This window comes from Nerophis ophidion, linkage group LG01 (assembly GCF_033978795.1).
Source record: "Nerophis ophidion isolate RoL-2023_Sa linkage group LG01, RoL_Noph_v1.0, whole genome shotgun sequence".
NCBI classification, from domain to species: Eukaryota; Metazoa; Chordata; class Actinopteri; order Syngnathiformes; family Syngnathidae; genus Nerophis; species Nerophis ophidion.
The window spans coordinates 50,256,784-50,390,389 of NC_084611.1; the positions used below are offsets into that span (position 1 = coordinate 50,256,784).

Sequence of the window (133,606 nt, forward strand, 5' to 3'; positions counted from 1 at the left end):
GGGCGATTTATCAATTTATCAATATACTTGATATATCGCCCAACCCTAATGTATGTATACGTGTATGTGTATATATATATATATATATATACATATATATATATATACATACATACATACACACACACAAACAAACACACATACATATATATGTATGCCAATAATAAATAACGTTTTAATATATATATATATATATATATATATATATATATATACACACACACATTAGGGCTGGGTGTGTGTGTGTGTATATATATATATATATATACACACACACACACACACACACATACATACATTAGGGCTGGGCGATATATCGTGGGTTCGTCTCAGTGCTATACAGAAAATGACTATATGGTGATATTGGAGTATACGTTCTCACGCAGTTGCTTTGAGCTGCGGCCATTACAGGTGCTGGTCATATTATTAGAATATCATGAAAAAGTTAATTTATTTCATTAATTCCATTTAAAAAGTCAAACTTGTAGAATGTATTCATTCATTCCAAACAGACTGATACATTTCAAGTGTTTTTTGCCAAAAAGGAGATAATTATCGCTGACAACCAATGAAAACCCTAAATTCAACATCTCAGAAAATTAGAATATGGTGAAAAGGTCAGATATTGAAGACACCTGGTGCCACACTCTAATTAGCTAACTAACTCAAAACACCTGGAAAAGCCTTTAAATGGTCTCTCGTTTTGATTCTGTATGACACACAATCATGGGGAAGACTGCTGACTTGACAACTGTCCAAAAGATGACCATTGATACTTTAAAGAAGGAGGGCAAGACACAAAAGGTCATTGCCAAAGAGGTTGGGTGTTCCCAGAGCTCTGTGTCCAAGCACATTGATAGAGAGGCGAAGGGAAGACAAAGATGTGGTAGAAAAAAGTGTACAAACAAGAGGGATAACCGCGCCCTGGAGAGGATTGTCAAACAAAACCGATTAAAACATGTGGGGGAGATCCACAAAGAGTGGACTGCAGCTGGAGTCTGTGCTTCAAGAACCACCACGCACCGACGTATGCAAGATATGGGCTTCAGCTGTCGCATTCCTTGTGTAAAGCCACTCTTGAATAAGAGACAACGTCAAAAGCGTCTCGCCTGGGCTCAAGACAAAAAGGACTGGACTGCTGCTGAGTGGTCCAAAGTTATGTTTTCAGATAAAAGTAAATTTTGTATCTCCTTTGGAAATCAAGGTCCCAGAGTCTGGAGGAAGACAGGAGAGGCACAGAATCCACGTTGCCTGAAGTCCGATGTCAAATTTCCACAATCGGTAATGATCTGGGGTGCCATGTCATCTGCTGGTGTTGGTCCACTGTGTTTCCTGAGGTCTAGGGTCAATGCAGCAGTCTACCAGGAAGTTTTAGAACACTTTATGCTAACTGCCACGGACCAATTTTATGGAGGTGAAGATTTCATTTTCCAACATGACTTGGCACCTGCACACAGTGCCAAATCTACCAGTACCTGGTTTAAGGACCATGGTATCCCTGTTCTTGATTGGCCTGCAAACTCACCTGACCTTAACCCCATAGAAAACCTATGGGGTATTGTGAAGCGGAAGATGCGAGATGCCAGACCCAACAATGCTGAAGAGCTGAAGGCCACTATTAAAGCAACCTGGGCTCTCATAACACCTGAGGAGTGCAACAGACTGGTCGACTCCATGCCACGCCGTATTGCTGCAGCAATTCAGGCAAAAGGAGCTGCAACTAAGTATTGATTGCCGTACATGCTGAAACTTTCCATGTTCATACTTTTCAGTTGGCCCACATTTCTAAAAAATATTTTTTGGTACTAGTCGTAACTAATAGTCTAATTTTCTGAGATACTGAATTTGGGATTTTCAGTTATTGTCAGTACTAATCATCAAAATTTAAAGAAATAAACATTTAAAATATATCACTATGTGTGTAATGAATTGATATAATATGTAAGTTTCACGTTCTGAATATAATGAAATATATAAACTTTTTCATGATATTCTAATAATGTGAACAGCACCTGTACACTACAGGCTCTTCCCACTCATTCTTATCTCTCCTTCTCACAGAGACGTAAACAAGCGCACCTTCTTACATACATCTCGTGTGCAACGTCACACGCTCCCGCGGAGCAGAGAGGTAGCGACATAGTAACGTTAGCTGTGATGCTAACGGTGTGGTGCAGGTGGTAATACGAGAGAGAGAGAAGGTGTGAATCTGGTAACAAATGAAGGAAAAATTAATTCCCAAGAAAAACAGCACGTTTACTACGTGTCAACTGTCAGTTTAGCGTCTTTGTTTTCTACCTGTCAACTGTCAGTTTAGCATCTTTGTTTTCTACCTGTCGACTGTCAGTTAAGCATCTTTGTTTTCTACCTGTCCCTGTCAACGGTCAGTTTAGCATCTTTGTTTTCTACCCGTCCAAGTCAACGGTCTCCTCTCTGAGCTGCAACCTTATCGTGGTAGAGGAGTTTGCGTGTCCCAATGATCCTAGGAGCTATGTTGTCCGGGGGCATAAAGCCCCCTGGTAGGGTCTCCCAAGGCAAACAGGTTCTAGGTGAGGGATCAGACAAAGACCAGCTCGAAGACCTTTATGAAGATGAAAAACCATGGACCCAGATTTCCCTCGCCCGGACGCGGGTCACCGGGGCCCCCCTCTGGAGCCAGGCCCGGAGGTGGGGCACGATGGCGAGCGCCTGGTGGCCGGGCCTGTTCCCATGGGGCCCGGCCGGGCACAGCCCGAAGAGGCAACGTGGGTCACCCCTCCAATGGGCTCACCACCCATAGCAGGGGCCATAGAGGTCGGGTGCATTGTGAGCTGGGCGACAGCCGAAGGCAGGGCACTTGGCGGTCCGATCCTCGGCTACAGAAGCTAGCTCTTGGGACGTGGAACGTCACGTCACTGGGGGGGGGAAAGAGCCTGAGCTAGTGCGCGAAGTCGAGAAATTCCGGCTGGATATAGTCGGACTCACTTCGACGCACAGCAAGGGCTCTGGAACCACTTCTCTCGAGAGGGATTGGACCCTCTTCCACTCTGGCGTTGCCGGCAGTGAGAGGCGACGGGCTGGGGTGGCAATTCTTGTTTCCCCCCGGCTCAAAGCCTGTACGTTGGAGTTCAACCCGGTGGACGAAAGGGTAGCCTCCCTCCGCCTTCGGGTGGGGGGACGGGTCCTGACTGTTGTTTGTGCTTATGCACCAAACGGCAGTTCAGAGTACCCACCCTTTTTGGGAACACTCGAGGGAGTACTGGAAAGTGCTCCCCCGGGTGATTCCCTTGTCCTACTGGGAGACTTCAACGCTCACGTTGGCAACGACAGTGAAACCTGGAGAGGCGTGATTGGAAAGAATGGCCGCCCAGATCTGAACCCGAGTGGTGTTTTGTTATTGGACTTTTGTGCTCGTCACAGTTTGTCGATAACAAACACCATGTTCAAACATAAGGGTGTCCATATGTGCACTTGGCACCACGACACCCTAGGCCGCAGTTCCATGATCGACTTTGTAGTTGTGTCATCGGATTTGCGACCTCATGTTTTGGACACTCGGGTGAAGAGAGGGGCGGAGCTTTCTACCGATCACCACCTGGTGGTGAGTTGGCTGCGATGGTGGGGGAGGATGCCGGACAGACCTGGGAGGCCCAAACGCATTGTGAGGGTCTGCTGGGAACGTCTGGCAGAGTCTCCTGTCAGACAAAGTTTAAATTCCCACCTCCGGAAGAACTTTGAACATGTCACGAGGGAGGTGCTGGACATTGAGTCCGAGTGGACCATGTTCCGCACCTCTATTGTCGAGGCGGCAGATCGGAGCTGTGGCCGCAAGGTAGTTGGTGCCTGTCGGGGCGGCAATCCTAAAACCCCTTGGTAGACACCAGCGGTGAGGGATGCCGTCAAGCTGAAGAAGGAGTCCTATCGGGTCCTTTTGGCTCATAGGACTCCGGAGTCTGTGGACAGGTACCGACAGGCCAAGCGGTGTGCAGCTTTAGCGGTCGCGGAGGCAAAAACTCGGACATGGGAAGAGTTCGGGGAAGCCATGGAAAACGACTTCCGGACGGCTTCGAAGCGATTCTGGACCACCGTCCGCCGCCTCAGGAAGGGGAAGCAGTGCACTATCAACACCGTGTATGGTGCGGATGGTGTTCTGCTGACCTCGACTGCGGATATTTTGGATAGGTGGAAGGAATACTTCGAAGACCTCCTCAATCCCACCAACACGTCTTCCTATGAGGAAGCAGTGCCTGGGGAATCTGTGGTGGACTCTCCTATTTCTGGGGCTGAGGTCGCTGAGGTAGTTAAAAAGCTCCTCGGTGGCAAGGCCCCAGGGGTGGACGAGATCCGCCCGGAGTTCCTTAAGGCTCTGGATGCTTTGGGGCTGTCTTGGTTGACAAGACTTTGCAGCATCGCGCGGACATCGGGGGCGGTACCTCTGGATTGGCAGACCGGGGTGGTGGTTCCTCTCTTTAAGAAGGGGGACCGGAGGGTGTGTTCCAACTATCGTAGGATCACACTCCTCAGCCTTCCCGGTAAGGTTTATTCAGGTGTACTGGAGAGGAGGCTACGTCGGATAGTCGAACCTCGGATCCAGGAGGAACAATGTGGTTTTCGTCCTGGTCGTGGAACTGTGGACCAGCTCTATACTCTCGGCAGGGTTCTTGAGGGTGCATGGGAGTTTGCCCAACCAGTCTACATGTGCTTTGTGGATTTGGAGAAGGCATTCGACCGTGTCCCTCGGGAAGTCCTGTGGGGAGTGCTCAGAGAGTATGGGGTATCGGACTGTCTTATTGTGGCGGTCCGTTCCCTGTACAATCAGTGCCAGAGCTTGGTTCGCATTGCCGGCAGTAAGTCGAACACATTTCCAGTGAGGGTTGGACTCCGCCAAGGCTGTCCTTTGTCACCGATTCTGTTCATAACTTTTATGGACAGAATTTCTAGGCGCAGTCAAGGCGTTGAGGGGTTCCGGTTTGGTAACCGCAGGATTAGGTCTCTGCTTTTTGCAGATGATGTGGTCCTGATGGCTTCATCTGACCGGGATCTTCAGCTTTCGCTGGATCGGTTCGCAGCCGAGTGTGAAGCGACCGGAATGAGAATCAGCACCTCCAAGTCCGAGTCCATGGTTCTCGCCCGGAAAAGGGTGGAGTGCCATCTCCGGGTTGGGGAGGAGACCCTGCCCCAAGTGGAGGAGTTCAAGTACCTAGGAGTCTTGCTCACGAGTGAGGGAAGAGTGGATCGTGAGATCGACAGGCGGATCGGTGCGGCGTCTTCAGTAATGCGGATGTTGTACCGATCCGTTGTGGTGAAGAAGGAGCTGAGCCGGAAGGCAAAGCTCTCAATTTACCGGTCGATCTACGTTCCCATCCTCACCTATGGTCATGAGCTTTGGGTCATGACCGAAAGGATAAGATCACGGGTACAAGCGGCCGAAATGAGTTTCCTCCACCGTGTGGCGGGGCTCTCCCTTAGAGATAGGGTGAGAAGCTCTGCCATCCGGGAGGAACTCAAAGTAAAGCCGCAGCTCCTCCACATCGAGAGGAGCCAGATGAGGTGGTTCGGGCATCTGGTCAGGATGCCACCCGAACGCCTCCCTAGGGAGGTGTTTAGGGCACGTCCAACCGGTAGGAGGCCACGGGGAAGACCCAGGACACGTTGGGAAGACTATGTCTCCCGGCTGGCCTGGGAACGCCTCGGGATCCCCCGGGAAGAGCTAGACGAAGTGGCTGGGGAGAGGGAAGTATGGGTTTCCCTGCTTAGGCTGTTGCCCCCGCGACCCGACCTCGGATAAGCGGAAGATGATGGATGGATGGATGGCATGTCAACGGTCAGTTTAGCATCTTTGTTTTCTACCAGTCCCTGTCAACGGTCAGTTTGGGGCGGTCAGGGACGGCGTGGCGCAGTGGAAGAGTGGCCGTGCGCAACCCGAGGGTCCCTGGTTCAATTCCCACCTAGTACCAACCTCGTCACGTCCGTTGAGTCCTGAGCAAGACACTTCACCCTTGCTCCTGATGGGTGCTGGTTGGCGCCTTGCATGGCAGCTCCCTCCATCAGTGTGTGAATGTGTGTGTGAATGGGTAAATGTGGAAGTAATGTCAAAGCGCTTTGAGTACCTTGAAGGTAGAAAAGCGCTATACAAGTACAACCCATTTATCATTTATTTATCATCTGTCAACTGTCAGTTTAGCATGCGTGTTTTCTACCTGTAAACTGTCAGTTTAGCATCTTTGTTTTCTACCTGTCGACTGTGAAATTAGCATCTTTGTTTTCTACGCGTCAACTGTCAGTTTAGCATCTTTGTTTTCTACCTGTCGACCGTGAAATTAGCATCTTTGTTTTCTACCCGTCCTGTCAGTTTGGCATCTTTGTTTTCTACCTGTCAACTGTGAAATTAGGATCTTTGTTTTCTACGCGTCAACTGTCAGTTTAGCATTTTTGTTTTCTACCTGTCGACTGTGAAATTAGCATCTTTGTTTTCTACACGTCAACTGTCAGTTTAGCATCTTTGTTTTCTACCTGTCGACTGTGAAATTATCATCTTTGTTTTCTACCTGTCCTGTCAGTTTGGCATCTTTGTTTTCTACCTGTCAACTGTCAGTTTGGTATCTTTGTTTTCTACCTGTCAACTGTCAGTTTATCATCTTTGTTTTCTACCAGTCCCTGTCAACGGTCAGTTTAGCATCTTTGTTTTCTACTCGTCAACTGTCAATTTTGCATCTTTGTTTTCTACCCGTCAACTGTCAGTTTAGCATCTTTGTTTTCTACCTGTCAACTGTCAGTTTAGCATCTTTGTTTTCATCTGTCAACTGTCAGTTTAGCATGCGTGTTTTCAACCTGTCAACTGTCAGTTTAGCATCTTTGTTTTCTACCCGTCCCTGACAACGGTCAGTGTAGCATCTGTTTTTTACCCGTCCCTGTCAACGGTCAGTTTAGCATCTTTGTTTTCTACCCGTCAACTGTCAGTTTAGCATCTTTGTTTTCTACCTGTCAACTGTCAGTTTAGCATCTTTGTTTTCTCCCTTTCAACTGTCCATTTGGCATTTTTGTTTTCTACCCGTCAACTGTCAGTTTAGCATCTTTGTTTTGTACCCGTCAACTTTCAGCTTAGCATCTTTGTTTTCTACCTGTCGACTGTGAAATTAGCATCTTTGTTTTCTACCCTTCAACTGTCAGTTTAGCATCTTTGTTTTCTACCTGTCGAGTGTGAAATTAGTATCTTTGTTTTCTACCTGTCGACTGTGAAATTAGCATCTTTGTTTTCTACCTGTCAACTGTCAGTTTGGCATCTTTGTTTTCAACCTGTCAACTGTCAGTTTATCATCTTTGTTTTTTACCTGTCAATGGTCAGTTTATCATCTTTGTTTTCTACCCTTCAACTGTCAGTTTGGCATCTTTGTTTTCTACCTGTAAACTGTCAGTTTAGCATCTTTATTTTCTACCTGTCGACTGTGAAATTAGCATCTTTGTTTTCTACGCGTCAACTGTCAGTTTAGCATCTTTGTTTTCTACCTGTTGACTGTGAAATTAGCATCTTTGTTTTCTACCCGTCCTGTCAGTTTGGCATCTTTGTTTTCTACCTGTCAACTGTGAAATTAGGATCTTTGTTTTCTACGCGTCAACTGTCAGTTTAGCATCTTTGTTTTCTACCTGTCAACTGTCAGTTTGGTAAAATTGTTTTCTACCTGTCAACTGTCAGTTTGGTATCTTTGTTTTCTACCTGTCAACTGTCAGTTTATCATGTTTGTTTTCTACCAGTCCCTGTCAACGGTCAGTTTAGCATCTTTGTTTTCTACCTGTCGACTGTGAAATTTGCATCTTTGTTTTCTATGCGTCAACTGTCAGTTTAGCATCTTTGTTTTCTACCTGTCCTGTCAGTTTGGCATCTTTGTTTTCTACCTGTCCTGTCAGTTTGGCATCTTTGTTTTCTACCTGTCAACTGTCAGTTTGGTAAAATTGTTTTCTACCTGTCAACTGTCAGTTTGGTATCTTTGTTTTCTACCTGTCAACTGTCAGTTTATCATGTTTGTTTTCTACCAGTCCCTGTCAACGGTCAGTTTAGCATCTTTGTTTTCTACTCGTCAACTGTCAATTTTGCATCTTTGTTTTCTACCTGTCAACTATCAGTTTGGCATCTTTGTTTTCTACTTGTCAGCTGTCGGTTTAGCATCTTTGTTTTCATCTGTCAACTGTCAGTTTAGCATGCGTGTTTTCTACCTGTCAACTGTCAGTTTAGCATCTTTGTTTTCTACCTGTCGACTGTGAAATTAGCATCTTTGTTTTCTACCCGTCAACTGTCAGTTTAGCATCTTTGTTTTCTACCTGTCGACTGTGAAATTAGCATCTTTGTTTTCTACCTGTCCTGTCAGTTTGGCATCTTTGTTTTCTACCTGTCAACTGTCAGTTTGGCATATTTGTTTTCTACCTGTCAACTGTCAGTTTGGCATATTTGTTTTCTACCTGTCGACTGTGAAATCAGCATCTTTCTTTTCTACCTGTCAACTGTCAGTTTATCATCTTTGTTTTCTACCCTTCAACTGTCAGTTTAGCATCTTTGTTTTCTACCTGTCCTATCAGTTTGGCAACTTTGTTTTTTACCTGTCAACTGTCAGTTTGGCATATTTATTTTCTACCTGTCAACTGTCGGTTTGGCATATTTGTTTTCTACCTGTCGACTGTGAAATCAGCATCTTTGTTTTTTACCTGTCGACTGTGAAATAAGCCTCTTTGTTTTCTACCTGTCGACTGTGATATAACCCTCTTTGTTTTCTACCTGTCAACTGTCAGTTTAGCATCTTTTTTTTCTACCGTCAACTGTCAGTTTAGCATCTTTGTTTTCTACCTGTCAACTGTCAGTTTAGCATATTTGTTTTCTACCTGTCAACTGTTAGTTTAGCATCTTTGTTTTCTACCTGTCAACTGTCAGTTTAGTATATTTGTTTTCTCCCTGTCAACTATCAGTTTAGCATCTTTGTTTTCTACCTTTTACCTGTCAGTTTAGCATCTTTTTTTCTACCTGTCAACCGTCAGTTTGGCATTTTTCTTTTCTACTCGTCAACTGTCAGTTTAGCATCTTTGTTTTCTACCTGTCGACTGAAATTAGCATCTTTGTTTTCTACCTATCAACTGTCAGTTTATCATATTTGCTCTCTACCTGTCAACGGTCAGTTTAGCAACTTTTTTTTCTACCTGTCAACTGTCAGTTTAGCATCTTTGTTTTCTACCCGTCAACTGTCAGTTTAGCATCTTTGTTTTCTACCCGTCAACTGTCAGTTTAGCATCTTTGTTTTCTACCTGTCAACTGTCAGTTTAGCATCTTTGTTTTCATCTGTCAACTGTCAGTTTAGCATGCGTGTTTTCAACCTGTCAACTGTCAGTTTAGCATCTTTGTTTTCTACCCGTCCCTGACAACGGTCAGTGTAGCATCTGTTTTTTACCCGTCCCTGACAACGGTCAGTTTAGCATCTTTGATTTCTACCCGTCAACTGTCAGTTTAGCATCTTTGTTTTCTACCTGTCAACTGTCAGTTTAGCATCTTTGTTTTCTCCCTTTCAACTGTCCATTTGGAATTTTTGTTTTCTACCCTTCAACTGTCAGTTTAGCATCTTTGTTTTCTACCTGTCGAGTGTGAAATTAGTATCTTTGTTTTCTACCTGTCGACTGTGAAATTAGCATCTTTGTTTTCTACCTGTCAACTGTAAGTTTGGCATCTTTGTTTTCAACCTGTCAACTGTCAGTTTATCATCTTTGTTTTTTACCTGTCAATGGTCAGTTTATTATCTTTGTTTTCTACCCTTCAACTGTCAGTTTGGCATCTTTGTTTTCTACCCGTCAACTGTCAGTTTAGCATCTGTTTTCTACCCGTCAACTGTCAGTTTAGCATCTTTATTTTCTACCTGTCGACTGTGAATTTAGCATCTTTGTTTTCTCTCTGTCAATAATAAATAAATAAATGGGTTGTACTTGTATAGCGCTTTTCTACCTTCAAGGTACTCAAAGCGCTTTGACACTACTTCCACATTTACCCATTGACACACACATCCACACTGATGGAGGGAGCTGCCATGCAAGGCGCCAACCAGCACCCATCAGGAGCAAGGGTGAAGTGTCTTGCTCAGGACACAACGGACGTGACGAGGTTGGTACTAGGTGGGATTTGAACCAGGGACCCTCGGGTTGCGCACGGCCACTCTTCCACTGCGCCACGCCGTCCCAATTGACAGTTTAGCATCTTTTTTTCCTACTTGTCAACTGTCCGTTTAGCATCTTTGTTTTCTACCTGTCAACTGTCAATTTAGCATCTTTATTTTCTACCTGTCAACTGTCAGTTTAGCATCTGTTTTCTACCTGTTGACTGTCAGTTTAGCTTCTTTGTTTTCTACCTGTCAACTGTCAGTTTATCATCTTTGTTTTCCACCTGTCAACTGTCAATTTAGCATCTTTGTTCTACCTTTCAACTGTCATTTTACTATTTTTGTTTTCTACCTGTCAACTGTCAGTTTAGCATCTTTGTTTTCTACCTTTCAACTGTGAGTTTAGCATCTGTTTTCTACCTGTTGACTGTCAGTTTAGCATCTTTGTTTTCTACCTGTCGACTGTGGAACTAGCATCTTGGTTTTCTACCTGTCGACTGTGAATTCAGCATCTTTGTTTTCTACCTGTCAACTGTCAGTTTGGCTTTTTTTTTTTCAACCTGTCAACTGTCCGTTTAGCATCTTTGTTTTCTGCCTGTCAACTGTCAATTTAGCATCTTTATTTTCTACCTGTCACCTGTTAGTTTAGCATCTTTGTTTTCTACCTGTCAACTGTCAGTTAATCATCTTTGTTTTCTACCTGTCAACTGTCAATTTAGCATCTTTGTTCTACCTTTCAACTGTCATTTTACTATTTTTGTTTTCTACCTGTCAACTATCAGTTTAGCATCTTTGTTTTCTACCTTTCAACTGTCAGTTTAGCATCTGTTTTCTACCTGTTGACTGTCAGTTTAGCATCTTTGTTTTCTACCTGTCAACTGTCAGTTTATCATCTTTGTTTTCTACCTGTCAACTGTCAGTTTAGCATCTTTGTGTTCTGTCAACTGTCATTTTGCTATTTTTGTTTTCTACCTGTCAACTGTCAGTTTAGCATCTTTGTTTTCTACCTGTCAACTGTCAGTTTAGCATCTTTGTGTTCTGTCAACTGTCATTTTGCTATTTTTGTTTTCTACCTGTCAACTGTCAGTTTAGCATCTTTGTTTTCTACCTTTCAACTGTCAGTTCGGCATCTGTTTTCTTCCTGTCAACTGTCAGTTTAGCATCTTTGTTTTCTACCTGTCAACTTGTCAGTTTAGGCTTCTCGCCGGCTCATCGCCCTTTCAAGATGGCGGCACAATTTCTCGCATCACAGCAGCTAATGATGCGTCTACTTATAAGACGTACATGGTAAGACCCTACCAGCCTGTAAACAAAATAAAGTTCTGAAGTTAGTGATTTTTTATTTTCTTCCAAACAGCCACTTCTTCAACACGTGTATGTCTGTTCACGTTAATGCACATTCGGTGCAGTCCAAAAACACTCTGTTCGTTCTCCCGTTGGGACACCGCAATGTAAAGTTCCGAAGTAAAACTCACCAATATGCTCGCAGTTTTCAAGGCAGGCAGTTTACTAAATGGCTTTAGTAACGACATGGTAGCACCAACGGGTATGTTCGAAACTTGCGTGAATGAAGAGGTTAGCGATGTCTCGCCGCCGAGTGTCGGCGTCCCTGCTCCATTTTGGTCTGGGCGCTTCTTTTCTAAATAAACGTGACGTCAAGACGTTACTTCGGCACATCAACTGGCTTACTGCCGCCTACAGGCTGACGGGCGCCTTACAGTTTACTAATACTGCACTGCACACATGCGTTGTTGTTAAAACTTAACATGGCGAATTATTTGAATGAAACAATCTAATTGGATGGATGCTCTGGCATTTAAAGGGAAAATATAGTCCACGTTTAACCTTTAAAGCCTGAACCACTAAAATCAAATTATTTGAAACTGGAGCTATTTACTATAATCATTCTCCATATCCATCCATCCATTTCCTACCGCTTATTCCCTTTTGGGGTCGCGGGTGGCGCTGGCGCCAATCTCAGCTACAATCGAGCGGAAGGCAGTGTACAACCTGGACATGTCGCCACCTCATCGCAGGGCCAACACAGATAGAGACCACGTTCACACACTAGGGCCAATTTAGTGTTGCCAATCAACCTATCCCCAGGTGCATGTCTCTGGAGGTGGGAGGAAACCGGAGTACCCGAAGGGAACCCACGCATTCACGGGGAGAACATGCAAACACCACACAGAAAGATCCCGAGCCTGGGATTGAATCAAGGACTGCAGGACCTTCGTACTGTGAGGCAGACACACTAACCCCTCTCCCACCGTGAAGCCCATTCTCCATATGTGATTTCCAATTTGTATCATATTTGACACACCCGGTCACAAAATATGTTTGTGTTATTTTAATAACAAACCAAAACATGATACAATACACAATTTCATTTCCAAACATAAATAGAACATTAGTCATCATCATCCCCCAGCTCACTTGAATTTGGATTTTTGTTGTCGTTTTACAAAACATCTTGAATTTTGTAATAATTTGTCATCTAAAAAAAAAAAAATCATACAAAGAGTACATTATGTATTTCTTTTAGAGGGATTATTTTTTTCTCATAAAAATCTATCATTTATCATCTCCCCACACATCTATTGCCACAAAAGAGTAAATTGAATACGTATATTTTACCTGTAAATATACCGTCTCATGTAAACATTGTTTAAACATGTAAAGACTGTATGTTGCTCTATGCAGGGGCGCCGAAAAGGGGAGGTAAAGGAGACGGATTCTAGGGGCCCATGATGGAGGGGGGCTCAGAGAGGCCCCTAATGATGATGAAATTATAATAGAGGGGTCCTGGAAAGATACAGGGGCCCCTTAAAGATTCTTTTCATGGGGCCCAAAATCCCTGGCGGCGCCCCTGGCTCTATAGCAGGGGTGTCAAACTAATTTTAGACGGGGGGCCACATGGAGAAAAATCTACTCCAAAGTAAAATCACAGCACGATAACTCAAAAATAAAGACAACTTCAGATGATTTTCATTGTTTGAAACTAGAACAAGCACATTCTAAAGTTGTACAAATCATAATCCTGTTTTTTTTTTTTACAATTACATTTTGCTGGTAATAGTATTTTATCTTTAATTTGTTAAGTTATATTTTCTGAATAAATTATGTGATACTGATCATCAGTCAACTCATTGGTGTTCATTTTCAATATATCCAGATTCATTCAAAAATTTCAAGTTACTTTTTATACTTGGCAAACACATCCTGCGGGCTGGATAAAACCAGTCCACGGTCTGTACGTTTGACACCCCTGCTCTTTGGTATTTGTAATGTAGGAAATGCAATAAAATGCCATCACCTAATTTAGTTACATTACCTTTTATACCTGCTGTGTCAAATTTGATACATCTTAAACAGTTTTACTATGAGACATAAAATACGTAATTCCAAAGGATTAACTGTTCATACTGATGTGTCGAAACATTTTTCTTACCTTATCCCTTTCAAATTTGGCAGTTTCTCTTCAAAAATCAGGTCTTTCGTTTCTTCTTTGTGGCAATCTTGCAGGACGACTGGACAGCCCTTTCAGTCTATTTGTGGATTATATATCAGGCGTGTGATTTGAATTTAATGGAACAAGACTGAAAAGAAGCCAGGTCCAGGGCGGTGTGTTTGTGTTAAAAAGGGGGCAGATACCGATAAGAATAGTATTATCCCATCTGCTCCTTTCTGATCATGAAAATGTTTAAGAAACAAAAAACAATGAAAGTGTCAACTGTACGTGGCTTGTATATATGCATTTTCATGAAAGGAATAATAAAAAAAGAATAAAGTACATAACTCCACATGTTCATTCATAGTTTTGATGTGACAATCTACAATGTAAATAGTCATGAAAATAAAGAAAACACATTGAATGAGAAGGTGTGTCCAAACTTTGGGCCTGTACTGTATGTATTTGGCGCAACTAAAGTCCAAAAATGCCTTTTCTGAGAGTTCAACATACTCTTGTGGCTAATTAGTAACTCCCCAAAAAGCATACAAGTGAATTGGTACACTGGTTTTATTAAAAAGGGGCAGCAAACAAGTCTAACATTGCATATCAATCGAAGCGGGAACCATTTGAATAAGTTGATGGCGGCAAGGTAAACGTGTTCATGTCATATACTTGTGGCAGTTGTCTTGAATTCCAGGCAAAGTCATGGTGTTTGTGCCAGATTGGCCAAATGCAAGAGTTATGGCAACAAACAATACAAATAGAAGAGTCTGCATCCCAGATCAAACCTTACCGCAGTGGTTATTTACTGAAGCACAAGATTCCTAAAGAACGTTTGTGTTGGGACCATGACGCTGCAGACCACACCTCACTGTCAAAAGAATTGCTAAAGGCATTAAAAAAAAGTATGTCTGCACACCACTCTGTCATATAAAAGTTAACTTTTAGCCCATCCACCCTGCTGATATACACAAGCACGTGAACATACACTCACGTCTCCATCGCTCCAGGACAAAACAATGGAGAGCTGTTCCTTTCTGTCCTCCTCAGATTTCCCCCGACTCCCGCTCCTCGGAGCTGGAATGTCGGTCACGCTCCAGGGACAGGGACCTCTCCCAGTCCCCCTGTTTGGCCATCTCTGGGGAGGTGGACCTCTCCCGGTCCTCCCAGTCTCTGTTCTCCGCCCTTCTGTCGGGCCATTCCTCGGCAGCGCCCTCCTGGCTTCGCTCCTGGGGCTGCGAGGGCTCCAGGTCGCGGGTGTGCGAGGACCGGTCTCGGGAGGACCTAGGAGACAGGCGGCAAGGGACGGTTTCTCAGCCATGCAAGAGACGCTGGAGAAAAAGGGGTTTCACCGCAAAGAAGACCGTGGACATGACTTACTGAGTTTCGAACACCATAAAACTGCGTGTACGAGTAAAAAGAGCGGTGCAGAATGAGAATTTTGCGTGTCACCATGGAGACACTCATTTACTGGCAATGCATGTTATCCAGAACTGGATAAATTAAGGCACATTAAGCTCTTCAATCTGGCCCGCCGGACATTCCCAGATACCGTATTTTCCGCACTATAAGGCGCACCTAAAAACTTCAAATTTTTTCAAAAGCTGACAGTGCGCCTTATAAATCCGGTGCGCCTTATATATGGACCAATTTTGAGCCACAATAAGCGGTAAAAATTGATGGATGGATGGATGGAGGTCTCGCAAATACGGTAAGCAGCCGCCAGCTTCATTTTCCCCAGTAGAAGAAGAAGCGCGGTGCATGCTGGGATATATGACTGCGGGAGGCGTGCCGTTTCTGTGTTTATGTAAAGACCCCAAAATGGCTCCTATTAAGAGACACGCTTACAACGCAGAGTTTAAACTCAATAGAACACGGGAATAGAGCAGCAGCGAGTAAATTTAACATTAACAGCAGCGACACTTACTCGTTTAATGACGACTTCGACGAGATGCCGTATTCGCCCAAATGTTTGATTCGAACACTGAAGAAGAATTTGAGGGATTCATGGATGAGGAATAACTTAATAAAGTGAGCTTTACGTGTTTATTTTGTATGTTGTGTTGTATGACATTATCATTTAAACAACGTTGAGTTATTGATATATTATTGCTTTGCACTATTTCGAGTGTTACTATATTGTGATTGCACTAACGTTTGATTTACAGTAACAGTATCAGACTGTTTTTTTACGCGTTTATTGAATTGGGGAAAATAATAAAACAGCTGTTCATTCATTTTGGGAGTGAACGGAGTTGTCAGAACGCTGGTTTGTAATCTATTAATAAAGTTTGACTGACCTGACTGTTTTGTGGACATTCCCTTTAGCGCAGCTCCATCTAAAGCAGGCGTCTCAAACACGCAGCCCGCGAGACATTATTTTGCAGCCCACACCTTCATGTGAAAATTTAATGTTAATGCAGCCCGCGAGATTCACATGAATGGCGCTTTACATTTATACCCTCGATTTTCCTCGGAGACTCCCAATGTCAGTGCCCCTCCGGGATAATCATTTTCTCGAATTTCACCCTAACAACAATATTAGGAGGGCACATTGGAGACACTGCCTTAAGTGTCCTCTTCAACCTGTACTAGCAGCGTGCCAGCCTAGCCACATGTTGTTGTAAATACTTGTAGAAGCAGTAAGCGACTGCAAGACATAGTTGATCAACAGCCACCCAAGGTCACACTGTATAAACAACTTTAACACTGTTACAAATATGCGCCACACTGTGAACCCACACCAAACAAGAATGACAAACACATTTTGGGAGAACATCCGCATCGTAACACATCAACACAACAGAACAAATCCCATGCAGCCCTAACTCTTACGGGCTACAATATACACGACCCCCCCCCCCACTTCCGCGCCCTATTGTAGCCCAGAAGAGTTAGGGCTGCATTGGATTCTGGGTATTTGTTCCGTTGTGTTTATGTTGTGTTTTGGATGTCCTCCCAAAATGTGTTTGTCAATCTTATTTGGTGTGGGTTCACAGTGTGGTGCATTTTTGTAACAGTGTTAAAGTTGTTTATTCGGCCACTTTCAGTGTGACCTGTATGGCTGTTGAATAAGTATGTCTTGCAGTCACTCCCGTGGGTTAGCAGAACCCTCACACAATATGTGACTGGGTTGGCACACTGTTTGTTTGGTGGAAAAGCGGATCATACGATAGGTCGTAGAGGAATCCAAAGGCAGTGCCATCACGACGTGCCCTAACTATTGTTGTCCAGGTTAAAAACGGGAGAATGATTTGCCCCAGGAGATTGACCAGAGGGGCACTGATGTTCGGGTGTTTCCCATGAGATCGCGAGAGTCGGCAAGTATGTTGCTAGGGTGGGAAAGCCATTCAAAGAAGGTGAATTCATTAAAAAGTGCATTGTAGATTTAAAGAAATCTTGTCTAACAGCCCAGCCTCACCCAGTTTCTGCATCCAGTGGCCCCCAGGTAAATTGAATTTGAGACCCCTGATCTAAAGGATGCATAACGTAACCCCAGCCTCTACTGTAGCATCTATTCTATGCGCCCTATAATGCGGTGCGCCTTGTATATGAACAAAGTTTTAAAGTAGGCCATTCATTAAAGGTGCGCCTTTAAGTGTGGAAAATACGGTAATTGTTTTAGATCTTTAAAATGGAAAGTGTAGCTGCCATTATGTGCAGTGATGTTTTCTAATGACCAAGTCTTCAACTATTCAAAGTATTTCAATGGTTGGAATCTGCGCTTTTGCATGATATACTAGTTACGGCGTGGAGAGTGGCCGTGCGCAACCCGAGGGTCCATGGTTCAATCCCCACCTAGTACCAACCTCATGACGTCCGTTGTGTCCTTGAGGAAGACAAACTTCACCCTTGCTCCTGATGGGTGCTGGTTAGCGCCTTGCATGGCAGCTCCCTCCATCAGTGTGTGAATGTGTGTGTGAATGGGTAAATGTGGAAGTAGTGTCAAAGTGGTTTGAGTGCCTTGAAGGTAGAAAAGCGCTATACAAGTACAACCCATTTATCATTTACTATGGCCATCTAATTAGTTACTATGGTCATCTAAATCACAGCAGTGTGTAGGAGCAGTGCGGACGTGAATTGAGTAACGTGGACCCCGACTTTAACAAGCTGAAAAACTTATTCGGGTGTTACCATTTGGTGATCAATTGTACGGAATATGTACTGTACTGTGCAACGTACTAATAAAAGTTTCAATCAATCAAGAGTACAGTCGTCGGGGAAGATGTTTGAAGGGGCGTCCAACCTTTTTCTTCTGTGCCTGTGCGAGTGGGAGTGCGAGCGGTGTCTGTCTTTGTGTCGATGCCTCCTCTCTCGGTCTCGGTCCCCTCCTTCCTCTCTGGGCCGAGAGGAGCGGTGGCGTCTTGAACGGTGGGAGGACGAACCGCCTCCTTCCCTGAGTGGAATCAGGAGAAGAGGAGATCAAACGCTGTGCGACAAGGTTGATCTGCTGACTAAGGGAATGTGCATGGTAGCAAGTATACTTGAATCTGTCTGCGCTCCTGGATCTTGACCTGAACACAAGCAGGAAGATAATTGAATTAGATGATTGTATCTGGTAGATAAAGTTCAGTAATGCCAATGGGCCCTTTTCCACCGCAGGAACTAATTTAAAGTTTCCACCAAAGACAACCCATGTCGATTTAGTTCTTCAGGAACCTTTCAGAGTTCCTCCGAAATAGATGGGACTTTTCCAAGTTACCCTGAACCATTTCGGGGGCGGCCTGTGCTATCGAACACTGGCTTGGGGGGGTCCGAAAACTTCCTTTTCAACCACACGACCGACATTGCGAAGTATGTGAGAACGACTTATTTATTTTTGTGTATTTCTACGACAAAAAACTTAATGGAGGGAAAAAATAACGAAAGGAACATCAGTGGGGCATCTTTGTCCTGAAGAACGCTGATCAGTTGAACTATCTTGCAGTGTTTCCACTCAGCTGTAGTCCTTAAATGATTTAGTTTAATGTCTTTTATTTTGACAAACTTCATTTTGATACGCAAAGCTATAAGACAGGGGTGTCTAAACTTTTTCCACTGAGGGTCGCACACTGAAAAATCAACGCAAGCGGGGGCCATTTTGATATTTTTTTAATTTCCAAAACCAATACAATATCTATCCATCCATCTTCTTCCGCTTATCCGAGGTCGGGTCGCGGGGGCAGCAGCCTAAGCAGGGAAGCCCAGACTTCCCTCTCCCCAGCCACTTTGTCTAGCTCTTCCCGGGGGATCCCGAGGCGTTCCCAGGCCAGCCGGGAGACGCAAGTCTTCCCAACATGTCCTGGGTCTTGCCAGTGGCCTCCTACCGGTTGGACGTGCCCTAAACACCTCCCTAGGGAGGCGTTCGGGTGGCATCCTGACAAGATGCCCAAACAACCTCATCTGGCTCCTCTCGATGTGGAGGAGCAGCGGTTTTACTTTGAGTTCCTCCAGGATGACAGAGCTTTTCACCCTATCTCTAAGGGAGAGCCCCGCCACACGGTGGAGGAAACTCATTTCGGCCGCTTGTACCCGTGATCTTATCCTTTTGGTAAGGAACAAAGCTCATGACCAAAGGTGAGGATGGGAACGTAGATCGACCGGGAAATTGAGAGATTTGCCTTCCGGCACAGCTCCTTCTTCACCACAATACATGTGTAAAAATATACATTTAGGCCTCCACTCAGGCTTGGTCTCAGGGAGCCCACAATATTTTGGTCCAAAAAATATTTAAAATGTGTCATTATTTTGTATTATTGTTATTTAAGGTTTAAATCTATAGATCAACATTAGGTCTATTTGTCAATTTAACATTTTTAAAAATTTAAGTTGTATGCCCTTTTTGTCAAAGAAAACCCTGTTTTGTTATGGAAAAGAAACACAAAATATGCAAGTTTCCCCCAATAAAATATTAAAGTGTAATATTTGAGATTGTATAATAATTGGAGCCTTAAAAATGTCAACACATAACATTGATTTTGTATTATTTTTTTTCAGCAATGACAAAAAAAAAAATCCTCCTAAAATTATTGGGGACCCTAAAGGGTCCTATTTATTAAAAATAAACTTTTATTTTTTTACTGTTTACTTTAAACACAATCGTCTTGAGATCAACTTCAGATCCATCTGTCAATTATAACTTTTATTGTTGTTTATGTTTTTTGTTTGTTCTTATTAGGCCCTTCTTTAGAAAAAAAAAAGAACTTTGTTTTTTATATGGCAAACAAAATATGAAACATTTTCCCCAAAAAATGTCTCAAAGTGAAATATTTAATGTGACATTGATTTTGATTATTATTTTTTAAAGAAAATAACAGCCTGCATGGCAGCTCTGTGTTATTAGAATAAACATTGCAACATTTTCTTGTCACATTTCACCTGTTTGCTCTTTTATACCACTTCTTCTGTTTTTTTATATAAATATATTTTTTTAAACCGTATTTTTAGAATCTGCTCAGGGCACTTTGGAAACCCCTGCTATAAGAAGTGGAAAACTCTTTAAAACGTATTTACGGAGGAGTATGAAGCCAAATTTAAAGCAACAACCTCAGCTACTTACTACTCTGAATTACAAATGTGAAATAAAAGACAAAGCACACAAGTGGAACAAAGGTAAATAACATCAAATACTAACTATTTGCTTTATTACATGTGGTAAAAGTCATTTGTGTAGTTATTAGCCTAATGCTAACAAAGTAACACTAAAGCCGATGTATGTGTTGTCGGCGTGAGACTGAAATTTATTATTGATATATTGTTATTTACAGATAAACACTGAAATGTATTGATATATTGTTACAGTACAGTACAGTCACAGACGTTCCGAGTGCCTGCAAGCCTGCATTCAGGGAAAGTTACTGGTGCGCTGCAGCAGATAGTGCAAGTAAAGTCTGTCCCTGAAGCTGTTGCTCCTGTTGAACGTTGTGTTTCAGCTTCTATGCTAGTGTTTCATATATACAGTGGGGCAAAAAAGTATTTTGTCAGCCACCGATTGTGCAAGTTCTTCCACTTAAAACGATGACAGAGGTCTGTAATTTTCATCATAGATACACTTCAACTGTGAGGGACAGAATGTGAAAAAAAAATCCAGGAATTCACATTGTAGGAATTTTAAAGATTTTATTTGTAAATTATGGTGGAAAATAAGTATTTGGTCAATAACAAAAATTCAACTCAATACTTTGTAATATAATCTTTGTTGGCAATAACAGAGGTCAAACGATTACTATAGGTCTTTACCAGGTTTGCACACACAGTAGCTGGTATTTTGGCCCATTCCTCCATGCAGATCTTCTCGAGAGCAGTGATGTTTTGGAGCTGTCGCCGAGCAACACTGACTTTCAACTCCCTCCACAGATTTTCTATGGGGTTGAGGTCTGGAGACTGGCTAGGCCACTCCAGGACTTTCAAATGCTTTTTTACGGAGCCACTCCTTCGTTGCCCGGGCGGTGTGTTTGGGATCATTGTCATGCTGTAAGACCCAGCCACGTTTCATCTTCAAAGCTCTCACTGATGGAAGGTTTTGGCTCAAAATCTCACGATACATGGCCCCATTCATTCTTTCCTTAACACGGATCAATCGTCCTGTCCCCTTAGCAGAAAAACAGCCCTAAAGTATGATGTTTCCACCAAATGCTTCACAATTGATATGGTGTTCTTGGGATGCAACTCCGTATTCTTCTTGCTACAAACAAGACGAGTTGAGTTTATACCAAAAAGTTCTATTTTGGTTTCATCTGACCACATGACATTCTCCCAATTATCTGCTGTATCATCCATGTGCTCTCTGGCAAACTTCAGACGGGGCTGGACATGCACTGGCTTAAGCAGCGGGACACGTCTAGCAATGCAGGATTTGATTCCCTGTCGGCGTAGTGTGTTATTGATGGTAACCTTTGTTACTTTGGTCCCAGCTCTCTGCAGGTCATTCACCAGGTCCCCCCGTGTGGTTCTGGGATTTTTGCTCACCGTTCTCATGATCATTTTGACCCCACAGGATGGGATCTTGCGTGGAGACCCAGATCTAGGGAGATTATCAGTGGTCTTGTATGTCTTCCCTTTTCTGATAATTGATACAGTTGATTTTTTTCACACCAAGATGCTTGCCTATTGTAGATTCACTCTTCTCAGTCTGGTGCAGGTCTACCATTATTTTCCTGGTGTCCTTCGACAGCTCTTGGGTCTTGGCCATAGTGGAGTTTGGAGTCTGACTGTTTGAGGCTGTGAACAGGTGTCTTTTATACAGATAACGAGTTCAAAAAAGGTTCCATTAATACAGGTAACGAGTGGAGGACAGATGAGCTTCTTAAAGAAGAAGTTACAGGTCTGTGATAGCCAGAGATCCTCCTTGTTTGAAGTGACCAAATACTTATTTTCCACCATAATTTACAAATAAATTCTTTAAAATTCCTACAATGTGAATTCCTGGATTTTTTTTCCACATTCTGTCTCTCACAGTTGAAGTGTATCTATGATGAAATTTACAGACCTCTGTAATCATTTTAAGTGGGAGAACTTGCAAACTCGGTGGCTTACTAAATACTTTTTTGCCCCACCGTATTTGCGCACAAGCACAGACACATACACACGCAAACGTACAAAAAAACACACACAAAGGTCAAAAAGGCGGATTGTTCCAAGCACCGTTGCTTCCCTACGGTTTGCTACTGCGGTAAATTCTAACAGACATTTCCGCCATGTTTGATCAAGGAAATATGGTACCAGCTGATTACCGTGATCCAAATCAAATGAATTATGATGACGATCATAAAATGGCCCAACCCTACTAATATAATTTATATATAGGTATTTACAGCTGAAATGGACCACAAGGAACCCCCTGACTTTCATGAATTCATCATTTACAGAAAGGACAACTTTATGACTGTTGGACATTGCAGATAAAAGCCTGACTTTTTATTAACAATTCGGTACACTTTATCAGTGGTTCTTAACCTTGTTTCAGTGATGTACCCCCTGTGAACATTTTTTTAATTCAAGTACCCCCTAGTCAGAGCAAAGCATTTTTGGTTGAAAAAAAGAGATAAAGTAAAATACAGCACTATGTCATCAGTTTCTGATTTATTAAATTGTATAACAGTGCAAAATATTGGTCATTTGTAGTGGTCTTTCTTGAACTATTTGGAAAAAAAGATATAAAAATAACTAAAAAGAGTAAAAAAATAAACAAGTGATTCAATTATAGATAAAGATTTCTACACATAGAAGTAATCCTCAACTTAAAGTGCCCTCTTTGGGGATTGTATTACAGGTCCATCTGGATTCATCAACTTAATTCTGAACATTTCTTCAAAAAAAAACCAAAAAAAACTTTATCAATATTTATGAAACATGTCTACAAAAAAACTAGCTGTCAACACTGAATATTGCATTTTTCCATTTCTTTTCACAGTTTATGAACTTACATTCATATTTTGTTGAAGTATTAATCAATAAATGTATTTATAAAGGATTTTTAAATTGTTGCTAATTTTAGAATATTTTTAAAAAAATCTCACGTACCCCTTGGCATACCTTCAAGTACCCCCATGGGTACGCGTACCTCCATTTGAGAACCACTGCGCTATATTATCTAAATCATATTGTTTTGTATTTAAAATTGACTTACTTTTTAGTAAAATAACTTTTGAGATAATATTGTCTTTTTACTTACATGGTATCAATGTAGAAATATAACAAACCACTCCTCCATACGTCATCAGCCTGATTTCTATCAACTTCCTGAACAGTGCGGTGGAAACACAGACCCCACACTTCTACAGGAACTTTAGTTCCAGGAACTCCCGGTGGAAAAGGGCTCAATGTGCATGTCTTACCTTTTGCGCTCCCTCTCTCGTTCCCACTCTCGCTCTCTCTCGCGCTCCCTCTCTCTGTCCCGTTCTCGCTCCATCTCCCACTGCCGCTCCCGCTCCCCCTCTCGTTCACGTTCCTCCCTGCGTTTCGTACGCAGTCTTTCTTGTTTCTCGTCGACTGCTTTCTGCATCGAAAGAAAACCAATCACTCAATCGGCCGTCCCAAACTTCTCGAATGAGAATACAAAGTGTGCTCGGTGAAGCCTCGTACTCGAAGCTTCTCAAGTTTTTCGCGAATCTCGATGAAGCCGAGGTGAAGTTTGCCCCCGAAGTGGTCAGCCAGACGCCGATCGTTGTCATGGAGACCCAAGTAGGCAGAGCAAACCTCACACACGCGTAGCTTTTGCTGCTGAAAACTGGAGGCTGGCATTGAGTTCCTGTAAATGTCCTGGGGAGTAAAGTGAATAGAAGAACCTTAGAGTTAAGAAGCCCTACAGGGCCTTCCAAGCCTCTCCACTATCTATTCCAACATAATGAAGTTTTGGGCGTTCCTAATGTACGGAATAATTCTGGTTGCGCTTACCAACCTTATAGCAATTTTATTTGGTATGGTGTAAAGACAAGTGTGACCAGTAGATGGCTGTCACACATAGGAGATACGTTTAGACTGCAATATGACGCGAGTAAACAACACCAAAACTTTAACTGTTCCATTGAGAATATAGAACATTACACAAGGTAATCAGAAAATATTCAAAATATTTTAGTACGACTTTCAAGCTTGATGGATTGTCGGCGCATTACGGCTACCGTAGTCAGAATATGAGTATTGTTATGGTATGTGTATAAGGACAGCAAAATGGCACCCAGTAACGGACACATTATCTGGCGTGTTGTTTTGCAATATTATGCAAAACCAACTTTTCTTACTTTCTGGAACCTGCTGATCTGTTTTTGGGATCTGCACAAGTCCTGCAAATATGCGCATGTTCGCCATTGCAGTCCGTGCTGACAACGTAGTCAATAAGCTTCTTCTTTTTCTCTACCTTCTTGTTATGGAACATTTCTAATATGAAATAGCGTAAAGTTCAAACTTATACATGTCAGTAGACTAAAAACTACCGGTATAGTGGGTTTACATAATTCACCCACGAAACTTTAAGTTACTAGAGAGTTCCGGTCAGACGGGTTTTGACGGGACATATTTCCGCCGTTGTTGCTGCACTAGTGAGCCGCGGATGGGTGGATGCTGCGCCGTTATTGATTGAAGTAACGTCTGAATGTCATCAAAACAGTTATCTCCATCTTTTGACACTTCTTCCACTCTCGTCCTTGCACGCTACACCGCTACAACGACGGGGAGAAGACGCTGTCGAACATGAGCCACGTAAATAAGACCACCCACAAAACGGAAAATCCTAAGGCGACTGGAAGATGACCTGTCAAACATCTATGCAATATTTTGACCAAAGAACCACCATTACATGTTATGAAGACCACAAGGAAATATTTTACAGTTAGAAGAAAGTCATAATGACCCCTTTAATGCGCCATATAATCCGGTGCGCCTTTTGTATGAAAATAGACCTGAATAGACCCGCACAGCAGTACGCCATATAATGCGCCGGAAAACACAGTCTTCTCACCTCTGCTTCCTTCTTCATGGTACGTGTCTTCTCCACTTTTTCCAGCAACTGCTGGGCCTCGTCTACGTTACCCTCTCCTCCGAGCTGCTCGGCACTGGCAAGCAGCTTCCCGATCTCCTCGTTCAGCTCATGGACACGTTCAGCCTAGCGACAAACCACAGGAACGAGCAGAGAGATTAGGTGTCAGACAGGTTCGCCATGAGACAATGACCGCCATGGCCATCGTCACCTTTGCCGTCACTTCTGCGCTTATCTCCTCCTGCGTCTCTGCTAATCTCTTCTTGGCCAGCTCTGTCCTGCGGTCACAATCAGCAATAAAAGACTGAAGGTGTTCAGTAGCCTGCAAAACAAATAGATTATATCGCACAGGTGTCAAACTCAAGGCACCTCAAAATATTCTATCAATTAAGTATTGTAACTTTTCTCAATAAATGTATTCTTTCAGTCTATTTTGGGGGAAAAAAAATATATGTACTCCATGTAATTGCGAATTATGTTAACTTAAATATTGTCTAATTATGCAAACATATATGATCAAACATTCAAACCATTTTTAAATAAAAATGTATATGTTGTGCAAAGGAAATTTAATATTTTTAGGAAGCTTATCTTGTATTTGACATTGTCTATAACAGGGGTCTCAAACATGCGGCCCCCGCGAGGTTATTGTGCAGCACGCAACTTAATGCGAAAATTTAATGTTGGTCCGGTCCGGGGTTTTATATGAATGGCGCTCTACAGCGTCATGCTCGCATATCTTTGTCGTTTCTGAGAGACTCCCAATTATCAGTGCCCCTCCAGGGGTTACCATTCCCCCGAATTTCACCCTAACAACAATACTAAGAGGTGCCATGGAGGAGCTGCCTTTAACGTCCATTTCAACATGTATTAACAGCGTGTCTGGCCAATCACATGTTGTATTTGGCCAACAGCCATACAGGTCACACTGAGGGTGGTCGTATAAACAACTTTACCACTGTTACAAATATGCGCCGGACTGTGGACCCACACCAAACAAGAATGACAAACACATTTTGAGGGAACATCTGCACCGTAACAAAACAGAACAAATACCCAAAATCCAATTCAGCCCTAACTCTTCTGGGAAGCTACAATATACTTATATTCGGGTGTTTCTCGGAAAGATCGCAAGTTGGCAAGTAGGTTGCTAGAGCGGGAAAGCCATTTAAAAAAGGCGAATTCATTAAAAAGTGCATTTTAGATTTTTTTAAGAAATCTTTTCTTGCGGCCCAGCCTCACCCAGTTTCTGCATCCAGTGGCCCCCAGGTAAATTGAGTTTCAGACCCCTGGTTTATAGTGTTCAACATCAGCCTAAACTCTTTCGGTCTGCAAAAGTTTCAATTTATGAATGTACAACTGTTTATGTAAAACTGTTTATTTTGTTGACCACTGACCGAAGAAAAAAAACATAATAATAAATACTAATAATAATGATTTCAAAACAAGTTATCCAAATCGTGCAATGTAAAAGTAGCAATAAATTTAATGGTAAAATTGCAAAATTTACTGTGATTTATACAGCATTTTTCTCTAAATGAAAAAAATTATACTTTTTTTTACTGTAACAAACTGTAGTGCCATTTGGGCATTTTACAGTAATGCACCGAAAAATCTACAGGTGTTATTTATAAAAAAACAAACTGGCAGCTCGGTGTCCTTTCTTAGTAGCAAAATGACTTGGTAAGGCAAATGTTCTTGCAGACAATGCAGGAAGTGATCATTGAACAGCGGGGCGTGACACGCTAACCCTGAATTACCACTCGATCAAAAAAGGCCATGGACCAGCACACGTGGGCTGGCGGACTCTATATAATTGTATTATATTTATTAGGCAATGTGTCAGTTTTCACTGCAAGCGGAACGTCACCGACATTCCTTTGCTTTTCCGCATTCCAGCGCTGAGTACACGCAGAGCTTCCATCTCAACAAATCGGTTCAATTTAGCTCAAATCTGCTAGTGTTGGAGCGGTTTATTTTCAAAATAAAATACTCCGTCTTCAAGGAGGATGGTATTTTTCACGTTGAAGGTCCTAAGTCAACTTGTCAAAAGGTGTTCAGACTATTTTATCTTGTTGACACAAATGCCTAAGACAGGGATGTCAAAGTGGTTTTTATTGAGGGGCACATGGCACGAATAATGTAGGAATTTGCCTCTGGATTTCATTATTAATTATATAAAATGTTTTAAGTTGACTGTCCATTTCACAGTAAAACTTTACATTGACTCAATTTTACTGTAAAATAGTGTTTTTTTTAAACCAAATTTTACGGTGCATGGAAATACAGAAATAGTTTTTTTAGGGGGGGCCTTGTGGTAAAAAGCTGGCAGCTTAGCTGCCAGAAATGTACTATTAAATTGACACTATTTTATTACATTATATTGTTACTGGTAAAACAGTACAAGCTTTTTTTAATTCTGGCAACTTAGCTGGCAGTTTTTCTACCGTAAAAACAAATGTGCAGTCTTGTCATTTACAGTAATAAATCGCAAAAAACAGTCAAAAACTGACAGTTCGACAGAATTTTAACGCAAAAAACTGGAAGTTTATTTCAAATTACAGTAATGTGCTGTAAAGAACACCGTAAAATGTATTGACATTTTTATTAATTTGATCGGTACTTTGCGGTAAAATAATATGTCAAGCAGATATTTAGGCATTTCTTTTTATTTAGACCAAAAAATTGATAAATATGATAATGCACTGTAATATTTGTTGTGATATTGGATATTATTAAAGTTTAAACAGATATGCAATTTCAAGCAGTACCGTATTTTTCGGACTATAAGTCGCAGTTTTTATAGTTTGGCCAGGGTTGCGACTCAGGAGCGACTTATGTGTCAAATTATTAACACATCACCGTAAAATATCAAATAATAATATTTAGCCCATTCACGTAAGAGACTAGACGTATAAGATTTCATGGGATTTAGAAGTTAGGAGTGACAGATTGTTTGGTAAAGGTATAGCATGTTCTATATGATATAGTTATTTGAATGACTCTTACCATAACATACCAGGCACCTTCTCAGTTGGTTATTTATGCGTCATATAATGTACACTTATTCAGCCTGTTGTTCACTATTCTTTATTTATTTTAAATTGCCTTTCAAATATTCTATTCTTGGTGTTACGTTTTATCAAATAAATGTCCCCAAAAAATGTCACTTATACTCCAGTGCGACTTATGTTTTTTTTCGTTTTTTATTATGCATTTTCGGCAGGAGCGACTTATACTCCGAAAAATACGGTACATTTTTTTTCTGTCAAAATGAAAAAAATCAATTACATTTAGTGAGAAAATATGAAGTACTTTATTGAACCATCATTTCCAGGTGTTTGCTGGCCAGATAAATTATGTTGCGGGCCAGATCTGGCCCCCGATCCTGGAGTTCAACACCTGTGGGCTAAGACTGTGCTGATTCTGGGGGTCTGAAATTAATTATTTTTGCATTGTGCAAAAATCAGAGTGGTTTATCCAAGCACGACCAAGTTTGTTTCATATTACAAGTTTTGTGGTTTGCTCTATTACTACTTCCCTGATCACGTAATTATTTGCGGGTCGTAAAGGTCAGGGCTATTTTGCTGCACGAGGGAGCCGCAAAACAACGGTGGTGGGTATTGCCAGATGGTGGCGCCATCCCGCGGCTTTTTTTCGGAATTAGTGGGAATCCGGGGTAACAGCCAATCAATGGTCTCAACTATCAAGTTTGGTGGTTGCCAGCCTGTTGTCTCGCCTTTGATTCTTTCTTTGCATGAAGTGAGAAGATGCTGCAGAGCGAAGAAATTGGGGATAAAACAGGAAAAGGCTCCTCGAATGTAGGCAGTTTTTGGTTTTTTTTTTTTTTTTTCCAAACGGACCATGGTCAGACCAAAGACCACACCACACACGTAACTTCCTGGCGTTAAACCTGCAGAAAGTGAAAGGCATTGGACGGCATTAGCAGATCACATACAGTACAGGCCAAAAGTTTGGACACACCTTCTCATTCAATGTTTTCTTTATTTTCATGACTATTTACATTGTAGATTGTCACATCAAAACTGTTGAATGAACACATGTGGAGTTATGTACTTTACAAAAAAAGGTGAAATAACTGAATACATGTCTTATATTTTTGTTTCGTCAAAATAGAATGGACACCCCTGCTTATATTCTAATTTCTTCAAAATAGCCACCAATTGCTCTGATTACTGCTTTGCACACTCTTGGCACAATGCGTCCCAGCTACAACTGGGTTATATTAACACAGATAAGACTGTATATACGGCGGATACTGCAAATACCCAAAATAGTTTCTTTCGTTTTGATGAAATAACAGAATTGTTACAACGTGTAAATGGAATAAAACAAACATGTTTACTTGACCCACTTCCTGGGAAACTTATCAAGGAGCTCTTTGTATTATTAGGTCCATCAGTGCTAAATATTATAAACTTATCATTTTCCTCGGGCACTGTTCCCATAGCATTCAAAAAAGTGGTTATTCATCCTCTCCTTAAAAGACCTAACCTCGATCCTGACCTCATGGTAAACTACCGACCAGTGTCTCACCTTCCCTTTATTTCGAAAATCCTCGAAAAAAGTGTTGCAGAGCAGCTAAATGAACACTTAGCATCTAACAATCTATGTGAAACCTTTCAATCCGGTTTCAGGGCAAATCACTCTACTGAGACAGTCCTCGCAAAAATGACTAATGATCTATTGCTAACGATGGATTCTGATGCGTCATCTATGTTGCTGCTCCTCGATCTTAGCGCTGCTTTCAATACCGTCGATCATAATATTTTATTAGAGTGTATCAAAACACTTAGCCCTGTCTTGGTTTAACTCTTATCTTACTGACAGGGTGCAGTGCGTCTCCCATAACAGTGTGACCTCGGACTACGTTAAGGTAACGTGTGGAGTTCCCCAGGGTTCGGTCCTTGGCCCTGCACTCTTTCAGGATCTACATGCTGCCACTGGGTGACGTCATATGCAAATACGGTGTTAGCTTTCACTGTTATGCTGATGACACCCAACTCTACACGCCGGACTGTAGTCAGGTGGAGGCGTGTCTTAATGAATTTAAACGACGGATGTCCGCTAATTTTTTGCAACTTAACGCCAAAAAAACGGAAATGTTGATTATCGGTCCTGCTAGACACCGACCTCTATTTAATAATACAACTGTAACATTTGACAACCAAATAATTAAACAAGGTGACTCGATCGAAAATTCCGGGTATTATCTTCGACCCAACTCTCTCCTTTGAGTCACACATTAAAAGCGTTACTAAAACGGCCTTCTTTCATCTACGTAATATCGCTAAAATTCGCTCCATTTTGTCCACTAACAACGCTGAGTTTATTATCCATGCGTTTGTTACATCTCGTCTCGATTACTGTAACGTATTATTTTCGGGTCTCCCCATGTCTACCATTAAACAATTACAGTTGGTACAAAATGCGGCTGCTAGACTTTTGACAAGAACAAGAAAGTTTGATCATATTACGCCTATACTGGCTCACCTGCACTGGCTTCCTGTGCACTTAAGATGTGACTTTAAGGTTTTACTACTTACGTATAAAATACTACACGGTCTAGCTCCATCCTATCTTGCCGATTGTTTTGTACCATACGTCCCGGCAAGAAACCTGCGTTCAAAAGACTCCGACTTATTAGTGATTCCTAAAGCCCCAAAAAAGTCTGCGGGCTATAAAGCGTTTTCAGTTCGGGCTCCAGTACTCTGGAATGCCCTCCCGGTAACAGTGTGAGATGCTACTTCAGTAGAAGCATTTAAGTCTCACCTTAAAACTCATTTGTATACTCTAGCCTTTAAATAGACCTCCTTTTTAGACCAGTTGATCTGCCGCTTCTTTTCTCTTTCTCCTGTCCCCCCCTCCTCCCTTGTGGAGGGGGTCCGGTCCGATGACCATGGATGAAGTACTTACTGGCTGTCCAGAGTCGAGACCCAGGATGGACCGCTAGTCGGGACCCAGGATGGACCGCTCGCCTGTGTATCGGTTGGGGACATCTCTACGATGCTGATCCGACTCCGCTTGGGATGGTTTCTTGTGGACGGGACTCTCGCTGCTGTCTTGGATCCGCTTTGAACTGAACTCTCGCGGCTGTGTTGGAGCCACTATGGATTGAACTTTCACAGTTTCATGTTAGACCCGCTCGACATCCATTGCTTTCAGTCCCCTAGAGGCGGGGGGTTGCCCACATTTGAGGTCCTCTCCAAGGTTCTCATAGTCATCATTGTCACTGGCGTCCCACTGGGTGTGAATTCTCCCTGCCCACTGGGTGTGAGTTTTCCTTGCCATTCTGTGGGTTCTTCCGAGGATGTCGTAGTCGTAGTGGTTTGTACAGTCCTTTTAGATATTTGTGATTTAGGGCAATATAAATAAACATTGATTGAATGATTCTCTCCATGAGCTTCAAGCACACCGGTGAAGTGAAAACCATTTCAGGTACTACCTCTTGAAGCTCATCAAGAGAATGCCAAGAGTGCGCAAAGCAGTATTCAGAGCAGAGACTGGCTATGTTGAAGACAAGAATCTGTTCAGTTATTTCACCTTTTTTTGTTAAGTTTTGATGCCTTCAGCAACAATTTACAATGTAAATAGTAGGGGTGTAACGGTATGTTTATTTGTATTGAACCGTTTCGGTACGGGGGTTTCAGTTCGGTACGGGGGTACCGAACAATCTAAAGTCTTAACAAGCTGCTTTGCTTCTTCTGCCTCACTCAGCACCCAGCATTGTCCCAACCACACAACAATCTGATTGGTTTACATACAAAGCGATAACAGCCAATGAAGAGTGCGTATTCAGAGCGCATGGAGTCAATGCTTCAGCGTCGAGCAGATAGGTCTTTAGCAGGGGAGCATAAGGCAGCGTACTCTTCCCCCTAATTATAATAAACACCTCCCAACTACTAGTAACATCACTATAAGCCCGTGGACGTTCTAGAAACTTAAACTTCAGCTCAGCTCGCTCGCAGTCCTTGCTTGAGGTGAATGCTAATTAGCTTTTAGCGTAACGTTAGCTCATTTTGCTGTGTGTGTGCGTGTGTGTGTGTGTGTGTTAGGGGCAGCAAAGCCCCGTCTGTTATTTCACTTGAACTCCATGGTTAGATTAGATTAGATTAGATTAGATAGTACTTTACGTATTCCGTCAGATTTCCTTCAGGAAAATTAAAATTTTCAGCACATGGTGTTCACATGAGCCCTATTTAAATGAATAGTCTCTCCTATTGCTATTGTACTATTTTTTCAGCAATAGTTACATTAATCATTAGTAATGTAGCAGACTAGTTTTGAATGGTAGGGTCCCTGCTATCACATGTTGACAAAAATATAACATTTACATAATAAAAATCAACTACAGGCTTCCCAAATGCTGTAATAAATTAAGCATGATGAGTTGACTTGAAACTGTTTAATGTTAAACTTTTTATATGTAAAAGAAAAGTTCCATCCATCCATCCATCCATTTTCTACCGCTTATTCCCTTTCGGGGTCACGGAGGGCACTGGCGCCTATCTCAGCTACAATCGGGCGGAAGTTGTGTAATTTTATTTAATCAAAGCAACAAGTTTAGGCAGTTTAATGTGGATTAACGTGGGCAGAATTATTATAGTGTTCCCAACCTTAAAAGGATAAAGCCATTGTTTACAAATTTGATAAATAACCAAAAAATGTATTGTTTTTTTTACTGTACCGAAAATGAACCGAACCGTGTCCTCTAAACAGAGGTACGTACCGAACCGAAATTTTTGTGTACCGTTACACCCCAAGTCAATAGTCATGAAAATAAAGAAAAGGCATGGAATGAGAAGGTGTGTCCAAACTTTTGGCCTGTACTGTACGTTGAAAAGGAGCAGTGATAGATGTATCTATGTCTGGAATCATGCCGGGGCCTATTCCTATCTTGCAAAAGGAGGGGGAAGTGGCCCTTAGCCCTACACGGATGAGCATTCTCGCACTCGCCAAAACGTGCCGGACTTGGGGTGTGAAGTAGCTAATATGTTTGGCCTGGTGTGAGTGTGTGCCCTTACTGACTCACGTCAAGCTCAAAGAAGTATTCCTGCTCCTTGGAGGCAATCTCAAAGTCTGCTCTGAGGGCCAGGTCGTGGACTTTCACACACTCTCCCAGGTCCATTCTCTATTGGGGAGAGAGCAAATGATCTGGGCATAAACAAACATGGTTTACAGCAACACACAGCCTGACTTGTTTCTGCATCACGGTGCATACATGTTGATGACTAAGAGCAGATCGGACATTTTAGTCCGCTGAAAACAGTTATAAAACAAGTCATTGGCTGTCACGTTATGTTGTTATTTTCATTTATTATTATTATTCAACCAACTATTACATCTGCCTGAGTTGACAAAACAAAACAGAAACAAAGACTGAGACACAAAGGAAAAGAGGTGAGTTTTAAGCTGTGCTCTAAAAGTCAAAAGGGGTGGCGGACTTGATATTCAGAGGGAGCTTATTCCATAGCCTAGGTGCAATCACTGAGAAAGCACGGTCTCCCTTTGTCACTAGGTTTGACCGTGGGGCCTTCAGGGTCATCTGGTTGTCAGATCTAAGGCAACGACCAAGCCTGGAGCTGGTAGGTTGGTCCAGGAGATCTTTGATGTAGGCTGGGTCGAGACCATTGAGCGCTTTGAATACATACGTGAGGATCTTAAAATTCACTCTGCGCTTCACTGCGAGCCAGTGAAGGGAGGAGAGGATTGGAGACATGTGTTCCCTCATTTTTGGACACTAATACGCCTCCAAACCATCACAGATGCTGGCTTCTGCGACTTTGCGCCTGGAACAGTCCAGATGGTTCAAATTTAGCTGAACTGCACCAATTTTGTCAAGAGGCGTGGTCAAAAATCCAAGCTGAAGCTTGTGGATGGCTAACCAAAAGCGCCTTATTGCAGTGAAACTTGCCAAGGGACATGTAAGTAAGCAAATATTAACATTGCTATATGTATACTTTTGACCCGGCACACTTGTTCATATTTTCAGTAGAGCCATAATTAATGCCATGCACTTTCTACTTACGAACAACTGTCTGAACAGTTGCTGTTGGGACCTTAGGCTGCATTGAAATGGCTCCAAGTGACTTTCCTTACTTGTTCAAGACAATTATTCGTTTTTTCAGATCTGTACTGAGTTCCTTTGACTTTCCCATTGCCCCGTTTGTAACAGAGTCTAATGACTGAATCACATGAGCCCTACTTAAATGGGCTCAGAGAAGTCAACAGGTGTTGTCAATCATAATCACTCACATGAAGTTAGGAGGCTGCCAAAATTGATAACGTATGTTGCTGTATGTATACGTTTGAGTCAGCAGATTTGCTCATTTTTCAATAAATTCATAAAAGAAGCAAACTTCATAAATGTTCTTTTTGACCAACAGGTATGTGCTCCAATCACTATCACACAAAAAAAAAAAGAGTTGTAGAAATGATTGAAAACTCCATTACATGATGTTTTTTACAAGTGTATGTACACTTTTGACCACGACTGTACAGTTGAGATAAAAATTATTCAACCCCTACACAATTTTGGTGTTTTAGCAAGTTGGACAATTATTCCGTATCTTGTTTATAGTCCTATCAAATAAAGATGCATTAAATAGACACATGCAACTTGAATTACAACATTATATTTTGTAACATACCAAACAGTGTAATTTCTCTTAACATATCAATGACCAAATTATTCAACCCCTTGAAGATCATAACTCTTAACATTGAATAAGCTCTTTTCAATCAGGTGTTGAAAACACCTGTAGATGTGATTAGAACCATAACGAGCAACAATTAAACTGATTGAACAAGATTGTGACGCTCAGCTTCTTGTAGATGGTCAATGGTGAATTTGCAACATAGGGAGTCCAGGGAGTGGTCAAATAAGTCAAAAGAGGAGGTATTTTTTCTTCATAAGAAAGGATATGGATATAAGAAAATAGGAAAGACAGTGTTACAATTTAAGTTGCATTCCAAGAGACACAGTTGGGAGCATAATTTGCAAGTTTAAAGCTAAAGGCACAGTGGAAACACTACCTGGGCGTGGTAGAAAGAGGATGCTGTGTGCAACTGCTGTCCGGTATTTGAAGCGTACAGTGGTGAAAAACCCCCGGGTAACAGCTGAGGAACTAAAACAGGACATTGCAGAGGGGGGGGACGAAAGGTTTCGTCCCAGACAATAAGGCGCGCACTACGAGATGAAGGCCTCCATGCCAGAACTCCCAGGCGCACCCCACTTCTGATTACCAGGCACAAGTAAAATATACTCCAGTATGCCAAGAATCATCTGGACAAACCCCAAAGGTTTTGGGAAACTGTTCTATGGAGTGATAAGACAAAACTGGAACTCTTTGGGCCTATGAATCAACGTTATGTCTGCAGGAGAAAAAAATGAAGCTTACAAAGAGAAGAACACCTTGCCCACTTTTAAGCATGGTGGGGGGTCAATCTTGATCTGGGCCTTTTTCTTTGCCTCAGGTACCGGGAATCTCTAGCGCGTTCAAGGCATTATGAATTCTATTTCCTGTCATGAAGTCAGTGACGAAGCTGAGGCTTGGGAGACGTTGGACCTTCCAACAGGACAACGATCCCAAGCATACCTCCAAATCAACATCAGAGTGGTTGCAGAAGAAGGGCTGGAAGACTCTGGAGTGGGCTTCACAGTCGCCAGACCTAAATCCTATAGAAAACCTGTGGTGGGACTTGAAGAAGGCAGTTGCAGCACGCAAGCCCAAGAATATGAATGAACTGGAGGCCTTTGCCCAAGAGGAATGGGCTAAAATACCTGTAGATCGTTGCAAGAAGCTTGTGTCTGGTTATGTATCACGTTTGAAGGATGTAATTACTGCCAAAGGGTGTTCTACTAAGTACTAAAGATGCATGTAACTAGGGGGTTGAATAATTTTGTCAATGACATATTAAGAAAAATGTCCTTTTTTGGTATTTTGTAAAATACAGTGTTACAATTTAAGTTGCATTTGTCTATTTGACACATCTTTATTTGATATGACTATAAACAAAATACGGAATAAATGTCCAACTTGCTAAAACACCAAATTTGTGTGGGGGTTGAATAATTTTGATCACAGCTGTATATGTGTTAAACATGCTTGTATCATCACTAAACACATTGAACTTGTAAACAAAAACCTCTCTTTCATAAATAAAGATAAATGATATATATGAATGAAGTAGATAGATCCCCTCCACTTGGTCAAATGAAAAGTAGCACCCCTGCATTATGAAAAATAGAGTAAAAGATCCAAAAGGTGGGCTGTCGAACTGTACTTAAATGCACCTGCAACAGTACAAGACATGATGGATGGAGTATGGGACACTCACAGTGCCTGACAGGATGTCATGAGGGCAGGAGTCCAGCAGGTGACTTTTGCAGACCCGATCATCACTGAATTTGATTCTCTGTCTCATGGAGTCACCTGTTCAGAGAAAATGAAAATGGGTCGTAAGAGTAGCAGGTGTAACGTATTAAGATGCGGTGTTTGAGGTCCGAGTGGAGTTTGATGTGCCAGCTGACTAAAAGTCACCCCCCCCCCTCTATGAGGATCACAATCAGATGCACTACAACAGTCAGATTCCCTTCCCTTTTCTATGGCGCCACCTTCTGGATGAGTTTGCTCACTGCAGCCATTTTCTTCTGTTATAGTCCTTTGAATCGGATGTAGGAGTTAGACTTAGACAAACTGTATTGATCCACAAGGGAAATACTTCCACACAGTAGCTCAGTTACAAAGGATGTAAAGGGTAATGCAAACGGGCACAAAAAGAGGGCAAAAACAAAAAGGTATACTGTAGACTAAAAATGTACCATAGTAGCAATATCAAATATATGTACTATTTACATATTATATATACAGCATATATTAAATACTAATATATTTTTTAGATAATATATACATTATATAACAAATCCCCATTACCATGTACAATATTACAGTAGAGGCTACAGCATAAAATAGAGTAGATCCCGTGGAAAATATACCTCATAAACAAAAAGAAGCAGCTAACAGAAGCGGTCAGGTAAAAGACAAATATCTACTGCTACTCCAACTAACTTGTTGCATCTTCTTAACATTCATGGCGTTTCTACTCCTACAGATTCTTCATACATCACTCCAAGCAACAATTGTAAGTTTTATAATACAACTAAGACAATTCTTACTTACTAAAGCGTCCCGTGTGTGATGTCTGTAGGAGTGTCTTTATTCACAATATTATGCTAGATCCACTATGGACTGGACTTTCACACTATTATGTTAGATCAGTGGTTCTTAACCTGGGTTTGATCGAACCCTAGGGGTTCGGTGAGTCGGTGTTGGGGGTTCGGCAGAGCCTCCGCCGCGGAAGTTAAGACACACACGACTCACCGTGTAAATAAAAACGTCTCCCTATCGGCATATCATGGATATCCCAATGTTCCCTCTAATTTTCTATACACGTCAGCAAACGCAAACAGCAGCCCACCTGTCCCAAACCTGACTAAATAACAAGCTGAGATAGGCAAGTGGTAGAAAGGGACAAGTGGTAGAAAATTGATGGCTGCATGGATGTTTTATTATTATAATGAAATGACAGCAGTCATTTCCATGAGATTGTTTTTTAATATAGGTGTTTTGGCCCACTTACAATGACAATAACAAAAAAAAAGTTTTTCATGAGCTGTGTACTAGTATTGTATGTCTGGGTGGAAATTAAGAAAAGGAACATACTTAGCTGTGAAAATGTCATGAGAGTGGCACTTGCCAAGATGAAGCCACGCATAGCTGAACTGGTCTACAATGAATTAACATGGACCCCGACGTAAACAAGTTGAAAAACTTATTCGGGTGTTACCATTTCGTGATCAATTGTATGGAATATGTCCTGTACTGTGCTATTTAACAATAAAAGTTTCAATCAATAAATTCAAAGTCCCTGAAAGGCAACCGCAAAAGTCACACTGATTTACAAGTGTGTAATTTGTTGTGAGTTCATGCACTGTGTTGCTTTTGTTCTTTGAACAAGGTGATGTTCATACACAGTTAATTTTGTGCACCAGTAAAAAAAATATATATATATATCTTTGTCTTGAATTTGAAGAAAAAAAACTTTTTATTTTTCACTAAAGAAGGGTTCAGTGAATGCGCATATGAAACCGGTGGGGTTCGGTACCTCCAACAAGGTTAAGAACCACTGTGTTAGATCCACTATGGACTGGACTCTCACACTATTATGTTAGATCTACTATGGATTAGACTCTCATGATATTATGCTAGACCCACTATGGACTGGACTCTCACACTATTATGTTAGATCTACTATGGATTAGACTCTCATGATATTATGCTAGACCCACTATGGACTGGACTCTCACACTATTATGTTAGATCCACTATGGACTGGACACACACTATTACGCTCGATCCACTATGGACTGGACTCTCACACTACTATGTTAGATCCACAATGGACTAGACTCCCACAAAATTATGCTAGATCCACTATGGACTAGACTCCACAATATTATGTTAGATCCACTATGTACTGGACTCACACTACTATGTTAGATCCACTATGGACTAGACTCCACAATATTATGTTAGATCCACTATGGACTGGACTCTCACTATTACACTGGATCCACTATGGACTGGACTCTCACACTATTATGTTAGATCCACTATGGACTGGACTCACACTATTATGTTAGATCCACTATGGACTGGACTCACACTATTATGTTAGATCCACTATGGACTGGACTCACACTATTATGTTAGATCCACTATGGACTGGACTCTCACTATTACGCTCGATCCACTATGGACTGGACTCTCACACTATTGTTAGATCCACTATGGATTAGACTTTCACAATATTATGCTAGATCCACTATGGACTGGACTCTCACACTATTATGTTAGATCCACTATAGACTGGACTCTCACACTATTATGTTAGATCCACTATGGACTGGACTCTCACTATTATGTTAGATCCACTATGGACTGGACTCTCACACTATTGTTGGATCCACTATGGATTAGACTTTCACAATATTATGCTAGATCCACTATGGACTGGACTCTCACACTATTATGTTAGATCCACTATGGACTGGACTCTCACACTATTATGTTAGATCCACTATAGACTGGACTCTCACACTATTATGTTAGATCTACTATGGACTGGAGGTCCAACAATGTTATGTTGGATCCACTATAGACTGAACTCTCACTATTACGCTCGATCCACTATGGACTGGACTCTCACTGTTACGCTCGATCCACTATGGACTGGACTCTCACACAATTATGTTAGATCCACTATGGACTGGACTCTCACACTATTATGTTAGATCCACTGTGGACTGGACTCTCACACTATTATGTTCGATCCACTATGGACTGGACTCTCACACTATTATGTTAGATCCACTATGGACTGGACTCACACCATTACGTTATATGCACTATGGACTGGACTCTCACTATTATGTTGGATCCAAGTATGGACTGGACTCTCACTATTTTATGCTAGATCGACTATGGACTGGACTCTCACAATATTATACTAGATCCACTCGACGTACATTGCACCGGTCGCCCAGGGGACAGGTGTGATGTGGGATCTGAGCAGAGGATGTCGTTGTGGCTTGTGCAGCCCTTAGAGACACTTGTGATTTTGGACTATATAAGTAAACACTGATTGCTTGATACAGTGGCCAAAAATATTAAATGAAACCTCTGCTATGTTTTAATGTGTACTCAGGCCTACTACGCTACTGCCTTTTTTAATGTTAATCATATTTTCTGAGGTAAAAAGTGGAGGAGTTCAAGTACCTAGGAGTCTTGTTCACGAGCGGGGGAAGAGTGGATCGTGAGATCGACAGGCGGATTGGTGCGGCGTCTTCAGTAATGCGGACGTATCGATCCGTTGTGGTGAAAAAGGAGCTGAGCCGGAAGGCAAAGCTCTCAATTTACCGGTCGATCTACATTCCCACCCTCACCTATGGTCATGAGCTTTGGGTCATGACCGAAAGGACAAGATCACGGGTACAAGCGGTCGCAATGAGTTTCCTCCGCCTGGTGGCAGGGCTCTCCCTTAGATAGGGTTAAACCCACAAGTTAAACCAAGATTCCGATCTAACAAAAGGTCTTAACTCATTCTCTTTCTATGCCACATCAATGTGGAATGCACTCCCAACAGGTGTAAAAGGAAGTGCATCTCTATATTCCTTCAAAACCGCCCTAAAACACCTGCAGGCAACTTCAACCCTTTACTAATACCCTCCTCCATTCACATCTCATCTCCCCGGATTGTAAATAACCTAATGAAAATAATCAAATGTACTTCTAATGTATTTACTTGTCTTATGCTATCTGAACTCACTATGTTCTCTGCTCGCTATACTTATCCTACCAAGTAAGACCTACACTGTTTCAATGTCCATTTCTCTGTTGATGCAATTGTTGATGACTGAAGTACTGATATCAACCAAAGCTCCTTATCCCACCCTTTGGATTGTAAATAATTCAATGTATATACTAGAATGATTAACCTGTGTGATGACTGTATTATGCCGATAGTATTTATTTGTACAATGAATTGATTAACGTGGATCCCAACTTAAACAAGTTGAAAAACTTATTCGGGTGTTACCATTTAGCGGTCAATTGTACGGAATATGTACTGTACTATCTACTAATAATGTTATCAATCAATCGATGAGAAGATCTGCCATCCGAGAGGAGCTCAAAGTAAAGCCGATGCTCCACCACATGGAGAGGAGCCAGATGAGGTGGTTCGGGCATCTGGTCGGGATGCCACCTGAACGCCTCCCTAGGGAGGTGTTTAGGGCAGTGTTTTTCAACCTTTTCTGAGCCAGGGCACATTTTTTTCTTTGAAAAAATCCTAAGGCACACCACCAGCAGAAAACATAAAAAACTTGTCAGTAGCCAATATTGACAATAAAAAGTCGCAATTGTTGGATATGAATTCAAACCATAACCAAGCATGCATCACTATAGATCTTGTCTCAAAGTAGGTGTACTGTCACCACCTGTCACATCACGCCACAATACTAAAAAAAATGTCGACTTAGAGTATTTTGGTGTTTTCCTGTGTGTAATGTTTTAGTTCTTATCTTGTGCTCCTATTTTAGTGGCTTTTTCTCTTTTTTTGGGGGGTATTTTCCTGTATCAGTTTCATGTTTTTCTTGAATGTTATTCCCCGCACCTGCTTTGTTTCAGCAATCAAGTATATTTCAGTTGTTTTTATCCTTCTTTGTGGGGGCGTTGTTGATTGTCATGTCATGTACGGATGTACTTTGTGGACGCCATCTGCTCCACACGCTGCAAGTATTTGCTGTCGTCCAGCATTCTGTATGTGTTTACTTTGTAGCCAGTTCGGTTTTAGTTTTGTTTCGCATTGCCATCCCTAAGCTTCAATGCCTTTTCATAGCGGCACTCGCCTTTTGTTTATTTTTGGTTTAAGTGATAGATACCTTTAAATTATTCATTTTTATTGTGAATACTTATGGAGTATATTGTGAATACATTGAGAACAGGAAGTTAAAGGCCTACTGAAACCCACAACTACCCACCACGCAGTCTGATAGTTTATATATCAATGATGAAATATTAACATTGCAACACATGCCAATACGGCCTTTAGAGTTTACTAAATTGAAATTTTACATTTCCCAGGACGTTTTTCTTGAAAACATTGCGTAATGATGACGGGTACGCGTGACGTCACGGGCTGTTATGAATATGTGCGCTGCGTACACACACAGCTAAAAGTCGTCTGCTTTAACGGCATAATTAGACAGTATTTTGGACATATGTGTTGCTGAATCTTTTGCAATCAATTAATATTGGAGAAGTCCAACTAGAAAGACGGAGTTGGGAAGCTTTAGCCTTTAGCCACACAAACACACTGTGATTCCTTGTTTAAAATTTACAGACGTGAAACTTTACTATGGATCACAGCGAACATGGATCCCAACCGAATGTCAACCAGCAGGTTTCGGTGAGAAAATTGTGGTTAAAAAGTCGCCTCTTACCGGATATCAGCTGAGCTTGTGCCTCCCGTACAGCTGCCGTCGACTTCCCCGAGACACTGCACGTCAACAACCGGCCGTGGACGTACACTTCGGACTATCAGGTACTGTTAAACTCACTAAAACAATAGCAACACAATAGAAAGATAAGGGATTTCCCAGAATTATCCTAGTAAATGTATCTAAAAACATATGAATCCGTCTCAATGCAACGCGATTGCTATCGCGTTTTTTTTTTAACTTGTTTTTTTTCCCCCTAGTCCGTCGCTATCAATATCCTCAAAAACGAATCTTTTGTCCTCGCTCAAATTAATGGGGAAATTGTCGTGTTCTCGGTCTGAATAGCTGTTTTTGTTGGAGGCTCCCATTAAAATCAATGGGAATATATGAGGAGCCATCAACATGTGACGTCATCGTCTGCGACTTCCGGTAGAGGCAGGGCTTTTCTCCAGTTGCAAACTTTATCGTGGATGTTCTCTACTAAATCCTTTCAGCAAAAATATGGCAACATCACGAAATGATCAAGCATGACACATAGAATGGACCTGCTATCCCCGTTTAAATAAGAAAATCTCATTTCAGTAGGCCTTTAGCTAAATTTTTAGCAACTTATGTAAAAGAGAAGGGGTAGGATTAAATAAGCTCTGCTTCTTCCTACTCATTTTCGAACATGTTGAAAAGAGAAACTGGAAATTGTGATGTATCATGTTGTATGCTTGCATGTTCGAAATAAACTCAAACTCAACTCAACTTTTTACCTGGACGCTTGGTAGATGTTGCCGACATCTACCAAGCAATTAGCTACCTGCTGCCACCAATTGATATGGAAGAGTATTACATGGTTACTCTGCCGAGCCGCAGACAGTACAGACACTCAACAACGGCACATTTGCGGTTTACAATTACTGGTTTGCAAAAAATATTTTTAATCCAATAAAGTGAAATGACAATCTCCCACGGCACACCAGATTGTATGTCACGGCACGCTCGTGTGCCGCGGCACAGTGGTTGAAAAACAGTTTTAAACAACAGGTTGTTGGCGAGCCTCATGTCGGGCTAGCTTGACGCGGCGGAGCTACGGTTAGCATCCAGGCTAATGCTAGCGCTAACACGCGAGCTAACGCGGGCAACTAGACTTCAAGTCTTGGGCGTCGTCTTGTAATTCAAGTCAACGTCACGCAGGCGGTTGTCCTCACCATCTCTCCCGGTCCCCATGAGTTGGTCCAGCATGGCTCGCATCTGAGCCTGGGCCGACATGTTAGCTCTTTTAAGCTAGCGGCACTCTTTCCACATGTAGCCTCTCTCGAAGGCGGCTCCTCCGTCTCCCGCGACGGCTTGCTTCAACCAACAAACCGAGCCTCGACTGGTATATATATATATATATTAAAAAAAAAAAAGTATATTTAGGAAGCTTTCACGGCGCTTCACTAAAACGTGACTTTGTGGCGGTTGTTGAAGGAAGGCGACGTCTGTTTGAAAAGTGCCAGTACGCCGGAGTCATGGGGGGGATTAAATAAAGACACGTCAAACGTTTGGGCGGACTAATGCAGAAATACGTCACGCGTCCCTTTCAAACATTGTGCGGAATTATCACAAGTTGCCAAGTTTTAGCGTCTTTTCTTCCCCGTCTTCACTTCCCGTTCGCGCGCGTTCTCGCGGAGCCGGAACGCGCACGACCACTTCCGCCTCCGAGATGTACGGAAGCTCTTCTTCTTCGTTGGCGCGCACGTAGACATGGTGTAAGGCAGGGGTGTCCAAACTTTTTTTCACTGAGGGCCGCACACGGAAAAATTAAAGCAAGCAAATTTTTATATTTTTCATTTTCAAACCATAACAAATTCCGGTATATGGATTTTTAAAATGTATTTAATAGGGGTGTGGGGAAAAATTGATTCGAATATGAATCGCGATTCTCACGTTGTGCGATTCAGAATCGATTCTCATTAAAAAAAAAAATTATTTTTTTTTATCAATCCAACAAACTAATACACAGCAATACCATAACAATGCAATCCAATTCTAAAACCAAACCTGACTCAACAACACTAAGAACTGCAATAAAAAGAGCAATTGACGGAAGACACAAACACGACACACAACAAACCAAAAGTAGTCAAACAAAAATGAATATTATCAACAGCAGTATCAATATTAGTAATAATTTCAGCATAGCCGTGATTAAAAATCCCTCATTGACGTTATCATTAGACATTTGTAAAAATTTACAAAAAAAGAGCAATAACATAATGTAACACAGTGGCTTACACTTGCATAATAAATGATATGGGTTGTACTTGTATAGCGCTTTTCTACCTTCAAGGTACTCAAAGCGCTTTTACACTACTTCCACATTTACCCATTCACACACACACCATGCAATGCAGTAACCAGCACCCATCAGGAGCAAAGGTGAAGTGTTTTGCTCAGGACACAATAGAAGTGATCGAGGTTGGTATTAGGTGGGGATTGAACCAGGGACCCTCGGGTTGCGTACAGCCACTCTTCCACTGTACCACTCCATCCCTTTGCATCTCATAAGTTTGACAACACACTGTGTCCAATGTTTTCACAAAGATAAAATCAGTCATATTTTTGGTTTGTTTAATATTTAAAACAAATTTACATTATTGCAATCAGTCGATAAAACATTTTCTTTTACAATTATAAAAGCTTTTAAAAAAAAAATCTACTACTCTGCTAGCATGTCAGCAGACTGGGGTAGATCCTGCTGAAATCCTATGTATTGAATAAAAACAGAACCGTTTTGAATTGGAAAAATATCGTTTTTGAATCGAGAATCGTGTTGAATCGAAAACATCGATATATAATCAAATCGCGACCCCAACAATCGATATTCAATCAATCAATCAATGTTTACTTATATAGCCCTAAATCACTAGTGTCTCAAAGGGCAGCACAAACCACAACACAAACCACTACGACATCCTCGGTAGGCCCACATAAGGGCAAGGAAAACTCACACCCAGTGGGACGTCAATGACAATGATGACTATGAGAACCTTGGAGAGGACGAAAGCAATGGATGTCGAGCGCGTCTAACATGATACTGTGAAAGATAAATCCATATTTGATCCAACACAGTCGCGAGAGTCCAGTCCAAAGCGGATCCAACACTACCCAACCCAGCAGCGAGAGTCCCGTTCACAGCGGAGCCAGCAGGAAAACATCCCAAGCGGAGGCGGATCAGCAGCGCAGAGATGTCCCCAGCCGATATACAGGCAAGCAGTACATGGCCACCGGATCGGACCGGACCACCTCCACAAGGGAGAGTGGGACATAGGAGAAAAAGAAAACAAACGGCAGATCAACTGGTCTAAAAAGGGAGTCTATTTAAAGGCTAGAGTATACAAATGAGTTTTAAGGTGAGACTTAAATGCTTCTACTGAGGTGGCATCTCGAACTGTTAACGGGAGGGCAATCCAGAGTACTGGAGCCCGAAATGAAAACGCTCTATAGCCCGCAGACTTTTTTTGGGCTTTGGGAATCACTAATAAGCCGGAGTCCTTTGAACGCAGATTTCTTGCCGGGACATATGGTACAATACAATCGGCAAGATAGGATGGAGCTAGACCGTGTAGTATTTTATACGTAAGTAGTAAATCCTTAAAGTCACATCTTAAGTGCACAGGAAGCCAGTGCAGGTGAGCCAGTACAGGCGTAATGTGATCAAACTTTCTTGTTCTTTTCAAAAGTCTAGCAGCCGCATTTTGTACCAACTGTAATCTTTTAATGCTAGACATGGGGAGACCCGAAAATAATACGTTACAGTAATCGAGACGAGACGTAACAAACGCATGGATAATGATCTCAGCGTCTTTAGTGGACAAAATGGAGCGAATTTTAGCGATATTACGGAGATGAAAGAAGGCCGTTTTAGTAACTCTTTTAATGTGTGACTCAAAGGAGAGAGTTGGGTCGAAGATAATACCCAGATTCTTTACCGTGTCGCCTTGTGTAATTGTTTGGTTGTCAAATGTTAGAGTTGTATTATTAAATAGAGGTCGGTGTCTAGCAGGACCGATAATCAGCATTTCCGTTTTTTGGGCGTTGAGTTGCAAAAAGTTAGCGGACATCCATTGTTTAATTTCATTAAGACACTTCTCCAGCTGACTACAATCCGGCGTGTTGGTCAGCTTTAGGGGCATGTAGAGTTGGGTATCATCAGCATAACAGTGAAAGCTAACAACGTATTTGCGTATGATGTCACCTAGCGGCAGCATGTAGATGCTGAAGAGTGCAGGGCCAAGAACCGAACCCTGGGGAACTCCACACGTTACCTTAACGTAGTCCGAGGTCACATTGCTATGGGAGACGCACTGCATCCTATCAGTGAGATAAGAGTTAAACCAAGACAGGGCTAAGTCTGACATACCAATTTGTGTTTTGATACGTTCTAATAAAATATTATGATCGACGGTATCGAAAGCAGCGCTAAGATCGAGGACCAGCAACATAGATGACGCATCAGAATCCATCGTTAGCAATAGATCATTAGTCATTTTTGCGAGGGCTGTCTCCGTAGAGTGATTTGCCCTGAAACCGGATTGAAAGGTTTCACATAGATTGTTACACGCTAAGTGTTCGTTTAACTGCTCCACAACAATTTTTTGGAGGATTTTTGAAATAAAGGGAAGGTGAGACACCGGTCGGTAGTTTACCATGAGGTCAGGATCGAGGTTAGGTCTTTTAAGGAGAGGATGAATAACCGCTTTTTTGAATGCTAGGGGAACAGCGCCCGAGGAAAGTGATAAGTTTATAATATTTAGCACTGATGGACTTAATAATACAAAGAGCTCCTTGATAAGTTTCCCAGGAAGTGGGTCAAGTGTTGTTTGTTTTATTCCATTTACACGTTGTAACAATTCCTCTAATGTTATTTCCTCAAAATGAGAGAAACTATTTTGGAGGGCAGTATCCGCCGTATATACAATCGTATCTGTGTTAATATAACCCATTTGTAGCTGGGACGCATTGTCTTTAATCTCCTTTCTAATGACTTCAATTTTCATATTAAAGAATTGCATAAAGTCATCAGCTGAGTGGGTGGAGCTACTGGAAGGGGTCCCTTGTTGGGTTAGCGATGCTACCGTACTAAACAAAAATTTAGGATCGTTTTTATTACGGTGGATGAGATTTGAGTAATATTTAGCTTTAGCTAAGGTAAGCATGTGTTTATAAGTTATTAAACCATCACTCCATGCTTGCGTTCCAGCTTTCTACATAATAATTTTTGAGCTCTAGTTTCTTCTGTAAACTCTGTATGCTTTTTTGGAGCCTTTTTTAACTTTAGCGGTGCTATGTTATCAATGGTTTCGCGCAGGGCGCCGTTAAAGTTGTTAGTGAGGTTATCAACAGAGCCCAAATATTTTGGGAATGGTGCCATTACCGAGGGCAGTAGGTCAGCAAGAGTTGTCGTTGTGGCCGTATTAATGTTGCGGCTGCTATAGCAGTTATTATTATTATTAGTTTGACGAACATGCGTCTGAACTTCGAATTTTATAAGGTAATGATCGGACAATACTTTAGTATACAGGAGTATCGTAATTTTGGAAACGGTGATACCCCTGACAAGCACGAGGTCTATCGTATTACCGTTGCGATGCATGGGTTCATTTATTATTTGTGTAAGACCACAGCTATCAATTATAGTCTGGAGCGCTACGCACGGTGGGTCCGATGGGGTATTCATATGTATATTAAAGTCCCCCATTATGATTATATTATCGGCGTGCGTCACTAGATCAGCAACAAACTCTATTATTGAATTATTGATATTGAATCGAATTATTGATATTGAATCAAATCGTGGGACACCCAAAGATTTGCAGCCCTAGTATTTTACCTTTAGGGGTTCCGGGGACCATAAAGGGTCTCAGTTATCAAAATGTTAAAAATAAATCTAATTTGTATTATTTTTTATTCAACGCCTACAGTAAATCTCTATATCAACTTAAAAAAAAAAGGTTTTATTGCTTTTCTGTCAAAAACATCTTTGTTTTTTTAATAGTAAAACTGAAATATGCAGTATTTAGTAATTAGAGCCCTAAAAGAACAATAATGCAGGACACCATTGATTTTAATTCTTTATTATTTTTGAGTAATCACAGTGAAAAGATAAATAAAATACCACTAAATATATTTGGGATCCAAAAGATGCCCCACTCAGAAAGTGATACATTTTTATTACTTTTTTTTTTTTACTTTCAACATTTAAGTTACGAGATCAACTTCAGATATATCTCTCGATTTTACGTTTTAACTATTATTGTTTGTTTTATGCTCTTTTGTCAAAGAAAACATTGTTTTAATATGGAAACTGCACAATATATGCAATATTTACCACATAAAACATTTTAAAAGGGAAATTTTTAAACTAATTGGAGCTTTGAAAATAATTCATTATAAAATTGATTTTTACCTGTCAACGGTCAGTTTAGCATCTTTGTTTTGTACCTGTCAACCGTCAGTTTAGCATCTTTATTTTCTACCTGTCAACTGTCAGTTTAGAATCTTTGTTTTCTACCTGTCAATTGTCAGTTTAGCATCTTTGTTTTCTTCATGTCAACTGTCAGTTTAGCATCTTTGTTTTCTACATGTCAACTGCCAGTTTAGCATCTTTGTTTTCTACCTGTCAACTGTCAGTTTAGCATCTTTGTTTTCTACCTGTCAATTGTCAGTTTAGCATCTTTGTTTTCTACCTGTCGACTGTCAGTTTAGCATCTTTGTTTTCTACCTGTCAACTGTCGGTTTAGCATTTTTGTTTTCTACCTGTCGACTGTCAGTTTAGCATCTTTGTTTTCTACCCGTCGACTGTCAGTTTAGCATCTTCGTTTTCTACCTGTCAATTGTCAGTTTAGCATCTTTGTTTTCTACCTGTCGACTGTCAGTTTAGCATCTTTGTTTTCTACCTGTCAACTGTCGGTTTAGCATTTTTGTTTTCTACCTGTCGACTGTCAGTTTAGCATCTTTGTTTTCTACCCGTCGACTGTCAGTTTAGCATCTTCGTTTTCTACCTGTCAACTGTCAGTTAAGCATCTTTGTTTCCTATCTGTCGACTGTCAGTTTAGCATCTTTGTTTTCTACCTGTCAACCGTCAATTTAGCATCTTTGTTTTCTACCTGTCAACCGTCAGTTTAGCATCTGTCTTGCGCTGGTATTTGGTGGCTTTTCCTGTTTTGTTGCCTGACCTGCTTTGAATTGGAAATCTAAACTATTTCATCTGTGCGGACGCTTTCCTTCTTTGTGGGGACATTGTTAATTGTTGTCATGTACGGACACACACTGTAAGTCTTTGCTGTCGTCCAGCATTCTGTTTTTGTTTACTTTGTAGCCAGTTCAATTTTATTTAGCCATCCCTATGCTTCAGTCCCTATTCCTAGCGGGATTTGCCTTGTTCATTTTTTTTAAAGACTTACATACTTTTTTAACTGCACAGTACCTTTCGCTGTGCTCTGCACATTGGGATCACGACAAACCATCCTCGACGCGTCCGACTTCTACAAAGCAATTAACTATCTGCTGCCACCTACTGGAGCAGGGGCGTCGCCAGACATATTTCAGTGGGGCACGTGCCCCACTGTTGATCTGCAGTGCCCCAGTAAAAATGTCACCAATAAAAAAAAAAAAACGCTTCAGAGTTTTAAGTCTACATAACATAGACAACAGCGCACATACTACTTAGTATGGTAATTGATTGCTACTGTATTCACTCCACTAACAATGAGCACATGGCTAATTAATATGGTAATTTATTCACGTGTGGATCGAGACTTCGGTTGAGAGAGAGAGAGAGAGAGAGAGAGGGGCTGCGAATCACTGCGTGAGGTAGGTAACGTTAGCCAACAACAATTTGTTAATTACATTATTTAGATTTAGATTTGACTCAAACTGTAACTCCTGGATGGATATCAGAAAGTTATTCGCCCGCAGCAATGAAGAAGAAGCAAGGAATGAGAGATGTAAGTGAAGTCCTAGGGGGGGGGGGGGGGGGGGGGTTGCCCAGATCTGAGGTCCTCTCCAAGGTTTCTCATAGTCAGCATTGTTACTGGCGTCCCACTGGATGTGAATTCTCCCTGCCCACTGGGTGTGAGTTTTCCTTGCTCTTTTGTGGGTTCTTCCGAGGATGTTGTAGTCGTAATGATTTGTGTAGTCCTTTGAGACATTTGTGATTTGGGGCTATATAAATAAACATTGATTGATTGAAGTTGATGCTAAGTTAGCTAACGTTATTCTTTGTATCAAGACAAACATATTAATTTGCTGTACGAGCTGTCGGGGGAATTTCCAATCAACATGAAACATAATGTTGGTTATTGTCTGCTGGTTCTGCATCAATGATGATTTGGAGTAAGCATGTGTGAGTTGAGTGCTTCTCAAATGGTTTATCTTCAGGAAGGAAAACATTTTTCCATATCATCAAGTCGTGAGCCAATTTTTAAATCATTCAAGTTTATTTCACAGAAAAATAGCACAGTAGACTTGTCTTGTTAATCGGTGCGACTTTGACTAAAATAATCTTGTTTTGTCACCAGAAAAATGGCTACAGCTAAAGCATCTGGTTTTGTTTCCAAAAAAAAAACAGTAACATTTTTGTATTTGTTTTCAGAAAGATGGCTAAAAATATCGGGTTTTGTTGCCCCATTTAGATTTTTTTAAAATATATTTACATGTCTGTCCAGAGTCCTTGTTAGTCGGTTTGCCTTTTGCTAAAATACTCACTAATAGTCACTAGAAAAAAGGCTAAAATAATCTGGTTTTGTTGCCACAATTTGTTTTTTTTTCCTCCCTAAACTTTTTTTTTTCATGCACACATCTAACTGAAAATGACAGACAATCCACTTTTATGTCACGACCCAGCAGTTGGGAACCACTGGTCAACTGTATAACAGTTACTGTAATATTTCCATGTCTGTCCAGAGTGATTGACCACTTTGCAAAAATGAAAAGGGGACGTTCCAGTTTACTTCTCAGAAAATGATTCCTTGAACAGACACACAACAGTTGTTCATTTATTCTACTACTGTGGCTTTATTGTTTTGTGTATATTTTATAGTTTTGTGTATCTGAAATAGGATTAGCCACATTGCCATAAATGGAAATTAAATAATATAAAAGAGCCCAGAGATGTAGGGGTGCTTTATTTTTTGTTTTACTTTTGTAGATGTTAAATTTGCAGATGATTACTGCAATATATATTTCAAAAAGAATGATTGTTCTTCCTTTTTGCTTTTACCAGTAGCAGTTTAGAAGTCTGGAGTAAAAAAGTGCACAAGTAGGTCAAATACATTAGTTAATTTCAGGTGGTTAATCAAAGATCCATACAACATAATCTGATATGATTTCATAGTTTAAAGCACTATTTATGTATTTTTTATGATAAATAAGAGCTAAAAATGTTTTTGCTTGCGCGCTTTGCACGCTCACATTAATTATTTGTGCCCCAGGTGTGCCCCAGTACAGTATTAGGTCTAGTGACGCCCCTGTACTGGAGTACTATGTGGTTACCCTGCCAAGCTCTATACGACACAGAGACTCGACAAGGACACATTATTTGCAGATTATAATTATTGATTTGCAAAAAATATTTTTTTTGGACCAATTTGGTGAAGTTGCATAATTTCCCACGGCACACCAGACAATATTTCACAGTGTGCCGCGGCACAGTGGTTGAAAAACACTGCCATAGACGACTTCGGAAGCATAGACTTGTTGACTTGTCCAGGGTGTACCTGCCTTCTGCCCGAATGCAGCTGGGATAGGCTCCAGTGACTGGTTGCATCAGCTCTGCTCTTTTAATGTTCTTTGAAGTTTGATGTTTCCCTCTTACACACATGCTTATGTGTACTATGGCTATGAGTTTTATTCACCTTGGCCTCAGCCAGGACACCCTTTCCAGGGGCCCACGCAGGCTTAGACTGATTTTTCTTTTTATCCCCCTCCCAGTGTTTACCTGTTTCTCACCTTTTTTGTATGGGGCGTCGGAAGTTTGCAGACCCGTCAGCGATCCTGTTCTGTTTCCCCGTAATGTTTGATCCTGTCCTTGAATGGGATTGTGCTGAACATTTTAATTTCCCCTCGGGATTGTTAAAGTACTTCTGATTCTGTCTATCAGCCCCCTGTATTTACCCCTCATTATATTAAACACATTTTTACTTTTCTGCACTATTTTGCTGATGTGAGTTGACTAGTTAATATATTTATATAATCATATTCCCAAATATTTAAATTAAAAAAAAATATATGCAATGCTTTGGTTTCTACGTGTTCTGAGCGTAATCCTAAAAAATCTTCCACCCCTAAGTTAAGCGACGTTATATTTATATTTTGTGAGTATTGTATTGATAGCAATCTAACACTATTCCATTAGCCAACAAACGAGTAAAATCCAGGAATAACCTTTACAAATATATCTAATTACATTTTGGCAGGTGACGAAATTGTGTGTATCGCTTGATTAGAAGTTATTCAAACTATTGGTTTAATTAACAATAACTTAAAGATGTGTGTGACAAAGGCAGCGAAATAACTGTGACGTCATCAAAAAGACACTTCCTCCTCGCCATTGTAGCACCGCCCACTTACCCTACGTCACATATTTGACCGGGAGGGGAAAATGGCGGTGAGTGTTTTACGGCTCTCCCTGAGACATATCGCCCGGAATTATGGCTTACCGGGCCGTAACAGCGCTTCAAAAACGTCGTATCTAAACAGGACGACACCAAGTCGAAGTGCGGTTTCGACGTCGTCGGGTGCTATCCTGCCCAAACCGGATAAAGTAAGTGTTTTGTAGAGAACCTTGCCCAATGCAAACATGACTAAGAATGGGGGGCGGGACTTAGTTTTGCTTGACACCTTTTGTGACCAATCAGTGGAGTCCGCGCTGTAGAATGAGCCAATGAACGCGTGATTACCGATAAGAGCTGAGATGCGGAAGTAAATTTTCCTCTATACAAGAGTAGAATTTACAATCATTAATCACATTTTGGAGCATGATTAAGAGTACAAAAGCCCTTGAATTGACATCTTTGTTGAAAAACATTTACAGTTATTTAAATAAATGGGTTGTACTTGTATAGCGCTTTTCTACCTTCAAGGTACTCAAAGCGCTTTGACACTACTTCCACATTTACCCATTCACACACACATTCACACACTGATGGAGGGAGCTGCCATGCAAGGCGCTAACCAGCACCCATCAGGAGCAAGGGTGAAGTGTCTTGCTCAGGACACAACGGACGTGACGAGGTTGGTTCTAGGTGGGATTTGAACCAGTGACCCTCGGGTTGCGCACGGCCACTCACTCTCCCACTGCGCCACGCCGTCCCTTTAAGTAGTCCTTTTTGTCTTTTTTTCCTCATATCTATTATTACTTGTATTTATTAATGTTTAATACTTTATCTGTATCTGTATTTATGTTATTACATTTGAATAATGTTGTATATTATAATGTATTTATATTATTCACATGTGAATAATACCATATTATAGACTGTATTTATGTTATTCACATGTGAATAGTGCCGTATAATAGACTGTATTTATGTTATTCACATTTGAATAATGCTGTATAATAGACTGTATTTATATTATTCACATGTGAATAAACTGTATAAAAGACTGCATTTATATTATTCACGTGTAAATAATGCTGTGTAATACACTGTATTTATATTATTCACATGTGAATAATGCTGTATAATAGACTGTATTTGTATTATTTACATGTAGCACCCCTACTGTAGGATAGCAGGTTAGTACAACAATTAAGATTACTAGGTTCTTGGCCATATAATTGAGAGACTCGAAATGAGACGTTACGTACTTAGTGGACCACAGAACAGCTGCTGGCAAATTTATTGCACAATAATAAACAACAACACATGAACAGTGTGCTTTTTGAATTGAAAATACCCCAAAAATAAAATAAAATAGAGCTCTGTTACAAAAATCAAAACAGAAATCAAAACAGAAAAAATAGAAGAAATGTCCCTTTTTAAATTTGAATTCTACCCGGGTAGTACTGAATTGAACACTCTTTATATTCCTTTGTTGGGAATCCTTAGTTCTTTTGTAATCCGTTATTCCATATTGATTCGGTTCGATACTTGCGACTCTGACGGTGGATCAGTTCAGCTATAGATCACTGCAGAGTGTGGAGACCGATGTAGCTGGCCACACCACATCCAAACGCTCCCGCTCCGCAGACTCTCACTCACTGGGACTGGCTCGCCATTAAACTCAAGTCCAGCTTGGAACCAGACTTCAGGATCACACAAAAAACCAATCTGCACATAGCAGTACAGAATGTAATCAATTAGAATACTCTTTTTACTCTTAGTTCTCTTCCATATGGTACCATATTAACTTCAATTTTAAATCAATAAACACAGTTACTCATACATATGAATACTGGCCGGTTCACACTGTACTCCATATAAGTCTGTAAGACTTTAACAGCAGCATCAAATCATGAAAACTATAGTAGCTTCACTTCTTACTTAAGAATTCAATGAACGAAATGAGGTACATCCATTTAAGGATTTTTACCTTTATATCTTTAAATTATGAACCGTGAAATATAACATTTTAAACCATCACATGATAAAATAAATGATTATTTAACTGAAATCATATTTTGGTCACCATGTATTATAATGAGTATCATTTTAACTGCATCAATTGAATAAATGAAATGTGTCAACAGTTCCCCTTTAAGCAGCATGACAAGGCTGTTTTAGCAGCATTGGAATGAATGCAGCTCCTCTGCTCACTGCATGAGGCTGAACACAGTTACATTAAATAAACCTCTCTTTTACACAAAACAAAAATACAATAGTTATTCAACTGCAACATACTAACATGTCACAAGGCATTATCTCAAGACATCATATTACTCCAATTGGTTTTGTACATCTTAATTGTGTGTCTTATCAGATCCCTCTCTTTACCATTACCAGTGTGGCTAGGCTAACAGGTTTGCTAACAGCAATGTACTGTAGGCCTCACTCACAAATTAACACTTACTGGAGTTCTCAGCAGCAAAAAGCACAGCAATCCAACTCCCACTGGAACCCGGCTATCTTATGCTGCTTTTCCAACACTCGGTCACAGAAGTAACAAGTATTTTTAACTTTTAAACTTTGTCTTTGAAATACAATAATGACTCGTGTCTTCACTCGGTGACGTTCAGTGAAGAAGTGACTGGAATAACAAATCAATCAATGTTTACTTATATAGCCCTAAATCACTAGTGTCTCAAAAGGCTGCACAAACCACTCCGACATCCTCGGTAGGCCCACATAAGGGCAAGGAAAACTCACACCCAGTGGGACGTCGGTGACAATGATGACTATGAGAACCTTGGAGAGGAGGAAAGCAATGGATGTCGAGCGGGTCTAACATGATACTGTGAAAGTTCAATCCATAATGGATCCAACACAGTCGCAAGAGTCCAGTCCAAAGCGGATCCAACACAGCAGCGAGAGTCCCGTTCACAGCGGAGCCAGCAGGAAAACATCCCAAGCGGAGGCGGATCAGCAGCGCAGAGATGTCCGCAGCCGATACACAGGCAAGCAGTACATGGCCATCGGATCGGACCCCCTCCACAAGGGAGAGTGCGACATAGGAGAAAAAGAAAAGAAACGGCAGATCAACTGGTCTAAAAAGGGAGTTTATTTAAAGGCTAGAGTAAACAAATGAGTTTTAAGGTGAGACTTAAATGCTTCTACTGAGGTGGCATCTCAAACTTTTACCGGGAGGGCATTCCAGAGTACTGGAGCCTGAAATGAAAACGCTCTATAGCCCACAGACTTTTTTTGGGCTTTGGGAATCACTAATAAGCCGGAGTCCTTTGAACGCAGATTTCTTGCCGGGACATATGGTACAATACAATCGGCAAGATAGGATGGAGCTAGACCGTGTAGTATTTTATACGTAAGTAGTAAAACCTTAAAGTCACATCTTAAGTGCACAGGAGGCCAGTGCAGATGAGCCAGTACAGGCGTAATGTGATCAAACTTTCTTGTTCTTGTCAAAAGTCTAGCAGCCGCATTTTGTACCAACTGTAATCTTTTAATGCTAGACATGGGGAGACCCGAAAATAGTACGTTACAGTAATCGAGACGAGACGTAACAAACGCATGGATAATGATCTCAGCGTCTTTAGTGGACAGAATGGAGCGAATTTTAGCGATATTACGGGGATGAAAGAAGGCCGTTTTAGTAACGCTTTTAATGTGTGACTCAAAGGAGAGAGTTGGGTCAAAGATAACACCCAGATTCTTTACCGTGTCGCCTTGTTTAATTGTTTGGTTGTCAAATGTTAGAGTTGTATCATTAAATAGAGGTCGGTGTCTAGCAGGACCGATAATCAGCATTTCCGTTTTTTTGGCGTTGAGTTGCAAAAAGTTAGCGGACATCCATTGTTTAATTTCATTAAGACACGCCTCCAGCTGACTACAATCCGGTGTGTTGGTCAGCTTTAGGGGCATGTAGAGTTGGGTGTCATCAGCATAACAGTGAAAGCTAATACCGTATTTGCGTATGATGTCACCTAGCGGCAGCATGTAGATGCTGAAGAGTGCAGGGCCAAGGACCGAACCCTGGGGAACTCCACACGTTACCTTAACGTAGTCCGAGGTCACATTGTTATAGGAGACGCACTGCATCCTATCAGTAAGATAAGAGTTAAACCAAGACAGGGCTAAGTCTGACATACCAATTCGTGTTTTGATACGTTCTAATAAAATATTATGATCGACGGTATCGAAAGCAGCGCTAAGATCGAGGAGCAGCAACATAGATGACGCATCAGAATCCATCGTTAGCAATAGATCATTAGTCATTTTTGCGAGGGCTGTCTCCGTGTAGTGATTTGCCCTGAAACCGGATTGAAAGGTTTCACATAGATTAGATTAGATTAGATTAGATAGTACTTTATTTATTCTGTCAGGAGAGTTCCTTCAGGAAAATTACAATTTTCAGCACAATCCCATTCAAGATCAGACAAACATTACAGGGAGACAGAACAGGATCGCTGATGGGTCTGCCGGCTTCCAGCGCCCCTTACAAAAAAAGATGAGATACAGGTAAACAAGGGGGGGTGGAGAAAAAAATAGAAGATTAAAATAAAATAAAAAAATCGGTCTTAGCCTGGGCCCTGGAGAGGGGGTGCAGACTGAGGCCAAGGGAAAAAAAAAACAAAACAACAACTCATAGCCATAGTACACATTCCTCTTACATGTGTGTAAGAGGGAAACATCAAACATCAAAGAATACATAGGACATTAAAGACATTAAAGCAGCAGATACAACCAGACACTTCTACATACAGCTATGAATAAAAAGTAAAAGAAACATATCCACTGTGGTGGCCTCTGCGGTGTTCCACACCATCGTCCGCTGGGGTGGAGGGAGGATGGCCAGAGACAGGAGCAGACCCAACAAAGCAACCAAGACAGCCGACTCCACTCTCGGCCAGTGTCCAGTCCGCATGGATGAGCGATGATACGTCCAAGGAGACTGAGGTGTCCGACACCTGCTCACCCAGCCAAGACACCGCGAAGCCTCTCCGTCCCAGCGCTCAGTACCAGCTCCGCAGCCCTGTCCCTTCATCCGCATCTCCTCCAGTCCCTCCAAAGCGACTCCGGTGTGGCAGAGACCCAGCTGCTGGTCTCCATGGCCAAAAGGCTCCCGGGAGGCAGATCCAGAAGTCCACAAAAAAAGCACCACAGAGGTCACGAAAGTGACACCCCTTGTCACACAGTCCCAAAGGGTCCCGGACCAAAAGGCAAAAAAATATAATAACACATGAAAACAAGAGGGAAACACAAAATGATGATACAAGAGCACAGAGCTCCTGGCTACAGCAGCCACTACAGCAGCGCCATCTTGGAGAAAAAAAAAATAAAATAAAAAAATAAAAAAATTTGTTAAAAGATTGTTAGACGCTAAGTGTTCATTTAACTGCTCCGCAACAATTTTTTCGAGGATTTTTGAAATAAAGGGAAGGTGAGACACCGGTCGGTAGTTTACCCTGAGGTTAGGTCTTTTAAGAAGAGGATGAATAACCGCTTTTTTGAATGCTAGGGGAACAGTGCCCGAGGAAAGTGATAAGTTTATAATATTTAGCACTAATGGACCTAATAATACAAAGAGCTCCTTGATCAGTTTCCCAGGAAGTGGGTCAAGTAAACATGTTGTTTGTTTTATTCCATTTACACGTTGTAACAATTCCTCTAATGTTATTTCCTCAAAACAAGAGAAACTATTTTGGAGGGCCATATCCGCCGTATACACAATCGTGTCAGTGTTAATAGAACACAGTTGTAGCTGGGACGCATTGTCTTTAATCTCCTTTCTAATGACTTCAATTTTCTTACTAGAGAATTGCATAAAGTCATCAGCTGAGTGGGTGGAGCTACTGGAAGCAGTCCCTTGTTGGGTTAGCGATGCTACCGTACTAAACAAAAATTTAGGATCGTTTTTATTACGGTGGATGAGATTTGAGTAATATTTAGCTTTAGCTAAGGTAAGCATGTGTTTATAAGTTATTAAACCATCAGTCCATGCTTGATGGTGCACCTCAAGTTTAGTCGTGCGCCATTTGCGTTCCAGCTTTCTACATAATAATTTCTGAGCTCTAGTTTCTTCTGTAAACCACGGGATACGCTTTTTTGGAGCCTTTGTTAACTTTAGCAGTGCTATGTTATCAATGGTTTCGCGCAGGGTGTGGTTAAAGTTCTTAGTGAGGTTATCAATAGAGCCCACATACTTTGGGAATGGTGCCATTACCGAGGGAAGTAGGTCAGCAAGAGTTGTCGTTGTGGCCGTATTAATGTTGCGGCTGCTATAGCAGTTATTATTAGTTTGCCGAACATGCGTCTGAACCTCGAATTTTATAAGGTAATGATCGGACAATACTTTAGTATACGGGAGTATCGTAACTTTGGAAACGGTGATACCCCTGACAAGCACTAGGTCTATCGTATTACCGTTGCGATGCGTGGGTTTATTTATTATTTGTGTGAGACCACAGCTATCAATTATAGTCTGGAGCGCTACGCACGGTGGGTCCGATGGGGTATTCATATGGATATTAAAGTCCCCCATTATGATTATATTATCGGCGTGTGTCACTAGATCAGCAACGAACTCTGAGAATTCATTGATAAAGTCCGGATAGGGCCCTGGGGGGCGGTAGATAACAGCCAGGTGTAGAGGCAGCGGTGTGGCAGACCTCATAGTAAGCACCTCAAACGATTTATATTTATTATTTATGTTAGGACCAAGGTTAAAGTTTTCGTTGTATATTAGTGCGACCCCCCCCACCCCTTTTAAGGGGACGGGCAATATGCGCATGTGGAAAGTTAGGAGGACATGCCTCGTTTAGCGCAAAAAAGTCGTTTGGTTTAAGCCAGGTTTCGCTGAGACCGATGACGTTAAGATTGTTGTCTCTGATGATATCATTAACTAACAACGTTTTGGGAGACAATGATCTTATGTTTAAAAAACTTATATTATAGGTAGTGGGCTGTTTTAGGGAATTTTTGATCAAATTATCCATAGTAGCAATATTAATAATGTTGTGTTTATTATGCCCAGTGTATTTAGTATAATTACGACCATATCTAGGAATTGATACGACGTGAATTTTCCGATTGTTTGTTTGTTGCTTTGATAAACTGCACGCATCACAGTTAGCCACCTCAGTAAAACCCATGTCCAACTCTGAAACACTCAAAGCATAAAAATCTTGTTCTAATTTAACTGACTCCTTACCCAGACCAGTAGTCTCGCATCTTCCATTTAAATCCGGCTTCAGGATGGAGGGAAGTGGTGTTCTGTGGTGATTAGCCTTCTGCTTTGTTTTTAGCCCCGCTCGGCATCCGCGTTTCCGATCACACCGCTGGCGTCTGCTCCGTAGACGGCCCCCGCTGCTACTATACTCCCCTGCTTCACAGGCCGCTGGATGTAGCCGTCGACGTATTCCCGTGCTAGTTAGCAGGTCTAGCACGCACGCGTCTATCAGTCCAAAACGGCCCGATATGTCCACATCCAGAAGTGTCTGGCGGTCGTACGTGATCACGGAGTGACCACGATGTGAGTCAGCCATAAAGTTTGTAGAATTGTCCGGTATTTCTTCCAAATGTTCCATCTTTAGCAGGAGCTCCTCAATGTCCCAGCCCTTCCGGGCGCCGCCATCTTGGATTTTCCTGCTCTCTCTACTGGCCAACATGTGAATAACGTGCTGTGTGCATGTATCATTAGTTTAACCCGGTAGTGAACACATGACTTTGACACATCATAAATTAACATTTTAAGTGACCAAAGTGACTTTTGGCACACCATAAATTAGAAATAAATTATAGGAGAATATATTAGTGACATTATATTTCCATATGGGTTACATACATGTGAATAATTTTGTATAAAGACTGTATTTATGTTATTCACATGTGAATACTGCCGTATAATAGACTGTATTTATATTATTCACATGTGAATAATGCTGTTTAACGGACTGCATTTATGTTATTCACATGTTAATAAGGCTGTATAATAGACTGCATTTATGTTATTCAAATTTGAATAATTCTGGATAATAGACTGTTATTCACATGTGAATAAGGCTGTATAATAGACTGCATTTATGTTATTCCCATTTGAATAATGCTGGATAATAGACTATGTTATTCACATGTGAATAATGCTGTATAGTAGACTGTATTTATATTATTCACATGTAAATACCTACATGTTTATTGTCTATTGTGAACAAGCTGTGGTGCTGAATTTCCCCCAGGGATCAAAAAAGTATTTTATATTCTATTCTATAATAAATATTATGTTTTTTGTACAATAAAAAAAATAGATAAAAAATAAACCGTACGATTTACAATTAGTAATAATCGGTAGACTGGCATCTGAATTATTGTTCAGTGAAGCTTGGTTATAAGTTGTTAGGCCGTATTATTTACTTTAACTTTGTACTGTGATTTGTCTGCTAGACAACTATCGTATACAAGCTGTGCTTTGGGTAATCCGATTAGAGGTCAGTAGTTTAATACGCGCAGATGTGGAGTATTTATAGGCAATGGTGAAAATGCAGTAAATAACCTTTATATCCATATGAAGCGATTCCTGAAGGAATTGCGTGTGAACGCTCCAATGCTGAAGTTAAACTGAAATGCTGACAGAATGCAGTTTGTATAATGCAATTGTTAACATTTACAGGAAAATCCGGAATTTGGTTTGGAACTTGGGAAAGTGTTAATTAAAATGTCCAGTGTGAGTGGAATGTGTTAATGTTGGAATGGTTTGAATAAGTTGAAAAATGTGGGAACTGTGCAACTCGGAAAAATGTCCCATTCATTTCAATGAGAACTTCCTGGAAATTTGGGGAAAAGAGGATTTTTAGAAAATGATTAGGAGCATGAATGTCCTGAATGGATGAATTGGTTTGTGTTGAAATTTTTTAAATCGATCAATAAATGTTGAAGTAGTAACAGTTTTTAATTAAGAAATAGTATTATGGAATTCCTGGAATTTCGGGAAAACAGGGAAGGTTTCCAGTTCCTAAACCACTTTGGTTTTTTGTCCTGATTAAGAAGTTTTGACAGTGAAACAGTTGAAATGTGATAAATAATGTAAAAGGTTGGACATAGGGTTAGAAAAAATTAGAAATTCCTGGAAATGTGTTGAACGTGGAAAAATTGTAGTTTGAATGTCTAAGAATTGAATGTGATGAAACGTGAGAATTGTGGAACATGTCCCTGAAAACTGGGAATTCTTGGAAATCCGTGAATTGTTTTTTTAATTGTTGGAGAGCACACCATTTTGAACAGGCTGACTATTTTGGAGTTGGAATGGTTTAAATCGGATGAAAAGTGTGGGAATTGTGGAACTTTGAAAAATGTCCCATTTATTTCAATGGGAATTTCATGGAAATTTGGGAATTTTGGGAAAAGCAGGATTTTTTGGGGGGAAAATGTTAAAAGACTTGAATGTTCTGAATTAGTTGAAATGGTTGGTGTTGGAATATTTTAAAATCAGTCCAGAAATGTTGAAGTAGTAACAGTTTTTATAATTGAGAAATGTTATTATGGAAATCCAGGAATTTCGGGAAAACAGGAAATGTTTCTAGTTCTTAAACCAACTTGTTTTTGTGTCCTTAGTCAGAATTTTTTTTAGACTGTGAAACAGTTGAAATGGCTATGAAAAATGTACAAGGAGTTGTGAAACGAAAAGGGGTGGACACAGGATAAAAAAATGGATAAAAAATGGTAGTTTGAATGTCTGGGGCGAGTTGAATCTGTTGAAAAATGTGGGGATTGTGGAAGTTTGAAAAAATGTCCCATTTATTTAAATGGGAATTTCATGGAGGTTTGGAAATTTTGAGAGAAGCAGGATTTTTGGGGGGACAATGTTGAAAGACTGGAATGTTCTGAATGAGTTGAAATGGTTGGTGTTGGAATTTTTCAAATCGGTCGAGAAATGGTATTAAGGAATTCCTGGAATTTCGGGAAAACCGGGAATTTTTTCAGTTTGAAAAACAACTCAATTTTTTGTCCTGACGGTTGAAGTGGGTTGAAAAATGGGTAAGGGTTTAAAAAAAACGGTAATTCCGGGAATTCCTGGAACTTTTTGGAACTTGGAAAAATGATAGTTTGAATCTCCAGGATGAGTGGATGGAATGTGTTGAAGGTGGAAAGGTTTGAATCGGTTGAAAAATGTGAAAATGGAGAACGTTTCAAAAATGGCCAACTCATTTTGAATGGGAAAAATGTCCCGAAAAACCGGGTATTCTGGGAATATTTGGAATTTGTCAAGGGAAAGCCCGCGATTCCCAAATAGGCTGAACAGTTTGAAGTTGGTACGCTTTGAATTGGATAAAAAATGTGTAAGGTAGAGGGCCAAAATCTGGAGAAGAAGTTGAATAAAAAATAGATATAATAATAGTGTGAATGTTTTGGATAATACTCATGTGCTCTATGTTGGGACCTCACCTTAGAATATAGAAAGAGGACGAGAATTGAAGATATAGCATTTATTCGATAAAAATAAGTACAAACAACAGCGGTCCCAGTGCTGGAGAGGAAACTGAGTTGTCTAAAGTCCGGAGCATTCTGTAAAATGGTTGCTCTCTTTATTTTTTTTCCATCCCGCTGCTGCATCTTGGTGGGGATCGAAACTGAAAGTTAACTTGGCAAATGTGTTGAGCACACACTTCTTGCCCACTCTCACACTCTTAATTAAACCTGCCACATCCAAACGTCAATAAAGCAAGAGGGAATAATAATAATAATAATAATAATGATGTGTGCTAGGTTGATTGGCAACACAAAAAATTGGCCCTAGTGTGTGAATGTAAGTGTTGGCCCTGCGATGAGGTGGCGGCTTGTCCAGGGAGTACGCCGCCTTCCGCCCGATTGTAGCTGAGTTAGGCGCCAGCGCCCCCCGCTACTCCAAAAGGGAATAAGCGGTAGAAAATTGATCGATGGATGATGTGTGCGTACAGAGAAGGAAGAGGTCGAGGTGGTTGTTTTTACCTTTTTCGAGCAAAACCAAGGCCAAAGCTTGTAATTCCGAAAGGGCCAACTGCGGCCTGCTCTCGTGTTCAGTTTGGCCCTCCAGACGTCACAGGTCAAATTAGAAATCTGGTGTCTCCAACTTCATTTGAAATATCCAACTGTGTAATTGCTACAAGTTTGCTGTCCTCTAGTGGACAGTGTCGGTAATTTAGTACAATGCCCACTATTTGCACATTGAAGTGTACATAGAACAGCATTTTAATATATGACCCAAACAACCTTTCCCACTTGCTGGCTTAAATAAAGTAACACAAAAAGTCAACACACATGGTCACACATAACACAACCTGCTCACTGGACTTTGTGGATAGTATAAAATAGCGCTGGGTGATATATCGATATATACGATATATCGCGGGTTTCTCTCTGTGCGATATAGAAAATGACTATATCGTAATATTCGAGTATACGTTTTCACTCAGGACTTTTAGCTGCGGGCATAACACTTCAGGCTCTCCTAGGCTCTCCTCGCTCTTTCCTATGTCTCCTTCTCACAGACAAGCAGGCCCACATTCTTTCAATCGTCACAAACTGTCACGTCATACGTCACATACACGCCCTCGCCCAGCATCGAGGTAGCGGCGAGGCTAACGTTAGCTGCTAATGTTTTTACTGGCTCTTATGCTGTCTGAACTCACTATATTCTATGCTGGCTGTACATATCCTACTGTAAGACCTACACTGTTTCGATGTCCATTTCTCTGTTGATGCAATTGTTGATGACTGAAGTACTGATATCAACCAAAGCTCCTCATCCCACCCCCCCAGACTGTAAAAAATGTAAATAATTCAATGTATACACTATGATAATTAACCTGTGTGATGACTGTATTATGCTGATAGTATTTATTTGTACCATGAATTGATTAACATGGACCCTGACTTAAACAAGTTGAAAAACTTATTGCGGTGTTAGCATTCAGTGGTCAATTGTACCGAATATGTACTGAACTGTGCAATCTACTAATAAAAGTATCAATCAATCAATCAAAAATGAGAGAAAGAATGTGCGGATCTGGTAACAAATAAAGGAAGACTTAATTCCCAATAAAAACAGCAGGGTTTCCATCGTCTAGCGGTGGTTGGGCTTCAAGCTTTGTCGAACAGACAACCGTAATTTGTCAAGTGTGAGGGGAAAAAGCGTTGCTATAAAAAGTAGCATTACTGCTAATATGTAGCATAATTTGTAAAGTCACTCGCTAAAGAATGAAGAGAATTTCATAACCTTAGTAACATACCACATAGTGAAGGACGAATACTATTTGATTTCCTATTATGCAGCTCATTTTTATGTGACACTTAAAAGGTCTCTAAAAATCTTGCACTTTATGCTTTGGAAATGACTTGAATGTTTGTGCAATTGCTTAATAACTTTACTAAATACACTTTTGGTCAATTGACTTAGTTGTGATTTCCCTCTCTGCATGAAAGTTTAAAAATAGAATATATTAATGCAGTATGAAGAAGAAGGTTTTAATGTAGACGTATACAATCATCATACTGCTGTGATTATATGCATCAACTGTTCATTCAATGCAGAGGCAAAATATCGTAATATATATCGTATATCGCAGTATGGCCTAAAAATATCGCGATATTAAAAAAAGGCAATATCGCCCAGCCCTAGTATAAAACTTGTCCAAGCACAACACATCATTCAAAATGACAGCCATTTAAATACAATACAATGCATGATGGAGAAAATACAAAACACTGTCTCTAATCTTATCCATGTTTGGGGCATTTTAGCTGCTTGATATTTCTGATTGATTACACAACTCTAAGGAGGTCATCACTTAGACAAACTTTAATGACCCACAAGGGAAATTGTTCAAAAACAATATAGGAGTCAAACTTTATTATATATACATTATATTAACATATTTCTATAAATATGTACACACATTTGTATGGGCTAGCTATATACACACACACACACACACATATATATATATATATATATATATATATATATATATATATATATATATATATATATATATATATATATATATATATATATATATATATATATATATATAAACATATATACACATATATATACATTTATAGATATATATATATATACATACACACACATACAGTTATGTTCATAATAATAGCAGTGTGTTTAATAAGGTGAGTAAACCTCAAAATTGTTCAAATAAATTGTATTTTAATCAACAAAAATGCATTGGGAACACTGCACGTTCTATTTCAAAGCCATACAATTAGAAAAATTTAATTGAATTCGATAATATTTCACAGAAAGTCAATAAATATAAAACAAAAAAATAGCAGTGCTGACATATTTCTTTACAAAACTCAAATTTATTGTATAAACTAAGAAAGGCTTGCGTATTCAACTTTCTTGAGAATCATTAACTAATATTTAGTTGCATAACCATGGTTTCTGATAACTGCTTCACATCTGCGGCACATGGAGTCCACCAACTTCTGGCACCGGTCAATAGGTATTGCAACCCAGGAAAATTGTACTACGTTCCACAATTCCTCTGCATTTCTTGGCTTTGCCTCATGAACAGCATTTTTTATGTCAGCCCACAAGTTTTGAATGGGATTAAGGTCCGGGGATTGTGCTGGCCACTCCATTACTTGAATTCTGTTTGTCTGAAACCATGATTTTGCTGGCTTGCTGGTGTGTTTGGATTCATTGTCTTGTTGAAACACCCATTTCAAGGTCATTTCCTCTTCAGCATACGGCAACATGACTTCTTCCAGTATTCTGATGTAGTCAAACTGATCCATGATCCCTGGTATGTGATAAATAAGACCAACACCATAGTACGAGAGACATCCCCGTATCATGATGCTTGCACCATGCTTCACCGTCTTCACTATGTACTGGGGATTGAATTCATTGTTTGTAGGACGTCTGACAAACTGTCTGTGGCCCTTAGACCCAAAAAGAACAATTTTACTCATCAGTCCCAAAAATATTACGCCATTTCTTTTTAGACCGGTCAATGTGTTCTTTGGCAAATTGTAATCGCTTCAGCACATGTCTTTTTTTTAACAATGGGACTTTGCGGGGGCTTCTTGCTAGTAGCTTGGCTTCACGTAGACGCCGTCTGATTGTTACAGTACTCATAGGCAATCTTAGATCTTCTTTGATCCTCCTGGAGCTGATCATTGGCTGAGCCCTTGCTATTTTGGTTATTCTCCGATCCATTCGAATAGTCGTTTTTCTTTTTCTTCCTCGCCTTTCTGGTTTTGGCTGCCATTTAAAAGCGTTTGATATCATTTTAGCTGAACAGCCTATCATTTTCTGCACTTTATAGGTTTTCCCCTCTTTTATTAATTTCTTAATCAAATAACGCTCTTCTTCTGAAGAGTGTCTGGAACGACCCATTTTTCTCTGTTTTTTAAGGACAAATGCACAGCCAGCATATGCAGCGTCAGTTGCCTTGATCCTTAAATAAGGACCACCTGTTTAACACCTTTTTTTTCACATAATCAATGACCTCACTAATTGAACTCAGCACTGCTCTTTTTTTAACACACCTATTTCAGTAAATGATTCAGTTTCACAAAATCAGCAGCATGCATGTCATGCCTGTTGGGTCTGTTGGTTTTCTATACCTTTACTAAACCTTCTAGAAACCCACTTGTAGTGTATAAGTTGAAATTCTAACAAAAACAGTTTATATTGCTAGTGATGTGGGACTGCTATTATTTTGAACACAACTGTATATACATATATATATATATATATATATATATATATATATATATATATATATATATATATATATATATATATATATATATATATATATATATATATATATGTATATACACACACACACACATGTATACACATATATATATACATATGCAGTGGGGCAAAAAAGTATTTAGTCAGCCACCGATTGTGCAAGTTCTCCCACTTAAAATGATGACCGAGGTCTGTAATTTTCATCATAGGTACAAAACAAACTGTGAGAGACCGAATGTGAAAAAAAAAATCCAGGAATTCAAATTGTAGGAATTTTAAAGAAATTATTTATAATTATGGTGGAAAATAAATATTTCGTCAACCATTCAAAGCTCTCACTGATGGAAGGAGGTTTTGGCTCAAAATCTCAGGATACATGGCCCATTCATTATTTCCTTAACACGGATCAATCGTCCTGTCCCCTTAGCAGAAAAACAGCCCCAAAGCATGATGTTTCCACCCCCATGCTTCACACTAGTTATGGTGTTCTTGGGATGAAACTCGGTATTCTTCTTCCTCCAAACACGACGAGTTGAGTTTATACCAAAAAGTTATATTTTTGTTTCATCTAACCACATGACATTCTCGCATGTGCTCTCTGGCAAACTTCAGACGGGCCTGGACATGCACTGGCTTAAGCAGGGGGATATGTCTTGCACTGCAGGATTTGATTCCCTTTCGGCGTAGTGTGTTACAGATGGTAACCTTTGTTACTTTGGTCCCAGCTCTCTGCAGGTCAATCACCAGGTCCCCCCGTGTGGTGCTGGGATTTTTGCTCACCGTTCTCGTGATCATTTTGACCCCACGGGATGAGATCTTGCGTGGAGACCCAGATCTAGGGAGATTATCAGTGGTCTTGTATGTCTTCCCTTTTCTGATAATTGATACAGTTGATTTTTTTCACACCAAGATGCTTGCCTATTGTAGATTCACTCTTCTCAGTCTGGTGCAGGTCTACCATTATTTTCCTGGTGTCCTTCGACAGCTCTTGGGTCTTGGCCATAGTGGAGTTTGGAGTCTGACTGTTTGAGGCTGTGGACAGGTGTATTTTATACAGATAACGAGTTCAAACAAGTTCCATTAATACAGGTAACGGGGGGAGGACAGAAGAGCTTCTTAAAGAAGAAGTTACAGGTCTGTGAGAGCCAGAGATCTTCCTTGTTTGAAGTGACCAAATACTTATTTTCCACCATAATTTACAAATAAATTCTTAAAAATTCCTACAATGTGAATTCCTGGATTTTTTTTTCCACATTCTGTCTCTCACAGTTGAAGTGTACCTATGATGAAATTTACAGACCTCTGTCATCATTTTAAGTGGGAGAACTTGCACAATCGGTGGCTGACTAAATACTTTTTTGCCCAAATATATATATATATATATATATATACATACATACATACATACATACATACATACATACATACATACATACATACATACATACATGTATGTATGTATGTATGTATGTATGTATATATATATGTGTATATATATATATATATATATATATATATATATATATATATATATATATGACTGTCTCAGAAAATTTGAACATTGTGATAAAGTCCTTTATTTTCTGTAATGCAACTAAAAACATAAAAATGTCATACAATCTGGATTCATTACACAACTGAAATATTGCAAGCCTTTTATTATTTTAATATTGCTGATTACGGCATACAGGTTAAGAAAACTCAAAAATCCTGTCTCAAAAAATTAGAAGATTTCCTCAGACCAAGTAAAAAAAAAAGATTTATAACAGCAAAACAAAATCAAACATTTGAAAATGTCAATTAATGCACTCAGTACTTGGTTGGGAATCCTTTTGCACGGATTACTGCATCAATGCGGCGTGGCATTGAGGCAATCGGCCTGTGGCATTGCTGAGGTGTTATGGATGCCCAGGATGCTTCAATAGCTGCCTTTAGCTCATTTGCATTATTGGGCCTGGTGTCTTTCAGCTTTTTCTTCACAATAACCCCAAAATTCTCTATGGGGTTCAGGTAAGGAGAGTTGGAAGGCCAATGAAGGACAGTAATGCCATGGTCAGTACACCAGTTACTGGTGGTTTTGGCCCTGTGGACAGGTGCCAGATCATGCTGGAAAATTAAATCATCATCTCCATAGAGCTTTTCAACAGATACAGCTTCAATAGCCGTATTCCCATGGTCAAGCCACTCCTGAACTCTAGACAACGGAAGTTCCCTCAGTCAGCAATGGTTTGGGGAGCCATGTCAGCGGCTGGTTTTGGTCCACTGTGTTTCATCAAGTCCAGAGTCAATGCAGCTGTGTACATGCTTCCCATCTGTTGTAAAGCTCTATGGAGATGATGATTTAATTTTCCAGCATATCTGGCACCTGCTCACAGTGCCAAAACCAGCAGTAACTGGTGTACTGACCATGGCATTACTGTCCTCGATTGGCCTGCCAACTCTCCTGACCTAAACCCCATAGAGAATTTGTGGGGTATTGTGAAGAAGAAGCTGAAAGACACCAGACCCAATAATGCAAATGAGCTGAAGGCCGCTATTGAAGCATCCTGGGCATCCATAACACCTCAGCAGTGCCACAGGCCGATTGCCTCCACACCACACTGTATTGATGCAGTAATCCGTTTAAAAGGATTCCCAACCAAGTACTGAGTGCATTAATTGACATTTTTAAATGTTTGATTTTGTTTTGCTGTTATAAATCTTTTTTTTTACTTGGTCTGAGGAAATCTTCTAATTTTTTGATATAGGATTTTTGAGTTTTCTTAAGCTGTATGCCATAATCAGCAATATTGAAATAATAAAAGGTTTGCAATATTTCAGTTGATGTGTATTGAATCCAGAATGTATGACATTGTCATGTTTTTAGTTGCATTACAGAAAATAAAGAACTTTATCACAATATTCAAATTTTCTGAGACAGACCTGCATGCACACACAAATATATACATACATATATATATATATATATATATATATATACACACACACAGACATTTAAATACATATGCATGTATGTATATATATATATATATATATATATATACACATACATTTAAATACATATGTATGTATGTATGTATATTAGGGCTGGGCAACGATTAAAAATTTGAATCGAAGTTAATCGCACTATTTCTCCGATTAATCGCGATTAACGGCATTGTATACGCAAAGCCCAATAATGAATTCAAAAGTAGTGTGTAGTGCACCTTTATTGGAATATTCTCCCACATGAACAAAAGCGCCAAAACATTTGTTGTGCAAACACAATTTAAACCAGTCCTTGTTAAACAGTAGCAGTTAAATAGCATATTTTATGAAAATCAACTCAAAAAATGTAAATACAAACATTTAAGCTTATTGCCACTGCCAGGGTATTTAAGTTATCCTGTTTGTTATGGAAAATAAATATAATCTACATACAAATCTCTGAGCCACAATCATAACATCTGAACAGGCAATTTCTGAGGTAACAGCAGAAACATTTTTTTTTATCAGGGATCTTATGTTTAAAAAACCTATATTATAGGTAGTGGGCTGTTTTAGGGAATTTTTGATCAAATTATCCGTAGTAGCAATATTAATAATGTTGTGTTTATTCTGCGTAGTGCACTTAAAATAATTTTGACCATATCTAGGAATTGATATGATGGGAATTTTCCGATTGTTTGCTTGGTGCTTTGATAAACTGAACGCATATACATGGTTCTGTATTGTGACGTTATGAGCCAGGGAAAAAAAGAACTACACTACCCGGTATAGGTTGTGTCGCCATGACGGCATCTTGTATGTTGTGATATGCACGCTCTGAAAGCAAACGTTAAGAACTCAGCCAACACTCCTCATCTGCATTATTCATAAAAAGACAGACAACACATATACTCCGCTGCTTCACAGGCCGCTGGATGTAGCCGGCAAAGTATTCCCATGCTAGCTAGCCGGTCTAGCAAGCACGCGTCATTCAGTCCAAAACGGCCCGATCTATCCACATTCAGAATTGTCTGGCGGTCGTAAGTGATCCCGGAGTGACCACGCTGTAAGCCAGCCATGAAATTTGCAGAGTTGTCCGGTATTTTTGCCAAATGTTCCATCTTTACCAAGAGCCCCTCGACGCCGAAGTACATCCGGGAGATGCCATCTTGTTAAGAAAAGGCGTTAACAAAATAAAAGCATGTAAACAACATACGCAAATGTGCGATAAAATAATTGTCGGCGTTAATATATTGATGAGTTAACGCGTAATTAACGCATTAATTTGCCTACCCCTAATGTGTGTATATATATATATATATATATATATATATATATATATATATATATATTCCCTTTTTCTTTGAATTGCCCCTTACTGCCGGGTCAAACTCGCTTTGCAAAATAATTAGCGCATGCTTAGTATTACCGCCTGGTCTAACTCGTGATGTCACGAGTGACACTTCCCCTGTCATCATTTTCAAAATGGAGGAGGCTGATTTCAATACCAGTAATTTGAAATCGCATAAAGGGAAGAACATTAAGAGCTATTCATTAGGATTTAAGGTCCAAGCTATTGAATACCGGTATGCTAAAAAGAACAGTAAGCAGCTATGTTGAGATAGAGGGTGCTCTCTCCCTCGTCACGTGACAGGGAGAGAGCACTGAGTTCCCAAAGAGTAAATAGAGCAAGAGCATACCAGTCACTTCCTGCTACCGGCATACAACTACAGCTGATTTGACTTTGGCGGTCACGTGACAAAGAAGCGCGCAAAGAGTAAATAGAAAGGCAAGAGCCTCATAGTTTCCACAAATGTATGTATGTATTTGACACATGCGTTACATAAAAGGTAAGACCATAATAACGTTTTTTTTAATTAAATGTGCTTTTCATGATGGTATCCTTACATCACACTTACATTTTTACTGCATGCCTTTGGTAAGCGCAGGAGTCAGAAGAGGTTTTAAATTAATTAGCGCATGCTTACTTTTACCGCATGCCTCTGGTAAGCGCAGGGGTGAGAAGAGGTTTTAGATTAATTAGCGCCCCGGCGGCAATTCAAGGAAATACGGTGTATATATATATATATATATATATATATATATATATATATATATATATATATATATATATATATACACACACACACATTTGTATACATTTATAAATACACACACACATTTATATATATATACATATATTTTTTTTGTTTAATTTTTTTACTGTACATGTTTTGGCCACCGGCAAAATTTTCTTAAGCCAATTCCGGCCCCCCCAGGTCAAAAAGTGTGGACAGCCCTGTTCTAAAGCCCTCAATGTTGCTCAGAGGCGGGTCAACATTCCTCTTCCGTCCACCTGGTGAATCCATACGTCTGCTTTCTTCCCAGACACCATTCGGTCTGATCCGCATGACGGTGGTGGTGGTGCCTTTCCTCTACGTGGGAACTCTGATCAGCAAGAACTTTGCAGCCCTCCTGGAGGAGCACGACATCTTCGTCCCCGAAGACGACGACGACGACGACTGAAGCGAGTGCACGGTGCCACATGTTGCGTCCCCTCATGTCCGCCTGTCCTGTCCTGTCCTGACTGTGCTCTGTTCCCGGCTGCAGGCTCCAAGGCTGAGTCCAAGACCAGATGGTCCCAGGAGAACGAGGTGTCGGTGCTTCACTCTACATATCTCCTACCTCTCTCCGGTTTTATCTTTCAACAATACATATTTTCAAAGATCCCACATCATGTGAGGCTAGCAGAATGAAAAAGCCCTCACTCCTGTTCGCATGGTTTTAACTCAATAAAGTGAGTTCAAAAAGGATTTCTGTTATTTGTCCTACTTCCATCCTGGTTCCTGTGTTGGTCAGTCTTAGGAGCTCACGGAGAGAAACCCTCTCCAGCCTGCCTGGACATATTGGAAGCATCCTCCTCCTAAAACAGCATGTTGGAACAGAGAGTTATTTGCACTGACCCTTCAAAACATTAGGTACACCTGCACAATCGAATAATAATATATTTTTACATGTATTATGTCTTTTCATACACTGAATTTGAAAATGATGAATTACCTCAAAAAGCTCATACTTAATTGGTGGTGTGCTAACGTTAACATGCTCACTGTGAGCTTGTGTCACATACCAAGTTATATAACGCAAGAGTGTATGGCCGCGAAAATAAAGAAAATGTTTTTAAAATAGGATTAAAAAAAAAAACTTAACATGCTTAGGTTGGCTTGCAGGTGTATGGCTGGGGAATTCGAGACAAAAGTGTAAAAGTAGCTTAAAAAGCATACTTGCCAACCCTCCCGGATTTTCCGGGAGACTCCCTAAATTCAGCGCCTCTCCCGAAAACCTCCCGGGACAAATTTTCTCCCGAAAATCTCCTGAAATTCAGGCAAACCTGGAGGCCGCGCCCCCTCCAGCTGCATGCACACCTGACTCATTGTTGTGACCCTCTTAAACAGGACAATACTGCCATCTACTGTACATAGAATAGAATGTAAGTATATTCTACATTTAAGTGCAGTCAAGGTACATGCATTAGGGAGTCTGTTCTGAAGCCCACAGTAAAGAGACGTAACTTCATCACGTCGCCTGGTTATTGACTCCAACCCAATATATTACACCGTCGACGAGCAAAATGAAGAAATACGCTTGCAAGTTCCAGAACGATTGGAAACAAGAATTTCAGTTTATCCAGGAGAGTTCGAAGGGGATGGGGTATGTTGCCTGTAAATTTTGTAGAACAGACTTCTCCATTGAACACGGCGGCCGAACGGATATACTCACCCATGAACGGTCAGTCAGCGAAGCACAAAGTGTCCGCAGCGCAGCATCGTTCACAACCCAGTATCATGGCCCACCTCGCAAAATGGAGACCCGATGGTGCTGAGACAAAGATGGCTATGCTGATAGCTGGAAGCAAAATACCGTTTTCATTTGCGGATGTCTACAACAAATCCATGAAGGATGTTCCCGGATTCGGAGATCGCTTGCCAATACGCAATTGGCAGAACAAAAGTTACTCAAATAGTGAAAGGTAAGTGTTTTTTTTTTAGTAACCAGCAAGCACAGTACAGTTAGTAGAACAACTGTTTTTATTACCGTGTATTTGATAGGTGCCGTCGGAAATTCAACTATTTATTATAAATATATGTATATATGTATATATATATATATATATATATATATATATATAGCTTGAATTCACTGAAAGTCAAGTATTTCATATATATATATATATATATATATATATATATATATATATATATATATATATATATGGAATACTCGAGTTGGTGAATTGTACGCCAGCCCCCTTAACCACGCCCCCGACCACCGTTAACAAATGGCACATACCAAGTTAAATGACTGGTGTGAACGGTTGCAAAACTAGCTAAAAGAGTTAGCATGCTAACAGTTAGCTTGTGTCACACACTTATTTATATGATTTTAATGTTTATGGAATTACAGAAAAAAAAAGTGTAAAAATTAGCTTAAAAAGTTAGCATTTTATTGTTAGCATGCTAACAGTTAAGTGTCACATACCAGGTTAACTGTAGGGTAAACAGTTGCAAAATTAGCTAAAAAAGCTTGCACTTTAATGGTAGCGTGCTAACGCTAACATGCTAACAGTGAGCTTGTGTCACATACCAAGTTATATGACGCAAAGGTGTTCTGCTGACCTCAACTGCGGATGTTGTGGATAGGTGGAAGGAATACTTCAAAGACCTCCTCAATCCCACCAACACGTCTTCCTATGAAGAAGCAGTGCCTGGGGAATCGGTGGTGGGCTCTCCTATTTCTGGGGCTGAGGTTGCTGAGGTAGTTAAAAAGCTACTCGGTGGCAAGGCCCCGGGGGTGGATGAGATCCGCCCGGAATTCCTTAAGGCTCTGGATGCTGTGGGGCTGTCTTGGTTGACAAGACTCTGCAGCATCGCGTGGACATCGGGGGCCGTACCTCTGGATTGGCAGACCGGGGTGGTGGTCCCGCTCTTTAAGAAGGGGGACCGGAGGGTGTGTTCCAACTATCGTGGGATCACACTCCTCAGCCTTCCCGGTAAGGTTTATTCAGGTGTACTGGAGAGGAGGCTACGCCGGATGGTCGAACCTCGGATTCAGGAGGAACAGTGTGGTTTTCGTCCTGGTCGTGGAATGTGGACCAGCTCTATACTCTCGGCAGGGTTCTTGAGGGTGCATGGGAGTTTGCCCAACCAGTCTACATGTGCTTTGTGGACTTGGAGAAGGCATTCGACCGTGTCCCTCGGGAAGTCTTGTGGGGAGTACTCAGAGAGCATGGGGTATCAGACTGTCTTATTATGGCATCCCGCTCCCTGTACGATCAGTGCCAGAGCTTGGTCCGCATTGCCGGCAGTAAGTCGGACACGTTTCCAGTGAGGGTTGGACTCCGCCAAGGCTGCCCTTTGTCACTGATTCTGTTCATAACTTTCATGGACAGAATTTCTAGGCGCAGTCAAGGCGTTGAGGGATTCCGGTTTGGAGGCCGCGGGGTTAGGTCTCTGCTTATTGCAGATGATGTGGTCCTGATGACTTCATCTGGCCAGGATCTTCAGCTCTCACTGGATCGGTTCGCAGCCGAGTGTGAAGCGGCCGGAATGAGAATCAGCACCTCCAAATCCGAGTCCATGGTTCTCTCCCGGAAAAGGGGCGAGTGCCATCTCCGGGTTGGGGAGGAGACCCTGCCCCAAGTGGAGGAGTTCAAGTACCTAGGAGTCTTGTTCACGAGTGGGGGAAAGGTGGATCGTGAGATCGACAGGCGGATCGGTGCGGCGTCTCCAGTAATGCGGACGTTGTACCGATCCGTTGTGGTGAAGAAGGAGCTGAGCCGGAAGGCAAAGCTCTCAATTTACCGGTCGATTTACGTTCCCATCCTCACCTATGGTCATGAGCTTTGGGTCATGACCGAAATGATAAGAGCACGGGTACAAGCGGCCAAAATGAGTTTCCTCCGCTGTGTGGCGGGGCTCTCCCTTAGAGATAGGGTGAGAAGCTCTGTCATCCGGGAGGACCTCAAAGTAAAGCCGCTGCTCCTCCACATCGAGAGGAGCCAGATGAGGTGGCTCGGGCATCTGGTCAGGATGCCACCCGAAAGCCTCCCGAGGGAGATGTTTAGGGCACGTCCAACCGGTAGGAGGCCACGGGTAAGACCCAGGAAACGTTGGGAAGACTATGTCTCCCAGCTGGCCTGGGAACGCCTCGGGATCCCCCGGGAAGAGCTAGACGAAGTGGCTAGGGAGAGGGAAGTCTGGGCTTCCCTGCTTAGGTTGCTACCCCCGCGACCCGACCTCGGATAAGCGGAAGAAGATGGATGGATGGATGGACATACCAAGTTAAACTGGTGTGAACGGTGTCAAAACTAGCTCAAAAAGTTAGCATGCTAACAGTTAGCTTGTGTCACATACCGATTTATTTGACTCTGTGTATGGAATTACAGAAAAAAAGTGTAAAAATTAACTATTAAAGTTAGCATTTTATTGTTAGCATGCTAACAGTTAAGTGTCACATACCAAGTTAACTGTAGGGTAAACAGTTGCAAAATTAGCTCAAAAAGCCCGCACTTTAATGCTAGCATGCTAACGTTAACACGCTAACAGTGAGCTTGTTTCACAAACCAAGTGATATGACTGCAAGGTGTATCGCTGCAGAATTAAAGAAAAAAAAAAAAGTAAAATTAGCGAAAAAAAAGTTATCATTTTATTGTTAGCATGTTAACAGTTAAAGAGTGTCACATACCCGGTTAACTGTAGGGTAAACAGTTGCAAAATTAGCTCAAAAAGCTTGCACTTTAAACCAAGTGATATGACTGCTTGGTGTTGTTATGATATGAGCTAGGGCAGTGGTTCTAAACTTTTTTTCAGTGATGTACCCCCTGTGAACATTTTTTTAATTCAAGTACCCCCTAATCAGAGCAAAGCATTTTTGGTTGAAAAAAAAGAGATAAAGAAGTAAAATACAGCACTATGTCATCAGTTTCTGATTTACTAAATTGTATAACAGTGCAAAATATTGCTCATTTGTAGTGGTCTTTCTTGAACTATTTGGAAAAAAGATATAAAAATAACTAAAAACTTGTTGAAAAATAAACGAGTGATTCAATGATAAATAAAGATTTCTACATTTAGAAGTAATCATCAACTTAAAGTGCCCTCTTTGGGGATTGTAATAGAGATCCATCTGGATTCATCAACTTCATTCTAAACATTTCTTCACAAAAAAATAAATCTTTAACATCAATATTTATGGAACATGTGCACAAAAAAATCTAGCTGTCAACACGGAATATTGCATTGTTGCATTTCTGTTCACAATTTATAAACTTACATTCATATTTTGTTGCAGTATTATTCAGTAAATATATTTATAAAGGATTTTTGAATTGTTGCTATTTTTTAGAATATTTTAAAAAAAATCTCACGTACCCCTTGGCATACCTTCCAGTACCCCCATTTGATAACCACTGAGCTAGGGAATATAAGAACTACACTACCCAGCATGCAACAGCATTGACGAGCATGCGCGGTAGCTCCGTAAAGTGTCGCTAGAATGTGGGTATGAGCAAGATGTGTGAGTAAACGTTGAAAACTCCGCCAACTCGCCTCGTCTGCATTATTTACAATTAGACAGGCAAAACAGATGTATCGCTGCGGAATTAGAGAAAACAAGTGTAAAACGTGAATGTAATAATAAAGAAAGTGATGACGCATGTAGTTGTGCAGGTGTACCTAATGCTGTGGCCAACTGGACCGTACCTTGGCGGGAGACCAACGCCGCATCTCGTCCTGCAAACGGCTGACCTCGTTCCTCAGAGACCGGACCACCTCCTCCTTGGCTCGGAGCAGCGTCTGGGAGACGAAACGTGAAATCGCTTTAAGGACCTCATTCACCACAACTTTGACGCCATTGTTCTATTCTTGTTTCACACTTAGGAGAATTTCGACGCGGCCCCTTTAAGTGACGTCATGAGATTTTCCCAAAGGTGGGGGATTGTTGTGACCGTCATTTTGAGTGGCTTTTATGTAATACCATTCTTTCTGCTCCTTGCTTCGAAGAAACGGCGCATTCGTTTGTGTGTCGAAGATATTTCAAGTTGTCTTTATTTCGCGTTACGTTCTTTATAAAAAAAACTTGCTGTGGAAGTCGTGATAATGAGGCGAGAGAGCAGTAATTCTGAGCTGGTGAATTTAATATCAGACTTCTTTCCGGAAGTGTGTCCCCTTATCACTAGTCACATCCGCCCTATGCACCAATCCTCACTCCGGTGATGAGAACAATTAGTGCCCCGCTACACAATTTTGGCATATTTATAAATGATGGTAACATAGACATTTTTGTCAACTATATTAAGCTCCAAGCAAATTTTTTTTCTACATAATGCGTCGATTTATAAAAGTAAAACTTACGTTTTACTTTAAAACATTCACTTTAAAAAGTGAATGTTTTCAGTCAGCGACGTCGATTGGTTTGCTTAACCTTAAACAAATGCACATTTGCCACAGGTGTTTGTGTGTGTACTGTTCAATATAAAACATAAATAAGATAAAAATACAAGGAAAAGCAACAAAAAAAGAAGAAACATTTAAAAAGCAAAGTTCTGAGTCAGCGACGTCGATTGATTTGCTTAACCTTAAAAAATGCACGTTTGCCACAGGTGTTTGTATGTACATTTTTCAATATAAATACATAAGTAAAATAAAAATACAAGGAAAAGCAGACAAAAGAAAAATAAAAAAATAAAAAAGTGAAAGTCCAGAGTCAACGACGTCGATTGATCTGCTTAACCTGAAACCTTTTCATGGACATACGTCATGAGACCCGTTTTGATGTTATAAAATGTTAAATTGGAGAAAAACATTTAAAAAGGCATGTTTGCCGCAGTTGTTGTGTGCAAAAAATAGGCTTTTTTTTCAAGAGTGTCCCCATATCACTGGTCACATCTGCCCTATCCACCAATCCCCAACCTGGTGATGAGAACAATTAGTGCTGCACTGCTGTAAATCCACCAGCAGGTGGCAACGTGTGCTTCTCAATGTAACCACTAACAAGGCCATGATGAAACAGGCTGGTGATAATGTTGCATCAGGGGATGCCTCAGTTTGAATAATCTTCTTCCAACATTTGTCTCTTTCAATTAAAACCATTAAGTCGTGCTGCTAATACGCCCTTGACTTGTGTCGCGAAGGTGCCAAATGTTGTCATTTGGGCAGATTATTGTCGTCGTCACCTCAACTTGTGACGCGGCGTTGCCAAGGGACGCCACTTCCGGCCTTTGGCCTGTGATGAAAGCCCGCATGCGGCTCATCTCTGCGGCCAGCTTGTCTTTAAGCTCCTGGGGGAAGAAAAATAACATTGAAACAAAATACTTTGATGATAAAAAAAAAAAAAATTATGAGAGATTTTGATTGTGATTTTTTATAAGCAGGGGCGTCGAAAGTGCCATTTGCGGCCTGGAGACAAAGTTTTGTTGGCCTGCACCATGTCTTCGTGAAAAACAGCAAAAATGTAAGAATACAGAGGAAAAAATGTAAATGGAGTGAGAAAAAGCTGACATTTTTAAAATAAATGACCTATAACAGGGGTCCCCAACCTTATTTCCACTAGACTTAATGTATGCTAACCTCCTCCAACATCCGAGGACAAAGCTACAAACAATGGGGGACCGGGCTTTCTGCTCCACCGCTCCCAGTCTGTGGAATGCTCTCCCTGACCACCTGAGAGCACCGCAGACTGTGGATGCTTTTAAAAAAGGTTTCAAAACCCTTCTTTTTAAAAAAGCCTTTTTTAGATATATCGGTATGCATACTAGTTCTAGCTATTTGGCTGTTGTAGTTTTTTTTTTTAAATCTTTTTTTTAATACACTGTAGCACTTTGAAGTTGTTTACTCAATGTGAAGTTTTTTTTACATATAAAATCTATTATTATTATTATTATTTTCAGGGACTGGCTTTCCACGTGTGGCAGATAAAAACAGCAAAAAAAATGTGCATGAAAATGTTGTGGGAGTCCTGGGCTTGTTTCTTTGCCGAGAGATGATCACCGGCACCTAGATAGCATATACTATATACCAGTGTGTGGAGGGGGGCATGGTAGGCGCGCCTCCTGCGGGAATGGAGTGTGTATGGCCCGGCTTTGAAGCCCAGCTGACAAGTGAGTAGATTACCCAGCTGGGACTAATTCTCTAATCACCTGTCACCTTTATCAGCAGGGGGCCGCGGCCATGAGGGAAGAGGGCGGATGAGAGCAGAGCGCGCACGCCCGACGAGAGAAAGAACGACCGACCACGAGCACACAGGACTGAAAATTCCTTCACATGAGTGTATATAAAAATAAAAGACTTGTTCAAACCTTCTACCCGGGCTCAAGAAGATCCATGGGCCTCAGGAGAACCCTACCCGCATAGAGAGACGTTCACAGTGTTTCTTAACCATAGGGCCGGGAGCGGAATGTAATATACTGTCGTGGTCAAAAGTTTACATACACTTGTAAAGAAGATAATTTCAGGGCTGTCTTGCGTTTCCAATCATTTCCACAACCCTTATTTTTTTGTGATAAAGTGATTGGAGCACATACTTGAAATTGGAGCACATACACAGAACTTTCCTCCGGAAGGTCTTATCATTGTCCACGTGAGGTCAGATGAAACAAAAATGGAGCTGTCTGGCCACAATACCCAGCAATATGTTTGGGGGCGAAAAGGTGAGGCCTTTAATTCCAGGAATACCACACCTACTGTCAGAATAATTGTATGTAAGTTATCACAAAAGCTTCTGTTCCCGGCGAGGAGACAAAAGCTGTCTTTGATTTTACCAAAAAAAGGCTGGTAAAACTCCACTGTGTATGATGGGAAGCGACATGAAGGTGTCTTTTTATTTTTTTTAATCTATTGTGATCCACATAAAATTCTTGTCTTGACCAGAGATCTACAAAGCGGCGAGGAAGCAGGACCTGACGCAAGCTCCAGGCATCTTTTCTTCAAACTTTTTTTTGACCGAGTGCAATAGATTTTTACGACCCCGTCTCCCCTTAGCTGTTGCTATGTAATCGGGGAAAGTCCAAATAAAAGCGGAAGCATGCAACCATTTTGTCCGGGCGTGGTGGAAGACTGTACAAGAGTACAGCCCGGACGTTTCTCCTCACGAGCCAAATTGGATCCTGTCTCGGTTTAATATCTTGCTTCTTGTCTGTTTAATAGATGTCATCGGGGTTTGAACCTGACACCTACCGGCAGGCATGGTGGTGGTAGTATTATGCTCTGGGCCTGTTTTGCTGCCAATGGAATAGGAGGTTTACCTCCAAATTCTTCACGGCAAGCTAAATCATCAGCCCGGAGGTCGGGTCTTGGGCGCAGTTGGGTGTTCCAACAGGACAATGACCCCAAACACACGTCAAAAGTGGTTAAGGAATGACTAAATCAGCCTACAATTAAGGTTTTAGAATGGCCTTCCTAAAGTTCTGATTTAAACGTGTGGACAATGCTGAAGAAACAAGTCCATGTCGGAAAACCAACACATTTAGCTGAACGGCACCAATTTTGACAAGAGGAGTGGTCAAAAATTCAACCAGAAGCTTTGTGACCAACAAGTATGTGCTCCAATCACAAAACAATAGGAGTTGTAGAAATGATTGAAAACTCAAGACAGCCATGACATGATGTCCTTTACAAGTGTACGTAAACTTTTGACCAGGACTGTATGTGTTTCTCAGCTGTGGTCCGTATAACTACCAGCATTGCTCAGTTGTAATACACTTTTCCACCACTTGTGGCAGTAATGACAACATCAAACCAGCAGAAGAAGTCATAGAGAAATTCCTTAAGCGCAAAAATTAGGAATAACGTGGTGAAATTGTATTTTCATTTGCACTTTTGACAGTTTGGTTAAGAAACATATTTATTATTAATTTAGTTCATTTTAGCACAACAGAATACATGCGGTAGTTTATAAATTGATTCATGTTTCTGTGTGGCCTGGTAGCAAATGTCTCAAGGACAGGTAGAGGTCCCTGGACCGGTGGTTGGGGACCTATAACGCACAGTTTTTTTCTTTAAACATATGTATAATATCTGTTTTTAGCATACTAAAAGAAAAAAAATGTATATATATATATATATATATATATATATATATATATATATATATATATATATATATATATATATATATATACGGTATGTATAAAATAACCCCTTTATACTTGATTTGAGTATGTGTGGCCCTTGGTGGAAAAGGTTTAGACACTCCTGATCTAAAATATTAGAAGCTCTCAAAATAACAATAAAATAAAACAAATATATCTAAACAAAGTTTGTAAATTAGTTAATAGATTGAGAATAATATAACTTATGAATGAATGAATCTGAAATATTACAACAACAATAATAAACACTGTTAAATTTGTAATTGAACATTAATATTTTTGTACAGGCATAATTTTACACACACTATGCAGTTACACAACCGTATTATTATTATTATTCTATTCTTACAGGGAAAAACAACATTAAAAATGTACAAAAAGAGAAAAACAATTGAAATGTAATGAAAAAAGTTACCAACTAATAATTGATAATAATATACTTAGTCCCCTGTATTAGAACATTGACACAAAGTTTTGTCTGTTTTAGCTTTTTTTTTTTTTTTTAATGAAAAAATATGAAAATGGCCAATGTGTACTTTATTTTTCAGTATGCGGCCGTTGGTGGAAAAAGTTCAGATGTCTAAAATATTGGAAGCTCTCAGAATGAAATTTTTAAAATATTACAAACCTATGAATAATTTGAAAATTACAACTAATATAATAAACACTGTTAAATGTGTAATTAAGCATTAATATTTTTGTAGAGGGATACTTTTGGACACAGTATGCAGTTACAAAACCATATTATTATTATTATTATTAATAATATTATTATTATTATTTTTCTATTCTTTACAGAGGAAAAAACAACATACAAAATGTACGAAAAAGAGCAAAAAAATTAAAATGGAATGAGAAAAAGTTCCTACTAATAATTGATAATAATATACTAGTCCCTTATATTAGAACATTGATACAAAGTTTTGTCTTTAAATCTGTTTTTTGATTAAAATGGTTTAAAATAAAAAAATATTAAAATAGCCCCTGTGTGCTTAACTTTTCAGAATGTGGCCCTTGGTGGAAAAAATTTAGTTGTCTAAAATATTGGAAGCTTTCAAAATAAAAATTAATACAAACAAAGTTTAGTTAGTTAATTAAAAATATTACTAACTTATAAATAATTTAAAAATGATGAGTATTATAATAAATACTGTTAAATGTGTAATTAAACATTAATCGTTTTGTTCAGGCATAATTTTGGACACAGTATGCAGTTACACAACCGTATTATTATTATTATTATTATTATTATTATTATTATATTCTTTACAGGCAAAAAAACAACATTCAAAATGTATGAAAGAGAGCAAAAAAATTGAAATGGAATGAGAAAAAGTTCCTACTAATAATTGATTAAAATATACTAGTCCCCTATATTAGAACATTGACACAAAGTTTTGTCTTTAAATCTGTTTTTTTGCAAAAAGTTGTTTAAAATAAAAATACATCAAAAAGGCCCCCACATGCCTAACTTTTCAGAATGTGGCCGTTGGTGGAAAAAGTTTAGCTGTCTAAAATATTGGAAGCTCTCAAAATAACAATGAATACGAACAAAGTTTGGCTAGTTTAGGAAAAATTTAAAATATTACTAACTTAAGAATAATTTGAAAGTTACAACTACTATCATGAACACAGTTAAATGTGTAATTAACATTATTATTTTTGTAAAGGCATAATTTTAGACACAGTATGCAGTTACACAACCGTATTATTATTCTATTCTTACAAGGAAAAACAACATTAGAAATGTACCAAAAAGAGCAAAACAATTGAAATGTAATGAGAAAAAGTTCCAACTAATAATTGATAATATTATACTAGTCCCCTGTATTAGAACATTCACACAAAGTTTTGTCTTCAAATCTGTTTTCGCAATTTTTTTTTTTTAATAAAATAAAATGTGGCCCTTGGTGGAAAAAGTTTAGATGTCTAAAATTTTGGAAGCTCTCAAAATAAAAATTAATATAAACAAAATTTAGTTAGTTGATAAAAAAAAGATTACCCTTTTATGAATTAATTCATTTGAAAAATTAGAACTACAATAATAAACACTTTAAACTGTGTAATTATACATTTATATTTTCATAAAGGGAGAATATTTGACGCTATGCCTAATATTATTATAACTATAATTATATTTCTATTCTTACAGGGGAAAAAAAAACATTATAAATGTATGAAAAAGAGCAAAACAATTGAAATGCAATGACAAATAGTGCCAACTAATAATTGATAATAATATACTTATTAGAACATTGACACAAAGTTTTGTCCGTTTTAGCATTTAAAAAAAAAAATATATATATATCAAAATGGCCCATGTGTACTGTACTTTTCATTGTGCGGCCATTGGTGGAAAAAGTTTAGGCGTCTAAAGTATTGGAAGCTCTCCGAATAAAAATGAATACAAACCAAATTTAGCTAGTTAATAAAAAAAATACATATTACACTCCTATGAATTAATGTATTTGAAAAATTTGAACTACAATAGTAAACACTTTTAAATGTGTAATTAAACATTTATATTTTCGTAAAGGCAGAATATTTGACACTATGCTTAATATTATTATAATTATATTCTTACAGAGAAAAAACAGCATTAAAAATGTAAGAAAAATAGCAAAAAAATTTAAATGCAATGACAAAAAGTTCCAACTAATAATAAATAATAATACATTTAGTCCCCTGTATTAGAACATTGACACAATGTTTTATCATTTGTTTTTAAATAAAAAAATAAAAAAAATGGCCCATGTGTACTTTACTTTTCAGTATGCGGCCATTGGTGGAAAAAATTTAGATTTCTAAAATATTGGAAGCTATCAAAATAAAAATGTATACAAACAAAATTTAGTTAGTTAATAAAAAAAAAAAATGTTACTCTCCTATGAATTAATTCATTTGAACTACAAAAGTAAACACTTTTAAATGTATAATTAAACATTTATATTTTCGTAAAGGCAGAATATTTGACACTATGCTTAATATTATTAGAATTATAATTATATTTCTATTTTCACAGAGAAAAAACAGCATTAAAATGTGCGAAAAAGAGCAAAAAAAATTGAAATGGAATGACAAAAAGTTCCAACTAATAATTGATAATAATATATTAACTCCCCTATATTAGAACATTGACACAAAGTTTGGTCTGTTTTAGCATTTATTTATTTATTATTTAAATAAAAAAAGGTTTGGACACGTCTGGTTTGTGCTGAAGTAGAACATTGACTACATGGACCTGGTTCTCTCTCCGGAGCTGCTCCATCCCTCCCACTTTGCATCCAAGCTCTGTTCGTCTACCAGGGCTGCTCTTCACGGCTCCTTCAGGCAGGCACCTGACACACACACACACACACACACACACACACACACACACACACACACACACACACACACACACACACACACACACACACACACACACACACACACACACACACACACAGAGTGCAGTGAACTAGTGATCGTGCACGACAGAGATCTTCTCATCCCTCACATGTCTCCTGTGGAGGACGTCTCCATGTCTCCAGCCAGCGACCTCCTGGCCTGCAGCTCCTCCCTGTGGGCCGCTCGCATAGCCTCCATTGCTGGAAGAGAGCGTTCAAACATTACGAGATAGACAAGTCCATCAAAAGAAGGACTTTTTGGAAGCGACGTCTGCTCGTTGAAGTGAAATGCTGACAGAATGCGGTAAGAATGTAAGAATAGTTTGAATGTTGGAATGGTTTGAATGTGAAAGAGTTTGAATTTCCAGGGAAACCGGATGTGGAGGGGGGCATGGCCTGCGGGCCTGCTGCGGAGCAGGGTGTGCCAGGACCGGCCTCAAAGACAGCGACAGGTGAGTAGATGGCCCAGGTGGGCTTTGTTATCTAATCACCTGTCACCTTTATTAACAGCAGCCGGATGGAGACACGTTATTGCAGTTGGAGGTGCTGATGAGCGGACGCAAGGAAAAAGACATTGTGCAGGAAAGTAGAAACCTATCGATACTGATGCAAATTAAACAGTGTTAGACCCTGAATTACGGGCTCTCCTGGCAGTGTGTGGTGGTCCGAGGAACCCACTAGAGGGCAACCTATACACCGGAATTTGGTAGTGAACTTGGGAAAGTGTTAGTTTGAATGTCCAGGATGAGTGGACTGTGTTGGTGTTGGAATGGTTTGAATAGGTTGAAAAATGTGGGAATTGTGTAACTTGAAAAAATGTCCCATTCATTTCAATGGTAACTTCCTGGAAATTTGGGGTACAGCGGGATTTTTAGAAAATGATTAGGAGCATGAACGTCCTGACTGGGTTGAGTTGGTTGGTGTTGGAATTGTTTAAATCGATCAATAAATGTTGAAGTAGTAACAGTTTTTTAATAGAAAAATGATAGTATGGAATCCCGGGAAAACCAGGTAATTTTTCAAGTTCTGAAAACAACTTGTTTTATTGTCCTGACTATGATTATGTTTTAATTATTTATTTATGAACAAGTATATATAGGTTTTAAAGGCCTACTGAAACCCACTACTACCGACCACGCAGTCTGATGGTTTATATATCAATGATGAAATATTAACATTGCAACACATGCCAATACGGTCACTTTAGTTGACTAGATTGCAATTTTAAATTTCCCGAGGAGTTTCTTGTTGAAAATGTCGCGGAATGATGACGCGTGTGCGTGACGTCGCGGACTGTAAGAAAATATTAGCTCAGCACCAGTTACGGCTAAAAGTTTTCTCTTTTCATCGCATAATTACACAGTAATTTGGACATCTGTGTTGCTGAATCTTTTTCAATTCGTTCAATTAATAATGAAGACTATAAAAAACAATGCTGTTGGTGGAAAGCGATGTATTGCAGCTGTCTTTAGCACCGAGACACAGCCGGTGTTTCTTTGTTTTTAAAACAGAGCGGCCAAGCGAACATGTTTCTCTACGTCAACCAGCATGTTTGTGGATGGGAAAATTGTGATATATATCGTACCGGATACATCATTGGATTATTCGTCCTCCTGCAGTAGCTGTTTAAAAGGCAGCTGTGAGCTTGGGCTCCTCGGCTTCTCTCCGAGACACTGCGTGTTCACCGCAGCCATCCGACCTCGAGGTATGTCTTTACAATCTCACTAAAACACTATCAAAAAAATAAGCAGATAATGGATCTTCCAGAATTATCCTAGTAAATGTGTCTAATCACATCTGAAACACTCACACTGCCGCCGCCTAGAGCCGTCGCTTTTTATTATATTATTAATTTTTTTTTCTAGTCCTTCGCTATCAATATCATCCACGAATCTTTCATCCTCGCTCAAATTAATGGGGAAATTGTCGTTTTCTCGGTCCGAATAGCTTTTGCTGCTGGAGGCTCCCATTAAAAACAATGTGAGGACGTGAGGAGCCCTCAACCTTGTGACGTCATGGTCTGCGACTTCCGGTAAAGGCGAGGCTTTTTTATCAGCACCAAAAGTTGCGAACTTTATCGTTGATGTTTTCTACTAAATCCTTTCAGCAAAAATATGGCAATATCACAAAATGATCAAGTATGACACATAGAATGGACCTGCTAGCCCCGTTTCAATAAGAAAATCTCATTTCAGTAGGCCTTTAAAACAATCAAACAAAAAATATATAATTGAATTTTATACTCCTTTTTTAGTTTAAAAACATATATATATATGTTTTTTCAACGAAGTCTATGTACATTTGTTTGTAAAAATTAAATATAAGTTACAAAAAATCGAGAGAAAAAAAACACCTTGTAGATAATAAGTGAACTACTGCGGGTAAATCATACGTATACTCGAACAAGCATGTTTTGGTATGTATATCCATGATTATTATTATTTAATTATTTATTACATATATATATATATATCCTTCCATTTTCTACCTCTTATTCCCCTTTGATGTTGCGGAGGGCGCTGGTGCCTATCTCAGCTACAATCGGGCGGAAGGCGGGTTACACCCTGGACAAGTCGCCATCTCATCACAGGGCCAACTCAGATAGACAGACAACATTCACACTCACATTCACACACTGGGGGAACATTTAGCGTTGCCAATCAACCTATCCCCAGGTGCATGTCTTTGGAAGTATATATATATATATATATATATATATATATATATTTGTAGGTGTGGGAAAAATCACAAGACTACTTCATCTCTACAGAACTGTTTCATGAGGGGTTCCCTCAATCATCAGGAGATTTTGATTGAGGGAACCCCTCATGAAACAGTTCTGTAGAGATGAAGTAGTCTTGTGATTTTTCCCACACCTACATATTTTGCTCTACCACGGTATCGAGCACTATTCTCTGGATAATCCAATCAAGACATATATATATATATATATATATATATATATATATATATATATATATATATATATATATAAACATATATACACACATATATATATATATATATATGTATAATAACATATATGGATATATATGTATATATTAAAAAAACTTTAAGCAAAAAAAGTATTATAATTGCATTGTATATTCCTTTTTAGTTTAAAAACCTACATTTTTTTCCCAATGAAGTCAATGTATATTTGTTTGAAAAGATTAAATACACATAATTATATATATATATATATACAAAATATGTATGCTCCCACAATTATGTTTTATTATGTTTATCTATGATTATTATTGTTTTATTATTTATTTATAATCATACATATACACATACATATGTGTAAATATGTAGGTGTGGGAAAAATCACAAGACTACTTCATCTCTACAGAACTGTTTCATGAGGGGTTCCCTCAATCATCAGGAGATTTTAATGGAAGCATTCACTTACAATGGTTTACATAGGGCACAGAGTGGGTGGGTACAGGCAGGCGTAGGGACGTGGTGATTGGCTCATGTGTTACCTAGGAGGTGTTTCCGTCTGTGGCGGCATGTTGAAATGATTTCACTGTGCTTGTTGAGGGATGATAGATCTGGAGGATATATAATAAACCGTTTCTCTTTTAAGCATAGGTTGCATCTTTTATCACCACTGTTGTAAGGTGTGCTGGATGCAAGAATTTGCCATGTTATTGAATATTCAACATTATTGTCTTTGAGGTTCCAAATGTGTTTGCTGAGTTCTGTAGAATTCCGCAAAGTCTGGTTTCTAAAGGAGGCGTTGTGGTTATTCCATCTTGTTTTGAATGCTCCTTCAGTTAATCCAACGTATGTGTCGGATGTGTTAATGTCCTTGCGTGTTACCTTTGCTTGGTAAACGACTGATGTTTGTAAGCACCCTCCGTTGAGAGGGCAATCAGGTTTCTTGCGACAGTTACATTCCTTATTGGTTTCAGAGTCATTTAGTCTGGGGGTGGGCAGTCCTTTTGCAATTGCTTTGTTGTGGTTTGAAATGATTTGTTGTATGTTATTCATACAGCTGTAGCTCAATTTAATGTTGTTCTTGTTGAATATTTTTCTTAGGGTGTTGCCTTTGGGGAAGTGTTTGTCGATCAGAGTGAGGAACTTGTGGCCGATATTGGTTGAGACGTTTTTGCTGAATGGCGGATTGTACCAGATGATGTTGTTTCGTCTTCTGCTCTTTTTTGGTTGGTTTCCTGGAGTGGGTTCATAGGTGAGGGTGAAGTTGTATCCGCTTTCATCAAGTACTTTCTGGTACGGGGGGGTTGTTTGGTCGAATTCAGCTTTGCTAGATGACAGCATCGAGAGTCTTTTATTAATTCCGGTAGGTATTCTTTTTGTGGTGGTGGGTGGGTGGTTGCTGTCATGGTGCACGTATTGGAGTGTTGTGTTGGGTTTCGTGAATGGTTGGTAGCTGTTATTTCTCAGGTTGAAAGTGACGTCGAGGAAGTTGACGGTTTGCTTGTTGGCTTCAATCATGATCCGTAGGCCGTTTTCTTTGAAGATTTGGCATATGCGCTTCTTGGTGTTCTCGCTGCTCCTTGGGGAGGCGCAGCACACTGCCAGTCCGTCATCACGGTAAATACCAAAGTTCAGGTTGAGGCTAGCAAGCTGGGAGAGGAGGAAACTCCCAACGAGTTCACACGTTTCTGCTCTGTCAAAACTCCCCATAGAATACCTACCGGAATTAATAAAAGACTATCGATGCTGTCATCTAACAAAGCTGAATTCGACCAAGCAACCCCCCCGTACCAGAAAGCACTTGATGAAAGCGGATACAACTTCACCCTCACCAATGAACCCACTCCAGGAAACCAACCAAAAAAGAGCAGAAGACGAAACAACATCATCTGGTACTATCCGCCATTCAGCAAAAACGTCTCAACCAATATCGGCCACAAGTTCCTCACTCTGATCGACAAACACTTCCCCAAAGGCAACACCCTAAGAAAAATATTCAACAAAAACAACATTAAATTGAGCTACAGCTGTATGAATAACATACAACAAATCATTTCAAACCACAACAGAGCAATTGCAAAAGGAGTGCCCACCCCCAGACTAAACGACTCTGAAACCAATAAGGAATGTAACTGTCGCAAGGAACCTGATTGCCCTCTCAACGGAGGGTGCTTACAGACATCAGTCGTTTACCAAGCAAAGGTAACACGCAAGGACATTAACACATCCGACACATATGTAGGATTAACCGAAGGAGCGTTCAAAACAAGATGGACTAACCACAACGCCTCCTTTAGAAACCAGACTTTGCGGAATTCTACAGAACTCAGCAAACACATTTGGAACCTCAAAGACAATAATGTTGAATATTCAATAACATGGCAAATTCTTTCATCCAGCACACCTTACAACAGTGGTAATAAAAGATGCAACCTATGCTTAAAAGAGAAACGGTTTATTATATATCCTCCAGATCTATCATCCCTCAACAAGCGCAGTGAAATCATTTCAACTTGCCGCCACAGACGGAAACACCTCGTAGGTAACACATGAGCAAATCACCACGCCCCTATGCCTGCCTGTACCCACCCACTCTGTGACCTATATAAACCATTGTATGTGAATGCTTCCATTAAAATCTCCTGATGATTGAGGGATCCCCTCATGAAACAGTTCTGTAGAGATGAAGTAGTCTTGTGATTTTTCCCACACCTACATATTGCACTCTACCACGGTATCGAGCACTATTCTCTGGATAATCCAATCAAGACATATGTGTAAATATATATACATACATGTACCTGTATACACACTTATGTATATGTATGTGTGTACGTATATATATATATATATATATATATATATATATATATATATATATATATATATATATGTGTGTACATATATATATACACACACATGCAAATATATATATATATATATATATATATATATATGTTATTTATAAACATATATATGCATATGAGTTTAAATACAACAAGTAGTATAATTGCATTTTATACTCCCTTTTTTAGTTTAAAAACCATTTTTTTTCCATTGAATTCTATGTTTATTTGTTTAAAAAAATTAAATACAACTAAATAAAATCAATAGTAAAAAAAACAACACCTTTTGGATTATAAGTAAACTACTAGAGGAGGGGGGGGGGGTCATATGCTCCCACAAGCATGTTTTGTTATGTTTATCTATAATTATTATTTTTTATTATTTATTCATAAACATGTGTATATATTATATATATATATATATATATATATATATATATATATATATATATATATATATACTGTATATATATATATATATATATATATGTATATATATTATATATATATATATATTAATTACATTTTTTGTTCATCCATCCATCCATTTTCTACCGCTTGTCCCGTTCGGGGTTGTGGGGGGTCGCTGGACACTATCTCAGCTGCATTCGGGTGGAAGGCGTGGTTATTTATTTATTCATTCATTTTTTGTGTGTAAAAAAATATATACGTATATGTTTTTTCAAAGAAGTCTATGTACATTTGTTGGAAAAAAATTAAATACAACTAAATAAAATCAAGAGTTTAAAAAAACATATTTTAGATTAACTTACTCGCGGGAAACCATATGTATGCTCCCACAAGCATGTTTTGTTATGTTTATCTCAGAGTTTTTTGTTTTTATTTTTATTTATTTTTAATATTAAATATAATTTTTTTTTTACATGTACTCATAACAAAATAAATAGACCAAAATCAGGAATATATAACAAAGGGGAATAAGAGTGAACTTAGTGGTGACCTTCAGCTGCAGCTCGTCGCTCCTCCTGCAGCATCCTCTCTCTTCCTGCCTCCACTTCTTTCATCTTCCTCTCCTGCTTCTCCTGCAGCTCCTGCACTTCTTGCTGGTGAGCTGCTTCCATAGCTTCAAGCATGGCCCTGCACGGGGCCCCGGGTCCACAGGGGCTGTCCAACCTGGCCGCACGCTCTTTCTTCACATTTTCCAACTCATGCTTTCGAAGGGATAGAGCCTGTAAGAGAGAATATAACTGATATTTTGTAACACACTGTAATCGGGTGTTATCATTTAGTGGTCAGTTGTACGGAATATGTGCTGTACTGTGCAATCTACTAATAAAAAAGTTTCAATCCATCAATCAATGGCAATTTATGGAGGCTGGCAAAGTTATGGAGTTCATTCTCCTGGATGGCTGGTTTAATTGGACTTATGGAATATCCGCCCAGGTTTATTGGCAGCCATCGTTCTGTCAGTAGGACCCAGGGTAGGTGTGGCCACCAATGTAGCTTAGCAGCAACAGTGAATGAATCATGGGTTCCACATGTAAAGCTGGATTATCCATCCGAAGGACTGTTATCCTATCATCCTCCATATTGGGGAATTATTAAGGTCAATGCATGATTGGTAAAACCGTGTTTTCCTCACCTCCTTTTGTAGGCTTTCAGCTGTGTTCTGAACCAGGTGTGACCCACTCCCAGGTGGGGAAGCCTCCTCAGAGCAGGGAGAGTCTGTGGGCAAACCACCGACTAACTCTTCAAGCGTATCAGAGCCTGATCGGCACGCCTGGGACGGGTCCAGAGCCCCCCCGGAATGGGGCGTGGTGGTTCGATACGCCTGGGTGCCGATGAGCGACTGGGCGGTCATGCCCCTGAACGACAGCCTCTCCAATTCCGTCCACTTCTTGCTGACCTGGGAGTCCATGGTGTGGATGACCGGCACGGGTACACTCCCCCTCTTCAGCTGCATGCAGTCCCAGCGGCTGCCCGCCCCCCCGAGGGGGACGGCGTCCTCAAACCACCTGTTCCTTTCCTCCAGTCTCTTGGCCCAGTCGCAGTCCCAATCTTCTTCTCCCCGGCCAGGGTCCGCAGGCGGATTCGGGGGGCAGGTCGCTGCTGTGCCGGGATCCGGAGGTTCCAAGTCGGGGCGGGTGGAGCAAGCGGCTGGTTGACATGGCGACGGTACACAGGAGAGGGGGTCTCCTTTCTGGCCGCCGCTGTCTGATTGGCTGAGGGCAGAGAGAGGCCAAGTGAGGAGGCTAACGTTACACATCAGAGGAAAACAGACCACCCAAACGCCTCATCATTCGTTTTTTTCATTCCAAGACACATTAGCACTTTTACCTGCTGAAATGCAATACATTAAACTGACAAAAGTCATGATTAAACTTAAATCAAATCTGACTGAATTCAGCTACTTTGTTTACATTATTTTGTTGATCAAATTTACTGCATGATTATTGTTATCATGACATTAGGTACTGTACTTTATTATTCCTCTGAGGGAAATTACAGCAAGTGTTAATATCTTGTTTAATCTACAGTAGGGGGGTCCAATCGTCTTGACTGGGGGGCCGCATTTGGCTTAAAACATTTGGCCAGGGGCCGAAAGTCAACTGCATGCAGAGTGACATATATATATATATATATATATATATATATATATATATATATATATATATATATATGTATATTCTGTGTATGTATATATATGTATATACACACACACACACATATATATACAAAAAAAAATATATATATATGTATGTATATATTTATATATATATTCTGTGTATACATATATATGTATATATATACACACACACACACATATATATAAAAAAAAATAAAAAAATAAATATATATATATATATATATATATATATATATATATATATATATAATCAATAACATTTACGCACAAATAAAAATACAGTGTCACCACTTTAGTCATATTTTTTGCACTTAAGTGTCTTCTCTATGACTTCAGCTCCAGACTTCTTCTGTTTGTTTGATATTGTCATTACTGCTACAAGTGGTGGAAAAGTGTATTACAACTGAGTACCGCTGCGGCCCACACAGACCACAGCTTTTTGTCGGTCCTCTAGGGGGCGCTTGCGGCCCACTAATGGTTACAAAAACACTGAAATAATACATTGCGAGAATCGTGTTGAGTCAAGAATTGAAAATAGGTACTAACCAAATATACTGCATAAGAAGATACTAAATAACTACATTAATAATGAATATGTTTCTGAAAAAAAACTGTCAATAACGTTTACGTGCAAGTAAAAATACAGCTTCACCACTTTAGTCATATTTTTTGTACTTGAGTGTCTTCTCTATGATTTCAGCTCCAGACTTCTTCTGTTTGTTGGATATTGTCATTACTGCCACAAGTGGTGAAAAAGTGTATTACAGCTGACTACCGCGGCAACTCGTACAGACCACAGCTTTCTATAGGGGGCGCTGGCGGCCCAACAATGGTTAAGAAAGCACTGAAATAATACATTGCGAGAATCGTGTTGAATCAAGAGTTGATTCTGAATTGAATCGTCACCCCAGGAATCGTTTTGTGTCCCAACATTTAGATTTTTAATTTCCCTGCTCATTACTGGTCATGATTGATGCGTTTCTCCTAAACAGCAAACTATCTTTATCTTTACCTTCACTCAACCCTCTGAGGGGAATTGTGGTATTTTGGGAAGTGGAATATGATCCAGGCCATGTCAGAGACCTCGCTTTTTAAAGTCCACAGGCATTTTTTTTTTTTTTTACGACCAGTTCCCAGTATGGAGCCCCACTCACCGAGTGTTGTTGTGCACGGCCTGCTTCAGTAACGTCACCCAGTTCTGTCGCGATCTCGAGGTCACTGCAGAGAGCGTGAACACTGCCCGCTTTGTCTGGTGTGGGATCAATAGACAGGGCACACACACACACACGCACGCACGCACGCACACACACACACACACACACACACACACACACACACACACACACACAAACACACACATACACATTGTTAAACAGGAAGCAGCGAGACATGTAATAAATAATAATTAACATGACGCCAAAATCCTGCACCATACTTGAATCTGGAAGCCGTAGTTGTTTTCCACGTCACAGTCTGACACGGTGACACACGAGGACAGGTCGATCTCACCTTCCACATCCTGTCGTGCACCAAGATTATATAATTTTATACACTTTTGGTCAAAAGTGTACATACACTTGTAAAGAACATAATATCATGGCTGTTTCGAGTTTCCAATCATTTCTACAACTCTTTCATCTGACATCACATGGACAAAGATAAGACCTTCTGGAGGAAAGTTCTGTGGTCAGATGAAACAAAAATGGAGCTGTTTTGCCACAATACCCAGCAATATGTTTCGAGGAGAAAAGGTAAGGCCTTTAATCCCAGGAACACCAGGCCTACCGTCAAGCATGGTGGTGGTTGTATTATATTCTGGGCCTGTTTTGCTGCCAATGGAACTGGTGTTTTACAGAGAGTAAATTGGACAATGAAAAAGGGAGGATTATCTCCAAATTCCTCAGGACAAGCTAAAATCATCAGCCCGGAGGTTGGGTCTTGGGCACAGTTGGGTGTTCCAACAGGACAATGACCCCAAAAACACGTCAAAAGTGGTAAAGGAATGGCTAAATCAGGCTAGAATAAAGGTTTTAGAATGGCCATCCCAAAGTCCTGGCTTAAACGTGTGGACAATGCTGAAGTCCATGTCAGAAAACCAACACATGGGGGCGGTATGGCGTAGTGCAGGGGTGCCCACACTTTTTCTGCAGGCGAACTACTTTTCAACTGACCAAGTCGAGGAGATCTACCTCATTCATATTTATAATTTATATTTATTTATTTATGAAAGAGACATTTTTGTTAACAAGTTAATGGTGTTTAATGATAATACAAGCATGTTTAACACATATAGATTCCTTTCTTTCATGAAGACAAGAATATAAGTTGGAGTATTACCTGATTCTGATGACTTGCATTGATAGGAATCAGACAGTGGTGCTGATAAAGTCCGCATTTTCAAATGGAGAAGAAAAAAAGTCCTCCTGTCTGTCCAATACCACGTGAAAGTGGTTGGATTTTGCATCTTATTTGTCCAGCTTGCATACTCGTTTTTAAACACTTTGTTATGAGAGTAGCATATATGTGTGTGTGGTCCTTTAATATGTGCCAGCAGGTGAGTGATGTCAGTGAGTGTGTGGGCGAGAGAGGAGAGGGAGTGGCTTCTAAGGGCGGGGGAGTTTCTACTGTTTTTGTGTGGGATTTTGACTGTGTGTAAGACGTAAATAAAAAGCCACGATTTGCAACTAGACGCTGGACTCGTCATTTTGCCCTGGAGTCCGGAATTGTGAAGACCCACTGCTGGGTAAAGGGAAGGGTGTTGCCCCGAGTATCCATCGCCCTGGAGAAGTGTTTCCCCTGCGCTCCATGATTACGGTCAAGGCGCCGGAAGCAGGAAAGGTGCAACAACTTTATAAGAAATACATTGGCATCAAACTCCGTAGCTTGCTAGCTTGTGCAGGCCAGCTTTCTGAGACTATTATTTTGTTAGCACAGGCAGGATGAAACAGGGCTTTTATAGTGAAGACAGGAACTGTGCAGTCGGTCTTCAGAGTTTTGACAGCAGGTACGGCCCAAGTGTCTGTTGAAATAAAAAGTGTTTCTCTCCATCCGTCCTGTCAGTGATTTTTTTCTTAATAATGAGCTCGCAGCAGCCAGCGTCATCTCACAAGATCCTCGTGTGCCGAGAATGTCAAACAATTGACGTAAGTGAAGTCTTGGTGAAGATTGATGATTGCTCATTTTTATGTCTATTTTTTTAATGCCTGGCTTGCGATCGACTGACACACCCTCCGCGATCGACCGGTAGCTCGCGATCGACGTAATGGGCACCCCTGGCGTAGTGGGTAGAGAGGCCGTGCCAGAAACTGGAGGGTTGCAGGTTTGCTCCCCGCCTCTTGACATCCAAATCGCTGCCGTTGTGTCCTTGGGCAGGACACTTCACCCTTGCCCCCGGTGCCGCTCACACTAGTGAATGAATGGTGGTGGTCGGAGGGGCCACAGGCGCAAACCGGCAGCCTCCATTCCGTCAGTCTACCCCAGTGCAGCTGTGGCTACAAATGTAGCTTACCACCACCAGGTGTGAGCGCTTTGAGTATCTAATAATAGAATAGCGCGATATAAAATCTCATCCATTATTATTATCATTATTATTATATTTAGCTGAACTGCACCAATTTTGTCAAGAGGAGTGGTCAAACATTCAAGCAGAAGCTTGTGGATGGCTACCTAAAGTGCCTTATTGGAGTGAAACTTGCCAAGGGACATGTAAGCAAATATTAACTTTTCTGTATGCATACTTTGCTCACATTTTCAGTAGAGCCATAATAAATTCATAAAAGAAGCAAACTTCATGAATGTTTTTTTGTGAGCAGCAAGTATGTGCTCCAATCACTCTATCACAAAAAAATAAGAGTTGTAAAAATGATTGGAAACTCAAGACAGCCATGACATGATGTTCTTTACAAGTGTATGTACACTTTTGACCACGTTTTGTTGAATATATTTTACATTAAGCAGAAAAACTAAAATCCTAGAGAAATTTCTCAAGTACAAAAAATGTGACTGAAGTGGTGAAGCTGTATTTTTATTTGTGCGTAAATGGTATTGACAGTTTTGTTCAGAAACATATTCATTATTAATGTAGTTCTTTAGTCCCTTCTTATGCAGTATATTTGGTTAGTACCTATTTTCAATTATTTATTCAACACGATTCTCGCAACGTATTATTTCAGTGTTTTCTGAGCCATTGTAGGGTCACGAGCGCCCCCTAGAGGCCCGAAAAATAGCTGTGATCTGTATGGACCGCCTTGGTACTTAGTTGTAATACACTTTTCCACCACTTGTGGCAGTAATGACAATATCAAACAAACAGAAGAAGTCTAGAGCTAAAATCATAGGGAAGACAGTCAAGTGCAAAAAATATGACTAAAGTGGTGAAGCTGTATTTTTATTTGTGCTTAAATGTTATTGACAGTTTTGTTCAGAAACATATTCGTTATTAATTTTGTTTTTAGTCCCTTCTTAGGCAGTATATATGGTTAGTACCTATTTTCAATTCTTGACTCAACACAATTCTCGCAATGTATTATTCCAGTGTTTTCTTAACCATTTTTGGTTAAAAAAAAACATATTATTATTACATATTATATTATTACTACATATTATTTCCAGGCTTTCCAGGGCCAAATAACATGAAGTGATGGGCCACATCTGGCCCCCATGCCGAGAGTTTGACACCTGTGCTCTAAAGGGTTAAACAATTAAAAGAAAAACTTATTTGTACCTTGCCATTTTCATCCAGTTGAGACATCCAGCCCTGTAGGTGGCAGCACCTGCAGTGGGAGTGTTTAAAAGGAAGAATGAGACTGACTTTCTGTGGTATCCGATGTGTCGGACATGACAACAAAACTAAGAAAACGAAAGGTGAGGTTTAGAAAAGTAAAAATAATCAATCAATCAGTCACTGTTTGTTTGTATAGCCCTAAATCACAAGTGTCTCAAAGGGCTGCACAATCCACAGATCCCACATCTAAACACAAATAAATAGTGCATGTTGGCATGAGATAACACTCTTGGTAACAGGACAGAGCTCATTAGAAAATATAGCAAAAATATAGGTCACACCTGGTTCTTCACCTACAGAGACTTGCATGCAACTAAAAACCCCAAAAGCAGTGAAGTTGTCACTTTGTTTAAATGGTAAATAAAAAGAGAATAAAATGATTTGCAAATCATTTTCAACTTATATTCAATTGAATAGACTGCAAAGACAAGATACTTAACGTTCAAACTGGAACATTGTGTTATTCTTTGCAAATATTAGCCCAAAAAAGCTAGCACAAGTGGCAAAAAAGACTGAGAAAGTTGAGGAATGCTCATCAAAACGCTTATTTGGAACATCCCACAGGTGAACAGGCTAATTGGGAACAGGTGGGTGCCATGATTGGCTATAAAAGCAGCGTCCATGAAATGCTCAGTCGTTCACAAACAAGGACGGAGCGAGGGTCACCACTTTGTCAACAAACGCCTGAGCAAATTGTTTAAGAAGAACATTTCTCAACCAGCTATTGCAAAGAATTCTGGGATTTCCCCCTCTACGGTCCGTAATATCATCAAAAGGTTCAGAGAATCTGGAGAAATCACTGCACGTAAGCCATGATATTACACACCTTAGGCGGTATTGCATTAAAAAGTGACATCAGTGTGTAAAGGATATCACCACATGGGCTCAGGAACACTTCAGAAAACCACTGTCAGTAACTGCAGTGGTCTTCGCTGGGCCCGAGCTCATCTAAGATGGACTGATTCAAAGTGGAAAAGTGTTCTGTGGTCTGACGAGTCCACATTTCAAATTGTTTTTGGAAACTGTGGACGTGGTGTCCTCCAGAACAAAGAGGAAAATAACCATCCGGATTGTTATAGGCGCAAAGTTCAAAAGCCAGCGTCTGTGATGGTATGGGGGTGTATTAGTGCCCAAGGCATGGGTAACTTACACATATGTGAAGGCTCCATTAATGCTGAATGGTCCATACAGGTTTTGGAGCAACATACGTTGCCATTCAAGCATCGTTATCATGGACGCCCCTGCTTATTTCAACAAGACAAGTGTTACAACAGCGTGGTTCAGGCGGGTACTTTCCTGGCCCGCCTGCAGTCCAGACCTGTCTCCCCTGGAAAATGTGTGACGCGTTATGAAGCGTAATATACAAATGCGGATACCCCGGACTGTTGAACGACTGAAGCTCTACATAAAACAAGAATGGGAAAGAATTCCACTTTCAAAGCTTCAACAATTAGTTTCCTCAGTTCCCTAACGTTTAGTGAGTGTTGTGAAAAGAAAAGTAGATGTAACACAGTGGTGAACATGCCCTTTCCCAACTACTTTGGCACCTGTTGCAGCCATGAAATTCTAAGTTAATAAATATTTGCAAAAAAAAAAAATAAAGTTTATGAGTTTGAACATCAACTATCTTGTCTTTGTAGTGCATTCAACAGAATATGGGTTGAAAAGGATTTGCAAATCATTGTATTCCGTTTATATTTACAACTAACACAATTTCCCAACTCATATGGAAACGGGGTTTGTAATGCCCAAGGCATGGGTAACTTACACATCTGTGAAGGCACCATGACATATATTGTCTTTGCAGTCTATTCAATTAAATATAAGTTGAAAAAGTTTTTCAAATCATTGTATTCTCTTTTTATTTACCAATTACAAAACATGACAACTTCACATGCAAAACCCAGCATCCCACATTCAAGCTACCCTTTTGACTACAATATCATTTCTTTTCAACAATGCTTGTTGAAAAGTGAGGGCTGTACTCTTTTTTTTTTTGCGAGATACCAGACGACATTCTGCATCAACATCCCACTAACAATGACATGATACTCACAGTGTTGACCGTATCCGGTGTCATAAAGATGGAGGGGCGTGAGGAGAGAAAAAAGGAGCAGGCATGAATTAAATGACATGAGAAAAATGTGGCCGCGAAAAAAGTTGACATCATTAACGCGTCTTTTTGTGGGTGATTATCCATCATCCCACGCCCGCCGTCGTGAGGCTGCAGCATTCCACTTTCCGTTCATGCGGGCAATAAATCAAGCATGTGTGCACTCCAACTAAAACACGCAGTCCCGCGCTTTGGTCTAAGGTTAGCATGAATGAATGAATGAGGCATTTTCATTCCACATGTTTTATAAATAGAGAAGTCAAAGAGGTCGGCTCACTTGTGTCGGCCGACTGTCGGGATGCTCTAGCCCCGCCATCTTTGCACGTCTGCGCTCCTCCGGTTGCTTGTCGGCGCTCTTGTGAGGAAGGGACACAATGAAAGAGTGATTTTGTTACTGCTTGTGGCAAACTTGTTGTCAGAATAATTGTATCTCAGTTATCACAAAACGTTGTGCGAGAGGACAAAAGCTGTCTTTGATCCTACTAAGAAGAAGGCTTGTAAAAGTCCACTGTGTAGGATGGGGAGCGACATTAGGGTTCTGTTTCTTTCATGTATTGTAATCCACAGAAAGATTTTGTCTTGACCCGAGATCTACAAAGCGGGGAAAAAGCGGGACGGCATAGCTCGGTTGGTAGAGTGGCTGTGCCAGCAACTTGTGGGTTCCAGGTTCGATCCCCACTTCTGCCAACCAAGTCACTGCCGTTGTGTCTTCGGGCAAGACACTTTACCCACCCGCTCCCAGTGCCACCCACACTGGTTTGAAAAAAAAAAAGAAACTTAAATATTGGGTTTCACTATGTAAAGCGCTTTGAGTCACTAGAGAAAAGCGCTATATAAATATAATGCACTAATGCACGAAGCAGGACCTGCCCAGGTTCCAGGCACCTCTTCTTTGAACTGTTTTACGACCTATTCTTTGGACTGTCTTGTAACAAAGGCGATGGCTGTTTACGACCCCCCCCCCCCTTAGAAACAGCTGTCGCCATGTAAAACAGGAAAATTCTAAATAAAAGAGGAGGCGTACAATCTTTCGTCAGAGTGTGGTGGAGACTGTACAAGAGTACAGCCCAGACCTTTCTCCTCAATTGAGCCAAATTGAATTCCGTCTCTGTTTAATTCCTTGCTTCTTTGTCTGTTTAATGGATGTCATCAGTGTTTGAACCTGACACTTGTCCACCATTAAACGTTGTACCTAAAGACAAACTACAAACCCCGTTTCCATAAGAGTTGGCAAATTGTGTTGGATGTAAATATAAACGGAATACAATGATTTGCAAATCCTTTTCAACCCATATTCAGTTGAATGCACTACAAAGACAACATATTTGATGTTCAAACTGATAAACATTTGTTTTTTGTCAAATAATCATTAACTTTAGAATTTGATGTCAGCAATACGTGACAAAGAAGTTGGGAAAGGTGGCAATAAATACTGATAAAGTTTAGGAATGCTCATCAAACACTTATTTTGAACATCCCACAGGTGTGCAGGCTAATTGGGAACAGTTGGGTGCCATGATTGGGTGTAAAAGCAGCTTCCATGAAATGCTAAGTAATTCACAAACAAGGATGGGGTGAGGGTCACCACTTTGTAAGCAAATTGTCGAACAGTTTTAGAACAACATTTCTCAAAGCGATGATATTACGGACTTTTGAACCCTCAGGCGGTACTGCATCAAAAACCGACATCAGTGTGTAAAGGATATCACCACATGGGCTCATGAACACTTCAGAAAACCACTGTCAGTAACTACAGTTGTTCGCTACATCTGTAAGTGCAAGTTAAAACTCTACTATGCAAAGCCAAACTCATATATCAACAATAGCCTGAAACGCCGCCGGTTTGGCTGGGCCCGAGCTCATTTAAGATGGACTGATGCAAAGTGGAAAAGTGTTCTGTGGTCTGACGCGTCCACATTTCAAATCATATTTGGAAACAGAGGACGTGGTGTCCTCCAGAACAAAGAGGAAAATAACCATTCGGATTGTTCTAGGCGCAAGGTTCAAAAGCCAGCATCTGTGATGGTATGGGGGTGTATTAGTGCTCAAGGCATGGGTAACTTACACATCTGTGAAGGCACCATTAATGCTGAAAGGTCCATACAGGTTTTGGAGCAACATATGTTGTCATCCAAGCAATGTTATCATGGACGCCCCTGCTTATTTCAGCAATAAAAGTGTTACAACAGCGTGGCTTTGTAAAAAAAGAATGTGGGTACTTTCCTGGCCTGCCTGCAGTCTACACCTGTCTCCCATCGAAAATGTGTGGCGCATTATGAAGCGTAAAATACGACTGTTGAACGACTGAAGCTCTACATAAAACAAGAATGGGAAAGAATTCCCCTTTCAAAGCTTCAATAATTAGTTTGCTCAGTTCCCAAACATTTATTGAGTGTTGTTAAAAGAAAAGGTGATGTAACACAGTGGTGAACATGCTCTTTCCCAACTACTTTGGCACGTGTTGCAGCCATGAAATTCTAAGTTAATTATTATTTGCAAAAAAAATAAAGTTTATGAGTTTAAACATCAAATGTGTTGTCTTTGTAGCATATTCAACTGAATATGGGTTGAAAATGATTTGCAAATCATTGTATTCAGTTAATATTTACATCTAACACAATTTCCCAACTCATACAGAAACGGGGTTTGTAGATGTTTTTATATAAATCACTTCTTGGTCTAGTTCCCCCTTAGTTGTGTTCTTTTATGTCTAAAGACTGTGGTCGCTTCAACTTAAGGTCACAGGACACACATTATATTGCCAAAAGTATTTGGCCACCTGCCTTGACTCACATATGAACTTGAAGTGCCATCCCATTCCTGACCCATAGGGTTCAATATGATGTGGGTCCACCTTTTGCAGTTATTACAGCTTCAACTCTTCTGGGAAGGCTGTCCACAAGGTTGCGGAGTGTGTTTATAGCAATTTTCAGTCATTCTTCCAAAAGCGCATTGGTGAGGTCACACGCTGATGTTGGTGGAGAAGGCTTGGTTTTCAGTCTCAAAGGTGTTCTATCAGTTTCAGGTCAGGACTCTGTGCGGGCCAGTCAAGTTCATTCACACCAGACTCTGTCATCCCTGTCTTTATGGACTTTGCTTTGTGCACTGGTGCACAGTCATGTTGGAAGAGGAAGGAGCCCGCTCCAAACTGTTCCCACAACGTTGGGAGAATGGAATATTTTGGTATCCTGGAGCATTCAAAGTTCCTTTCACTGGAACTAAGGGGGCCAAACCCAACTCCTGAAAAACCACCCCACACCATAATTCCTCCTCCACCAAATTTCACACTCGGCACAATGCAGTCAGAAATGTACCGCTCTCTTGGCAACCTCCAAACCCAGACTGGTCCATCAGATTGCCAGATGTAAAAGCGTGATTCATCAGTCCAGAGAAGAGAGAAGGTCTTGGCTAGAGTCCAGTGGCGACATGCTTTACACCACTGCATCCCACGATTTGCATTGGACTTGGTGATGTATGGCTTAGATGCAGCTGCTCGGCCCTGGAAACCCATTCCATGAAGCTCTCTGCGTACTGTACGTGGGCTAATTGGAAGGTCACATGAAGTTTGGAGCTTTGTAGCAACTGACTGTGCAGAAAGTCTTTGCACTCTGCGCTTCAGCATCCGCTGAACCCTCTCTGTCAGTTTACGTGGCCTACCACTTGGTGGCTGAGTTGCTGTTGTTCCCAAACTCTTCACTTTTCTTTTAATAAAGCCAACAGTTGACTTTGGTTGGGCCAAGTGATTAGGAAACATGATTCTGATCATTTGGATGGGTGGCAAAATATTTTGGCAATAAAGTGTATTTAGCATGTTTGTTCCGAGAGCCAACACAGATCTTGGAAAAACAGCTCTCAAACATGCTGCTCCATGGTCTTGGAATAACCTACAGAAGGATCTGAGGTGACGTGAACTCATCCCTTTGAGGGAATTTCAGACCATTTTTAAAGATCAAGAAACTGTTTCTATTGGGCATTGTACTTGTTTTTAGGTAGTTTTCACTGAAGCATTTTATACAATGTTTTTATTGTAATATATGTACCGTATTTTTCGGACTATAAAACACACTTAAAATCCTTTCATTTTGTCAAAACTCCATAGTGCGCCTTATAACACGGTGCCCCTAATGTACGGAATGATTTTGGTTGTGCTTAATGACCTTGAAGCAATTTTGTTTTGTACATTGTGTAATGATAAATGTGACCAGGAGATGGCAGTCACACATAAGAGATATGTGTAGACTACAATATGATGGCAGTCACACATAAGAGATACGTGTTGACTACAATATGATGGCAGTCACACATAAGAGATACGTGTTGACTGCAATATGATGGCAGTCACACATAAGAGATACGTGTTGACTGCAATACGATGGCAGTCACTCATAGGAGATACGTGTAGACTGCAATATGATGGCAGTTACACATAAGATATACGTGTAGACTGCAATATGATGGCAGTCACACATAAGAGATACGTGTAGACTGCAATATGATGGCAGTCACACATAAGAAATACGTGTCAACTGCAATATGATGGCAGTCACACATAAGAAATACGTGTCAACTGCAATATGATGGCAGTCACACATAAGAGATACGTGTTGACTGCAATATGATGGCAGTCACACATAAGAGATACGTGTTGACTGCAATACGATGGCAGTCACTCATAAGAGATACATGTAGACTGCAATGTGATGGCAGTTACACATAAGATATACGTGTAGACTGCAATATGATGGCAGTCACACATAAGAGATACATGTCGACTGCAATATGATGGCAGTCACACATAAGAGATACGTGCAGACTCAAGTAAACAACACCAACAAAATCACGTTTTTAATGAATCTTCAGAGTCTGCGGGATAATTAGATCCAGATTGATCAAGTCTATAGCGGTTTTTGACCTAGACCTGGACCAATGTGGTCCTGAAAAGGTGAAATTCGCCTTTATTTGAATAGCACATATAGAATAAAGTCAAAGGTACCTACCTGCGCACGAGGAGATGCAGTCGACTGCCTTTGTGATAAACGTCCGTTTTCCGTGTCTTTCTTCTCTCTCCTGTCTCTCCCTCGCTCTCTGCCTCTGCCGTCCCACTCAAACTTCCAGTTGTAGAGGTCAGCTTGACCTTGAAGGCTTCAAAACAACATCAAAGCATCAAAAGTTGACATTTACTTGTTAAGAACATTACGTCATGGCTGTCTTGAGTTTCCAATCATTTCTACAACTCTTATTTTTCTGTGATAGAGTGATTGGAGCACATACTTGTTGGTCCACAAAAAACATTCATGAAGTTTGCTTCTCTTATGAATTTATTATGGCTCTACTGAAAATGTGAGCAAATGTGCTGGGTCAAAAGTATACATACATCAATGTTGTCAGGACGGGGACTATGGGGTGGTTGTTTTCCTGAGATGCGAGTGAACTTGGACCGGACATGGCGTGAAGGTAAGGACATCTTCATTTTAACACTAATAAAAGGAAAAAACTAAAGGTGCGCACAACAGCGAAAGTACAAAACTTGGCTATAAAAACAAAAAAACTAACACAAAGGCAGAATTATGGACAAAAAACAAAAGACACTATCTGTGGCATGAAGAAACAAAACTTACTTGCGATGACGTGAACAGGGCAGCATGGACTATGAAACAAGCAGCGTGAACAAAGCATGAAACCGTAAACATGACATGAAGCAGAGTGATGTCGCCCGGCTGACTACCTGGTAACTGTGGCTTAAATAATACTGTGGTGATTAGTGAAAACAGGTATGTGACATAGGGACAGGTGAAAATTAATGGGTAACCATGGTTAGTGCAAACAAGGAAGTGAAAAAAAGGAAGCAATGGAGTCTTAAACAAACAGAACATAACTAAATAAAACATCATCACAAGACATGACAAATGTTAATATTTGCTTACATGAGTTTTTGACCACTCCTCTTGACAAAATTGGAGCAGTTCAGCTAAATGTGTTGCTTTTCTGACACAGACTTGTGTCTTCAGCATTGTCCACACGTTTAAGTCAGGACTTTGGGGAAGGCTATTCTAAAACCTTCATTCCAGCCTGACTTAGCCATTCCTTTACCACTTCTGACGTGTGTTTGGGGGTCATTGACCTGTTGGAACACGCAACTTCGCCCAAGACCCAACCTCCGGGCTGATGATTTTAGCTTGTCCTGAAGAATTTGGAGGTAATCCTCCTTTTTCATTTGGTGGTTCCCGGCGCCACAGTCCAGGATAAGCATCGACTGCGGCGCATGGTACGTGCTGCTGAGAAGGTCTTGGCTGCAAGTTCCCATCCCTTCAGGACCTGTTCTCCTCCAGGACCAGGAGGCGTGTGGGTCGGATCACAGCTGACTCGTCTCACCCTGGACACAAACTATTCTCCCCTCTCCCCTCAGGCAGGGGACTACGGTCCATCCAGACCCACACCTCCCGCCACCTAAATAGTTTTTTCCCCTCGGCCATCAGGCAAATGAACAACAAGATCTGATAGCTCAGTTACAGCTCTTTTTATTACCTATTCTGTGTCATATGTGTTTTATGTTGCACGATTGCACCAAGAACAATTCCTAGTTAGTGAACCCATTCTCAATCTATGGCAATAAAAACTATTCTGATTCTGATTTTGATTCTGACTCTTTGTGCCATTTACTCTCTGTAAAGCACCAGTTCCATTGGCAGCAAAAACAGTCCCAGAGCATAATACTACCACCACCATGTTTGACGGTAGGCCCGGTGTTCCTGGGATTAAAGGCCTCACCTTTTCTCCTCCAAACATATTGCTGGGTGTTGTGGACAAACAGCTCCATTTTTGTTTCATCTGACCACAGAACTTTCCTCCAGAAGATCTTATCTTTGTCCATGTGATGTCAGCAGATTTGCTCACATTTTCAGTAGACCCATAATACATTCATAAAAGAAGCATACCTCATGAATGTTTTTTGTGACCAACAAGTATGTGCTCCAATCACTCTATCACAAAAAAAAAGGAGTTGTTGACATGATTGGAAACTTAAGACAGCCATGACATGATGTTCTTTACAAGTGTATGTAAACTTTTGATCGCGACTGTACATTCAGCTTGATCACCAGCAATTTTTTTGACAATGTCCGTGTAGTAGATCTTAAAAACCAACGTAGAAAAACAAAACCCAATTAAAGCTGAAAGCAGCGATAGACGGGACTGACATATCTTTACCTGCACGTTACGTACCTTCCTTGCATCCTGGGGTCATACTGGTGCTTCTTTCTTTCACCCATACACGCTGGTGCTTCCTGACATCACCCAGACAACATATCTTTAACTGCACATTACCTACCTTCTCTGTATCCTGGTGTCAAACTGGTGCCTCCTTCTTTCACCCAGTCAACATATTTATACCCGCACAGTACCTACCTTCTCTGCATTGTGTGGTCACGCTGGTGCTTCCTGCTTTTAAGCGGCCATCTTGAGACGGCAGCAGCGCAGCAGCCTCAGCGCAGCTGTTCTTTGAAGGCTTGTAAAATCAAAACCGGAACAGTTATTAAAACTTTTTTCTCAAATTTTAACCAGAAGGGTTCAATTTCTCTCCTGTGCGAGTTTGAAGCCAACACAACAAACCCACTCGGATGAGGTAATGTTTTACAAAACTTTTGTTTTGAAGGGGTAATTGCCAACTTTCTGTTGATTTTTGCTGAAAGATGTAAATGAATGAAATGTAGGTCTAAGTGAGACCTACATAGAAGTTTTTGTTTCATGTCCTTATGACATTCCTACCAGAAGTTACAAGCAGTTGTGTCTGTGTTTTCTTCCTAGGAGCAGTTTTGTCTGTGTTTTAGTCCTAGGGGGTGCTAGAACGCAATTTTGAGTTTTGGGGTTTGGTTTTTTATTAGATCCCAATTTTTGCTAGTCCTTATGTGTGTGTCCAATTTAGTGAGTTTTGAAGCATTTTAAGGGGGGTCAAATTACAGCTCAAAGAGGCAAAAATGACATTTTTTAGAAAACTTTTGTTTTAAAGGGGTTTTTGCCAACTTTTTGTTGATTTTTGCTGAAGGAAGTCAGTGTATTAAATCTAGGTCTAAGTCAGACCTACATAGAAGATTTTGTTTCATGTCTCTACGACATTCCTAACGTAAGTTACAAGCAATTTTGTCTGTGTTTTTTCCTAGGGGGGCTAGAGCGTAATATTAGGTTTAGTTTTTTTGATGATATCGCAAATTTCGCCTGTCCTGATGTGTGTGTTAAATTTGGTGAGTTTTGAAGCATGTTAAGAGGGTCAAATTTCAGCTCAAAGAGGCGGCGGTATAATAATAATAAAACCTTAGAAATACAATAGGGTCCTCTGTCCCAAAATGACATTCGGTCCCTAATTAAAGCTGCGAGCAGTGTGGAAAGGGACCTTTCTATAGTTATTCAAGTTTTGTGTTGTTTGCCGAGTCTCAAAAGCCCCGCCCACATGGCGCCATTAGAGCGGATACCAACATGTAGTCATGATCAAACATCGACATTTAACCTTCATGTACGTTACGAAGGATATCCGATCATTTGAAGTGAAGTATTGACGGTTTGATGGCTGATGGCGTGGAACAGTTTCAACCACCAGTCTCTGCCCACTTCAAATAGGTATAAAAATGTAGTGACCCATCGGGCACTTTAGGGTGTCACCATTATCGCACACACTCAATATAATGAATATCTGGCCTTGTGGAGCTGTATTATTCAATGTTTGTGTCTTTTGGAGAGACTCATAGACTCCGCCCACATGGCACAAAAATTAATAATACGATCAAACATCAACATTTAACCTTTTATAAGTTAAGAAGGATATCCGACCATCTGAAGTGAAGAATGGGCAGTTTGTTGGCTGATGGCGTGGAACAGTTCTCATTGCCAGGCTCCGCCTACTACGAACAGGTACAGTACTTTAGGGTGACACCATCACTCTTTCTACCAGTTAGGATCAAGATCTGAGTTTGTGGTGCTGAACTTTTAACATTTTGTGTAAAATGGGCAATAACCAAAAGATGGCTAGTTTGGTGCGATGCCACGCCCACATTTTATGGCATAAGACAAATGTGTTCGCAATTTATCATTAGTATCTGTAGTTTTAACCGCGACTCATTGAGTCAAGGTCTCTGGGAGGAATTTGTTAAAGTACGACCCCTTTTTTGAGCCAAAAAATGGCCAAAAACCAAAGATGCCTAATTTAGTACAATGCCATGCCCACATCTTGTCTTCAGTCTATTCAATTGAAAATAGGTTAAAAAGGATTTGCAAATATTGTCTTTTTATTTAACGTGCCAACTTCACTGCGTTTGGGTTTTGTATGTTAAGGCCCCTCAAAGAAGCAATTAAAGTGATAAAAAAATAATAATAATTAAAGCTGCAAGCAGCAATCAACGAGCCCTCGCACCTCCTTTGGTTCCGACAAGGACTGGGACTCTGGTTCCTCCTCTTCAGCCCTGCATACTCTTCTTCTGAGTCCAACTGGATTGTTGGAATGTTAGCCAGTACGATGTAGTCTTCCATGGTCATCCCCGCCTCACAAGTGTGACAACAGAAACAATAATTGCCTTAATAGGTTATCATGACCTTCAAATACTACAGAAACTTGTTTTCAAGACGACTTTGACTTAGATAAACTTTAATGATCCACAAAGGAATTTGATTAATCAAACACACTAATTGACATATTACTTGGTAAATTAAACACACAAACCGATATATTACTCAATTAATCGAACAAACCTATCAATAGATTACTCAAATAATCAAACAAACTAATTGATATATATATAACTTGATTAATTAAACAAACAAACCAATATATTACTTGATTAATCAAACAAACCTATCGATATATTACTCAATTAATCAAACAAACTCGTTGATATATTATTTGATTAAATAAACAAACAAACAAACAAACCGATATACTACTCGAATAATCAAACAAACTAATTGATATATTACTCGATTAATCAAACAAACTAATTGATGTATTACTTGATTAATTAAACAAACAAACAAACTGATATATTACTCGAATAATCTTATACTCAATTAATCAAACAAACTAATCAATAGATGACTCGATTAGTCAAACAAACTAACTGATATACTGTATTACTTGATTAATTAAACAAACTGATATACTACTTGAATAATCAAACGCACTAATTCATATATTACTCGATTAATCGAACAAACTAATGAATAGATTACTTAATTAATTAAACAAACTAATTTATATATTACTTGAATAATTAAACAAACGAACCAATACATTACTTGAATAATTAAACACACTAATTCCTCTAATACGCGATTAATCGAACAAACTAATCAATAGATTACTGGATTAATCAAACAAACTAACTGATATATTACTTTATTACTTGATCAATTAGACAAACCAATATATTACTCAAATAATCAAACACACTAATTCATATATTAATCGATTAATCGAACAAATTAATCAATAGATTATTCGATTAATGAAACAAACAAATTGATATATTTCTTGGTAAGTTAAACAAACCTATCGATAGATTACTCGAATAATCAAACACACTAATTCCTATAATACGCAAATAATCGAACAAACTAATCAATAGATTATTCGATGAATCAAACAAACAAACTGATATACTACTTAATTAAACAAACCAATATATTACTCGAATAATCAAACACACTTATTCATATAGTATTCGATTAATCGAACAAACTAATCAATAGATTACTTGATTAATCAAACAAAACTAATTGATGTATTACTTGGTAAATTAAAAAAACAAATCAACATATTACTCGAATAATCGAACAAACTAATCAATATTTTACTTGATTAATGGAACAAACCTATCGATAGATTATTCAGTCCAACAAACTAATTGATATATTACTTGATTAATTAAACAAACAAACCAATAAATTACTCAATTAATCGAACAAACCTATCAATAGATTACTCGATTAATCAAACAAACTAATTGATATATGACTTGGCTGATTAAACAAAACAAAAAAACGATATATTAGTTGAGTAATCACTAATTCCTATATTACGCGATTAATCGAACAAACTAATCAATAGATTACTCGATTAATCAAACAAACCAACTGATATAGTGCTTGGTAAATTAAACAAACAAATCGATATATTACTCGAATAATCGAACAAACTAATCGATATGTTACTTGATTAATCGAATAAACTAATTGATCGATTACTAAAATAATCGATACGAACAACGATTTCTAAAATAATCGATACGAGCAACATCAGCTACATACACAATAGTTCTCTTCGACAGAGGTCAAGGGGTTACTCTTAAAGGTACAGTGTATACATGTTCAATTTCACTCTTGGAACTTGGCGGTCCTGAATGTAGATAATCGAGACAACACCGAGCATGATTATCTTTGTAAACATCGGCATTAGACTATGTAGCAAGACTTGGTACTTACCTCCTCCAGTTCTTGCTGAGTTCTCTTTGGCTCAGAGAGCAGCAAGGCCTCCATGCCTCGCCTCATGCTACTCCTGCTTCTGTCCTCCCTGATCGTAGTCGTCTCTACATCCGCTTCCGTGACGGCCACATGGGGCGGAGATGTAGCGGACCCCTGAGACCCTGCACCTTGTTTCGATGCAGAGGAGCCACAAGAGATGGGCAGGCTGAGCACGGACTGAGAGGATCCCTTCCAGGAACCCGGGGAAGCACTCTGTCTACTGTCTCTGGAGGATGGCTCCCTCTGTAAGCCACCTCTGGACGGAGACACTTCCCTGGTCCCAGGAGACCTCCGGCATACCTCGTTTGTTTTCTGGTGAAATGTTGAAGAGGCACGGCAGGAGATAGACTCCAGATTCCTGTAGAGTGTCTCGGAGTCCAAACTAGGCTTGTCTGACGGGCTCCTTGACCTTCGGCTGCCTCCTCTTTGTGGTTTGTAGCCGCCGTTCTCTAAAAAGGACTTGTGAGAAGTCGTCAGTCTGGATGGCGAAGCAAAGGAACCCTGTCTGCGAGACGGACTAGACCTGCCAGAGGTATGCTGAGAGGGTGCATGGAAGGCAAGGTGGGAGGAGCCATTAGATCGAGTCTCGCTTCTCGAGAGCGAGCGCATTCGGTTGTCTGATCTCCTCCACCTATCTGGGCTCACTGAACCGTGGCGTGTCGGAGAGTTCCTCAATGAGTCAGCCCCTCTTCTAAAATTGGAATGGTAGGTGTACCTCTGAGGGGACTCGCTTCTCCAAGAATCCTGCATGTAGGTCTCGGGGTTTCTGCGTTGGGAGGGAACGCCAAGATGGACGGTCCGGTATGGGACAGAAGCTTTGGGTTCAGGGACATAGTTGTTGGGGAGGGGGTGACCCCTCTCGTAGTAACGATAGGGTTTTCTATTGGCGTCTTCCTTTTGATGGTCGCCCTCACCTCTTCTGTCTGGAGAGAAGTAGCCACTCTCTTGTTCCCTCACGCCCCTGGAGTCTGGAAATCACAGATATAATTGATTATTGATTGATAAGTGGTGATTTTTTTTGTGAACTTCTGGATCTGCCTCGCGGGAGCCTTTTGGCCATGGAGACCAGCTGCTGGGTCTCTGCCACACCAGAGTCCGTTTGGAGAGACTGGACAAGATGCGGATGAAGAGACAGGGCTGCGGAGTTGGCGCTGAGCGCCAGGACGGACAAGCTTCACAGTGTCTTGGCTGAATGAGCAGGTATCGGACAACTCGGTCTCCTTGGACGTATCCTCGCTCATCCATGCGGACTGGACACTGGCCGAGAGTTGGTGGGTGGCTGAGGGTGGACTCAGCTCGCTTGGTTGCTTTGTTGGGTCTGCTCCTGTCTCTGGCCATGCCCCTCCTACCCCAGCGGAAGATGGCGTGGAACATCGCAGTGCCCACCACAGTGCAAATGTTTTTTGTTGTTGTTTTACTTTTGGAGAAATGGCTGGATGCATAAGCTTTTCTCTTTTAATATATTTAATGTCCTTTGTGTTCTTTGATAGTTCCCTCTTACACACATGTTTATGTGTGCTATGGATATGAGTTTTTTCCCTCCATGGCCTCAGTCTGGACCCCTCTCCAGGGGCCTAGGCTTAGACTGAATATTTTTTTCTCAACCCCCCAGCGTTTACCTGTCTGGCAGACCCGTCAGCAATCCTGTTCTGTCTCCCTGTAATGTTTGACCCTGTTCTGTCTCCCTGTAATGTTTGGTCCTGTTCTGGCTCCCTTTAATGTTTGACCGTGTTTTGTCTCCCTGTAATGTTTAATCCTGTTCTGTCTCCCTGTAATGTTTGACCCTGTTCTGTCTCACTGTAATGTTTGATCCTGTTCTGTCTCCCTGTAATGTTTGACCCTGCTCTGTCTCACTGTAATGTTTGACCCTGTTTTGTCTCCCTGTAATGTTTGATCCTGTTCTGTCTCACTGTAATGTTTGACCCTGTTCTGTCTCCCTATAATGTTTGATCCTGTTCTGCCTCGCTGTAATGTTTGATCCTGTTCTGTCTCACTGTAATGTTTGATCCTGTTTTGTCTCCCTGTAATGTTTGATCCTGTTCTGTCTCGCTGTAATGTTTGATCCTGTTCTGTCTCGCTGTAATGTTTGATCCTGTTCTGTCTCGCTGTAATGTTTGATCCTGTTCTGTCTCGCTGTAATGTTTGATCCTGTTCTGTCTCGCTGTAATGTTTGACCCTGTTCTGTCTCACTGTAATGTTTGACCCTGTTTTGTCTCCCTGTAATGTTTGATCCTGTTCTGTCTCCCTGTAATGTTTGACCCTGTTCTGTCTCACTGTAATGTTTGATCCTGTTCTGTCTCCCTGTAATGTTTGACCCTGTTCTGTCTCACTGTAATGTTTGATCCTGTTCTGTCTCCCTGTAATGTTTGACCCTGTTCTGTCTCACTGTAATGTTTGACCCTGTTTTGTCTCCCTGTAATGTTTGATCCTGTTCTGTCTCACTGTAATGTCTGACCCTGTTCTGTCTCCCTATAATGTTTGATCCTGTTCTGCCTCGCTGTAATGTTTGATCCTGTTCTGTCTCACTGTAATGTTTGATCCTGTTTTGTCTCCCTGTAATGTTTGATCCTGTTCTGTCTCGCTGTAATGTTTGATCCTGTTCTGTCTCGCTGTAATGTTTGACCCTGTTCTGTCTCGCTGTAATGTTTGATCCTGTTCTGTCTCCCTGTAATGTTTGACCCAGTTCTGTCTCACTGTAATGTTTGATCCTGTTCTGTCTCACTGTAATGTTTGATCCTGTTTTGTCTCCCTGTAATGTTTGATCCTGTTTTGTCTCACTGTAATGTTTGACCCTGTTCTGTCTACCTATAATGTTTGACCCTGTTCTGTCTCACTGTAATGTTTGATCCTGTTCTGTCTCGTTGTAATGTTTGATCCTGTTTTGTCTCCCTGAAATGTTTGATCCTGTTCTGTGTTGCTTTAATGTTTGATCCTGTTCTGTCTCCCTGTAATGTTTGATTCTGTTCTGTCTCGCTGTAATGTTTGATCCTGTTCTGTCTCCCTGTAATGTTTGATCCTGTTCTGTCTCGCTGTAATGTTTGATCCTGTTCTGTCTCCCTGTAATGTTTGATCCTGTTCCGTCTCCCTGTAATGTTTGACCCTGTTCTTTTTCCCTGTAATGTTTGATCCTGTTCTGTCTCGCTGTAATGTTTGATCCTGTTATGTCTCCCTGTAATGTTTGATCCTGTTCTGTCTCCCTGTAATGTTTGTTTTATATTGAATGGGATTTTGCTGAAAATCCTAATTTCCTCTCAGGGATTATTAAAGTATTTTTGATTCTGATACTGATTAAGTTATTATTAATTGTGTTTAATGATCGTTGGATAATCACATCTTAGTGCAATTGGGGCAACATTGAGTGCACTACATGGCTGCAACCAGCTGAGGTGCTGTTGATACAGTCTCAACTATATTGTGGTGTAAAGTGTAGAGCTTAAACAATGATTCGATTAATTGGATTGGAAAAAAGCTTTGATTTATATTCCGTTGTTCTGGTTTAACGTGTGTTGAAAGAGCCATATTGGACCATCCATCCATCCATTTCCTACCGCTTGTCCCTTTTGGGGTTGCGGGGGGTGCTGGAGTCTATCTCAGCTGCATTCGGGCGGAAGGCATAGTACACCCTAGACAAGTCGATACCTCATCACAGGGCCAACACAGATAAACATACAACATTCACACTCACACTAGGGACCAAATATACAAAAACAAATCTGTCTGGAGCCGCAAAAATTCAAAGTCTTATATAAATGTTATCATGAAGGCTACACATGATGTAAGTGTCTATAATAGCCTACTATCAAAATTACTGTAAGGGTCTTACATCATGTGTTATCTTCATTATAACACTTATATAAGTGTCTATATAAGCTATTTTTAGCCTACTATCAAAATTACTTTAAAAGTCTTATATAAAAGTTACAATGAAGACAACACATGATGTAAGTGTCTTTATTAGCAGTATTAGACGCCTTGCATGGCAGCTCCCTCCATCAGTGTGTGAATGTGTGTGTGAATGGGTAAATGTGGAAGTAGTGTCAAAGCGCTTTGAGTACCTTGAAGGTAGAAAAGCGCTATACAAGTACAACCCATTATTTATTTATCAAAACAACTTTAAAAAAGTCTTATTGTCAGGCTTGCCACTGACAGTTTGTGTTTTAGTTTCTCCTCTGTGTGTTTAGTATTTCCTGTCCTTAGTTCCTGTCAGCACTCTTATTTTGGTCCAGCTTCCTATTTGTCTCCTTGAGTGCTTTGTTTCCCCTCAGCTGTGGCTGATTGACACCTGGCCACACCTGGTGTCAATCAGTTCGCTCCTATTTTACCTGCTTTGTTCCTCCAGTCAGTGCTGGATTATTGTATTGTCGATGTCACTGCTGTTGTTGCTACCTGTTTTATCCTTGCAGCGTAGCGGTAAGGTATATTTCTTTAGCGTTTTTTTGCCTACCGTCTTTTGTTCCCTGCTTCCAAGTTTGTTTTTATATTACATATATGACTTCTGTTTCCTGCTCGATTCTTGCTAGCTTCCATGCTAAGTTCCTTTCTGTTTTCTAGCTCCCATGCTAGCTCCCTTAGTTTGTTATCCGCCCACGTGCGTGTTTTTTGTTTGTACCCTTTGTTTGTTTTTGTCTTAGTGTTTTAAATTAAATCATGTTTTCCTGCAAAATGCCTCCCTCCTTCTCTGCATCTTGGGGTTTGACAACAACAAACTTTGACAGAATAATCCAGCCAAATTCGAACCCCACAGAGTTGTCTATGTCGGAGAGGCTACGTTTTGGAATTGATGTACAAATCGAGGAGACACTTTGCCTCGGTTTGCAATTCCTCCCACCCATCACTGTCCTATGTTGGCTTCTCGGGGGACGTCTTGAATCCGTTCCTTGAGGGCTGGGGAGGGTCTTTCAGTAGCTGTGCAGAAGGGGAGGCACAGCTACTTCACGTCCCAGTTGGTTTGCAACCTAGGGCGCCATCACCTCCGGTGGGTCTGCAACCTACGGCACCACCACGCATTCCGGTGGGCCAGCAGACACCACCACACACTCCGGTGGGCCAGCAGACACCACCACCATCCTCTCCGGTGGTCCAGCAGCAGGGGGCGCCACAACCATCCTGTCCGGTGGGCCAGCAGCAGGGGGCGCCTCCACCGTCCTGTCCGGTGGGCCAGCAGCAGGGGGCGCCACCACCATCCTGTTCGGTGGGCCAGCAGCAGGGGGTGCCACCACCATCCTGTCCGTTGGGCCAACTGAGGGCGCCACCATACTCTTGTTGGCCACAGAGGTGGTCGTTTTTATGGGCGACTGCCTCACAAATTGCAGCGACGTTCCATTCGCCGTCGCCACTTAAATCTTCCCTGCTGGGTGCGAGGACACTTAGCCTTGCGGCCCACGGCCTTGTCCTGCCTCCACCCTCCCTTGACTTTGGATTGTTTTTGTTTTTTTTAGGGGATGGTGGGGTTTGTAAAACGTCTGGTTTCCGTTATGGGAGGGGGGGCTACTGTCAGGATTGCCACTGACAATTTGTCTGTGTTTTAGTTTCTCCTCTGTGTATTTAGTATTTCTTGTCGTTAGTTCCTGTCAGCACTCTTATTTTGGTTCAGCTTCCTGTTTGTCTCCTTGATTGCTTTGTTTCCCCTCAGCTGTGGCTGATTGGCACCTCGCCACACCTGGTGTCAATCAGTTCGCTCCTTTTTTACCTGCTTTGTTCCTCCAGTCAGTGCTGGATTATTGTATTGTCGATGTCACTGCTGTCGTTGCTACCTGTTTTATCGTTGCAGCGTAGCGGTAAGGTATATTTCTTTAGCGTTTTTTTGCCTACCGCCTTTTGTTCCCTGCTTCCAAGTTTGTTTTTATATTACATGTTTGACTTCTGTTTCCTGCTCGATTCTTGCTAGCTTCCATGCTAAGTTCCTTTCTGTTTTCTAGCTCCCATGCTAGCTCCCTTAGTTTGTTATCCGCCCACGTGCGTGCTTTTTGTTTGTACCCTTTGTTTGTTTTTGTCTAAGTGTTTTACAAACCCCGTTTCCATATGAGTTGGGAAATTGTGTTAGATGTAAATATAAACGGAATACAATGATTTGCAAATCATTTTCAACCCATATTCAGTTGAATATGCTACAAAGACAACATATTTGATGTTCAAACTGATAAACATTATTTTTTTGCAAATAATCATTAACTTTAGAATTTGATGCCAGCAACATGTGACAAAAAAGTTGGGAAAAGTGGCAATAAATACTGATAGGGTTGAGAAATTCTCATCAAACACTTATTTGGAACATCCCACAGGTGTGCAGGCTAATTGGGAACAGTTGGGTGCCATGATTGGGTATAAAAGCAGCTTCCATGAAATGCTAAGTAATTCACAAAAAAGGATGGGGCAAGCTGTCGTATTTTACACTTCATAATGCGCCACACATGGGAGACAGGTCTGGACTGCAGGCGGGCCAGGAAAGTACCCGCATTCTTTTACTACGAACCCACGCTGTTGTAACACGTGGCTTGGCATTGTCTTGCTGAAATAAGCAGGGGCGTTCATGATAACGTTGCTTGGATGACAACATATGTTGCTCCAAAACCTGTATGGACCTTTCAGCATTAATGGTGCCTTTACAGATGTGTAAGTTACCCATGCCTTGGGCACGAATACACCCCCATACCATCACAGATGCTGGCTTTTGAACTTTGCGCCTATAACAATCCGGATGGTTATTTTCCTATTTGTTCTGGAGGACACCACGTCCTCTGTTTCCAAATATAATTTGAAATGTGGACTCGTCAGACCACAGAACACTTTTCCACTTTGCATCAGTCCATCTTAGGTGATGGACTGATGTGTGCACGTGACCCACCTGATGCTCGGCGGGATCGCTCTCTGCCTCTCCTCTCCTCCATCCAGGGGCTTCTAGCGTTGTGTAGGGGAGAAGAATCCATCCGGGTCATGTCTTCAAGGGACAGACACTTCCTCTGTAAGCTGAGGGGTCTGCTCCTCCCTGGACTGTCTGGACTATTTGCAGAGCTGGACAATGTGGGACAACGTCGGACAATGTGGGACAACGTGGGACAACATGGGACAACGTGGGACAACATGGGACAACATGGGACAAGGTGAGACAGCATGGGACAACACGGAACAACATGGTACAACGTGGGACAAAGTGGGACAATGTGGGACAGCATGGGACAATGTGGGACAACTTGGGACAATGTGAGACAATTTGGGACAATATAAGACAACGTGAGACAATGCGGGACAACATGGGACAATGTGAGACAATGTGGGACAATATGAGACAACGTGGGACAATGCGGGAAAACATGGGACAATATGAGACAATGTGGGACAATATAAGACAACGTGAGACAACGTGAGACAATGAGGGACAACATGGGACAATGTGAGACAATGTGGGACAATATGGGACAACGTGGGACAACATAGGACAACGTGGGACAACATGTGACAACGTGGGACAACATGGGACAACATGGGACAACGTGGGACAATATGGGACAATATGGGACAACGTGGGACAACATGGGCCAACATGGGACAACACGGGACAAACACGGAACAACGTGGGACAACATGGGACAACATAAGACAAAGACGTCAATGCCAGCCACATGGGATAAAACTACATTATTGTCAAATTATTACTTATTTGACAATATTATCTACCAAACGTTCACATTAAATCCTTCTTGGCAATATTTTCTTTTACAATACTTTCACTTCATTAGTAAGTAAAATGCTTGTATGACAGATCATCATTTCATTGTCTTAAAGGGGAACTTCACTTTTTTATAGTTTAATATGTATTTTTTAAAAGATTTATAATAGAAACAGCAGATATATTCATAACAATATGTAATATGTACAATATCAACTGTATTTTGATCATTTTAATAAATGTTGAGACTGATTTCTTCCACACATTTATTTCCGTTTCCATAGCAACACACCTCTGACTTCTGGCAACAAATGTTTGTTTTTACTCTCAGAAACAGAGGCGTGTGCCTTCTAATCATGGCATAATCCATTGTAGACAACAAATACAGTTACTTTTGGACAAACAAGGATTCACAACCTTATCTTTTTGAAGCTGAAAATACTGAGGATGAACTAATGCTTCTACAAAGTGAGCACATAAGGAAGAGTGAGATGTTGGAGCAGACCAAAGCCAAGAAAGTGAGATGGAAGTGACTGGCGCTATAAATAGGAAATTTGGAGCCAAGCTGTTTCCACATAAATGGAGTGTCTTTTCATGTTTTTCAGTCAGTACATATTGGTGTCCTATCACATGATTTTAAAAGTCTTACATCATGTGTTGTTTTCGTTACAACACTTATATAAGACTTTCAAAGTCATTTTGATAGAAGGCTGATATAGCTAATATAGACACTTACACTACATCATGTGTTCCCTTCATTATAACACTTATATAAGTGTGTATATTAGTTATATTAGCCTACTATCAAAATGACTTTAAAAGTCTTATATAAGTGTTATAGTGAAGACAACACGTGATGTAAGTGTGTATATTAGCTACATTAGCCTACTATCAAAACAGCTTTAAAAGCCTTACATAAGTGTTGTAATGAAGACTACACATTGTGTAAGTGCTTATAATAGCCTACTATAAAAAAGACTTTAAAAGCCTTATACAAGTGTTGTAATGAAGACAACGCATGATGTAAGTGTCTATATTAGCCTACTATCAAAATGACTTTAAAAGTCTTATATAAGTGTAATAATGAAGACAACACGTGATGTAAGTGTCTATATTAGCTATATTTGCCAACTATCAAAACACCTTTAAAAGCCTTACATAAGTGTTCTAATGAAGACTACACATGGTGTAAGTGTCTATAATAGCCTACTATCAAAATGACTTTAAACGCCTTATATAAGTGTTGTAATGAAGACAACACATGATGTAAGTGTCTATATTAACTATATTAGCCTACTATCAAAACAACTTTAAAAGCCTTACAGTATATAAGTGTTGAAATGAAGACAATGCATGATGTGTCTATATTAGCCTACTATCAATTTTTTTTTAAAAGTCTTAAATAAGTGTTATATTGAAGACAACACATGATGTGTGTATATCAGCCTACTATCGAAATGACTTTAAAAGTCTTATATAAGTGTTGTATTGAAGATAACACATCATGTGTCTAAATTAGCTATATTAGCCTACTATCAAAATGACTTTAAACGTCTTATACAAGTGTTATAATGAAGACAACACATGATGTAAGTGAGGTGTAAGTGACTGGCGCTATAAATATGGAATTTGGAGCCAAGCTGATTCTACATAAATGGAGTCCTTACCCAAATAAACCGGAAAAATATCAACATATCACTGTTCATGGTTTTTGAATGCATCTTTGAAGTGATTTAGAGGTAGAATTAATTGCTAACACTAGCTGCATTGCTAGTCACCAAGAACAAGAACATTTTTACATGTTAGAATGCAAAGAAAAACTAATTTAGTCTTCTTGTCTCTCATAATGATTGTGAACGATGGGCCAAATTCGCTTTAAAGTTTTGCCAGTGCGTAGGTAAGAAACCAGGTCAAAGGATATGCAACGCGTCACCTGGATTGTATGTCAGTGTCACAGGTGTCAAGTTCCCACTCAGGGCTCAAACTGTGGGCACGACTCCACTCGCAGGTCCGACCACCTCCGACGCCATCGCCGCTGCCGGTACTCGAGGTCGCGTCCGACAGGACGAGATCGTCTTCGCTGCACACCTGAAATATCAATAAAGCAACGTTTTATTTTGGAGACGCGCAGAAAGTTTGAACGGGTTACTCTTAAAAATCATTCCTTTACCAAACAGAGCATTGACATTTGAGATGAGGAAGCAGCACAACAATCAATAAGCACTAATAAGAGCAAGTGTTGTGCTAATGTTGTTAACTTACTGTCTCTTATCCAAGCATCTTCCAGCGGACATTCTCACCCGTCCAGCAAAACCGGCGCGTATTGAGCGCCCGCAGGACGTAACACAAGCTAGACCCCGCCGGCGCTCATCATTATTTCATCGCTCGCTGGCATCGGCAGAACCGCCCACTCCACTCCTTCCTAGGCCTCATCTTGAGCCCCACTTAAAGATGATAAAAGAACACTTAAAAGCTGCAACTAATGTGAGTCACGGTTGGAGCCTAGAGTCTGTAAAACTACTTCAAGACGTTTTATGTACACACTGCAAGTATATATATATATATATATGTATATATATATATATATATATATATATATATATATATATATATATATATATATATATATATACATATGTAGGTGTGGGAAAAAATCACAAGACTACTTCATCTGAAGTAGTCTTGTGATTTTTTCCCACACCTACATATTGCGCTCTACCACGGTATCGAGCACTATTCTCCGGATAATCCAATCAAGACATATATATATACATATATATATATATATATATATATATATATATATATATATATATATATGTATATATATATATATATATATATATATATATATATATATACTTGCAGTGTGTACAATATACACACTGCAAGTATTTATATATAATGTAGTAAAAGACACCTTCATAACAAAAATAAGTATGTACAATATACACACTGCAAGTATTTATATATAATGTAGTAAAAGACACCTTCATAACAAAAATAAGTATGTACAATATACACACTGCAAGTATATATATATATATAATGTAATAACAGACACCTTCACAACAATATGTAATAATTACAATATACACACTGCAAGTATATATATAATGTTGTAACAGACACTTTCATAACAGTATATAATATGTACAAGATACACACTGCAAGTATATATATAATGTAGTAACAGACACCTTCGTAACAATATGTAATATTTACAATATACACACTGCAAGTATATATATAATGTAGTAACAGACACCTTCATAACAATATGTAATTTGTACAATTTACACACTGCAAGTGTATATATAATGTAGTAACAGACACCTTCATAACATTATGTAAGACATACAATATACACACTGCAAGTATTTATATATAATGTAGTAACAGACACCTTCATAACAATATGTAGTATGTAAAATATACACACTGGAAGTACATGTATAATGTAGTAACAGACACCTTCATAACAATATATAGTATGTACGATATACACACTGCAAGTGTATATATAATGTAGTAACAAACACCTTCATAACATTATGTAATATGTACAATATACACACTGCAAGTATTTGTATATAATGTAGTGATAGAAACCTTCAAAACAAAATGTAGTATGTACAATATACACACTGCAAGTGTATATATATTGTAGTAACAGACACTTTCATAACAATATGTAATTTGTACAATATACACACTGCAAGTATACATATAATGTAGTAACAGACACCTTCATAACAATATGTATTACATACACTATACACACTGCAAGTATTTATATATAATGTAATAACAGACACCTTCATAACAATATGTAGTATGTACAATATACACACTGCAAGTACATATATAATGTAGTAACATACACCTTCATAACAATATGTAATATGTACAATTTACACACTGCAAATGTATATATAATGTAGTAAGAGATACCTTCATAACATTATGTAATATGTACAATATACACACTGCAAGTATATATCCAAATCAGTAACAGACACATTCATAACAATAAGTAATATGTGCAATATACATACTGCAAGTATGTATATATGTGTAATGTTGTAAAAGACACCTTCATAACAACATGTAATAAGTACAAAATGCACGCTATAAGTATATACATATAATGTAGTAACAGACACCTTCATAACAATATTGAATATGCACAATATACACACTGCAAGTATATGTACAATGTAATAACAGACACCTTCATAACAATATGTACAATATACACACTGCAAGTATATATATACATATAATATAGTAACAGACACCTTCATAAAAATATGTAATATGTACAATATACACACTGCAAGTATATACACAATGTAGTAACAGACACCTTCATAACAAAATAAAATATGTACAATATACACACTACAAGTATATATATAAAATGTAGTGACAGACACTTTCATAACAATATGTAATTATTACATAATGTTATGAAGGTGTCTCTTAAGGTGTCAATACTAAGTTATATGTCTCTAGTGCAGTCGGTTGCAAAGCTGGCTAAAAAAGTTAGCATGCTAATGTGAGCATGTTATCATGCTAACTTTAGCATGCTGACAGTTAGCATGTTTCATACACCAAGTTAAATGACTCAAAGGTGTATGGCTGCAAAAATAGAGGAAAGAAAAGTGTAACATTAGCTAAAAAGTTATGTGAACGGTTGCAAAACTAGCTCAAAAAGGTAGCATGCTAAAAGTTTTAGCATGTTTCATATACCACATTAAATGGCTCTAAGGGGTATGGCTGGGGAAATAGAAAAAAACAAGTGTAACATTAACTAAAAAGTTGTGTAAACAGTTGCAAAACTAGCTCAAAAAGGTAGCATGCTAGCAGTTAGCATGTTTCGTATACCAAGTTAAATGACTCTAAGGTGTATGCCTGGAGAAATAGAGAAAAACAAGTGTAAAATTAGCTAAAAGGTTGTGTAAACGGTTGCAAAAGTAGCTCAAAAAGGTAGCATGATAAAAGTTAGCATGTTTCATATACCAAGGTAAATGACTCTAAGGTGTATGGCTGGGGAAATAGAGGAAAAAAACTGTAAAACTAGCTAAAAAGTTGTGTAAACGGTTGCAAAACTAGCTCAAAAAGGTAGCATGCTAACAATTAGCATGTTTCATATAACAAGTTAAAGGACTCAAAGGTGTATTGCTGCGAAAATAGAAAAAAATGGTGTAAGATTAGCTAAAAAGTTGTGTAAACGTTGCAAAACTAGCTCAAAAAGGTAGCATGCTAATGCTATAAAGCCAACATTAGCATGCTAACAGTTACCTTGTGTCACATACCAAGTTATTTGACTCAAAGGTGTATAGCTGGGGAAATAGAGAAAAAAAACTGTAAAGTTAGCTAAAAAGTTATGTAAACGTCGCAAAACTAGCTCAATGGACCATTTGGCATTAATGGTGCCTTCACGGATGTGTAAGTTACCCATGCCTTGGGCACTAATACACCCCCATACCATCACAGATGCTGGCTTTTGAAATTTGCGCCTATAACAATCCAGAAGGTTATTTTCCTCTTTGTTCCGGAGGACACCACGTCCACACTTTCCAAATATCATTTTAAAATGTGGACTCGTCAGACCACAGAACACTTTTCCACTTTGCATCAGTCCATCTTAGATTAGTTTGGGCCCAGCGAAGCCAGCGGCGTTCCTTGGTGTTGTTGATAAGTGGGTTTTGCTTTGCATAGCAGAGTTTTAACTTGCACTTACATATGTAGCAACCAACTGTAGTTACTGACAGTGGTTTATGAAGTGTTCCTGAGCCCATGTGGTGATATCCTTTACACACTGATGTCGGTTTTTGATGCAGTACCGCTTGAGGCATCAAAGGTCCGTAATATTATCGCTTACATGCAGTGATTTGTACAGATTCTCTGAACCTTTTGATGATTTTACGGACGGTAGATCAGTGGTTCTAAACTTTTTTTCAGTGATGTACCCCCTGTGAAGTTTTTTTTAATCCAAGTACCCCCTTACCAGAGTAAAGCATTTTTGGTTGAAAAAAAGCGATAAAGAAGTAAAATACAGCACTATGTCATCAGTTTCTGATTTATTACATTGTATAACAGTGCAAAATATTGCTCATTTGTAGTGGTCTTTCTTGAACTATTTGGAAAAAACTATTTAAAAATAACAAAAAACTTATTGAAAAATAAACTAGTGATTCAATTATAAATAAAGATTTCTACACATAGAAGTAATCATCAACTTAAAGTGCCCTCTTTGCGGATTGTAATAGAGATCCATCTGCATTCATGAATTTAATTCTAAACATTTCTTCACCTCCTCTCTGAGCTGCTACCTTACCGTGGTAGAGGAGTTTGCGTGTCCCAATGATCCTAGGAGCTATGTTGTCTGGGGGGTTTCATGCCCCCTGGTAGGGTCTCCCAAGACAAACAGGTCCTAGGTGAGTGATCAGACAAAGAGCAGCTCAATGACTTCTATGGAATTACAACAAAATGAACTCAGATTTCCCTTGCCCGGACGCGGGTCACTGGGGCCCCGCTCTGGAGCCAGGCCCGGAGTTGGGGCACCATGGCGAGTGCCTGGTGGCCGGGCCTGCCCCCATGGGGCCCGGCCGGGCACAGCCCGAAGAGGCAACGTGGGTCATCCCTCCAATGGGCTCACCACTCATAGGAGGGGCCATAGAGGTCGGGTGTATTGTGAGCTGGGCGGAAGCCGAAGGCAGGGCACTTGGCGGTCCGATCCTCGGCTACAGAAGCTAACTCTTGGGACGTGGAACGTCACCTCACTGGGGGGGAAGGAGCCTGAGCTAGTCCGCGAGGTAGAGAAGTTCCGGCTGGATATAGTCGGACTCACCCCGACGCACAGCAAGGGCTCTGGAACCAGTTCTCTCGAGAGGGACTGGACCCTCTTCCACTCTGGCGTTGCCGGCAGTGAGAGGCGACGGGCTGGGGTGGCAATTCTCGTTGCCCCCCGGCTCAAAACCTGCACGTTTGAGTTCAACCCAGTGGACGAGAGGGTAGCTTCCCTTCGCCTTCGGGTGGGGGGATGGATCATGACTGTTGTTTGTGCTTACGCACCAAACAGCAGTTCAGAATACCCACCCTTTTTGGGTACACTCGAGGGAGTACTGGAAAGTGCTCCCCCGGGTGATTCCCTTGTCCTACTGGGGGACTTCAACACTCATGTTGCCAACGACAGTGAAACCTGGAGAGGCGTGATTGGAAAGAATGTTCGCCCGGATCTAAACCCAAGTGGTGTTAGGTTATTGGACTTTTGTGCTCGTCACGGATTGTCCATAACAAACACCATGTTCAAACATAAGGGTGTCCATATGTGCACTTGGCACCAGGACACCCTAGGCCGCAGTTCCATGATCGACTTTGTAGTTGTGTCATCGGATTTGCGGCCTCATGTTCTGGACACTCGGGTGAAGAGAGGGGCGGAGCTTTCTACCGATCACCACCTGGTGGTGAGTGGGCTGCGATAGTGGGGGAGGATGCCGGACAGACCGGGCAGGCCCAAGCGCATTTTGAGGGTCTGCTGGGAACGTCTGGCAGAGTCTCCTGTCAGAGAGAGTTTCAATTCACACCTCCGGGAGAACTTTGAACATGTCACGAGGGAGGTGCGGGACATTGAGTCCGAGTGGACCATGTTCCGAACCTCTATTGTCGAGGCGACTGATTGGAGCTGCGGCCGCAAGGTTGTTGGTGCCTGTCGTGGCGGTAATCCCAGAACCCGTTGGTGGACACCAGCAGTGAGGGATGCCGTCAAGCTGAAGAAGGAGTCCTATCGGGTTCTTTTGGCTCATAGGACTCCGGAGGCGGTGGACGGGTACCGACGGGCCAAGCGTTGTGCAGCTTTAGCGGTCGCGGAGGAAAAAACTCGGACATGGGAAGAGTTCCAGGAAGCCATGGAAAACGACTTCCGGACGGCTTCGAAGTGATTCTGGACCACCATACGCCGCCTCAGGAAGGGGAAGCAGTGCACTATCAATGCCGTGTATGGTGCGGATGGTGTTCTGCTGACTTCGACTGCGGATGTTGTGGATCGGTGGAGGGAATACTTCGAAGACCTCCTCAATCCCACCAACACGTCTTCCTTTGAGGAAGCGGTGCCTGGGGAATCCGTGGTGGGCTCTCTTATTTCTGGGGCTGAGGTGGCTGAGGTAGTTAAAAAGCTCCTCGGCGGCAAGGCCCCGGGGGTGGATGAGAGCCGCCCGGAGTTCCCTAAGGCTCTGGATGCTGTGGGGCTGTCTTGGTTGACAAGACTCTGCAGCATCGCGTGGACATCGGGGGCGGTACCTCTGGATTGGCAGACCGGGGTGGTGGTTCCTCTCTTTAAGAAGGGGGACCGGAGGGTGTGTTCCAACTATCGTGGGATCACAATCCTCAGCCTTCCCGGTAAAGTTTATTCAGGTGTACTGGAGAGGAGGCTACGCCGGATAGTCGAACCTCGGATTCAGGAGGAACAGTGTGGTTTTCGTCCTGGTCGTGGAACTGTGGACCAGCTCTATACTCTCGGCAGGGTTCTTGAGGGTGCATGGGAGTTTGCCCAACCAGTCTACATGTGCTTTGTGGACTTTGGAGAAGGCATTCGACCGTGTCCCTCGGGAAGTCCTGTGGGGAGTGCTCAGAGAGTATGGGGTACCGGACTGTCTTATTGTGGCAGTCCGCTCCCTGTATGATCAGTTTCAGAGCTTGGTCCGCATTGCTGGCAGTAAGTCGGACACGTTTCCAGTGAGGGTTGGACTCCGCTAAGGCTGTCCTTTGTCACCGATTCTGTTCATAACTTTTATGGACAGAATTTCTAGGCGCAGCCAAGGCGTTGAGGGGATCCGGTTTGGTGGCCACGGGATTAGGTCTCTGCTTTTAGCAGATGATGTAGTCCTGATGGCTTCATCTGGCCGGGATCTTCAGCTCTCACTGGATTGGTTCGCAGCCGAGTGTGAAGCGACCGGAATGAGAATCAGCACCTCCAAGTCCGAGTCCATGGTTCTCGCCCGGAAAAGGGTGGAGTGCCATCTCCGGGTTGGTGAGGAGACCCTTCCCCAAGTGATGGAGTTCAAGTACCTAGGAGTCTTGTTCACGAGTGGGGGAAGAGTGGATCGTGAGATCGACAGGCGGATCGGTGCGGCGTCTTCAGTAATGCGGACGTTGTATCGATCCGTTGTGGTGAAGAAGGAGCTGAGCCGGAAGGCAAAGCTCTCAATTTACCGGTCGAACTACGTTCCCATCCTCACCTATGGTCATGAGCTTTGGGTCATGACCGAAAGGATAAGATCACGGGTACAAGCGGCGGAAATTAGTTTCCTCCGCCGGGTGGCGGGGCTCTCCCTTAGAGATAGGGTGAGAAGCTCTGCCATCAGGGAGGAGCTCAACGTAAAGCCGCTGCTCCTCCACATCGAGAGGAGCCAGATGAGGTGGTTCGGGCATCTGGTCAGGATGCCACCCGAACGCCTCCCTAGGGAGGTGTTTAGGGCACGTCCAGCTGATAGGAGGCCACGGGGAAGACCCAGGACACGTTGGGAAGACTATGTCTCCCGGCTGGCCTGGGAACGCCTCAGGATCTCCCGGGAAGAGCTAGACGAAGTGGCTGGAGAGAGGGAAGTCTGGGCTTCCCTGCTTAGGCTGCGGCCCCCGCGACCCGCGACCCGATGGACATTTCTTCACAAAAAAAGAAATTTTTGAATTGTTGCTATTTTTAGAATATTTTGAAAAAATCTCACGTACCCCTTGGCATACCTTCAAGTACCCCCAGAGGTACGAGTACCCCCATTTGAGAACCACTGCCATAGATGGTAAAATCCCTAAATTCCTTGCAATAGCTCGTTGAGAAATGTTGTTCCAAAACTCTTCAACAATTTGCTTACAAATTGGTGACCCTCGCCCTATCCTTGTTTGTGAAAGACTGAGCATTTCATGGAAGCTGCTTTTATACCCAACCATGGCACCCACCTGTTCCCAGTTAGCCTGCACACCTGTGGGACGTTCCAAATAAGTGTTTGATGAGCATTTCTAAACTTTATCAGTATTTATTGCCACCTTTCCCAACTTCTTTGTCACGTGTTGCTGGCATCAAATTCTAAAGTTAATGATTATTTGCAAAATAAAAATGTTTATCAGTTTGAACATCAAATATGTTGTCTTTGTAGCATATTCAACTGAATATGGGTTGAAAAGGATTTGCAAATCATTGTATTCCGTTTATATTTACATCCAACACAATTTCACAACTCATATGGAAACGGGGTAAAAGGTAGCATGCTAATGTCAGCGAGCTAACAGTAGCATGCTAACAGTAAGCTTATGTCTCACACCTAGTTATATGACTCTAAGGTGTATGGCTGGGAGAATTAGAGTAAAAAGTGGAAAAGGAACAAAAAGCGTGAGCAAGGGGAAAGTGAAAGACTATGAAAGAAAACAAAACAAACTGCTGAAAACACTCACAAGAAGTGTGGAGCAGACGGCGTCCACAAAGTTGGAGGTGCATCGTCAACAGAGAATCGATAACAGAGTCCCGACAACAAAGGATCGATTTAAATACTCTGATTGTAAACAATAAACAGGTAAGGGGGAAATGCTCCTGTACAGAAGTGAAGCAACCAAGGGAAAACACCAACCAAAATGGAAAAGCCGCCAAAATAAAAACACGGGACAGGAAGTAACAAAAAACACAGAAGAACACAAGCAAAACGCAACATAAAGGCTGTGAAAATACTGACGAGTACAAGCTGTTACTAAATGGACCAGTTTTAGAGGGGAAGCATCAAGTTTCACAGCTGTACACACCCACTCTTGTGACGCGTCCAGGTGCATGTGGTCCGGCCGCAGGCAGGCGCCACAGCGAGAGGGGTCAAAGGTGTTGGGCTGAAACTTCCAGCAATAGTAGTCCTCAGAGGGTGGAGAGACGTGATGGTCCATCATCTGCCATTCAGTCCATATATAAATATTTATATTCCATTTCATCTTTATATATTGTAATAAAATTCACTTTTTTTTATGTAAACATACAAAATTAGCTGAATATTTAGCATAAAACATTAGCATGCTAATATAAAAGACCTTGGTGTGCTTCCTAGGTGGCGCTAGATATCAAAAAACATAATTTTTGAGGTTAAAACATGCAAAATTAGCTAAAAATCTGGTTTAAAACATTAGCATGCAAGCGTTATTGTGATAATTTAAGAGATATTAGCATATTTTCAAGATGCCGCTAAGGAATAAAATAAACAGTTTTTAGGTTCAAACCTACAAATTTAGGTAAAAAGCTATCAAAATGTTTGCATGCCAACGTTAGCGTGATGACATAGCACAAGTTAACGTACTTCAAAGATACCCCCAAATAATAAAATGCACTATTTGTTGTTGTAAACACACAAAATTAGCTGAATATTTAGCATAAAACATTAGCATGCTAATATAAAAGACCTTGGTGTGCTTCCTAGGTGGCGCTAGATATCAAAAAACATAATTTTTTAGGTAAAACATGCAAAATTAGCTAAAAATCTGGTTTAAAATGTTAGCATGCAAGCGTTATTGTGCTAATTTAAGAGATATTAGCATATTTTCAAGATGGCGCTAAGGAATAAAATCAATAATTTTTAGGTTCAAACATGCAAATTTAGGTAAAAAGCTATCAAAATGTTTACATGCTAACATTAGCGTGATGACATAGCACAAGTTAACTTAATTCAAAGATAGCCCCGAGTAATAAAATGCACTATTTGTTGTTGTAAACACACAAAATTAGCTGAATATTTAGCATAAAACGTTAGCATGCTAATATAAAAGACCTTGGTGTGCTTCCTAGATGGCACTAGATATCAAAAAACCTAATTTTTTAGGTTAAACATGCAAAATTAGCTAAAAATCTGATTTAAAATGTTAGCATTCATGCGTTATTGTGCTAATTTAAGAGATATTAGCATATTTTCAAGATGGCGCTAAGGAATAAAATCAATAATTTTTAGGTTCAAACATGCGAATTTAGGTAAAAAGCTATCAAAATATTTACATGCTAACGTTAGCGTGATGACATAGCACAAGTTAACTTACTTCAAAGATAGCCCCGAGTAATACAATATACTATTTGTTGTTGTAAACACACAAAATCAGCTGAATATTTAGCATAAAACGTTAGCATGCTAATATAAAAGACCTTTGTGTTATGATTTTGGACTCTTTCGTTCCTTAGTTTGAGGACTTCCTGTTTCATCTGGTCTCCATGGTTTCACATTGGTCCCACCTGCCCTTGTTTCTACGCACACCTGTTTTTCATTGATTGCTTTAGTATTTAAACCTGCCTGCTTCCTCAGTTCATTCTAGATGGTTTGTTTGCTACATGCAACATACACGTTGGTATTTCTTTATTATCTTTACTAGTGTTAAGTCTCGTCTTAGCTTTTTGTGCGCTCGGCACGCTTGTTTCGGACTCTTTGAACCCTGCCAAGTTTTAGCTTAGCTTACCGTGCGTTTGGCACGCCTTTTCTTTGTCAAGCTTTAAAATGCGTTATTTTTAGTTGTAAACACACAAAATTAGCTGTACATCTAGCATAAAATCATTAACATGCTAATATAAAAGAAGAGAATCCGAGGGAACCAAACTTTTTTTTCATGTCGTCTGTGTGGTGGACCTTTTGCGATCGAGTAATCGTGACGTTTTTAATCGTCAATTGTTGCATCCCTGCTTGCGCCTGCCATTACCCAAAATATGCTAACTACAAAAAACAATACAAAGGAGTTCAGTATGAATAACAATGTAAATATGAACATTCTAGCAGTCGCCTTCCTAAAAAACATGATTTATATATTAAACCTTACAAAATTAGCGAAAAAGCGAGCATAAAACGTTAGCATGCTAATATTATCATGCTATTATAAGGGACGTCAGCATCAAAACAAATGATTTTTAGGTTCAAACATACAAATTTGGCTAAAAAGCTATCAAAACGTTAGCATACTAATGTTTTGTCATCTACGTGAGAGCCAACAAACATAATAAACCATCACTTACAGTACAATGTCTGCTGTCCTTAGGATGCCGACTACTATGATGTACATATATTCCCATTTAGATAAAGAATGACTCATAATCCTCACAACAAAACCAGGCAAGAATCCGGGGGGGAAAAGTTTTTTTTTCGTGTCGCTCTGGCCATTTTGGGGTCCTAGATGACTGGCAGAGTATC

The 133,606-nt window shown here is 40.5% G+C and overlaps 4 protein-coding genes across 8 annotated transcripts in view; 1 reads left to right on the forward strand and 3 right to left on the reverse strand.

Annotated features, from left to right (window-relative positions):
- Positions 1 to 11,760, reverse strand: part of pane1 (proliferation associated nuclear element) — a 32,197-nt gene extending 20,437 nt beyond the window's left edge. Inside the window, exon 1 of the mRNA XM_061906190.1 lies at positions 11,582 to 11,760. Coding sequence (XP_061762174.1) covers positions 11,582 to 11,638 — 57 coding nt within the window. The 5' untranslated portion in view covers positions 11,639 to 11,760. The remainder of the gene's footprint in view (positions 1 to 11,581) is intronic.
- Positions 11,761 to 14,113: 2,353 nt separating this feature from the next.
- zgc:158803 (LUC7 domain-containing protein) lies at positions 14,114 to 43,790 on the reverse strand. Of its 2 annotated transcripts, none has more exons than XM_061906200.1 (10): positions 43,295 to 43,790; positions 36,377 to 36,471; positions 33,069 to 33,167; positions 25,227 to 25,337; positions 24,998 to 25,141; positions 23,623 to 23,799; positions 23,376 to 23,536; positions 18,045 to 18,074; positions 17,807 to 17,956; positions 14,114 to 14,844 (listed from the first exon to the last, which is right to left on the reverse strand). In XM_061906200.1, exons 1-10 carry the CDS (start codon positions 43,353 to 43,355, stop codon positions 14,607 to 14,609), a joined length of 1,266 nt encoding a protein of 421 aa, XP_061762184.1. In that variant the 5' UTR covers positions 43,356 to 43,790; the 3' UTR covers positions 14,114 to 14,606. The 2 variants fall into 2 exon arrangements, with proteins under 2 accessions (XP_061762184.1, XP_061762195.1); XM_061906211.1 differs by lacking the exon at positions 43,295 to 43,790 and adding an exon at positions 42,102 to 42,228.
- Positions 43,791 to 52,692: 8,902 nt separating this feature from the next.
- Positions 52,693 to 73,228, forward strand: smdt1b (single-pass membrane protein with aspartate-rich tail 1b). Of its 4 annotated transcripts, none has more exons than XM_061906250.1 (3): positions 52,693 to 52,893; positions 72,804 to 72,977; positions 73,026 to 73,228. In XM_061906250.1, the coding sequence occupies exons 1-2, from the start codon at positions 52,732 to 52,734 to the stop codon at positions 72,939 to 72,941; spliced, it is 300 nt and encodes a 99-aa protein (XP_061762234.1). In that variant the 5' UTR covers positions 52,693 to 52,731; the 3' UTR covers positions 72,942 to 72,977; positions 73,026 to 73,228. The 4 variants fall into 4 exon arrangements, with proteins under 4 accessions (XP_061762234.1, XP_061762216.1, XP_061762206.1 ...); XM_061906232.1 differs by having other exon boundaries at positions 72,804 to 72,962; XM_061906222.1 differs by having other exon boundaries at positions 72,804 to 72,953.
- LOC133558991 (TRIO and F-actin-binding protein-like) lies at positions 72,567 to 108,513 on the reverse strand. Its single transcript, XM_061910294.1, has 12 exons — positions 108,467 to 108,513; positions 106,243 to 106,387; positions 101,523 to 101,600; positions 95,785 to 95,868; positions 95,504 to 95,598; positions 93,345 to 93,924; positions 92,703 to 92,931; positions 86,060 to 86,150; positions 85,802 to 85,898; positions 79,648 to 79,752; positions 78,176 to 78,268; positions 72,567 to 73,338 (listed from the first exon to the last, which is right to left on the reverse strand). The coding sequence occupies exons 1-12, from the start codon at positions 108,511 to 108,513 to the stop codon at positions 73,285 to 73,287; spliced, it is 1,698 nt and encodes a 565-aa protein (XP_061766278.1). The 3' UTR covers positions 72,567 to 73,284.
- Positions 108,514 to 133,606: the final 25,093 nt, after the last annotated feature.

What these genes read in the sequence shown, in the direction of transcription:
- zgc:158803 (XM_061906200.1), bottom strand. Translation starts at nt 43,355, where the DNA reads ATGTCGGCCCAGGCTCAGATGCGAGCCATGCTGGACCAACTCATGGGG. An exon ending in ATGACATCCTGTCAGGCACT is followed by an intron (nt 33,168 to 36,376) that starts GTGAGTGTCCCA and finishes TCTCCCCAATAG; the next exon opens with AGAATGGACCTGGGAGAGTG. An exon ending in AAAAACTTGAGAAGCTTCGA is followed by an intron (nt 23,537 to 23,622) that starts GTACGAGGCTTC and finishes CTTTCGATGCAG; the next exon opens with AAAGCAGTCGACGAGAAACA.
- smdt1b (XM_061906250.1), top strand. Translation starts at nt 52,732, where the DNA reads ATGGCGGTGAGTGTTTTACGGCTCTCCCTGAGACATATCGCCCGGAAT. An exon ending in TCCTGCCCAAACCGGATAAA is followed by an intron (nt 52,894 to 72,803) that starts GTAAGTGTTTTG and finishes CTTTCTTCCCAG; the next exon opens with ACACCATTCGGTCTGATCCG.
- LOC133558991 (XM_061910294.1), bottom strand. Translation starts at nt 108,513, where the DNA reads ATGGGTGAAAGAAAGAAGCACCAGTATGACCCCAGGATGCAAGGAAG. An exon ending in GCCGTGCACAACAACACTCG is followed by an intron (nt 93,925 to 95,503) that starts GTGAGTGGGGCT and finishes CTCTGCCCTCAG; the next exon opens with CCAATCAGACAGCGGCGGCC. An exon ending in GCGACGAGCTGCAGCTGAAG is followed by an intron (nt 86,151 to 92,702) that starts GTCACCACTAAG and finishes GCTCTCTTCCAG; the next exon opens with CAATGGAGGCTATGCGAGCG.